We start from the raw sequence: 144,179 nt of genomic DNA on the forward strand, positions 1-144,179 counted from the left end.
TAAACGAGAGAAGCAAGCTAGCCAGTAGTACCTGAATTTTCAATATTGCTGTGAATTTGCTTTCACAGGTGTGAGCCAGCTCATTTGATGCAGGTAATGGCTAGCTGAATTGAGCACTGTGTATGAAATTTTCTTTTCAGACATTGTTAGTGTGTATTGTTTATGTTCAGGAATTATTTTCAAATGAGTAACACTTTGGTGTGTTTGATTTGTTTTTGGGGGAAATAGTTTTTATTTTATTTTTGTCTCTGTGGCTCTTGATACATGATACCTGTTGAGCCGGTGGCCTGTGGATGTTTCTGCTCCTCTCATATCTTGAAATATCTTTCTCTTCCTCAGCGGCATTCAGTCTTCTTATCCTGGAATATCCTTGACATCCTTTTTATGAGGTTACTTGATAGCTTCAAACCGCTCTATATATAGTTGATCCCATAATGATGAATCAGTTGGACTGACAGAACTAAATTAGATAAAACAGCATTTTCGACAGGACCACAAGCTCACCAGAGGTGTCCATTGAAGGGATGAATATAGACAGATCTCTTTCATTAAAAAACTTCCGCAGCACCTACTTACCCCCTATCGGTTTATAGCACAAGCTACAGTATCACTGAGGAGACCTAGTTTCACTGCAGAATAACAGACAGGGAAAGATTGACACAAAGACACTTTTTTTTTCTTAGATAACTCCCTAAGATACGCTGTTTACTGTTCCAATAACTCATGTTGAACCTAAAAGAGCCCGTGTCTGTCGTCTGTGGCTCTGTGTGTTTAGACTGCAGCGTCCCAGCTGGATTGAGGGGTCGTCATGGAGACACAGGGCTGTGCACAGACCTTTTAGGGGGCAGGTGCTAAAAAACAACAACAACAAAAAATGACTTTAATCATTTGTGCTTTCTTAAATTCTTAACAATTTTAGGTCGCACTTTATAATAACTCCAGGTAATAACACATTTGTAATGGATTTGTAAATAGTTTGTTAATAATTGATTATTTATTTATCCATTCATTATATAGGTCCTTATAAAGCATTCACTAATTATTAGTTAATTATTTTTTGCATAGCCTCATCTAAAGTGTGGGCTGTTTATACTTTCTAAATGGTTTGAGTGACCAGTGTAATTTCTCACAAAAAGATGGACGCACCTGATACTCCTTCGTGTCTCAAAATAGTCTAGAACATATCAATGCTAAAAGAATAAGCATACCACACAAAAGCTGTTGTAAAACAACCATTGCAAAGACTTGAGGAAGAGTTGCAATGTGAACATTTTGCTAATGTTGTCAACCTAATCATAAAACAGGGAGATGTAACCTAGGTGCAGTTAATACAGGTAATGAGTGGAGAACAGGAGGGCTTGTTAAAGAAAAACGAATAGGTCTGTGAGAGCCGGAATTGGTAGGTGATCCAATACGTATGTCATGCAATAAAATGCAAATTAATTACTTAAAAATCATACAATATTATTTTCTGGATTTTTGTTTTAGATTCCGTCTCTCACAGTTGAAGTGTACCTATGATAAGGAAAACCTGCAAAATCAGTGTATCAAATACTTGTTCTCCCCACTGTACATGTAGGTTGTTTCGCTCTAGGGTGCCCACAGGCCTAAAAAGACATGTCTGAAGGTCCCATAACAATTTTAAAAATATGTTTCCTGATCTTTCTTATATCTCTCAGGACAGACACTTCAGAACAAACTTCCTTTTGATTTTGTTCCATGTAGTGACTCTGTTATTCAATGTGTTTGTATGGGTTAATAATAGTAAGGCCAAATACACATTTTCATCAAATCATTTTGTAAGATTGTTTTTGATACTTCGAGGGGTCTTCAAATCCAAAATCAAATGGCAAAATTATCCTTGGTATGACCTTCTTAAAACAATTCCATATAGCTTAGTAGAACCCCCTCCCCCGGTTTAGGTAGCGCTTAGACTGTTAAGGGCTAAAAAGAAGTGGTTACATAAATGTACTTTTTTTATGTTTCTTTTTTTATGTTTATGCCTATTTACTTCTGCAACAACACACTTGTCACAAGTTGTAAGAAGCTAGTTACAGTGCCTCCTAAAGACATGAATGGGGAAAAGAGGGTAAGCTATCAGCTGCTCATTGATGTTGATGATTGAGGTAAATCTGCTAGTTAGCTAGCTTTATATATTGGATATATTCTACTAAAATATTCATAATCTTCTAACTCATGATATATTACTGTCTGGCTAGTGACTTGTGTAGATATTTTAGTATATGTGAACGACCGGCTCGATTCGATCTTATGTAGCAACACTTGAAATTGTGTTTTTTACATTGGATAAAAATAGAGAGCTAGAAAAGTGTATATCATACACTACAGTTGAGGAACAATGGGAAAGCAATCCTGCTTAGAAAGTTGATAAACTTGTGACCTCACCTTTGAGAAAATGGCCCTTGAATATTTTGGTACCTACTGGAGAGCGCTTCTTTGTCTACACCCATTCAGCATTGTTCACACCGTTTCAAGCTTTAGCCACACCCATCTCTTTAAGGATTCACATGTGAGCCTATGTACTAACCAATCAAAGATTTCTAGACTAAAGGCTGGCTTATACTACGTGTGTGTTCTTACATTTGATCTGCAGTGCCAGAGTGTGCTCTGGGCGTTCGTATACTCAGAGCGTTGTCAGATTGGCCGTTTGTAAATTCAGAGCGTTTCGCTCATGGAGCTTCAGAGCGCAAACTGGACGCTCTGGCCGAAAAGTAGGCTTGATCCGAATGTTCTGGCCTAACAACAGCAGTCAAGCACCCAATCTAACCGGCTAATGTTGGCTAGCTTGCTAGCTACTTCCAGACACAAATGAGAGAACAGCTCAATCTGACCATTTTACTCACCCTAGCAGAGCTGGTTAGGCTGTTTTTATGTTATCCAGAGCGTTGGTGACTGCAACTGTGCTTCTGGCAACAATTTAATTACGCTTTTTTTGCCAACGTTTACTGACACCGTCGAGTGTTTGTAAATTCGTCAGTTATTCTGCGCTCTGGCACACTCAGACAAGAGTGCTCTGAAATCGGAGTAGATAGCCAGAGCAAATTTAGCAACTATCGACAGATGTCACAGTGACATCATTAACATTCTATTGAAATAGTTACTCTGGAACCATCAGGCACATTCCGAAATCGCCGTGTCTTTTTTTCTCCTGTCAGGAAAGATGCACAATGCAATTTTCCTTTCGCTGTTGTTTATGTCATTGGTCATTGTCACTTTTCCCTATTTTTCTCCATGTCTTTTTCCTATTTTCCATGTCTTTTCCCTATTTTCCATGTCTTTTCCCTATTTTCCATGTCTTTTCCCTATTTTCCATGTCGTTTATACATTTCATACATACATAAAGTAAGTGGTCTCTTTAGACAGTGAGATGATGTCATTGATTCTACCTGTAACCTAGACCCCACCTCTCTACAGTATGTATCCATATAATGAGGTTTAGTAGCCATCTGTTTCCACTGTCTCCAAACACACCTATTTAATGCATGGCTACACAGAGCAAACATATAGCCAGGATATAGCCAAATAAGCAGAAAGCCAGACGGGCATTGATGGCTAATCCTGGAACCTCTCAATGGGTGAGTCATCATGTAACATGGCCACTCAATATGTGCTCATCCACTCAACCATTGATGCACCTGGCTTGCAGCGGATCTGCCGACTCCATTTTGTTCTCCATTTACCCATAGATCAATGTCAACCCATCACCTCTCTCAGGAAGTAAGCCTTGCTGAGTAGCACAGCTAAATGCTAGAGTGAAGACAGGCGACATTAGCGTCTTCCGATAGTGTGAGAGTAATGATGCCGCGTTGTGATTTAAGAGGCCTGCTTATTGAAAACATGACAAATATCTCTAACTCTGACATGCTCTCAACAGTGACTGAAATCATGGATTGGAGCATGCTGTATCAGTTTTGCAGACTTTTGTCAAGCAGTTAAACCAGTGGGATGTGCATGCATTTTCTCCTTCCAGAAGTCTACAAATCCAGAGAGGGAGCAGACACCTGCGGAGGTTCAACAGTGCATAAAAAGTTCAAATAGGTTGTGCTTATATTTGTCCTGTTTCACACATTTACAAGTGTGTAACCTGTACAGTGGGTGGTGTGAAATGTAAAAAATGTTTTTTGCATATCCCCCTCCCCTGAGAAAAATCTTAGGAAAGTGGGGTCAAGGCCAGGGATCAGCCATTATTGACAGAAAGCAATGGCGTGTCCAGAACATTTTGAATGGGGTGGCCAAGGTAGGGCACAGATCCAGTTTAGGGGGTCCATAACATTTTGAAGCTTGATCAATGCAAAGCGAATTTTTTAAATACAGTGCCTTGCGAAAGTATTCGGCCCCCTTGAACTTTGCGACCTTTTGCCACATTTCAGGCTTCAAACATAAAGATATAAAACTGTATTTTTTGTGTGAAGAATCAACAACAAGTGGGACACAATCATGAAGTGGAATGACATTTATTGGATATTTCAAACTTTCTTAACAAATCAAAAATTGAAAAATTGGGCGTGCAAAATTATTCAGCCCCTTTACTTTCAGTGCAGCAAACTCTCTCCAGAAGTTCAGTGAGGATCTCTGAATGATCCAATGTTGACCTAAATGACTAATGATGATAAATACAATCCACCTGTGTGTAATCAAGTCTCCGTATAAATGCACCTGCACTGTGATAGTCTCAGAGGTCCGTTAAAAGCGCAGAGAGCATCATGAAGAACAAGGAACACACCAGGCAGGTCCGAGATACTGTTGTAAAGAAGTTTAAAGCCGGATTTGGATACAAAAATATTTCCCAAGCTTTAAACATCCCAAGGAGCACTGTGCAAGCGATAATATTGAAATGGAAGGAGTATCAGACCACTGCAAATCTACCAAGACCTGGCCGTCCCTCTAAACTTTCAGCTCATACAAGGAGAAGACTGATCAGAGATGCAGCCAAGAGGCCCATGATCACTCTGGATGAACTGCAGAGATCTACAGCTGAGGTGGGAGACTCTGTCCATAGGACAACAATCAGTCGTATATTGCACAAATCTGGCCTTTATGGAAGAGTGGCAAGAAGAAAGCCATTTCTTAAAGATATCCATAAAAAGTGTTGTTTAAAGTTTGCCACAAGCCACCTGGGAGACACACCAAACATGTGGAAGAAGGTGCTCTGGTCAGATGAAACCAAAATTGAACTTTTTGGCAACAATGCAAAACGTTATGTTTGGCATAAAAGCAACACAGCTGAACACACCATCCCCACTGTCAAACATGGTGGTGGCAGCATCATGGTTTGGGCCTGCTTTTCTTCAGCAGGGACAGGGAAGATGGTTAAAATTGATGGGAAGATGGATGGAGCCAAATACAGGACCATTCTGGAAGAAAACCTGATGGAGTCTGCAAAATACCTGAGACTGGGACGGAGATTTGTCTTCCAACAAGACAATGATCCAAAACATAAAGCAAAATCTACAATGGAATGGTTCAAAAATAAACATATCCAGGTGTTAGAATGGCCAAGTCAAAGTCCAGACCTGAATCCAATCGAGAATCTGTGGAAAGAACTGAAAACTGCTGTTCACAAATGCTCTCCATCCAACCTCACTGAGCTCGAGCTGTTTTGCAAGGAGGAATGGGAAAAAAATTATCTCGATGTGCAAAACTGATAGAGACATACCCCAAGCGACTTACAGCTGTAATCGCAGCAAAAGGTGGCGCTACAAAGTATTAACTTAAGGGGGCTGAATAATTTTGCACGCCCAATTTTTCAGTTTTTGATTTGTTAAAAAAGTTTGAAATATCCAATAAATGTCGTTCCACTTCATGATTGTGTCCCACTTGTTGTTGATTCTTCACAAAAAATACAGTTTTATATCTTTATGTTTGAAGCCTGAAATGTGGCAAAAGGTTGCAAAGTTCAAGGGGGCCGAATACTTTCGCAAGGCACTGTAGCTGACTACCCTCCCAACTCCGCCCACCGGCATCCTAATAAGGAAACAAGAACAAAGAGAGAATACGGCAGACAGAGTGGGAGGATCGTCACACATTGTATGTTGTAGTGTTAAGATTTCCCTTCACTGGAACTAAGGGGCATAGCCCAAACCATGAAAAACAACCCCAGTCCATTATTCCTCCTCCACCAAACTTTACAGTTGGCACTATGCATTGGGGCAGGTAGCGTTCTCCTGGCATCCGCCAAATCCAGATTTTTCCACCGGACTGAAGAGTGATTCATCACTCCAGAGAACACATTTGCACTGCTCCAGAGTTCAATTGAGTCGAGCTATTCACCACTCCAGCCGATGCTTGGCATTGCGCATGGTAATCTTAGGCTTGTGTGTGGCTGCTCGGCCATGGAAACCCATTTCATGAAGCTCCCAATTAACAGTTATTGTGTTGACGTTGCTTTCAAGGGCAGTTTGGAACTCAGTAGTGAGTGTTGCAACCGAGGACAGATGATTTTTTACACAGTACGTGTTTCAGCACTCACCGGTCCCGTTCTGTGAGCTTGTGTGGCCTACCACGTCTCGGCTAAGCCGTTGTTGCTCCTTGCTGCACTTCACAATAACAGCACTTACAGTTGACCAGGGCAGCTCAAGCAGGGTAGAAATTTGACAAAGTGACTTCTTGGAAAGGTGGCATCCTATGACGGTGCCATGTTGAAAGTCACTGAGCTTTTTAGTAAGGCCATTCTACTGCCAATGGTTGTCTATGGAGATTGCTTGGCTGTGTGCTAGATTGTATACACCTGTCAATAACGGGTGTGGCTGAAATGGCCAAATCCACTAATTTGAAGGGGTGTCCACATACTTTTTGTATATATAGTGTATTACAAACACCATAAGTTTAATGACATTTCGCCTACGAAGTGGTGTTTATTCATAGAGGTCAAGGAAAGCCAGGCTTACCTAAAAATGTGAATAAAACAAACTTTTTACAATCATTTCTCATTTGTGTCTATCCGTGTTTCATAATTTTACTTCAGTTTGCAGGAGGCTGAATCTATTTCACCAGAGAAAGCATTCGAGTGAGACAAACAGCTCCCCTCTGTCTTAATATCTGTAGCCCATGTATCTGAGGGTGTCTGGACACAAATACTATGAAATACCATTGATGAGTCTTGCTGTGCGTCTATTGTGCGTCTATTCAGAGACAACCAATCACATCTTAACATTTGGGATGGACACACCAATGACGGTGAACCCTGGAGTAATTAGGGTTGTGCCTTACTCAAGGACAGATCAACAGATGTTTAACTAGTCGGCTCTGGGATTCAAACTAGCAACCTTTAGGTTATTGGCCCAACACTCTAACTGCTAGGCTACCTGCTGCCCCATCCATAGTCATAAACTAGAGCAGAGCTAATTAGCCATGTGACCTTTAGGGACGTCTAGATTATCATACTGACAGGTCTGTGAACTTTTATTGCTGAGTGCCAGTCTGTTTGAACGGTCATAATTAAGGCCAGCAGTTTCCCCTGACCATGTAACATTAAGGCTGTTTAGTATATGGTGGTTACACAGGAGGACGGGCTCATGGTAATGGCTGGAGCGGAATTAGTGCAATGGTATTAAATACATCAAACACATGGAGATAGAAATGCACAGTGGTGAGATATTCTGTAGCTAAAGGTAACATATCAGCCTATTAATTAGGAAAATATAATGCCCTATTACTTGGCTATTCAAAATCAAATAAACTATAATTGTATGCTATCTCTGTAAGCTGCCCTGCACATTCAATGAACCAACATCATCGCCTAGGCCAGTGTTCACCAACTCGTCGATCTTCAAGGAATTCGTAGTCGATCACCAAACATTTCTGTAGAAAAGCCAACAATAAAGGCTTACGCTCCTATTTTGTTATTATTCGTGTTGCGCTATTGGGAGTACGTGCACTTGATTCAGAAGCACTGCGCACCGGGTAGGTAAAGTGTTCCCATTTTGAACCATTAGATTTGGCTTAAAAGAAAAATTCTGCCAATCCATGTTAAATGTTGATTAGTGTCATGAGGTGCTGGTGCACTTGACGATGGTGACAGGATAATCAGCAGCCTGATGACCTAGAGGCCGGAGAGGGAGTATACGTGACAGGTATGAAGACCAAAACATTCAACGTTGTGAGATGATACCTCCTCCACTGTTTCATCCACTAAAGGTTTTACTGTTACAATTTCACACACGAGCGTTCACCATATTTGGACTATCACAGAGAAGTGGTAAGTGTGTTGATATAATCTGGTAAGTGGTAATATGTTAGGAATGATGATTGATTAATGACCTGGATGTAAATTTGGCCAGGGCATCAGGGTTTCAAAGGTGGGTCAAGACACATCATTAGACCAACCTCTTCTGTTCTTAGGACAGAGCACCAATGCATCACACCCAAAAGTGAGAAAATAACTATTGTTCAACTGTGCAACCATTGAAAATATGATGTCAATGTGCGGGGGTACCGGTTAGCTGAGGTAATATGTACATGTGGATAGAGTTATTAAAGTGACTATGCATAGATGATAACAACAGAGAGTAGCAGCGGTGTAAAAGAGGGGGGCAATGCTAATAGTCTGGGCATCCATTTGACTAGGTTTTCAGGAGTCTTCTAGCTTGGAGGTAGAAGTTGTTTAGAAGCCTCTTGGACCTAGACTTGGTGCTCCGGTACCACTTGCCGTGCGGTAGCAGAGAGAACAGTCCATGACTAGGGTGGCTGGAGTCTGAAATTTTTTTAGAGCCTTCCTCTGACACCGCCTGGTATAGAGTTCCTGGATGGCAGGAAGCTTGGCCCCAGTGATGTACTGGGCCGTTCGCACTACCCTCTGTAGTGCCTTGCGGTCGGAGGCTGAGCATTTGCCATACCAGGCAGTGACACAACCAGTCAGGATGCTCTCGATGGTGAGCTGTAGAACCTTTTGCAGATCTGAGGACCCATGCCAAATCTTTTCAGTCTCTTGAGGGGGGATAGGATTTGTCATGCCCTCTTCACGACTGTCTTGGTGTGCTTGGACCATGTTAGTTTGTTGGTGATGTGGACACCAAGGAACTTGAAGCTCTCAACCTGCTCCACTGCAGCCCCGTCGATGAGAATGGGGGCGTGTTCGGTCCTCTTTTTAGTCCATGAAATATCCTTTGTCTTGATCACGTTGAGGGAGAAGTTCTTGTCCTGGCACCACACGGCCAGGTCTCTGACCTCCTCTCTATAGGCTGTCTCATCGTTGTCAGTGATCAGGCCTACCACTGTTGTGTCATCGGCAAACTTAATGATGCTGTTGGAGTCGTGCCTGGCCGTGCAGTCATGAGTGAACAGGGAGTACAGGAGCGGACTGAGCACGCACCCCTGAGGGGCCCCTGTGTTGAGGATCAGTGTGGCGGATGTGTTGTTACCTACCCTTACCACCTGGAGGTGGCCCGTCAGGAAGTCCAGGATCCAGTTGCAGAGGGAGGTGTGCTGTCCTTAGTGCTAAAACATTGTATTGCAATTTGCATCCGACTGGCAATTTGTTTTCCTTTTTTGTGTCTTTCAATGCACACATGTCTGACAAAGTGATCCTATATCTCTCTCTGTATGTTTTATTGGACAAAGGCTTGCATGGCTCAATATGAGATGATGACTAATTTGCGTTTATGATAGGCCATATCAGCTATCCTTTAAAAAAAAAAAATTTGGTCATGAAGGCCCCTCGAGACCGCTCTACCCCCACTGTGCTAATACCCTAGCTCCGCACCTGCATGACGCACCCACTCACGTACTGACGCCTTTTTCTTATTTAAAGAGCTTGTAAGTAAGCATTTCTCCTCTTGTTTTTTTAGCGCATGTGACCAATACAATTGTATCTTATTTTATTTGCCATGCCAGTAGAGCAAAGAGACGACAATAGATTCTTCATGCTGCTTTTCCAAACACACATCGACTTAGTATCAGGACCACAGTGAATCTGGTGGCTCCTCTTCTTTGAATGGTAGGTTCAATGGCAATTGATGAGCTATCTTCTGTTATTTGCATGAATTATTAGTCTTGCCTTGCAGCAATATAATGTACATGCCTAATTAGGCTTTTAAAGGCCGTTTCTATCATGTTATTCTTAAACAAAAACTGATTGTGTTGTTTTTCTTTGCTTCAATTAACGTCCCAATAGAGTGCAAGATTAAAGTGAAGTTGTAAGCAAATCGGTTAAACGGAGCGCTTGGTTTTTCCTGCATGCGGTGGGAGACACAGCAATTAAAATGGCTTTCTAATTGTATGTGTTAAAAATAGTACTCAGAAAGCAGTTGTGTTTATGTGGGGGATGGATGAGTCCTGTTTCATAGGTGTAGATGAGACACACATTTTACAATTATTCTCACATACAGTATACTGACAAATGAAGTGAACTGATAAATGGTTGCTATTTACATTTCTTACAAATCAGCAATGTGATAAGTGTTTTTTTTAATGTGTGTGACTACATACCATAGACCTGGGTTCAAGTACTTTGTTTAATTTCAAATACTCTTGATTGAGTCTGCATGGAATGCCAGATATAAACAGGATTTGTAATTTTGGGAATATTCCATTGCTTCGCTACCACCAGGCAAGCTCAATCAAGCACAGCTAAAGTATTTGAAAGAAAGCAAACACTATTTGAACCCAGATGTGGTATGACTAGACTGTGCTAGGATGATTGGTAGATAGATCATGTGTCTGGGGAGAAGCTGTACTTCTTATGGAGTGAAAAGCACATTTTCAATTAGCGACAGGCAGAGTCTGAAGGACACCGAGTAAAATAATAGATAATGTATGCAGATTGAAAAAGATTACAATGTGTTGATGGAGGAGCCGAGATTAGAGTGGTGGAAATTTGAACGCATGAATGTAGCTCCTGATGGACCTCTGTTTTTGCTCCCCCACCCCTTTGTTGACTGCTAAGTAGGCAGACACTGTAGTATCGGAATCATCCAGTCTAACGACGTGGTGTTTTTCAGACAAAGCAATGTCAATTAGCTCTTCTGTATATTGTGCTCGGGTTTCTTGTGTGAAATCTATTTCACTGTAAAATCCCATGAACTTTGATTCTTATTATCTCTGTCAGATTACCTGAAATGGCGCACATTTACTCTTCTATATATGACTCATGGACGGCCGTTTGGTCTTATTTCAGTAACAGTGAATTATTACAGGTGCAACATGCACAATATGGAAAACATGAGTCATAGAGAATAAGTGTTTTTAGAGATGTCTTTGAATGTCGCCCAGAGGTGTTTCACCACTGTGAGGTACAGAATACAGAAATACCTTTTACATCTCATCTAACCTACATAAGACATGGATAGTAGGACATGGGACGGAGTGGCACATCTACCTCACAACCTCCTAGGCACACAACCTCGTAGGGCTGTGACAATACCGGTATTGCAATATTTCTTCCATGGCAAAAATGAAAACAGGAAGCAGACCAAACTATTTGGTCCTTTAAAAACCTGCTGTATGTAAAAAATGGTGTGCTATAGCTTAGAAAATAAATACATATGACTCTGCATAACAACATAATGATGTTTGTTTCCAACATTAGGGCAATATTAGGGCCCTGTAGGGCTAAATAAGTTAAACCCGCTTTCTGTTTTGTTTCCTTGCCACGATACAAATGAGTATTGCAATACTGGTATCGTCCCAGCCCTCCAACCTAGCCCAGCACACCTCATCAGCTCAGGCAGTGGAGTCAGTCTTTGTTCACCAGGAGTTAACTCATCCCTGGGTCCCCCCTGGGCCTGCAGCCACACAGCCAGATGAGGACTTGATCTGAAGCAGCTGCTCGCTTTTGCTTGATGGACCATATTGAACACTTATTGAACCCAGTCGTGTATTTTTAGATAATGAGCATTGAAATAATGTGTATGCATTGAGGATGGACTATAAAAAAGCTGGATGTTATTGTCATGGAACACGTTATTGTAGAGATATAGCATAGGTGTTACCTGCGCACATATTGGAACCTAGGTGTAATACTTTGCATTACTGGCTTGGGACTTAGCATGACTATATCACTAGGTAATATGTTTTGAGTTTGATTGAATCGAGTCGGACCTTGATAGATTTGATCTAAATCTAAGGCGAGTGATCATATGGTAGCCTACACAACGTTCTAATGAAATGCCTTTGCCCTTGTACCTGGCCTCTCTAGTCTAATTGGAAACCGCTCTGACTGAAGATTGGTTCTATTCCATTTTACATGACTTATGTTACTGAAAATATATTTTATTTATGTCAAAGAGAGAAGAAGCAAATTGGATTTTCACCAAGAAAACAGAAGATGCTTTATCTGATTTTATCCGAGTACAAATGAACAAAAACGAATCCAGCTTCAAAACTGGAGCCATTATGCACTGGTTTGAGAGGTATGTTTGAGAGGTACCTGGATAATGAGTTTGAGGCTCTCTGTCAGAACATCGGCCCTGCTAGACTTGGTTAAATCTGTTCAATCTACCAATTGCTCCAGTACATCTGTGCCCTTGACCCTGGTCATCACCACTGGCCGCCTCCTATCTCTAATGGACATCCCATGGAGACTGGCTGGTCCCCCCGAGTAATAGGAAAGCTCACTGGTGTTTCTCAGTTCACAGCCATTTCCATCTCTCCATGCATCTCCAGCTCTTTCCTCTCTCTACCACACAATGTAGCACCACATGCTGTACCAAGAGCCAATATATGTACGTGCAATTGGTATGTAGAGCTTGGATTGTAGCAACAAGCTAGCCAAACTAACCATGTTAGCCATGGTTCTTTAAGTTGTTCAGTCCCGGTAGTTGAAAAATGTATTTAGCTGGTTGTGGATTTCCGTGTTCTGGCTTCAAATCAGTGCAGCTTTGTTTCAGTGATTGCGCTTTGTTCCAGTAATTGCGCGGCCATATAAAATCAGTCGGTAACTAAAGCAATTTAAACTGATGCTGAGCAATGCCCATTAAATGACGTTACTCAAGCTGACCCCACCTATAATTGGGTTTGTCACATTGCATTAGCGCTAACAGTCTTGTGTTTTGTTGTTGTTCATTTTCATCAGAAAGGCCGGAGAAATACACACATGAAATGGAATGGCCCTCAGCTGCCTGTAAACCAAGATTGAATACAAAATAAATGAACGGCCGTGTATAATTTAATAGCACTATGTATTAACTATGTTTGATGATTAGTTGTTAAAGCAGAAGGAGATGGGTTGACAGAGTGCCTGACAGGCCTGGGTAGTATTAAAATAAAAAGGCCAGGGGTTCCCAAACTTTTATTTGCATTGTGACCCACCAATCAGTATCTTTGCCCAGTTTTGTTCCTCAATAAGAGGACCTGCTGCAACACCTCATTAGACGTCATGCAGAATAAAGATTTTATTCGTGTTGAAATTGTACACATAAAGTTTATTTTTTAAAGATGTGACTGTGTAGATATTTTTTGCTTGATTCTAACTCAACTTAATTGTATTTTTAAGTCCCCGCCATAAGGGTTGAGCGGTGGGGAAAAAAACTGACCAAAGAATAAGTACATAATAACATTGCAGTTTCAAAGCAAATCTGCTGCAATTCAACACATCCTGCCATGGAGCTGAGAGAACATTTAGCAGTTTTAAAGCCAATTTCCTGCAATTCAACACATCCTGCCATGGAGCTGAGAGAACATTTAGCAGTTTTAAAGCCAATTTCCTGCAATTCAACACATCCTGCCATGGAGCTGAGAGAACATTTAGCAGTTTTAAAGCCAATTTCCTGCAGTTCAACACATCCTGCCATGGAGCTGAGAGAACATTTAGCAGTTTTAAAGCCAATTTCCTGCAATTCAACACATCCTACCATGGAGCTGAGAGAACATTTAGCAGTTTTAAAGCCAATTTCCTGCAATTCAACACATCCTGCCATGGAGCTGAGAGAACATTTAGCAGTTTTAAAGCCAATTTCCTGCAATTCAACACATCCTGCCATGGAGCTGAGAGAACATTTAGCAGTTTTAAAGCCAATTTCCTGCAATTCAACACATCCTGCCATGGAGCTGAGAGAACATTTAGCAGTTTTAAAGCCAATTTCCTGCAATTCAACACATCCTGCCATGGAGCTGAGAGAACATTTAGCAGTTTTAAAGCCAATTTCCTGCAATTCAACACATCCTGCCATGGAGCTGAGAGAACATTTAGCAGTTTTAAAGCCAATTTCCTGCAATTCAACACATCCTGCCATGGAGCTGAGAGAACATTTAGCAGTTTTAAAGCCAATTTCCTGCAATTCAACACATCCTGCCATGGAGCTGAGAGAACATTTAGCAGTTTTAAAGCCAATTTCCTGCAATTCAACACATCCTGCCATGGAGCTGAGAGAACATTTAGCAGTTTTAAAGCCAATTTCCTGCAATTCAACACATCCTGCCATGGAGCTGAGAGAACATTTAGCAGTTTTAAAGCCAATTTCCTGCAATTCAACACATCCTGCCATGGAGCTGAGAGAACATTTAGCAGTTTTAAAGCCAATTTCCTGCAATTCAACACATCCTGCCATGGAGCTGAGAGAACATTTAGCAGTTTTAAAGCCAATTTCCTGCAATTCAACACATCCTACCATGGAGCTGAGAGAACATTTAGCAGTTTTAAAGCCAATTTCCTGCAATTCAACACATCCTACCATGGAGCTGAGAGAACATTTAGCAGTTTTAAAGCCAATTTCCTGCAATTCAACACATCCTACCATGGAGCTGAGAGAACATTTAGCAGTTTTAAAGCCAATTTCCTGCAATTCAACACATCCTACCATGGAGCTGAGAGAACATTTAGCAGTTTTAAAGCCAATTTCCTGCAGTTCTAAACATTTTGCCATGGAGCTGACAGAACATTTTGCCATTTCTAAGCTAATTTACTACAATTCTACACATTTTGACAAGGCTAATGCTGTGTTCTTACGCTCAAACATAACCAAATCAATGGAGGCTTTATTTAGTTGATTGTACATTATTATTGAAAAATATATCAAATCAAATGTATTTATATAGCCCTTCGTACATCAGCTGATATCTCAAAGTGCTGTACAGAAACCCAGCCTAAAACCCCAAACGGCAAGCAATGCAGGTGTAGAAGCACGGTGGCTAGGAAAAACTCCCTAGAAAGGCCAAAACCTAGGAAGAAACCTAGAGAGGAACCAGGCTATGTGGGGTGGCCAGTCCTCTTCTGGCTGTGCCGGGTAGAGATTATAACAGAACATGGCCAAGATGTTCAAATGTTCATGAATGACCAGCATGGTCGAATAATAATAATAAAGCAGAACAGTTGAAACTGGAGCAGCAGCACGGTCAGGTAGACTGGGGAAAGCAAGGAGTCATCATGTCAGGTAGTCCTGGGGCATGGTCCTAGGGCTCAGGTCAGGTCCATATAGGTCCATTATCTGTTCTACATACTTTCTATTTTGTTTAAGTTTACACTGAAAGCGTCTTTCCATCACAAATGTATTTACATTAATTTTGCAATGCACTAATAATGTCATCCCGCTACCCACCTGTACCCATGCCGCGACCCACAAGTAGGTCCCAACCCACCGTTTTGGAACCACTGGCCTAGGCAACCAAATCGATGCGGTATTATTTGTGTATTGCTTGTTTTAAATAATTCAATCTCAGAAGGGGGAATGTTAATATAAGTGTCTCTGCTCTCGCTCTCTCTCTTTCATACAACCGATCAAGTAACATTATGGACTAAACGACAATACTGGTCAAATTAAGATTTCACAGAGACTAGTCAAACATTGACCGCTTCAGCTTTGTTAATGATTACATTTTGTCTACTGCTTCTTGGCCCCTTGTATATCATTGTGGAGGCTGTTATTTAATCAACGACACATGGCACTATGCAGAGAGAGAGACCTTCAGACATTTTTCATTCCGCTAGAAATCTGTTTTGTGAAAGAGAACAAAAAGAAACACAGAGATGTTTAAATTAAGTTAATACGTTCCCACCACATAACACCACAGGCACCTTGTTTCTCAGGCAGGGATGAATTAAATGTTTATATGTTTTATTAATCCTCCACATATAGGATTGCAAAGCTACAGGTAATTTACCAAAATAATTCCGAAATCTTCTTTAATTTAGGTAATTAGCCGGTAATCTATGGCAATCTATGGTAACTTTGGTCATTTGACTTGATTAACTTTAAACAATTTATTCATACATAGTATTCATTTTTTATTTATGTGTCCATATTGTCCATGAGTTTCTAGTGGATAGACCATATGGTTCAAGAGAGAAAAAAAAGTATAATTTATGAAAAGAGCATCTAGTCAGTGATGGCATTATTTTGAATTAATTCTGCAAGTCTTTTTTCACAACTGCCACCAAAACATTTACAACAAAGACACATTGACATAGTACAATAAACAAGTGTGTATAAAAAGATAGTTGAAGTCACATACTGTACACCTTAGCCAAATACATTTAAACTCCGTTTTTCACAATTCCTGACATTTAATCCTAGTAAAAATTCCCTGTCTTAGGTCAGTTAGGATCACCACTTTATTTTAAGAATGTGAAATATCAGAATAATAGTAGAGAGAATGATTTATTTCAGCTTTTCTTTTCACATTCCCAGTGGGTCAGAAGTTTACATACACTCAATTAGTATTTGGTAGCATTGCCTTTAAATTGTTTAACTTGGGCCAAACGTTTCGGGTAGCCTTCCATAAGCTTCCTACAATAAGTTGGGTGAATTTTGGCCCATTCCTCCTGACAGAGCTGGTGTAACTGAGTCACATTTGTAGGGCTCCTTGCTCGCACATGCTTTTTCAGTTCTGCCCACAAATGTTCTATATGATTGACGTCAGGGCTTTGTGATGGCCACTACAATACTTTGACTTTGTTGTCCTTAAGCCAGTTTGCCACAACTTTGTAAGTATGCTTGGGGTCATTGTCCATTTGGAAGGCCCATTTGCAACCAAGCTTTAACTTCCTGACTGATGTCTTGAGATGTTGCTTCAATATATCCGCATAATTTTCCTTCCTACATATATGTCTATTTTGTGAAGTGCCTCCTGCAGCAAAGCACCCCCACAACATCATGCTGCCACCCCCGTGCTTCACGGTAGGGATGGTGTTCTTCGACTTGCAAGCCTCCACCTTATCCCTCCAAACATAATGATGGTCATTATGGCCAAACAGTTATATTTTTGATTCATCAGACCAGAGGACATTTCTCCAAAAAGTGCGATCTTTGTCCCCATGTGCAAACCGTAGTCTGGCTTTTTATGGCAGTTTTGGAGCAGTGGCTTCTTCCTTGCTGAGCGGCCTTTCAGGTTATGTCGATATAGGACTCGTTTTACTGTGGATATAGGTACTTTTGTACCGGTTTCCTCCAGCATCTTCAAAATGTATTTTGCTGTTGTTCTGGGATTGATTTGCACTTTTCGCACCAAAGTACGTTCATCTCTAGGAAACAGAACGCGTCTCCTTCCTGAGTGGTATGACGGCTGCGTGGTTCCACGGTGTTTATACTTGCGTACTATTGTTTGTACAAATGAGCATGGTACCTTCAGGCGTTTGGAAATTGCTCCCAAGGATGAACCAGACTTGTGGAGGTCTACAATTGTTTTTCTGAGGTCTTGGCTGATTTCTCTTGATTTTCCCATGATGTCAAGCAAAGAGGCACTGAGTTTGAAGGTAGGCCTTGAAATCCATCCACAGGTACACCTCCAATTGACTCAAATGATGTCAATTAGCCTATCAGAAGCTTCTAAAGCCATGACATCATTTTCTGGAATTTTCCAAACTGTTTTAAGGAACAGTCAACTTAGTATATGTAAACTTCTGACCCACTGGAATTGTGATACAGTGAAATAATCTGTCTGTAAACAATTGTTGGAAAAATTCAGTGTCATTCACAAAGTAGATGTCCTAACCAACTTGCCAAAACTATAGTTTGTTAACAAGAAATTTGTGGAGAGGTTGAAAACAAGTTTTAATGACTCCAACATAAGTGTATTTAAACTTTCTCATATTAAACTCAATTGGTACATTATTCACTAATATTATGGCTAATATTTAGGATAACATTTTACAGCTTTGTCATTCTATTTTTTATTTTAAATAATCTTATCAGATGTTTATATATTTTACATATGATAAAGCCACACAGAGGGACAGAGATAATTACAGACACCTGTGATAATATGAAGTACCTAAAAAGGCCACTAGATATCATCTGATCAAATTATATATATTCCTTGAAAGTTACAAAAATTCTGGTAGTTTACTGGTAAACTTTTTTGGGGGGAACTCAGTCGGGGTCTCAACTTACTGTTCAGAGTAAGAATAGTAGAATGCACAAGCTGCAATTTCTTAATTTGTTTGTGAATAAGCAGTTCTTATCTTGTTATGTCAGTCACTGACAGTCACTTACTGTAATTAGCCCCCAAAAAATGTATTGGTAAATTAATCTAAGCAGCTACAGTATCTAAACTTGTAGTAATCATGGGTGAACTACCGACCAGGGGCCCAATTTTGATTTTGTTAGTCACTCTCAAACCGATATCATATTGAAAACTGATCAACAAAATTTAACTTGGGGCCCCCAAAAGGCTTAGGGCCAGCTCTTACTGCATGTGTTGGTATGGATAAGGCCACTGCGGCCCCTCATGATGAGTTCAGATTTTTTGTGGTTGTCACACCCATCAAAGTTGCCTATCCCTGATTTAGAGACTGCTTGTTAAAAACCTGTTGTTGAGCCTTGGTCCTGACTGTTGCTCTAACGTTTTTCATGTATCTGTAGAGGAGGTGTAAAGCCTCTCAAAGTGGCCTGATGTAATTGTGGAATCTGCTTTGGCTCTCCTCTCACCCTGTCTGATTGCAGTAAGCAAATGGTTGCGCAGAGATCGGAACAGCTGGAAACTGCAAGCAGCCAGAGCCCAGACGGGAAAACAAAGGTGATTCACAGATTACATTGCCACTCTTCAGGTAAATTTCAGTCAATGCAATGGAGAGTGGATAGGTTGACTGGCTGATTTGATTTCAGTGAACGCACACAATTCAAAAGAGCATAACATAATATTTGTAGTTCCAGTTCTCTTTATTTGTTGCCACCGCTGGTTGACACCGAAATGACCTTGCACATTTAACAACATTTTTGACTTTGTAACAGACACACAAAAGCTACATCTCATTGAATTAATATGTATTGGAACCTACATCAAAGCCCTTAGAACCATAGAAATAGAATCTCTATATAAATTATATTTCTATGCTCAGAAAAGTGCTTTAGAATAGATCTATTTTGTTCTCTGCATCATTCCTTTACCAGTAGTAAAATGATCTCAATGTCTCTTCATTAAAAACAGAAGTTGAACATTTCACAAGCACGATCTGTCTGTGTCTCTCTTGCCACTGGAATACAGAACATCAGGTTCACAGAGAATTTAATTTATTGGACCCTTAAATTGCAAACCAGAAATGCAGTTCAAGAAGCTTTTACCAAGCCCTCTCTCCTCTGAAGAAAGGAAACACTTCGGTGAAAGTACAGAGATTAAGACAGCTAGTCTCTCCTCCTGTCTGTGTGTGGAAAAGGTCGGGCCAGGCATGAAAGGGGCCGGAGTGAGGCCTCAAAGCCAGGGTGGGATCAGGGCCAGGTGGGGCAAGGCTGGCTGCAGACTCCCCTGCTGGGTCGGCAAAGAGCTGTGAATAGTATGCTTTTTTTTTTTATCTACCTCTGAACTGAGTGGGATGAAATGAGGAAAAGATGGAAAGGAGTGATGAAGGGGTTGAGAGAGAGAGGGGAGTCCGTACTCTTCTGAACAGTTCTGCCCCCTCCAAATTGTATACTCTGGAACCCACTGTAAAACACAGTTTAATACAAATATTCATATACTGTCTGGCAATGTAATGTTTATTTGTGAGAAGGCGCTCTCACTACCACACAAATGTAATAGGAAATGTAATGTTTTAAGGCCAGGAACTGCAGCTACGGTGCATTCGGAAAGTATTCAGACCCCTTGACTTTTTCAACATTTTGTTACATTACAGCCTTATTCTAAAATGTATTAAATATTGTTTTTACTCATCAATCTACACACAATACTCCATAATGACAAAGTGAAAACAGATGTTTATACATTTTTCAGAAAAAAAAACATAAGTATTCAGACACTTTGCTATAAGACTTGACATTGAGCTCAGGTGCATCCTGTTTCCATTGATCATCCTTGAGATGTTTCTACAACTGGATTGTAGTCCACCTGTGGTGAATTTAATTGATTGGACATGATTTGGAAGGCACACATGCCTGTCTATATAATGTCCCACAGTTGACCGTGCATGTCAGAGCAAAAACCAAGCCATGAGGTCGAAGGAATTGTCTTTATAGCTCAGAGACAGGATTGTGTCAAGGCACAGATCTGCGGATGGGTACCAAAACATTTCTGCAGCATTAAAGGTCCACAAGAACACCGTGGCCTCCATCATTCTTAAATGGAAAAAGTTTGGAAGCACCAAGACTCTTCCTAGAGCTGGCCGCCCAGCCAAACAAAAAATCGGGGGAGAAGGGCCTTGGTCAGGGAGGTGACCAAGAACCCGATGGTCACTGACAGAGCTCCAGAGTTCCTCTGTGGAGATGGGAGAACCTTCCAAGGACAACCATAGTTTCAGCACTCCACCAATCAGTCGTTTATGGTAGAGTGTCCAGATGGAAGCCAATCCTTAGTAAAAGGAACATTACAGCCCTCTTGGAGCTTGCCAAAAGGTACCTAAAGGACTCTGACCATGAGAAACAAGATTCTCTGGTCTGATGAAACCAAGATTGAACTCTTTGGCCTGAATGCCAAGCGTCACATCTGGAGGATACCTGGCACCCTCGCTACGGGGAAGCATGGTGGTGGCAGCATCAAGCTGTGGGGATGTTTTTCAGAGGCAGAGACTGGGGGACTAGCCAGGATCGAGGGAAAGATGAACGGAGCAAAGTACAGAGATTCTTGTTGAAAACCTGCTCCAGAGCTCTCAGGATCTCAGACTGGGGCAAAGGTTTACCTTCCAACAGGACAACAACCAAAAGCACACAGCCAATACAATGCAGTAGTTTCTGAATGTCCTTGAGTGGTCCAGCCAGAGCCCAAACCCGATCGAACATCTCTGGAGTGACCGGAAAATAGCTGTTCAGTGACAGTCCCCATCCAACCTGACAGAGCTTGAGAGGATCTGCAAAGAAGAATGGGAGAAACTCCCCAAATACAGGTGTGCCAGGCTTGTAGCGTCATACCCAAGAAGACTCGAGGCTGTAAGCGCTGCCAAAGGTGCTTCAACAAAGTACTGAGTAAAGGGTCTGAATACTTATGTAAATTTAATATTTCTGTTTTTTATTTGTAGTAAATGTGCAAACATTTCTAAACGTTTTTTGCTTTGTTATTATGGGGTATTGTGTGTAGACTGAGTGGAAAAAACGATTGAATCAATTTTAGAATAAGGCTGTAACATAACAAAATGTGAAAAAAGTCAAGGGGTCTGAATATTTTCCAAATGCACTGTATCACAAAGCTGAACTGAACCTGAAGGCACACACTTCAATTCAGAACCATCTCCTGATAAATGCCACAGGATCAGCTCTTGAGTCTCGCTTTGTCTTTAGGTTAGAATTCCTCTCAGGGATGAGAGCTAACACTTTGTCCCAATCCCCACATTATCCAGGATTATCTCTGCCATCACAAAGATTTCCTTTCTGATGAGCCAAAGAGCCTTTCTCAGGATGTTGCTGTTTTTTTCTTTCTCAATTATGTGTTTGTTTTCTATTCTTGTTCGCTCTTCTTCCTGTAGGTTTAACAGACGAGCGCCACCCCTTAGCTGCAACCCTTCTAATTTAGTGTACCCTACGCGCACAACCCATGTGGAATTCTTGGTCTCCAGCAGCATTTGGAACTGCCAATCTGCGGTCCAGAAGATTGAGTTAATTTCAGCCTATGCTGCCCCTTAGTTTGTACACTTTTTGGCCCTCACAGAGGCATGGATTACCCCAGAGAGAACTGCTACTCCAGCTGCTCTCGCGTCATCTGACTACATGTTCTCTCATAGTTCGAGAGCATCTGAGACATGGATTACCCCAGAGAACACTGCTACTCCAGCTGCTATCTCGTCATCTGACTACATGTTCTCTCATAGTTCGAGAGCATCTGAGACATGGATTACCCCAGAGAACACTGCTACTCCAGCTGCTCTCTCGTCATCTGACTACATGTTCTTTTATAGTAAATGCCATTTAGCAGATGCTTTTATCCAAAGTGACTTACAGTCATACGTGCATATTTTCTACATATGGGTGGTCCCGGAAATTGAACCCACTATACTGTATATGCATTGCAAGAGCCATGGTTCACCAACTGAGCTACAGAACGTCTGAGAGTTTCTGGCCATCGTGGTGCTGACACGGGGCTACCCGTTTCTCCTAAGTGTATATTTGATATTTTCCCATACGTGAAAATATAATTTGTGGTCTCATGTGAAAATCGAGCTTTCACATGTGGAACTGCATTTTTACATGTAAAAAAACTTGAGCATAATGTCAAACGATGATGAGCTAGCCAGTTAAGTTTAATTCTGAAATAACTGAGTTTAAGATAGACTTGAAATTGGCAAGCTAACGGTAGCTACCTGTTAATTTGACAAAAAAATGTGACCGAATTATTTCTGAATGTTTCTCAAAATGACTGGCTAATTAATTTGATCATGCTTTGTGATACACACAGTTTTATGCTGTTTTAGTCCACACATGTCACCCTGTCAACTAGCTAGAATATGATGAATAGCAGGGGTAACAAAATACAGTGTTGCAAATTGGGTAGCCATAGAGCCATGCTTTTTTTGTTGTCCTACCAGGTCCGCTAGAGGGTACTAGGTAGTGTATCCCCTCTGTCCTTCAAATGTTGTGGGATGCCCAGTTTATTAGGTCCCAGGCTCCCAATGACTGTTATGATTATTTATTTACCATTGCAATTTTCTCTTTAGCGCCATCTGTTGAGTGCCTGATAAAGCCAATTCCAGAAGCTCTGGGTGCTCCTTTTTAGCGCCTGAGGACAATCCCGTTTACTTTGTGCTGTGACCAGAAGCACATCCATTTAATTGGTGCGCCTGACAATATGCTACCTGTCCCCATTGTCTTCCGACAAATGGCGTCACTCCTACACGACACTCTTCCCTCAACCGACCTGTCTTGTAGGACGTGGAACTCATATTCAAATTGTAATATTCCCGAGCATCCACCATTCAACAATGAGAACATAGTTTCTATTTTTTTACGTCACTGCGCTCTCGTAAGACTCTCCATGAAATAGACAAAGTAACTTGCCAAATTATTACAAATATTGTGACAGTAATTTGTTGTTTGCATTTGTGAAAAAATCGAAACAGTGACTATCTCCTGAAAATTCTGTGCAAGGACGTTGGTCACCAGTGCACTGACTTGATCAGTTGCTTAGCTAGCTGACTGACATAGTTAAAGAAGTTTCATTTTTTACAACCAAATATCTATTTTTATGTAAATGGAAAGTTATAGAAGGGTCCATACAGCTTTTGTCATTTCACATGCTTTTGAGAAACTTACCCCAAAAAGGAAATCCCTTCCTCATCCTCATTGTGTAGTAGGGTGGCCCTGAAAAAAACAGAAACAAAGGCTCCAAAAAGACCCAAGTATGTCCTTTTAGAAATGGCAAAGGTCTCAGTATAGTGATGCAGGCCTTAAGATGCTGTACACATGACATTGTGTCATTCCGAGCTTTATCCTCAATATTATATTACATTTTGTTGTAACTCGAGCGATACCTCGCCGCCCAGTCTACCTGCAACCGCCAAAGTATATTAAAAGCATGGGGTGCTTCCACATAGGAAGTTTCAGACACTTGTAGAATCTATGCCAAGGTGCATTGAAGCTGTTCTGGCGGCTGGGGGTGGCCCAACACCCTATTAAGACACTTTATGCTGGTGTTTGCTTTATTTTGGCAGTTACATGTAGCAGCAGGTTACAGGGAAAATGGAACAGGTGGATAGGGGTAATGGCTGGAGTCACTCAGAAGGGAATATAACCTTGCAGAGGGAGTTCGGAATGAGACAATTTCATGTGGTGACAATTTTCAAAAAAGGAAAAGGAAAGGAAACGTGTCCTTTTATTATGTCAGATGCCACATATGGTGCACTGTCACCATTAGTGAAGTGTCTCTCTGGCTCTGCCCGGCGAGTGGGGGAGAAATGGCAAAGTGCTACATTGCCTTTCCTCTACGACGGAAGAGTCTGTCTTTATTTTCCACTGGCCAAAGCATTTTGCCCACATCACCTGATTCTCTTCATTCATGTTCTGTGAGGAAATCAAATAACATTTTATTTGATTTGCCACATGCGCCGAATACAACAGGTGTATCCGTGAAATGTTTACAAGCCTTTAACCAATAATTCAGTTTTAAGAAAATAAGAGTTAAGAAAATATTTACTCAAGTTAAAGAAATATATTTAAAAAAAGAACTACTAAGAAAACAATACTGTTTTTATGGCCAGCCCAAAGGTGGCAATTAGATCCATTTAGTAATTACAACTGGAGCATAAAAAATATATTTTTTAAAGAACTTGCTTTTATTTTGCTGTAGCACAGACCTGCATCTACTGTATCACCACCACCTTCAGTAAAATGTCAGCTATAATTTATTCAGGGAATATTGAGCAGCTTGTGAATCCTAATGCCTAATACTTAAAACGTATTTCTGCTGTGTAGCTGGTCGCTGAGGGAAATGGCAAAACAAATTATGTTTGTTTTAATGACATTTCCAACCAGATGGTAATGAGGAATTACCTCAACATGTGTCTTTTGGGGCACCAGCGACAAAATCCTTGGTTTTGTGAAACCTTTTATGTAACTAATTCAGGCTTTACCACTTTCAAATGCCACTGTCACTCAGCACAGCAGCAATATATTTTTTTTACTCCTCATTGATTTCCTTGTCTAGTCGTCTACAGCTGAACACTACTGATACATACAGTTGAAGTCGGAAGTTTACATACACCTTAGCCAAATACATTTAGACTCAGTTTTTCACAATTCCTGACATTTAATCCTAGTAAAAATTCCCTGTCTTAGGTCAGTTAGGCTCACCACTTTATTTTAAGAATATGAAATGTCAGAATAATAGTAGAGAAGGATTTATGTCTTTCATCACATTCCCAGTCCCCCTTTTCCTCCAAACATAATGATGGTCATTATGGCTAAATAGTTCTATTTTTGTTTTATCAGACCAAAAGACATTTCTCCAAAAAGTACGGTCTTTGTCCTCGTGTGCAGTTACAAACCGTAGTCTGGCTTTTTATGGCAGTTTTGGAGCAGTGGCTTCTTTGCACTTTTTGCACCAAAGTACTTTTATCTCTAGGAGATAGAACGCGTCTCCTTCCTGAGCGGTAAGACGGCTCCGTGGTCCCATGGTGTTTATACTTGCGTACTATTGTTTGTACAGATAAACATGGTACCTTCAGGCATTTGAAAATTGCTCCCAAGGATGAACCATACTTTTTTTTCTTTTTTTTCTGAGGCTTCTTGGCTGATTTTTCTTGATTTTCCCATGATGTCAAGCAAAGAGGCACTGAGTTTGAAGGTAGGCCTTGAAATACATCCACAAGTACACCTCCAATTGACTCAAATGATGTCAATTAGCCTATCAGAAGCCTCTAAAGGCATGACATCCTTTTCTGGATTTTTCCAAGCTGTTTAAAGGCACGGTCAACTTAGTGTATGTGAACTTCGGACTCACCGGAATTGTGATACAGTGAATTATAAGTGAAATTATCTGTCTGTAAACAATTGTTGGAAGAATGACTTGTGTCATGCACAAAGTAGATGTCCTAACCGACTTGCCAAAACTATAGTTTGTTAACAAGAAATTAGTGGAGTGGTTGAAAAACGAGTTTTAGTCACTCCAACATAAGTGTATGTAAACTTCTGACAACTGTATCAGATTCACTGTCATCTTACACTGTGTAATGTGTTACAGGTTTTATCTGAGATTTTTTAATGTTTTAATGTCAATCAGGCTATGTCGTTGCAGGTATGTGGGAACAATGCAATAACTTCAACCACAAAAAAATCTGCACACTGCTCTTGCTCGTATAATTCATTTTATTCAGAATGTGCGTGTCAGCCTTTTGGTCATTGTCAGAGCTTTCGGTTGAAAAGTGAAGGACATAAGGCAAGCGCATACATTTGAATAAAATAAGTGATCCGAGGAGCAGTGTATAGGTTTCTCTTTCCTTTGATGTTAGCTACCTCAAGACGCACTTTGTAAAGGATTTGATTGTCGCTTTATAAAGATGTTCCATTATACTGACATATTAATTGAAACAAAAGTTCATCCATTATTTCATCACAAGTGGTATTGTAGTCTAACATTGCTTGTACATATCTCGGTTGTTATTGAATCCACAGACACTGTTCAAAGAATTATATTCTCGCTGTGATGTTTCTAAAGAACTAGCAGGGATTAGTGAATGAGCTTGATGGCACAGTTTACTGAAACACTGAGCCTGGAGCTGTGTCTCTCTCTTCAATGGAAATACACCACAGAGTCTTAATGAAAGTGGTTTAGAAGTACTAATTGGGAAGCCCTGACTCTAGAGAATAGTTGCTACAGTGATTGAGCAATATGCATGCCTGCTGGCTATTCCAAAATGCAGAATTCAGACAACTAAATGATACTGTGGCAAAAGTGCATGTTCTTCCATTTGCATGGCAAGTACTAGCCAAGCAAGCACAGGGTTGTCGTAGTGCCATTCACCTATTAAAAAGGAGATATGAAACATATATCGCATTTGACAAGACTTGGAAAATAATGGCAAAGTTTTGCGTTGCCACCATGGCAACCATAGGTAATATCAGGTATACAATAAAATGCAAATTCATTACTTAAAAATCATACAATGTGATTTTCGGATTTTTGTTTTAGATTCCGTCTCTCACAGTTGAAGTGTACCTATGATTTAAAAAATACAGACCTCTACATGCTTTATAAGTAGGAAACACTGCCGATTTTGCAGGTTATCAAATACTTGTTCTCCCCACTGTATGTTGACTCATATATCATGTTGCCCCCAGAACTACTGTATGCTCAGTGGTTTATTATTAGGTACACCTATCTTTTGCCTCCAGAACAGCCTGAATTCTTCAGGGCATGGAAACATTGCTCAATTTGTATCAATGGACCTAACGTGTGCCAGGAAAACATTGCCCACACCATTACACCACCGCCACCAGCCTGCACCGTTGACACCATGCAGGATGGAGCCATGGAATCATGCTGCTTACACCAAATCCTGACCCGGATTCGGTGGACCAGGCAATGTTTTTCCACTCCTCAATTGTCCCGTGTTGGTGATCATGTGTCCACTGGAGCCCCTTCTTCTTGTTTTTAGCTGATAGGAGTGGAATCCGGTGTGGTCATCTGCTGCAATAGCATATCTGTGACAATAACCGACGAATTGTGCATTCTGAGATGCCGCTCTGCACACCACTGTTGTGCTGTGCCAATATTTGCCTGTTTGTGGCCCACGTATTAGCTTGAACAATTCTTGCCATTCTCCTTCGACCTCTCATCAATGAGCTGCCGCTAACTGGACTGCCGCTTACTGGATCTTTTTTGTTTGTCCCACCATTCTCGGTAAACCCTAGACCCTGCCGTGTGTGAAAATCCCCCTCATAGATTTTTGAGCAGATTTAATTAAAAACTAACTCAGCCACATTCACTGTCTTTTTGGTAAGCAACCCCAGTGTAGATTTGGCCTTGTGCTTTAGGTTATTGTCCTGCTGAAAGGTGAATTCATCTCCCAGTGTCTGGTGAAAAGCAGACTGAACTAAGTTTTCCTCTAGGATTTTGCCTGTGCTTAGTTCTATTCCATTTCTTTTTTATCCTGAAAAACTCTCCAGTCCTTAACTATTGCAAGCATACCTATAACATGATGCAGCCACCACTATGCTTAAAAATATGGAGAGTTGTACTCAGTAATGTGTTGTATTGGATTTGCAACTGAGTTAGGAAGGACGCCTGTATCTTTGTAGTGACTGGGTGTGTTGATACACCATCCAAAGTGTTATTAATAATCACTATGCTCAAAGGCATATTCAATGTCTGCTTTGTTTACCCATCTACCAATAGATGCCCTTCTTTGAGAGGCATTGGAAAACCTCCCTGGTCTTTTGTGGTTGAAGCTGTGTTATAAATTTACTGAGGGACCTTACAATTGCTTATATGTGTGGGGTACAGAAATGAGGTAGTCATTCAAAAATCATGTTAGTTCTATTATTGCACACCGAGTGAGTCCATGCAACTTATTATATGACTTTTTAAGAAAATCTACTCCTGAACTTATTTAGGCATGACATAACAAAGGGGTTGAAGACATTTCAGCTTTCCATTTGTATTAATTTGTAAAAATGTATAAAAACATAATTCTACTTTGACATTATGGGGTATTGTGTGTTGGCCAGTGATAAAACAAATCTAAATATAATCCATTTTAAATTCAGGCTGTAACACAACATAATGTGGTAAAGGTCAAGGGGTGTGAACATTTTCTGAAGGCACTGTATGTGGTTGCTTCAAGTTGTGTATTTACAGTATTTTATCATCAACTCCAATTTGAATGTTAGTTTGTTAAATTATCAGCTTCATATTTGCTAAATATTTTGAACATGTTTGCAGTCCACATTGTTCTAATTGTATTGCTTCAATATGGAAATACATTGTTAAACATAGGCTATAGCATTCACACTGATTTAGGGGCTAGGACTACTGTAAATTGCAGTCTGGACATGGACATGTCAAACGTAGTCCTTAAGCAAGATTATACTCACTAGACTATTGATAAGGAATGAAAAGACAGTGTATAATTATAATCAAATTCTAATATAAATGAAATAACTTGTTTTTAAATAGGCTTTCTCTAAATGCAGGTTGACGTTTGTTGGGAGTCTTGTCCTTGAGGCCGAACTGAGCGATTTCCGCTAGATGGGCTAGCTGCAAAGTCTAAATTGAATATATTGTAAAAAATACATGAAAACAAAAATGAGCTTTTTGGTCTTAATTTAAAATTAGGGTTAACAGTGTGGTTAATCTTAGGGTTAAGGTTAGGGTTACATTTAAAATCAGATTTTATAACTTTGTGGATGTGTTAGCTAGTGACCATTCTGCAGAGCTGAATGAACAAGATTCATGATGAAAAGCGCTAACCTTCTGTCTAAATACAGTTCCAGGCACCATAATTGCTCCCTATGGGCGTATAATACAGACAGGGCAACTTAGACTATGGAGGGTTTTACACACATCCCAAACTTTTCTCTACAGCTGGATAAAGATCCAATATGAAGAGAAAGGGGGAATGTCCACTCACTGTTATACTGCTCCCAAATGTAATGTCTTATAAACATCATGGAACCATTTTACAGATCATATTTGCACTCCAGAAATAGCAGATGAAATTGCATTGCATTTGAGCGATGACGTCATAAACCCATGGACGGTGAATCTTTCTAATAAGTTAGATTTTTTTATATTGTCTTTCATTTAATTTTATTTAAAAACAATCTGTTTTTCAAACCAACGACAATATGTATAAATAGGATCGGGTCAGAAGCATAATATCATAAATTGCTTTTCTCGTTCCATGGCACTATGTGCAAACGTAGGCCTAAATGTCTTTACGCGGAACTTCCCATGAGCACTTCATGAACTTGTCACTTTTGCACTTATTTTTAAGGACACACCTAAAGTATTGCCACCCTTCCCACCTCAGCGCAAGCGAGGTGTTGTTAGACAAGTAAATTGCCGAACATAGCGTTAGGGACAATGTAAACTTAACATTGCAAACTAACGTGCGTTTTACACTTGCGCTGCCTTAGCGCCAGACAAAAATAGAGCCCTCAGTCTCACTGCTCTTGTATCTAGAGCTGTCAGAAAATGATATATGTAATTTTACAGAAAATGACCAGAGGTCACTCAGTTTGGGGTCACTCAGAGACAAGCCTAACATGGGTTATTCATGCCCAACTTACTCATTAAAACTTTTTCAAACCTTTCTCACTGTCTCCCTTACTCATTTAAAAACCCAGTGGAAAACATGAATCTGGAATCTCTTTTCATGGAGGGGGCAGATGTTAACGTATTGAGTTGGAAGATGGAAGATGGGGAAGATAGGAGTACTCCCACACATATTTCCTTTTTGTCCCCTATACCAAGGGCTCCCAAACTTTTTTGCTTCGTGACGCACCAATTGAATTGTCTTTTGAGTCACGAACCCCCATAGGGTTTTAGCAGTGAAAAAACATACACAGACCAAAGAATAAGTAAAAAATATCATCCTGGCAGCAGAGAGAACAGCTTGCCGTTTCAAAACTAATCTCCTGCAATTCCACACATCCTGCCATGGAGCCGATTTGTATTTATTTTTTTTATTTTTATTATTATTATTTTTTTCAAAGCAAATTTCATGCCATTCTATTAATTTTGCCTTAGAGCTGAGATAAAAAAAATATATATGTTTTTAAGCTAATTTATTACAATTCTACACATTCTGACATGGCTAATGCTGTGTTCTTGTGCTCAAACATTAGAACAACATCAATGGGGGCCTGATTGTCTAGCTTTTATTTTGTTGATTGTAAGTTCTCAAAGATTATAGGCTATTATTAAAAAATTCTGTACATTGGTCCATTATCTGTTCTAAATACTTTCTAAGTTTACACTGAAAGTGTTTTTCTTGAAAATGTATCTTTTTTTTTTTTTTTTTGCAATGCACTAATAATGTCAACCCGTGACCCACCTGGACCCCTTCCGCGACCCACAAGTGGTGTACTATATACTCCCATGCCAAATCGAACTCCTCTCCTCCCCTTTATAGTGGTATAATCCACACTTATTGTGATGTGCATCCCCAGCCAGGCTTTTTGTAGAAAGAGAGGGACTTGTTTTGATCTGTTTATCACACGAGCATGAAGTGTTGGCAGACCGTCTAGTGACAAAGTTGTTTCAGGCCCTGTATCGTTAAAAGCAAGAGGCTTTGATATGTTGCCATGAGAAGCTAGATGATTTGGCCCAATGCCTTTAGGGCTCATGCCAGTCGCCCCTCATGCCAGTCAGCCCATACCGGCTTCTGCTCTGGCAGACTGGCACTGCTGAACACTGTGGCTCTTCACTGTTCGCATGGTTTGCCAAGCATGGTTTGCTCTAGTCTATTAAAATCTGTACACTGCACAACAGCCATGGACTGTATATTTTGTATTCTGTTTTGACAGGCAACCAATCTCTTTGTGATATAACATGCATTGGATGTTGCAATTAGTAAACCCACAAGAGATTATCATAAAAGGGTATGGGACCGGGATTGTTAAATTGGAGTTGAGATTGACTAGGTGTTACAACCAGAAGCAGTCAGGGACCAATCAGAATCTTGCCGTTGCTATGCACGGTACTACAGACATGGAGCTTTGAAGCTCCTTTATTGTTTGTGTTTTTCCCCCATTCGATTCTGAATTTTAGTCTGCTCTCCAGCACAATTAATTAAAAATATATATATTTTTTAAACAATCACCATATCTGTGAACCTGGTTTGTCTGAAGACAAGCCAAGACAAGGGAAGTGGTTATAATTTGATGAGCTTTGTTCCATCTCAAGACTTCAATCAAGGGATTGGATTACAACATCTCTCTATCGGTTTGTTCTTGGCCTCACGTTTACTGCATTGGTGGCTATTGCTTAGCTTGTTTAACAATTGGCTAATCTAAAAGGGGTTCAGCAGGCAGCATAGTGAAATGTACAGTGTAGTTGGACAGGTCACATTGACCCTCATTGGGCCCCAGAGGGTTTACTGCGGGTCAAGATGTTGTGTGACATACTGGGTGTCGAACACAGGTCTTATGCGCGCCACAAGAGTGCTGAACCTGCTGAGCTAAAAACCTAGGCCTTAGCTCAGGGAGCAAACACAAGTCTTCCCACCTCAGACAAAGTTACTCGTCACGTGAGTGTGGTTCAACCGATCCACCTCTGTTACCGTGGACAGTACCTACCACGTTCTACAGTATATCCTAACGACCATGTCTGAGTGAACCTGCATGAGACACATCTTCTTTCATCCAACAACAACAGCTTAGCTTACAGTATACTGCATCACACAGCACCTCTCTCTCTATCTGGTTCCCTCCTTGTCAACTCCTGAAGTGGGATGGGGGCCCTCTGGAGTGGTACAACAGTAGCTCCTCAGGTCTCCTGAGCCTCGCTGGCAGCCTACTTTTGCCTGTAACCTAGTTTAGAAGCTTTTTTAAAAGGCCAGCATGGGAACCCAGGGAAGCTGTTCATCTCTTTTCTCCTCGTTCACCGAGATGAGGGGAGGTGGGAGGTTGAAGAGAGCATTTTTAATTCAAACTGAAATAGTGGTAGAGGGGGGTGGGGAGGGACAGGTGACTGGACAAGCCAGGTGTGGATTGGACAGCGGTCTGTCTCACCCCTGGACAAAGGGGGACATGACATGGGTCACTAATACTGGAGTACACTAAAGTAAATAACAATTGCATCGTCCCAGTCACTGCCTCCGCACTGTGGCTGCCTTTGGATTGTCTCATTTATTATTCGCTCACTCCAGACACTCACCGGCACAATGTAGATTATTAAGGTGACTTTTTTCACATTTTGTTACCTTACAGCCTTATTCTATAGTTGATTTAATTGTTGTTTTTTTCTCACCAAACTACACACAATAACCCATAATGACAAAGCAAAAACAGGTTTTAGAAATTGTTGAATATTTGTAAGATAAAACGGAAATGTAACATTTAAATAGTTATTCATACCCTTTACTCAGTACTTTGTTGAAGCACCTTTGGCAGCGATTACAGCTTCGAGTCTTCTTGGGTATGACGTGACAAACTTGGCACACCTGTATTTGGGGAGTTCTCCCATTCATCTCTGCAGATCCTCTCAAGCTCTGTCAGGTTGGATGGGGAGCGTCTCTGCACAGCTATTTTCAGGTTTCTCAAGAGATGTTCGATCGGGTTCAATTCCAAGCTCTGGCTGAGCCACTCAAGGACATTCAGAGACTTGTCCTGAAGCCACTCTTGCGTTGTCTTGGCTTTAAATTCGTTGTCCTGTTGGAAGGTGAACCTTGGCCCCAGTCTGAAGTCCTGAGTGCTCTGGAGCAGGTTTTCATCAAGGATCTCTTTGTACTTTGCTCTGTTCATCTTTCCCTCGATCCTGACAAGTCTCCCAGTCCCTGCAGCTGAAAAACATCCCCACAGCATGATGCTGCCACCAACATGCTTCACCGTGGGGATGGTGCCAGGTTTCCTCCAGATGTGACGCTTGGCATTCAGGCCAAATAGTTCAATCTTGGTTTGATCAGACCAGGGAATCTTGTTTCTCATGGTATGAGTCTTTAGGTACTTTTTTGGCAAACTCCAAGTGGGCCTTACTGAGGAGTGGCTTCCATCTGGCGCCACTACCATAAAGGCCTGATTGGTGAAGTGCTGCAGAGATGGTTGTCCTTCTGGAAAGTTTTCCCATCTCCACAGAGGAACTCTGGAGCTCTGTCAGAGTGACCATCGGGTTCTTGGTCACCTCCCTGACCAAGGCCCTTCTCCCCCGATTGCTCAGTTTGGCCGGGCGGTCAGCTCTAGGAAGAGTCTTGGTGGTTCCAAACTTCTTCCATTTAAGAATGATGGAGGACACTGTGTTCTTTGGGACCTTCAATGCTGCAAGTATTTGTTGGTACCCTTCCCCAGATCTGTGCCTCAACACGATTGCTCTACGGACAATTCCTTCAACCTCATGGCTTGGTTTTTGCTTTGACATGCACTGTCAACTGTGGGACCTTTTATAGACAGGTGTGTGCCTTTCCCAATCATGTCCAATCAATTGAATTTACCACAGGTGGACTCCAATCAAGTTGTAAAATTACTCAAGGATGATCAGTGGAAACAAGATGCACCTGAGCTCAGTTTCGAGTCTCATAACAAAGGGTTTAAATACTTATGTAAATAGGGTATTTATTTATTGTATTTTTATGTTTGCAATAATTTAAAAAAAACTTTTCCGCTCTGTCATTGAGGTATTGTGTGTAGATTAATGAGGACATTCTTTTAGTAAATATGTTTTAGAATAAGGCTGTAACGTACACCAGAACACCATGGCCCATTCTTGTTAGTATCCGTCTGCCCCACCATCTGCAGCAGACAAAGGACCCTGATCTCTGACCTGCATTCTCGACAGCCACCTGCCTCAAACCTCTATCTACATCTAACAGCCACCTGTCCCAAACACCTACCTGCAACTTTACCCAGGTTCCTAGCCACTGTCCCAGCCCACGTCTCTGGATGCCGGTGGACTGAGGTGACCTAAAACTTCCAGTTGTAGGGAGTTAAACAAGTTTTTCCCCCTTCTATTTCAAATTCTGGAGATGGTTTCTCAGAGAGATATTTGTACTAGTCAAGAGACATTATTGTGAGTGAGTCTGGATCAGAGTGTCCAACTGATATGGGTGGTGTCATCCTCTTACAACATGATTCATTTCCCTTTTCAAGTGAGCAGGTAAAGACGTCATCTTTAAATGTCTGGGTGGAGTATCCCGTCTAATAGTTCAATGGGGACACTATTTATCAGCACAGTGTGTGGCCAAGCCAGGTCAAGCTGCTAGATTATCCCATTAGACAGAGAAAGGCAGAACAGGACAAGCTGTCTCTTAATTGCCATGTTTTCATTTCTCCCCTTACTTCCCCTGATGCAACTCTGACTGAGGAAAGTCCCCCGTTTTTAATTACTTATGGTTCACTCTCCCACCTTGTTGCGGAGAGATTCAAACTGTCGTCGATTTTTATGGTACAAGTCTTTCGATAAAAGATAAAGATTAGAACCGGGGAGGAAAGAAGAGAAACGGAGAAGAGAAACTAATTAGTTATGAGTTCAATCATCTGGAGCAATTAGGAGTTGTCTTGTTCAGTATTAGTCCCACCAGATAATACACTGATTAAGTGATATGTACCACACTGACTTAGTCCCATTAGATAGCGCACTGCACTGATTTACCCTGGATAAGTCCGAGGAAGAGTGTCCTATGACAGTCTAATGAATTATCATTGGGATAATGTGTGTTTTCTGTAGGCCTTTAGATGGGCATGTACATGAATGAGGATGATAAAAGAATGGTATATGGAGATTGACATGTTAGGCTTTTTGTGGTTGAAAGTTATAAGGATTCTGAGGTAACAAGTGATTAAAGAGGAGACAGACGATGTTTTTCACAAGCCAAAATTATGGCACATATGCCAATAATCTAAGTAAATAGAAGCAGGTGCATGATGATGTATCAAGTAGCCAGGCATTCTGCCAATAGCCCAGCTAATGTTTAAAATGGTAATGAGCTAGATGTTTCTGGCTGTGTGTGAATCCTGTGACCTGCACAGCGCCATGAGCTGACTGACAATGATGAAGAATTCGTATTCAAATCCTAATTAGCCAAACCTTTTTTTGTTCTTCTATTGAGCCATTGTCCTGCCTCGAGGGGCTACACCGCACTGCCTTGTGGGACAGTAGTTGCTATGCATTGATGATAAATGCATCCCATTTATAGTCAGTGAAACATTTGATAGTGTATAATGCTTTTCCTTGATACTGTTATACATAGTCATTACACCAAAAGACAAACTCAGCAAAAAAAGAAAAATCCATTTTTCAGGACCATGTCTTTCAAAGATAATTCGTAAAAATCCAAATAACTTCACAGATCTTCATTGTAAAGGGTTTAAACACTGGTTTCCATGCTTGTTCAATGAACCATAAACAATTTATGAACATGCACCTGTGGAATGGTCGTTAAGACACTAACAGCTGACAGACGGTAGACAATTAAGGTCACAGTTATGAAAACTTAGGACACTAAAGAGGCCTTTCTACTGACTCTGAAAAACACCAAAAGAAAGATGCCCAGGGTCCCTGCTCATCTGTGTGAAGGGAGACAGGACGGACAGCTGATCGTCCTTGCAGTGGCAGACCACGTGTAACAACACCTGCACAGGATCGGTACATCTGAACATCACACAACAACTGCCCGAGTTAGACCAGGAACGCACAATCCATCCATCAGTGCTCAGACTGTCCGCAATAGGCTGAAAGAGGCTGGACTGAGAGCTCGTAGGCCTGTTGTTAGGCAGATCCTCACCAGACATCACCGGCAACAATGTCTTCTATGGGCACAAACCCACCGTCGCTGGACCAGACAGGACTGGCAAAAAGTGCTCTTCACTGATGAGTCACGTTTTCGTCTCACCAGGGGTGATGGTTGGATTTGTGTTTATGGTTGAAGGAATGAGCGTTACACTGAGGCCTGTACTCTGGATCTGGATGGATTTGGAGGTGGAGTGTCTGTCATGGTCTGGGGCGGTGTGTCATAGCATCATCGGACTGAGCTTGTTGTTATTGCAGGCAATCTCAACGCTGTGCATTACAGGGAAGACCTCCTCATCCCTCCTGTGGTACCCTTCCTGCAGGCTCATCCTGACATGACCCTACGGCATGACAGTGCTACCAGCCAGCCATACAGGAATGTCAGTGTTCTGCCATGGCCAGCAAAGAGCCCGGATCTCCGGCCACACCAGATACTGACTGTTACTTTTGATTTTGACACCCCCCCCCCCCCCCCCCCCCCCTTGTACAGAGACACATTATTCCATTTCCGTTAGTCACATCTGTGAAACTTGTTCAGTTTGTCTCAGTTGTTGAATCTTGTTTTGTTCATACAAATATTTACACATGTCAAGTTTTCAGAAAATAAACGCAGTTGACAGTGAGAGGACGTTTCTTTTTTTTGCTGAGTTTACTATAGTTCAGTCCACCACCCAGTCATGTCATTCCATTGCATTAAGAGAAGGCAGTAGCACCAATAGTGCATGGTTCAGCACCGACACGCATTGCTCCTGGGTGTACCCTGGCACGGCATTTCTGGAGCACAGCTCCGAGTAAAACAAAAGACAAATATACATTTCCATCACATTCTCTGAAAACCATGTTCCATTACCTTGGCTGATTGCATAGCTGACAATGTCAATGAATACGGTGTGACAGCATGCCTTCCAATTTGATGGGGGGGGGGAAACTCCGTTAAGGAGCTGGTTGCAGCATTGGTATTGGATTGGAATAGGACAGAGAATAAGCTTTAGCTCAGCAAGCCGACAGAGTCTTGTGGTAAGTTTTTTTTTATTTTTTTTTATTTATTTTTTTTTACCTTTATTTAACTTGGCAAGTCAGTTAAGAACAAATTCTTATTTTCAATGACGGCCTAGGAACAGTGGGTTAACTGCCTGTTCAGGGGCAGAACGACAGATTTGTACCTTGTCAGCTCGGGGATTTGAACTTGCAACCTTTCAGTTACTAGTCCAACACTCTAACCACTAGGCTACGCTGCCGCCCCAGTTAACAACCCAGGATTGATACCCGGTTGTTTCTGTAGTGCCCTTGGCCTTGACTCATACAGTTGATGTTTGTTAGCTTTTGGGACATAGAGAGGGAGGTCAAACGGAACTAGAAAACTTGTGTTAACTTCTATAGCTAAAACCTATAGGATTCAGCTTTAGCTTAGCTCTTGGGACACACCAATGACCTGTGTTTGATACCTGGTTGGTTACAATACACAGACCTCCAGTCTCTCTTGCTTTACCCTACAGCGGAGCTGTCCTTGGTGCTCACTGCTGACCCACACACAGCTGTGTTACATTGGCCACTAATTTAGCAAGGCTGTTTTTGGAGCCCACTTAGGTTGTGATGAATGAGTCTGCCTCCCAAAGGTGAAAGAGTTGCACACATCCTAATATCCCCCACATGATGTAATAATAGATACACACAAAGTCCTGTTCTGTGTGTTTTTCCTCTGTTTGCTGTACTCATCCATCCCCTCATCCCTCTCCTCCTCCTCTGCTGAATTGAAAGGAGAGATTTTACGGTGGGGTGGAGACGATTAGCACAGAAGGTCGTGTAACCTGTAATTCCCCTAGGGTCGTCTTTCACTTATAGCTTGTTCACTTTGTTGATGGTCGTTTAGTGGACTAGATTGGTTTCTGTGTTGGCAGTACCTTGAGGAGTGAAAAAGGAACCAATAAGAAAAACGCTGTGGGGGAGTTTTGTTTGACCTGTTCTAGGCTACTCTGGGGTGGAGCTTCAATTTGAGGGGCCCCCAAGAACGTTTATCATACCATTGAAAAAAAGTGTCACAAGCAGAATAAAATTAGATTATACATTTAATGTTGTTGATTGCTATATTTAATTTCGAAAATAGGTATTTTGGCATTGATAAGTGATTTATTTCAGCATTTGTTTAACACTAGACAAGCCTGGCCACAACGGACCCCCATTAAAGCTAATGAGACTTTTGGATTGTCAACATTCTAACAGTCTAATAAATCCAATTCATATTTGCTATTGCAAAAATAATAATTTAATTGTGTTTATGAAGGTCTTAGGTAACAGACTATGAAAGAAAATATATGTTAAAGAACACAGTAGCATAGGTTATGTAACTGTAGTCCAGTTGTCACCAACCTTTTCTGAGTAAAGATCACTTTCGCAGTAAAGGCAACCCGAGATCTACCCCTTATTTTACCTAATAAAAAAACGTTCTGTATGAATTGGTTTTTTTGTGCAGTAGGCAGGCCTGATACATTATCCCAGTATATTGGCTACTGTATTTGTGTCATGACTGTCCTGTGAGGATCCAAATGGGTCAGATCAGCTTGGCAATGGATGACTTCAATCAGACCCCCTCTCACCCACAGCAGGGGAGAAGGTGGGGGGTTGACAGCTCACACCCTGTTGTAAATCAAGGAATAAGCATCCCTCTCCAAAATTAACACAGGAATGTGCCTTTGTCTTACACAGATATTTTCCTGCCGAAACTCTAACATGTTCTAAAGTGAATACTGGAACAATATTTCTAACATAGAACGTGGGGAATGGGCAGAGGTGACCTAAAAGAACACTAATGTCATATGGGTTGTTATTTTGTGGTGTCATTAAAAATGTTTTAAATGAAATGCTTGAAAAGTATACCCACTACATGTATGAAGTTTCCATCCTATACGTTGTGTATGAAATATGAACGATTATGAGTGTTTTTGTTAAGCGAGGGATGTGATCTTAGAAACTATCAGAGGAAATTGTTTCTATAACTTTGTACAAGTAAGTAGTCACCGCCCCCTTGAGTGAGGTCAGAGAGCGTGTCAGCCTCATGAATCCCCCCTTTTGAAGAACTGCATAAAATGATGGTTTAAGAATTAACATATAAGTCCAGAAAGGTGTCGAGCTGCAGCTCACGTCCAAAGTGGTTTAAACTCTGAAATCTCAACACAAAAGAGATGATAATCACCTCCCGGACAATCACTGGTATGGCTGATTAGCTGTCCTAAGTAAAGTATTTAGTAAATCATATTTAAGTGGGACCATTCTGCTACTCTTCTCTTTTTGTATGCTACTTTCATCAACCCACTGAGAACCATTGACATGGCTGGCTACCCTATCTTCAAAGAATCATCTTCCAGAGCGAGTGGAAGCAGAGTGAGCTCTGTAGTTCTGTTTAGGACTACAGGACGGGTCACCGGATCCCGGGCGAAAGCAGAGGAGAGCAACAGTAGAAGAGAAGGGTGGAGACCTATTTTGGACAATCAGAGCCTTACAAGCGTGCTGCGGAAAGGCCCAACACCCTTTCTAAGAAGATCGGCGTCGCCGGCCTTCTAGCTGCTACCGAACATGCTGCTAGAAAACACCCTAGAAAACACCCTTCACTCATCAACCCAGACTTGCCTTGTCATCATTACACACACCTGGTTCCAATCCCCACTCTTATGACTTTATATATACTCCCTCTGTCATTTGTCTTTGTCGGTAATTGTAAATGTCGCTTGTTTTCCTGAGAGGAATCTCCTATTTCCTGAGTACTTTATCATTTAGCATTTTGGGTTTCGTCCTGTTTTTGTATATATAGTGCTTTAATAATCTCAGTAGTTCCAAACCTATGACTACCTCCTGCCTACTCCTCTCTACACTTGTGACATGAGAGTAGTTTCTAAATGTCCCAAAGTATTGTCTCTGTCCCTCTCTGATTAAAATGTTGACTGTTTTTTATGGATGTGCTAGGTAAAGACCTTTTGGCGTTTAATTCGGGAGATGGTAACTCTTTAAACAACAACTGTCGTTTTGCCCCAATTCCTAATGTGTTAATTGTTACATGATTCATTTAAATTGGGTAACAATTAAACATAGTTAGTTTATTAGATAAATAAGTCGTCAGATTAATGAAAGTAAAGTCACGACATATGCTTGGCCTGCCAATATTGTTCTTCTCGGGCCAACATATTTCAAAACTCAAGCTTTGATATCAAAATAGGTCATTAGTTGGTGTAGCACTTGCGAGGCACACACAGCTGAGTATGATTTGCAAATAATTATCTTTTTATTTTTACAAGACTGATGGTACCTGCATTTGATGGTCATGGTGTTCAGGTCGGGAAATTGGGGCTCTAGAAAAATGCCAGCGTTTCTGACTTGGAATTCCGTGTTGGATGACCGTTCAAAACTGTTTTTCCCAGTCGGATCTCATTTTTTGCGAGTTCCCAGTTGTCTTGAACGCACTGAAGTCGGAGATGTCAGAGTTCCTAGTTCCCAATTGTTTGGGAAGAAAGAGCAGGAGAGAGTCAGTCTCTTGCGGTCCCTGCTCTCTCCTTCCTTTCCTCTGGTGAGACTGACCAGAGAGAGGAGGCATCGTCTTCCACCTGATGGCGACACTTGAGTCTCACTGCATCCGCATCTGCTTCAAACACAAATTCATGTTGTTCCTTTGACCAGAGAAAGTGAAATATTCCTGAATATTAAAATAGACATGACGAGCTGCTATGTTTGGTGATTGACTAGGAATGCCTTGAAGATTGCGATCGACCGATTGGTGACCACTGTTGTAGGCTCTATGTACAAACGAAAAAACACTAAACCCCAGAATTCAAGAATTCCATCACAAAGATCATTCATTATTAATTAATTAAGGGCAGGTCTTAAGGAACATTATGATTTTAAGAAAATGCATTTCAAAAGAATGGAATGGTGTATTTGGAGTTTAAATATACTGTATTACTGTGCTTTGAGGGTAGCGAGTGCAGGTCCATGCAGCACATGGAATTATTGTAATTCTGCCAAAAAGTTCGATTTTGAAATAGAACTCAAGGGGTCATTTTTAAGAGGTGATTGGCAAGTATAGGCGATTTGCCTGTGTGTCAATTCCAAGCGGCGCTGTTCATCAGGTTCTTCATATAGGTCTACAATTTAACAATTGCTAATATTCTCATCATCAGACTGTCAATTTAATCTTGTCTTCAGGCTAACGCATGTTACCGCTGTGCGGGAGCTTCATGAGTTTTTTTGTTAGAAGCAGACCTACAGTGGGTATCGTAAGTATTCAACCCCCGTGGATTTCTTCCCATTTCATTGTGCTACTAAGTGGGATTCAAATTGATTTAATAGGCCCTTTTATCAACGATCTACAGAAAAACTAATGTCAGTGGAAGAAGGATTCTAGCATAATTTTAAGATGCAATGTTTATTTTTCATTCATTTATGTCATTTAGCAGATGCTCTTATCCAGAGTGACTTACATTTAGTGCATTCATCTTAAAATAGCTAGGTGGGATGACCACATATCTCAGGCATAGCTACTTTTTTGAGGAAAAATGGCCTTACTATCAGCAAAGTGCTATTTGGGGGGGATGAATTAAGTGCGATTGTTAGTTCACAAATGGCTTTTTTTGGGGGGGGTTGTGGGATTATTTAAGATACTCTTTGAAGTGGTAGGGAAGGTTGAACACCAGGCGAGGTGCGACGGACTATGTAGATAAGTTGCAGGCACCACAAGGCAAATGCTATCCTGCTTCTCGTAGGCCCGTGAAACTCAACCAATTGTGTGAGGGGTGGGAATGTGTGGATTTCTCAATTCCCTTCTCTGGCCCATTTGTATTGGCCAGTTCAATGGGGAGAAATGTCTCAGTCCCTGGAAAAAAACTTTGCGCTATCCAGGAGCACAAGTAAAATGTTAAACCAGCATCAGGAAATTGAGTCTATCATTGTACATGTGGGATTCAGATGAAGAGAAAGCAGCAGTGTTCTCTGGGGGGGATCCAAGTCACCATCGGGGCCAAAAAGTATAGGGACAGTAGGGCAACATAGGCTGAGATGAACTCTGCGTTCTTAACTGCAAATCGGCAGTTCCAAACACTGCCGGAGACCATGAATTCCACAGGGGTTGAGCGCGCAGGTTACACTAAATTAGAAGGGTTGCAGCCAAGGGTTGGGGAGCGTCTGTAAAGCCTACAGGGAGAGGAGCGAACAGGTATAAAGAAACACACATAGTTTCAGATGATCTTTTGTAACTTTGAAATCTAACTAGGTAAGATACTCAACAGAGAGTGGTCTGGAGCCTTCCTCTCTTTCCTTCCTAGAACTCGACAGAACAATTTGACAGAACAGTCTTTGTTTCTGCGACGAGACCGCCAGTGACTCTGACATGGCCACCGATGAAAAAACGGGAGACTGAAGTACTAACACTAATTGCTAATTGTCTAGCAGAGGTGAAGAGCACACCGCCAGGTACTAATTGCTGATTGCCTAGGAGAGGAAAAACTCCCCCTCCAATACAGCCACTGATTGCCAAAACAGCAGTCACAAAATGCCCTTTCCCTTAATCCTGGTTCATGTGTCAACAATCAACTGCAAGGTATGAGCAGTCAGCAGATCACACAACAAGTAGGTTACTCAGAAGACAGTCAGCACTTAAAGTATATGGCCCTAGCTAACAAAAAGACAGTACTAGATAACAACAGATTAAGACAAAAATTATACTTATCACTTCTGGAGAAATCAGGAGTCCTCTAGCTATAGATTGAAGCACACTGAGATGGAGCCAACCTGCCCTTCTTAATACTTTTTTTTATTCGAAAAGCCTTATCTTTGACATATAAGTGGGGCTTTCTCCTTGAGGAAACCTACTGGACAAATACTAAAATATTTTTTTTCATAACCTGTAGTTAGGTATATCCCCTCACACTGTGTACAAGACAGTAGTTTTGGAATTGTTAGTTAGATTACTTGTTGGTTATTACTGCATTGTCGGAACTAGAAGCACAAGCATTTCGCTACACTCGCATTAACATCTGCTAACCATGTGTATGTGACAAATAAAATTTGATTTGATTTGACTAGTCTCAATGAATAGTTTAGAGTTTCTGCTTTTTTCTATAACCTGTAAGGAACACAATATGTGGTCTATTCTTGGATTGTAGGTTTCTCACTCATGGGTGACATAAATTGATGTGGTATTAAATGTAATACTGTAGTATTACTATCATTAAAAAATGCTAGTGTTTTAGCGGACACTAGTTTTTTGCGGAAATTACTGTAGTATTTACTACAAAATTCTATAATAAATACTACACATGATCATGATTTCTTTGTGGGTAAACTATGTCACAAAGGTCAAGAACAGACAGTGATAATTTCTTCACCCGCACATTTGGATTATATCTTTGCTTTGTCGAAAGTACATTCTTATTATTTCAATCCTTTCACATGTTCCAATTCTTTAACGATGTCACGACTTCCGCCGAAGTTGGTTCCTCTCCTTGTTCGGCGTCACCGGTCTTCTAGCCATCATCAATCCACTTTACATTTTCCATTTGTTTTGTCTTGTCTTCCCACACACCTGGTTTCAATTCCATCATTACATGTTGTGTATTTAACCCTCTGACCCCCCCCATGTCCTGGTCCGGAATTGTTTATTGTAAGTGCATGTGCACATTTATCTGGTGTGCGACGGGTTTTGTACCCATTCATTGATTGTTCTGTTTACGGTGGTTTTTATTATTAAACTGCTCCGTTGTAAACACAGTTTTTGCTCTCCTGCGCCTGACTTCTTTGCCAGTACGCACCCCTTACAAATGATGAAAGCCCTTTATTTCGGTGATTATTATTTTCAAGCAACTGATATAATCAAGATTATGTTAATTTCATGTAGACAGACAGATCTGCTATTTGTTTCTGGAAAATCTATTACAGAGGGCTTGCAGTTGCATCACAAATCACCTACTGTAGCAACCGCACCAGGCGCCATGTTGGAAGACCAAAGTCTGGTGGAAGTTCTCCAATGGTCCACATGGCTGGCTGTGTTTTGCTACCATCGGAAACTTTGGGAAAATGACCCCTTATTTCGTTTTTCCAAGGACCCAGAAAACGGAGGCATTGGGAGAACCTATTCAAGTAAGTAAATATATTTAGAAAATGATCAAAAACAATGTATTATTAGCTAGCTAGCTTGCTATAGAAACTTAGTCTGCAGGCTAACTCAAATGAGCTGCTAACCTAATTTTCGCTAGTTAGCTAACTTTACATACTGTATAGCTAGCTAAGTGAATGAAATACCAACTGTTTGTTAACTTCATATTAGCTAGTTAGCTATCTTTATGTATCGTTGTAACTCTGAATGCATTTGTAGCTAGATAGCTAGCTAACAGCCATGGAATAGGGTGACATGATTAGCTAGCAGTTCCAGCTGTCAGAGGGAAGAGTAAACTACTCTGGATAGGGCAAGTATCTTTTGTGGGAGGACATTATGAACATATTCTTAAATTCCCATCCCTAGCGAGAAAAACTGAAGCCAGAAAGATAGAGCAACATGCTATTCAGTGCTGTCTAATTTGAGTATAGTGCAGCCTGTTTCTTTTGGGATGTTTTCTGTCCTCTGATACAGAGAGCTGTAAAACCCTGTCTGCAGATGAAGAGGTACCAATGAATGTCCCAAGAGAACAAGGGTACATGGATTATATGTGTAGCTACATTTTGTGAACAAAAAAATAAGGTTTAAAAGTAACACACAATGTATAAACCTATTACAACTGGAGCAGACCAACCCCCCTGGGTGTTCAGGCTTCTGTTCCAGCCCAGCACTAACACAACTGATTCAATGTAACAAACCTAATTAGTTAGTAATCAAGTGTGCTATTGCTGGGCTGGAACAGAAGTCTGCCCCCCCCCCCCAAGCGAGGTTGGCCACCTTTTGCTTTTGACTTTTTTTTTTTTTGTTCACCTGAAATGATCCTTTAGTAATAATAGGCTTGTTAGTCAAATGTCTAACCTTTTACATACGAGTTAGCTTACTTTTACACTTTGGAAATGATGTGAAATAGTGTTGATTCTTTGAAGTGTTTTAACTTGTTTTAATTGTGAACTATTATTCAAGATGAACTTGTGTCGATGTTGATTAATCATAGATCACAATCCTGCAATAAAGAGAGGAAGGGAATCTGTCTCTAATTTGTCGGTTTCTGTGTTGTATTCTCAAATGAACATGACCTTTTTGTTCAGTCATGAGCTCTCCAATTAGTGTTATTTGATAGCCTGAAAAATAGTGACAATCAGCCATGTGAACCCATTTTGCAGCTGATGCAGCCATAGGCCTACAGCAATGGGTTCCATCTCCAGTCCTTGAGTACCCCCAACAGCACACATTTTAGTTATAGCCCCGGACAAACAGACCTGATTCAACTCAGAGGGCCTAATGATTAGTTGGCAAGTTGATTCAGGTGTGTTTGTCCGGTGCTACAATAAACTGTACTGTTGGGGGTACTCGAGGACCGGAGTTGGGAACCACTGGCCTACAATATGATGGCATTAGGCTTATGGACATTTGCAATGCAGCCTTGACATTGTGCATCTGAAGCATAGAATAGCTTAACTCACACATCGTTTACATAGTGTTCAGCTATATGTTCTCAATTTTAAAAACGATACCAGCAGATAAAGTATATGAATCCTTTTATACTGGATTTTGTACATGCCTTGTGTTGACATGAAAGGATTTAGTGCAAATCCAATCCTTGTAATCTAGGTGGTAAAATGTATGGAAGCAGGAGATGACGGAATCCTTATCAAAAAACATACACACAACTACTACCACCAAGTTCAATACCAGATACTTTTCTCCCAAAAGTCTGATTGGTACTTGGATGTGCTACTGTAATAATGAAGATGGTTTGCCTCAGACTACCACAACAATTACATTGTCTATGCTTAATGTGTATAAATTGTAAAAGAAAGAAAATAGTTGGGCTATAAAAAAAAATACAGCTTTTTCGATGGAGCTAGGCAAGGCAGAGAAGACAAAATACTTGTCTTTTCACCGTACAACAATATAGCATATTATTAAAGTACAGTATGTTTACAACATCATAAACAATAGTATGTTACACGTTCCAAAATTACATTTGATGTATTCATATGGTTTAAAAGGGGCATTTTTGTCACGGCGAGAAGGTGAAGGTGCTCTCTACACAAATGACACAACAGAATCATTTAGGTTGACCAAAGCACAGCATACAGTATGAAAACCAAATTGTACAACTGAGGGATGTCTCCTTTCATATCTGGAAAAGGACGAAGTAGAAGTGATGCTGCAGCATTGCTCATCTTCACAGTTGGAATCCAGTTGACATGGATGTCTTGATAAGAGGTCAGCTGGTTGAACCTACAGTAGGACATAAAACAAATGAAAAGCACTCCTGATGTTAGAACATCACTTCCTCAGGTCACCTACACCATCAGGGCACTTAAGTGTTCGGTTGTGTTTCATTTCATTCATTCATTCATTCACATAAAGATTACATCTAGGTTAAGGTTAGGAAAAGGGTTAGGGTTATCTAAAATTCTATTTAAAAAAAATACTTTACGTTAATTTGACAAAAGCTTGATCCCTTTTAGCCAGGACCCCTTCTCGGGCCTAGATTACATGGTTGCATTCAAGACAAGGTCTTCCTGTGCAACGGAAAGAAACTTCTCTGATATAGCCTATGCGACTACGCGCTTATTAATAGCCTATATTATCACAATCCAATCTACTCATTACATTAGGAATAGTAGGCTTACATTAGTCTGCAAATGGGATGATAGAGGCATGCAATCCTTTGTTTGTCATAATATACAGTGCCTTGCGAAAGTATTCGGCCCCCTTGAACTTTACGACCTTTTGCCACATTTCAGGCTTCAAACATAAAGATATAAAACTGTATTTTTTGTGAAGAATCAACAACAAGTGGGACACTCATGAAGTAGAACAACATTTATTGGATATTTCAAACTTTTTTAACAAATCAAAAACTGAAAAATTGGGCGTGCAAAATTATTCAGCCCCCTTAAGTTAATACTTTGTAGCGCCACCTTTTGCTGCGATACCCCAAGCGACTTACAGCTGTTATGTCTCTATCAGTTTTGCACATCGAGAGACTGACATTTTTTTCCCATTCCTCCTTGCAAAACAGCTCGAGCTCAGTGAGGTTGGATGGAGAGCATTTGTGAACAGCAGTTTTCAGTTCTTTCCACAGATTCTCGATTGGATTCAGGTCTGGACTTTGACTTGGCCATTCTAACACCTGGATATGTTTATTTTTGAACCATTCCATTGTAGATTTTGCTTTATGTTTTGGATCATTGTCTTGTTGGAAGACAAATCTCCGTCCCAGTCTCAGGTCTTTTGCAGACTCCATCAGGTTTTCTTCCAGAATGGTCCTGTATTTGGCTCCATCCATCTTCCCATCAATTTTAACCATCTTCCCTGTCCCTGCTGAAGAAAAGCAGGCCCAAACCATGATGCTGCCACCACCATGTTTGACAGTGGGGATGGTGTGTTCAGCTGTGTTGCTTTTACGCCAAACATAACTTTTTGCATTGTTGCATTGTTGAGCACCTTCTTCCACATGTTTGGTGTGTCTCCCAGGTGGCTTGTGGCAAACTTTAAACAACACTTTTATGGATATCTTTAAGAAATGGCTTTCTTCTTGCCACTCTTCCATAAAGGCCAGATTTGTGCAATATACGACTGATTGTTGTCCTATGGACAGAGTCTCCCACCTCAGCTGTAGATCTCTGCAGTTCATCCAGAGTGATCATGGGCCTCTTGGCTGCATCTCTGATCAGTCTTCTCCTTGTATGAGCTGAAAGTTTAGAGGGACGGCCAGGTCTTGGTAGATTTGCAGTGGTCTGATACTCCTTCCATTTCAATATTATCGCTTGCACAGTGCTCCTTGGAATGTTTAAAGCTTGGGAAATCTTTTTGTATCCAAATCCGGCTTTAAACTTCTTCACAACAGTATCTCGGACCTGCCTGGTGTGTTCCTTGTTCTTCATGATGCTCTCTGCGCTTTTAACGGACCTCTGAGACTATCACAGTGCAGGTGCATTTATACAGAGACTTGATTACACACAGGTGGATTGTATTCATCATCATTAGTCATTTAGGTCAACATTGGATCATTCAGAGATCCTCACTGAACTTCTGGAGAGAGTTTGCTGCACTGAAAGTAAAGGGGCTGAATAATTTTGCACGCCCAATTTTTCAGTTTTTGATTTGTTAAAAAAGTTTGAAATATCCAATAAATGTCGTTCCACTTCATGATTGTGTCCCACTTGTTGTTGATTCTTCACAAAAAAATACAGTTTTATATCTTTGTTTGAAGCCTGAAATGTGGCAAAAGGTCGCAAAGTTCAAGGGGCCGAATACTTTCGCAAGGCACTGTAAAGAGGCATTTTTATGGTGATAGCTTTCCCTAAACTTGAAACTCATGCGACACATGCTAATCGCTAGACTACAAGCTAACTTACTGTAGTGTTTTTTTAACACCTGGTTAGCATAACAGCTAAACTAAACTCTAAAGAGAGAGAAATTCTGATTTGATTTACCAGTGATGAAATGGTCATAGCAGACCCTGTACTGACATCTGTCTGGGTAGAGTTCTAGGCAGAGTTGCAAAGAAAAAGCCATATCTCTGTCCAGTGTCTGTCTGCTTTTGCCCATCCTAATATTTTATTTTATTGGCCAGTCTGAGATATGGCTTTTTCTTTGCAACTCTGCCTAGAAGGCCAGCATCCCGGGGTCGCCTCTTCACTGTTGACGTTGAGACTGGAGTTTTGCGGGTACTATTTAATGAAGCTACCAGTTGAGGACCCATGAGGCATCTGTTTCTCAAACTAGACACTAATGTACTTGTCCTCTTGCTCAGTTGTGCACCGGGGCCTCCCACTACTCTTTCTATTCTGGTTAGGGACAGTTTGCACTGTTCTGTGAAGAGAGTGGTACACAGCGTTGTACGAGATCTTCAGTTTCTTGGCAATTTCTTGCATGGAATAGCCTTCATTTCTCAGAACAAGAATAGACTTGAAGAAAGTACTTTGTTTCTGGCCATTTTGAGCCTGTAATCGAACCCTTAAATGATGATGCTCCAGATACTAAACTAATCTAATGAAGGCCAGTTTTATTGCTTCTTTAAATCAGGACAACAGTTTTCAGCTGTGAAATTGCAAAAGGGTTTTCTTAGCCTTATAAAATGATAAACTTGGATTAGCTAACACAACGTGCCATTGGAACACAGGAGTAATGGTTGCTGATATAGGGGCCTATGTACCCCTATGTAGATATTCCATAAATAAATTGGCCGTTTCCAGCTACAATAGTCATTTACAACATTAACAATGTCTACACTGTGTTACTGATCAATTTGATGTTATTTTAATGGACAAGAAGTAGCTTTTCAAAACAAGAACATTTCCAAGTGACCCAAAACATTTGAAAGGTAGTGTATGTTATAACTTGCATGCTAGTCTGTGTTATAACCCTCTTGGTAGCATATATTACAACTGTTTTTATTTTATCTAACCTCTTATTTAAATAGGCAACTATTATGCTAGTCTGTTATAGCTATCATGCTAGTCTGTTATAACTCTCTTGGTAGTCTGTTATAACTAATAGTAGTCTATGCTATAACTATCATGCTAGTCTATGTTAACTCTCTTGGTGGTCCATGTTATACCTCATGGTAGTCTGTTAAAACTGTCATGGTAGTTTGTTATAACTCTCTTGGTAGTCTGTTAGACTACCATAGACTAGCACTATGTTAACTATCTTGGTAGTCTGTTAACTGTCATGATATTCTATAACTATCATGCTAGTCTATGTTATCATAACTCTCATGCTAGTCCATGTTATAACACCTATGCTAGTCTGTGTTATAAATCTCATCTCAGTCTGTTATAACTCATCGTAGTTTATGTTCTAACTATCATGCTAGTCTGTTATAATATCTCCCATGGTAGTCGCTGTTATAACTCTCATTCTAGTCTGTTGTAACTCTCATGCTAGTCTGTTGTAACTCTCATGCTAGTCTGTTGTAACTCTCATGCTAGTCTGTTGTAACTCTCATGGTATGTGAAGATGTATGATTACTTGTCACAGTAGTTGAAATCCCAATGACACACTCATGCCTTGGATAGGTGTCTGTATTGGCTACTGATGGCAACAGAGTTTTGATTAGTGATGCTCCAGAGCAGTTTAGAATTCCAGCTAGTAGTTTTGAAAGTAGTGTTCACGAGGAAAAACGAGTCCCTAAAAATTGTGCACATTTGTGTCCTACTTCATCCAATATGTTACGAATTTGTTAGTGCTTAAGATCCCAGACTGCATCTTTCAGCACATCACAGCTGTAACTATGTTTGACCGATCTCCACTGCTTTCATTCGGTCCCCAAACAATCAGTGAGTTAAATGGATTGTTTTGGTTGCGCGGTTTCTTTTTGAAATGCTGTGACCTATTCAATTTAGATAATTTAATGTTCGTCAGAATACAATCAAGAGGAACCCACTTTAAACGATTTCAATTTTGACGTGGAAACAATTGCAGACGTTTCTTTAATGAAGACCAAGAAATTGGACTGGTAAAATTCGGACACAGACAGAATACATTTCTTCACAATTCACTTCCTTGTCCCCATCATCCTCATCTCATTCCTCTGTAAAGATAATACAATACAAAATACCAATATGGATCATCCCACAATGCCAATATAATGTCCGAAGAAGCTCATTCGCTCAAAAATCTTAACCATAGACCATTTGCTCTGCCACATGTTCACTTTATTGACCTGTATGAGTTGGATAAATTAGCATGTTCAAAGGTCTAATTTTCTGCTAACTTCCTGATGAATTATAATCACTTGATTATAATGAGGTTCCATTCCAGTGACATTCACAATGTGGTTTAGGAGCTCTCTTTCTCTGTGTAGCTGTTTGTTTCTCTCTCCTAATTCCTTCTGTCATCTTCCATGGTTGTGTTGAATGGATGCTAGTTCATGTATTTGTCTGAAAATCACACTAGTTCAGTCAAATTGCTTCACAGTACTGACTTTACTGTTTCACAGTTCCCTTGAACTACTTTAGCCCTGAGTTCCAAGCCACCTCCAATATAATTGTTGCCGTTTTGTAAATGGTTGGTTCGTAAAGTCTAAAAAGTCTAAAAGTAAAGAAATTAAACTGACCCGATCAGAACTGCCAGGAATGTTCAAAATGCCTACTTTTCTTTCACTAAACCCAGAGAGGGAGAGAGAAAACAACTATTCGTGAGGGGTTATTTTTTTCACATTTCTGTCTGACTGTAGAGATGTCATGCAGAGACAGAGCCGAGGGGGTGTCATCAATAATAGAGTGACAGACAGAAAGACAGAGAGCACGGACTGAGAGATCCACCACTTGACAGCCAGGACACAACACAACATGCCCGTCTCGATGCTTCAGAGATGCTGCAGCTCTGAGACTCCATTCTGACAGCTGAGAGATTGATGGGAAAGGATTCTATGACTCTGGCTGCATTTCAAATTACACCATATTCTGGATATTTTACTTTAGCCCTGAGCCCATAAATTGCACATAGACAGACCTCTGGTCAAAGGTAGTGCGCTATATGGAAAGGTGGTAGGCGGCAGATAGCCTAGCGGCTGAGAGCGCTTAAAAGGTTTGACTTAAAACTCTTGACTCTGAAAAAGGAGCACAAGACAGAAAGTAGAAGAAAGCTGTCTTTTTTTAGGAGTACCTGTTGGTTGTTATTAAAGCATACCATTTGCTATCCATTTAGCACAGAGAAAAAGGAGAATGTCAACTTCAAATACTGCAGGAAGGGATAGGAAGGATTTGAGGGAACATCACTTTTGCTCACACACATTTCTACAGCTGGCAGAATTGTGTTTCTATTTTCCAGAGGTTGGAAGTCGGCGGGCGGTTAACAGTGAGAGTGGTAGGCAGGGGGAGCCTGCAGATGACAGGCCATACAGGATATTTGGAAATGGAGAGGGCGTGTGAGATAATGCCCGTCAGGAAAGGTTTGATGCCAGCGCCCACATCAGTGGTGTTCCTTCAGGCCCGGAGAGTCCCCTGAGGGGCAGTGAAGTCAACAGCCTATGGGCTATCTGTTAGGAGTCCAATCTCTGCAGGAAGCAGTGGGGAGGAAAGTTTAAAGGCCCAGTGCACTTCATCTTACCAAAACAAGCAGACATTTCAGGTAGTCTTTTCAAACAGCTCTTACACTAAAACGGCATTATCATCATTTTCACAGTATTATTCCAACCTCAGAGCTTTTTGACAAGACTACCTGAAATTTGGTAAGATGGAGTTTTGGCCTGCCTGGTGGCATCACGCTAGTTTTCAGTTTTCCCCTCCGCACTCAGACCACTCCTGGACAGTCTTTGCTAAATACTTGCTTGAGAAATTGATCTTCGCCAAGAAGCTATTTGTAACGGCGTTCTTCGTTTGTTGAGAGAGAGGACCGAAATGCAGCGTGGTGATTACTCATGTTCTTTAATCAATAATTGACGATACATGAAATAACTAAACGAATACGAAAACAACAAACGGACCGTGAACCCTAATACAGCCTATCTGGTGAACACTACACAAAGACAGGAACAATCACCCACAAACACACAGTGAAACCCAGGCTACCTAAATATGGTTCCCAATCAGAGACAATGACGAACACCTGCCTCTGATTGAGAACCATATCAGGCCGAACATAGAACTAGACCAAAACATAGAAAAACAAACATAGACTACCCACCCAACTCACGCCCTGACCATACTAAATAAATACAAAAACAACGGAAATAGAGGTCAGAACGTGACACTATTTTTGTTTATTTTTGACCATTTTAACTGAAAACAATCATAGCAACGTACTTAATTGTTACCCAGAAGTTATTTGATATTGATATAAAAATGGCTGTTTTGGACCTTTAAGTCAAAGGATGTGTCTGGCATGAGTACTCTAGTAAAATAGTGAGAGGATGAAAGTCAAACCAAGTGTAATGTACCCGGTCTGTGTCTGTGTGTCTCTGCAGCCATTCTCCCAACTCTACAACTGGTTTTTGCATTACAGGGCTTTTCCTGGTTTATTGATTCTGAATAGGTCTGCACCCTAACCCCCCTAAACACACACACACACACACACACACACACACACACACACACCTGATATGGCTTGCCTTCACGAGAGCTTGTACCTGAAGTGCCCATTGATAAAGTGATTTGTTCCCCTGTGCTCACAACAGAGGATCTGCACTGGCACCTCCCTGGCACGTTGCCCGCTGGCATGACTTTGTTGTGCCCTGCCTGAGCAGCCCAGATAGCACCTCTATCTCGCTGCCTCTCCCCACCTCTTACTGAGCCTGCCTGTCACTGCTTCCTCCACCTGTGTAATCAAATTAGCCCCAGCCTAGGAAACAGAGAGTAACATGTAATTGCATAGAAAGAAACAAAAGGGAAGGCTGGGAATGAAAGAGGGAGTTGCTGATATGGGTTTAGACCCCTGGCCAAACGGTAGAGAGCATCTCAACACACAGGCACACACACACACACAGAAGCTAACCCTTTGGATGGCCACACGTACGGTGTGAGAACTGTAGACTGCATTTTAAATGTATCCAATACAGTACTTCATCTTTCCCTACTTCCCTCTCTTATCCCCCCCCTCTCCCTCTCTCTTTCTCTCTTGCTGTAGTTACGGGGACATGGTGCCCAAGACGATCGCGGGGAAGATCTTTGGTTCTATCTGTTCTCTGAGCGGGGTGCTGGTAATCGCCCTGCCTGTTCCCGTCATCGTGTCCAACTTTAGCCGAATCTATCACCAGAACCAGAGAGCTGACAAACGGCGTGCGCAGAAGGTACAGGTGAACACCATTCACTTATTAGAGGACCCGCTTCCGGCTGTAGGGAGGCGAGGTGTGTGTGTGTGTGTGTGTGTGTGTGTGTGTGTGTGTGGGTACGACACCCCTCGCCCCCCTGACTTCGGAGACTCCACTAACCTCTGGCATGCGCTGCAGACAGACAGAGGTGAGCGGTTCCATACTGGAAACTGTTGGGGTCGCAGAATGGATCTGCATGCCCATGGTCCAGCATCACACAATCAAACCACCATTAAACACAAAACATCATTAGTTTAATGGCGACGGCAAAGAAGTACTTTAATACTTACCATCAGACTGTACACACCCTGCTGTTTTTTCTCTCAGTCCCTTGGAGAGATAACCCTCCACAGGGCTGTCCCCAGTGTTGTAGTACTGGAGACCACATATCTAGTGTCTTGATCTTGTCTCGGTGTCAGATACATTTGTACTCTGTCGAACAGTGAGGACTCTTAATATCTTCCTCAACCGGCTGAGTAAAAAAACTCCGCTTCCATTCAGTCAGTGTGTGAAACCGCTTCGCGGTCGACTGAAACGTTAACGTCTTAATAACAGACTTAAGCGAACCTATAGGCCTTCAGTGTATGACAGGTTCTGAAAGAATTCTTAAAGGACAGCAACCATAATACCGCCACACTCATGTAGATGAGTGCACTTTTTGTACAACACAAAGGGCCAGTGGTATAGTGGAGGGTATACATACGCAGGTATAAACCGTATACCCATTTTTTTTTCAGTTGGCATTGCGGAAACTCACTTCTTAATCCCTACTGATGCATATCAAAGTAGTGTAGTGGAGGTATAGGACTTATCAAGTATGTAGTACAACAGAGAAATCATGCACAAAGTAGCCTGCACAATCACAAAGCACGTGAATACTTCACTTGCGCGCCACACACATACTGTAGCCTAGTTTCAGAGGAATATCATCTGCAGGCAGCAGGAGCATGCAGCTCTCAACTGGTTTTGGCATGGAGCAGAACACAGAAGAATGACATCAGTAGCCGGTAGGGTAGGAAAGACGTTTCAACGTATGATATTTACCAGTAAATGGCAACAATGGGTATGCTAATCAGGTATACAAAAAGTTTAGTCTTAAGTGTTGGTTAGTAGGCTATTTGTGATGCGCAATTGTCATCATGAGCTGTTTGCATCAGGGGCGTAGACATGGATGGACCTTGGTGAACACAGGCCCACCCATTGGGGAGCAAGGCCCTGAAAGGCCCACCCAATCAGAATGATGTGGTTTAAGCATTCTTTAATTAAAATATATATATAATTACGTGTGATTTTGATAGTAAAAATGTACAGAAACATTTCGGATTTGGGGCCTCCTGAGTGACGCAGTGGTCGAAAACACTACATCGCAGTGCTAGCTGTACCACTAGAGATTCTGGGTTCAAATCCAGGCTCTGTTGCAGCCGGCCGCAATGGGGAGACCGATGGGGCGGCGCACAATTGGCCCAGCGTTGTCCGGGATAGGGGAGGGTTTGGCCAACAGTGACTCCTATGGCGGGCTGGGCACAGTGCACACTGACACGGTCGCCAGGTGTACGGTGTTTCCTCCGACACATTGGTGTGGCTGGCTTCCGGGTTAAGTGGGCATTGTGTCAAGAAGCAGTGCGGCTTGGTTGGGTTGTGTTTCGGGGGACGCGCGGCTCTCGACCTTCGCCTCTCCCGAGTCCATACGGGAGTTGCAGTGATGAGACAAGACTGTAACTACCAATTGGATACCATGAAATTGGGGGGTAAAAATGTTAAAATAACAAAAAATAAAATAAACATTTCAAATGTTTCCCACAGGGTTCCTTTCCTTGGCAGCCTGTTTGGGAATTGTTTGGCAACATTTGAGTACACCTACTTCTCCAGGCACCACTTCACCACTATGGGGCTGACGGAAAGACAGCAGTCACACACAGCATGATGTTAAAGGATAAGCAGTCCAGAAATATGTACCTAAGCCAGTAGGTCCCAATCATAAGAATACAAAAACACAACCAATGGAAATGTACAACTATTACTTCCCATTTCAAATAACATGTCATGTTTAAGCACAAAGTAACCGGTGACCTAAAGTTTAAAGTGGAACTAACAGTGTTTTAAATACTTTGCCGATATGGAACAAGCAGACAATCATATCAGTCAAAAATATAAAATTCCCAGTTTATGCTACATAACCAACTCTATGAGTTCACCAGTAGCATACCTCCCTGCATACCACTGCTGGCTTGCTTCTGAAGCTATGCAGCATTGGTCCTGGTCAGTCCCTGGATGGGAGACCAGATGCTGCTGGAAGTGGTGTTGGAGGGCCAGTAGGAGGCACTCTTTCCTCTGGTCTAAAAAATATCCCAATTCCCCAGGGCAGTGATTGGGCACTGCCCTGTGTAGGGTGCTGTCTTTCGGGTGGGATGTTAAACGGGTGTCCTGACTCTCTGAGGTCATTAAAGATCCCATGGTACTTATTGTAAGAGTATGGGGTGTTAACCCTGGTGTCCTGGCTAAATTCCCAATCTGGCCCCTACAATATGCTCATTCATTCTCCTCTCCCCTGTAACTATTCCCCAGGTTGATGCTGTAAATGAGAATGTGTTCTCAGTCAACTTACCTGGTAAAATAATGGAGAAATAGTTTTTATTTTATTTTTTAAATTAGGTTATAAAAAAAAAATCCCATGGCGTACACTAAGGCATTGATGGATGCAGTTCAATGCATGATTAATATGATTCACCAATACATTTGTTGGTAGTCCAAAAAATATTGCCACCAGGTTGTAAATCACAGCTGGCCTGTTTGCTGCCTCCATTTGGGATGCACAGTTTCAATGTTTCAACTTTCAACTGTTTCACAGTTTCAATTACTCAATATTCTGGACAAAAACGGATGACTGTAACTAAGGCTGGGAATGTCAATACAATCAAACTAGCAAGGGCAATGATAACAAGTCAGTCATGAGGCTAGCATATCTATTTATGTAGCGAGCTAAAAACACAGAGCCTAACATTAGGTAGATAGCTGGCTAGCTGCTAGCAGGATGCCATGCCATTGGAGGAATGGGTGAATGACTTTTTCCCCTCAAATAGTTTTTCGGTGACTCTACACAGCTAGAGATGCAGATGTCATGTGGTTAGCTAGCCAGAACTTGAACGACTGTTATCCAGTTAGCATATCTTTTGCGTTCGGGAATATTCACTCTGGCTATGTACCACTCAACTCCGATTTCAGAGCACTCTCGTCTGTGTACTAGAGTGCAGAACAACTGATGAATTTACAAACGTGCAACACCCGCTGAATATGACCGGTGTCAGTAAACGTAGGCAAAAAGTAATAGTTAGTCAAGAACGCTCTAGATAACATGTAAACAGCCTAACCAGCTCTGCTAGGGTGAGTAAAAAGGTCAGTGTGATGTGTTCTCTCGTTTGTGTCTGGAAGTAGCTAGCTAGCTTGTGTGCTTGGTTGGGACATGCTTGCATTGGCAGGCAAGCTGCAGAAGGACGAGGAGGCTACAATTCCCCATCGTTTATCAGTGCAATGTTGACAGCCAACTAGCTGAACAAGTTTGAGAGGGTTTGTCTAATGTTCCTTCGTTAGATTTAAGCTCATCTTGCTCTGGCTAGGATTAGTTGTTGATCTTGTTGTTGTTGATGTGCATAACTGAGGGAGAGAGGGCCTACCTTTTCATGGTTGTTTGATCAATAGGACTGTAAAGTTCCCAAATGTGGTGTTCCTGTGGTGTTTGCATATTTGCAGAAATCCATTCGGGTATATTTTGTGGCTTTTGGCAAATGCGTTTTAATGCTATAAAGTTGCGCTGTTGCAACTGCCTGTAAACACACATTCCAGTTCAAAGTAAATAATGGCAGGCCGTGTGGCAAATGGCTTGTTTGTATAAAGGCCTACAGTAGTTCTGTTTGGCTATAGCGCACCGGTCTGTGTGGACTCCAGTCCTGGACAAGACAGATGTTTATATTTCGTTTTATTTACTACAGTTAATTAATTGTCCAACGCACAGCCCCTTTCCCACTCAATTGCTGTAGAACTTTCACAAATGCCTTTAGCATACGTAATTCCCCAAAATTGTAAGAATTTATGAAAATGTGAAAATGACCATATCTAAGTGGTCGCTTGTCAGAAAATGTTTTAAAGAGTCATATTCTTCCTGGGGGTGTAAATTAACAGATTTTAATAAGATTTCATTTAGCTAAAATGCTGTCAGTTCCACTTGAAATGCAACAATGTTTCACACACAAATTATTTTCAAAGAGATGGCTAACAACAGCAAGCGCGATGCAATAAAAAACAGTTGCACTCACCAGATCATTTTAAACTTAACTTAACTTGTTGAAAGTTATTATTGAAAAGGGAGAAGCTAACAAATTAGCCAACAGACCTGCTGCAGCCGCTGCAAACTAGCCGACATCAACGCTAGCTCTCTATTGCCCAGCGACCCGGGCCTTCAAGAAAGCAGATGTTTCCATAAGCTTTTGTAAAAAACGGTCCCACCCATTAAGTCAAAATGTGATTGGTTGATTCCAATGTCACTCCCAAATTTTGCCCTAATACAGTTTATTTTTTATTTTATTTTTTTACTTTATTAGCTTCTGATGGCCTAGCCAATGGCTGACTTAGCTAGCTAGATGTATCTCCACAAAGACCAGCAAAGAAAAATCCTGATTGGATTTAATGTATGTCTAAACAGACTTTTTTCACTTGCTGTTTGAGGTGAAGAAAAAATACTTTGAGAAGCTCCACAGCGCATTAGTGGTGGTGAGTTAAGATAATCCAAAATATTATCAGACATCCCTAAATGGGCACCTTTACACATTTGTGCGCAGGCCAGATAGCCTGCTTCTATACGTAATCAGGTGTGTGTCCCTACTCAACATGGACAGGAGCACTCCAAACAAAATACAATGTAATTCAATCATTGATTCTCACAAGTGTAGCATAGGTTACGAGCTCTGCAAACAAGTGTCCACTCTGACAATGATAACGGTAAACGACTGTATTAATAATATATTGAATGCATTAACAGAAATGACTGTAACACGAAAGAAACATTGTTGATAAAAATGGTGGGAATTAACGGTAAATGTATAACTGGTGATGTACTTACTGTATGTAATGATGAATTCATAGACGCTAACAATCAAAGGGCAAACAATTCACACAATGAAGTTATGAAACAATGAATGCACACAAAGTGAGGGTAGAGAGAACATTTTGGAGAGAGACGCACCTTGTGCATCATAGCCACACTCCCCTTCTTAACGCAACATTTTAAATTATACCCAAGACGCATTGTCTTCACACGTACTGTAGTTCTAAGGAATACTGTCACAAATGCATTAGGTCCAAAGCAATAGCAATTTAGGGAAAACTAATGCAGTTTCGAAACAAATGCAATTTCACTTATTTTATCAAATACCCTTGCAGCACTCGTGTCTTAGGTTGTCGATACCTGTCTTGGATCGTGCCGTCCCTGCGGCCTCCGCAAGGAATCAGACCGGTGTCTCGTGTGCCACAACACGTTGTGTTGTTGTGACTGCTCAACAAAAAAAAATCTCATTCGACCAACAGCCTATCGACCAAGCAATCCACCAGTCGACTAAATGTGGTCAGTCCTAACACTCACACAAACACACACACCAAGCATTTAGTGGTGGCTAACTACTCTCACTGCAGCCTCCGTGGGGTTGACCTTTCCTAAGAAAGATAAGAGTCCATCAAGGCAGAGTGCAGGTGAGTCCAGGAAGAGGCATGGAGACTGAGAAACAGACTCCTTTCATTTGATGCCCTCTCCCTCTTCAGATACCTGTCCTTAGAATGACCTTGTGGGAGTACGGGCAGATTAAAGAAAAAAAGTAGATGCAGATGAGCTTTTATGGTCACTCCTGAGGTCAACTGTTAAGGCAAATTGCTAGTGTACACGTTCCTCTGTTCTTCTACAGTGAGTAACATCGTGATTTATATTATGTTAATTGCAGTGGAAACCTGTCAAGAGTTCTAACGTTGCAGTGGTTAATCTCTAATTTCCTGGTGCCCCTCACGGCCCTTACCCCCTATCTGCTAACAGTTATTACTCACTTATACCAGGCTGCTGAAACGGAGACAGGAGGGGAGGTGCACTGCATGCACCTTGCTCCATGTGCGCTGACGAGCCAGAGCGGGTGTCTCTCAAATTAGCCATGTTCACCCCTCCCTCCCCCTCATCCATCTTCATTTCACTCTAATAGTGGGCTGCTCCAGGCTCCCAGTACAATTAGCTGGCCATCTGGGGCCAAAGCTGGGAAAAAAATAGCTTCTCATGTATCCTATCCTATCTCCCTCGTCCTCGTACAGACATTTAAATATACGTCTATCAGATATGTGCTTCCCGCACAGAGATAGGCTGGTAGTTCTTCTATTGTCATAGAAAATTACACTAATATGTGAGAAGGGTATCAAGAAGAATGTGCGGCAGTCTCCCCTAATGCAACCTCCCCTTTGCTTTAACTGAGGGTCACCTCTAGCCTGGACAGCCTCTGGTGACGTGCCACCAAAGTCCAGAGTCACGGCGGCTGAGGTTTTATTATAGTGTAACACAAATCACACGTCTTATTTGCTAAACTTAATTGGGAGGCTCTCACCAGGAGCACAGTGGGCTCTGAATGGTCTGGGGTCACAGTGTTAATGAAATGGCAAAGTCAGGTGGAGCCACACAGAGAGAAACAGTGTGCCGTCAGAGGCAGAGAGACGAGGGAGTCCAGGGGAGAAGGAAAACTTCAAGCACAGAACGGAGAATGGCTTCCCTTCAGAGAAACTCCTGGAACTTTATCCTGTGTCATGTGTGGATGGCTGCAGTCCAGCTGCCCGTCTGATTGGACAGAAAGGATGCTGGCTCCATTAGATCAGATTAGACACACTACTCAGAGGTTAATATTATTTTACTCCTGGGCTGTGGCTGGGCTGTGGCTGCAGCATGGCCACAGCTGAATCGGTAAACCATCCACTCTCGTCAGACAGCACAGAGTGAAGCGATACGGAAGGAAGTTGAACAGGATTAAGTTTGAAAGTTTATTCTCTTATTTTTTACAAAACCATCAGCACACGTCAACCAACATTTTCAAAGACTCCTCTCAGTTAGCTACTGCTCCAGTCTTTCATTTGAGTTTTTTATTTAATTCTTTCATGCGATGAACGAAGCCTTTGATCAACATGTCAAGTAAAGCAGATGTCATGAGCCTGCTCATTTAAATTAAGTTTTCTTTTATTTCCCACTGGTGACAGGCAGAGAGGGTAGCAGCAGCATAGAGGTGCTAGCTTGATCCCAGATCGGTTTGTGCTGTCTTGTCAATTACATAGGAGTTGGCAAGACAGCACAAACCAATCTGGGACCAGGCTATAGGTGCTAGCTCAGTCGCACATAGCCTGGCGCCCTAGAATCTCCAAGGACAACATAGCTTGTCTCACAGGTTGAATCACCAAACCTCTAAACCCTAACATGTCAAGAGTCTTCAGGGAAGGCAATGCTACTCTTTTTGGGGATATCTAAAAATGTGTTTGTGCAAAGCAATCACCCGGACCAAGGTTAAAGAAAGTACTCTCGCCTTGAACGATTGAAAAGCACTTTAGTCTGTTGTCTCAGAGTAGACACTTGAATCTCCTCTTTAATATCACACTAGATGTACCCTGGGATCTCAGAGTAGTCTTTTTTTTTTTACCAATAACTTATAATAACACTTATAATTCAGTCCTAGAAGGTGGAGAAAGAATCATGACGGCTGAGAGAAATGGATAGGATTTAAAGAGGCTATATAAAAGACATGCTGCTTTCGCTGTGGGTAAGACTAAGACTGATGGATAGCTTGATACCTTGTGATATGAACAGGACTGAAAGTGATCACCACCACAATGTTTACATGGTGAGCCCACTCTAGCCCGACAAATCCATGGTGACACACTTACATCATCCAGGGAAGGGGTGATGACGAGGCTGCAAATTCTCACCACTAAATGATGATAAGACATATCTCATCCCTGCCTGGGCTTGACATGTTAACCTCTCCCTACGCAGAAAGCCAGACTGGCCCGGATAAGAATAGCCCAGACGGGCAGCTCCTGCACGGGCTTCCTCCAGAGCAAACGCAACGACCTCCTCAACGAACTGCTGGAGCTCACGGTAAGGTTGCCCTTTGGACCTCTGAAGGCCCAAACCTAGTTTGAGATATGCACGCAAGTGGTGCGTACCACAAGGTTGAGGTTGAGTTTTCAGATCTCAGGCCGAACAGCAGTGATTCGATTCATTGAGGCACCATGTGGCTGTAATGTCTTTGGCTCGACTGATCATTGTGATTGTCTGGACCAGACAGTACATCCTCTCTCTTTACTAAATGTCTTGGCTTGCTCCCATTTCCACCTGCTGTGTGTTTTCGTTCTCTCCTTTGTGTTATCTTGTTTCAGTTCACAAGTCTGTTGTGTCTCGTTCTACAGGTCATTAAGCTGAGCCAGGCATTTGTCTTTTCTATAGCCGAATTAAACATGGTTGAAAATGGAGATGGAAAACTGTTATTGTGTTCTGAGTGCTACAGTCACGCTTGTGTTGCTTTTGTATGTGTTATGCTTTGTTTTTGACCATGATTGTGCCGGCCGCTACATTGAAATATTCCATTAGCAAATGGCTCAAAACGACCATATCAATTATCAGGCATTAGTATTCATGTTGTGGGATGAATTAAGAGATGGGGCGCGTCAGAGCAGGTGTTCATGGACAGACCTCCCATATCTTTTCACGTCTTCTCCATTAAGGTAGTGGTGGATGGATTACAATAACAAATTGCACACATCCATACAAACTAACATAACTGACATGCTCACAGCAACACTCTGTTAAACTGCGGCACGGGCTGAAATCCATTCACATCTCCTCTGTAAATGACTTGGGAGCTGAGCGTCCACGGGAGTTTTGGAAGTGTCAAAATTATCATAAAAATGGTAACGCTTTCAGAGGCTTAATTTAGTCAGTGGTTTTACCAGGGCTGTGATGAGTCACAGCGCTCTGGCACTTATAATTATGTTCATGTCACTTCAGCCAGCCAGCCAGGGCTGCGTGGGTCCACACATCTGACAGAAGAACTGCACTGTAAAAAAAAATATGATTTTGATTCAACGTACAATTGTAAGGCAACCAGTTGCAATAGATCTGTGAGTTTTGGACATAGAACTGAACCAACATACATTCTCAAGTTGAATTGTATCTTCAATGAACTTTACATTTTTGGTTGAGTGAACATACAATTCAACTTGAGAATTAATTTAACCTTATTTGCATATTTACCAGAGTGCTTTGCCTATCGAGTGAATGGTAGTTACAACCCATGACTGTTTGTTAGCAACATGGGTGTTGTATTCCTTGGTGTTTAGTACTGTAGCCTACACCAAGTGAGTGTCTAAGTGAGTATGTTATCTTTAAATTAAAGTCTTTATGACAATACATATACAGTTGAAGTCGGAAGTTTACATACACCTAAGCCAAATACATTTAAACTCAGTTTTTCACAATTCCTGACATTTAATCATAGTAAATATTCCCTGTCTTAGTTCAGTTAGGATCACCACTTTACTTTAAGAGTGTGAAATGTCAGAATAATAGTAGAGATAATTATTTATTTCAGCCTTTATTTCTTTCATCACATTCCCAGTTGGTCAGAAGTTTACATACACTCAGTTAATATTTGGTAGCCTTGCCTTTAAATTGTTTAACTTGGGTCAAACGTTTCGGGTAGCCTTCCACAAGCTTCCCACAACAAGTTGGGTGAATTTTGTCCCTTTCCTCCTGACAGAGCTGGTGTAACTGAGTCAGGTTTGTAGGCCTCCTTGCTCGCACATGCTTTTTCAGTTCTGCCCACACATTTTCTATAGGATTGAGGTCAGGGCTTTGTGATGGCCACTCCAATACCTTGACTTTGTTGTCCTGAAGCCATTTTGCCACAACTTTGGAAGTATGCTTGGGGTTTGGAAGACCCATTTGCGTCCAAGCTTTAACTGATGTCTTGAGATGTTGCTTCAATATATCCACATAATTTTCCTACCTCATGATGCCATCTACTTTGTGAAGTGCAACAGTCCCTCCTGCAGCATATTACCCCCACAACATGATGCTGCCACCCCTGTGCTTCACGGTTGGAATGGTGTTCTTCGGCTTACAAGCCTCCCCCTTTTTCCTCCAAACATAACGATGGTCATTATGACCAAACAGTCCTATATTTGATTCATCAGACCAGAGGACATTTCTCCAAAAAGTAAGATCTTTGTCCCCATGTGCAGTTGCAAACCGTAGTCTGTCTTTTTTATGGCAGTTTTGGAGTAGTGGCTTCTTCCTTGCTGAGCGGCCTTTTAGATTATGTCGATATAGGACTTGTTTTACTGTGGATATAGATACTTTTGTTTCCTCCTGCATCTTCACAAGGTCCTTTGCTGTTGTTCTGGGATTGATTTGCACTTTTTGCACCAAAGTACGTTCATCTCTAGGAAACAGAACGTGTCTCCTTCCTGAGCGGTATGACGGCTACATGGTCCCATGGTGTTTATACTTGCGTGCTATTGTTTGTACAGATGAATGTGGTACCTTCAGGCGTTTGGAAATTGCTCCCAAGGATGAACCGGACTTGTGGAGGTCTTTAAAAAAAAAATCTGAGGTCTTGGCTGATTACTTTAGATTTTCCCATGATGTCAAGCAAAGAGGCACTGAGTTTGAAGGTAGGCCTTGAAATACAGGTACACCTCCAATTGACTCAAATTATGTCAATTAGCCTATCAGAAGCTTCTAAAGCCATGACATCATTTTCTTGAACTGTCCAAGCTGTTTAAAGGCACAGTCAACTTAGTGTATGTAAAATTCTGACCCACTGGAATTGTGACACAGTGAATTATAAGTGAAATAATTTGTCTGTAAACAATTGTTGGAAAAATGACTTGTGTCATGCACAAACTAGATGTCCTAACCGACTTGCCAAAACTATAATTTGTTAACAAGAAATGTGTGTAGTGGTTGAAAAACTATTTTTAATGACGCCAACCTAAGTGTATGTAAACTTCCGACTTCAACTGTATCATAAAACCTTTCTTTGGGGGCCTAGTTACACCCTAACACAGTGGTCTGAAACTTCTGGTTTACAGGCCAGATCAAGCCTGCAAGTCACAGTTTGCTGCCTTACAAAGTGATATGTAATTGGAATCCAACCAGAGTGAGGATATCCAACAATTGGAACTTTTAATCACCCGCAACCATTCAGAATGAATAAACTGGAACAGCCATCTCAATAACAGGTGCAATAAGTCCAACTACTAACAGATTGGATTAGTAAAACATAATTTTTTTAAAGTATCTTATTTATGTTTGGGTAGAATAAGATTGAAACAAACAATTCTGAAAAATCAACCTGCACCAGAGCATAAGCTGTAACGAAATTCGTCCTCCTCTGATGAGGAGTATGAGATCTCGGACCAATGTGCAGCGTGGTAAGTGTTCATATTTTTAATAAAACAACTGAACACTGAACAAAACAACAAAGCGACAAACGAACAGTCCTGCAAGGTGACGAAAAACACTAAACAGAAAATAATCACCCACAACTAAAATGGGGAAAACAGGCTACCTAAGTATGATTCTCAGTCAGAGACAACGAACGACACCTGCCTCTGATTGAGAACCATACCAGGCCAAACACATAAACACAACATAGAAAAAAGAACATAGACTACCCACCCCAACTCACGCCCTGACCAAACTAACACAAAGACATAATAAAGGAACTAGGAACTAAGGTCAGAACGTGACAGTACCCCCCCCCCCAAAGGTGCGGACTCCGGCCGCAAAACCTGAACCTATAGGGGAGGGTCTGGGTGGGCGTCTGTCCGCGGTTGCGGCTCTGGCGCGGGACGTGGACCCCACTCCACCATAGTCTCGGCCCACTTAAGTGGTGCCTTGGGAGCAGTGACCCTCGCCGCCGACCTCAGACTGGGGACCCTTGCCGCGGGTGGACGGGAGATTCCGGCAGCACCGGACAGGCGGGAGACTCCGGCAGCTCCGGAGTGAAGGGCGGCTCTGGCAGTTCCGGAGTTAAGGGCTATTCCGGAAGCTCAGGACAGACGGGCGGCTCTGGCAGCTCAGGACAGACGGGCGGCTCAGGACAGACGGGCGGCTCCGGCAGCTCAGGACAGACGGGCGGCTCCGGCAGCTCAGGACAGACGGGCGGCTCCGGCAGCTCAGGACAGACGGGCGGCTCCGGCAGCTCAGGACAGACGGGCGGCTCCGGCAGCTCAGGACAGACGGGCGGCTCCGGCAGCTCAGGACAGACGGGCGGCTCCGGCAGCTCAGGACAGACGGGCGGCTCCGGCAGCTCAGGACAGACGGGCGGCTCCGGCAGCTCAGGACAGACGGGCGGCTCCGGCAGCTCAGGACAGACGGGCGGCTCTGGCAGCTCAGGACAGACGGGCGAACCTGGAGGGAGGAGACGAAGAGACAGCCTGGTGCGTGGGGCTGCCACAGGACCCACCAGGCTGGGGAGACCTACAGGAGGCCTGGTGCGTGGAGGAGGCACCGGATGGACTGGGCTGTGGGGGAGCACTGGAGCCCTGGTGCACAGCCTTGGCACCACTCCTCCAGGCTGGATGACCCCTTTAGCCCGGACCCTCCAGAGTGCAGGCACAGGTTGAACCGGGCTGTGGGTGAGCACTGGAGATCTGGTGCATACCACTCGCACCGCTCCCTTAGGCTCAATACCCACATACAAGCCTAAGATCACCATGTGCAATGCCAAGCGTCGGCTGGAGTGGTGTAAAGCTCTCCGCCATTGGACTCTGGAGCAGTGGAAGGGTGTTCTCTGAAGTGATGAATCACACTTCACCATCTGGCAGTCCAACGGATTAATCTGGGTTTGGTGTATGCCAGGAGAACGCTACCTGCACGAATGCATAGTGCCAACTGTAAAGTTTGTTGGAGGAGGAATAATGTTCTGGGGCTGTTTTTCATGGTCCGGGCTAGGCCTCTTAGTTCCAGTGAAGGGAAATCTTATCACAGCAGCATACAATGAAATTCTAGATGATTCTGTGCTTCCAACTTTGTAACAGCAGTTTGGGGAAGGCCCTTTCCTGGTCCAGCATGACAATGATTCCGTGCACAAAGCGAGGTCCATACAGAAATGGTTTGTCGAGATCTCTGTGGAAGAACTTGACTGGCCTGCACAGAGCCCTAACCTCAACCCCATCAAACACCTTTGGAATACATTTGAATGCAGGCCTCCCAACCTCACTAATGCTCTTGTGGCTGAATGGAAGCAAGTCCCCGTAGCAATGATCCAACATCTAGTGGAAAGCCTTCCCAGAAGAGTGGAGGCTGTTCTAGCAGCAAAGGGGGGACCAACTCCATATTATTGGCCTTGATTTTGGAATGAGATGTTCGACAAGCAGGTGTCCACATATTTTTGGTCTTGTAGTGTATCCCTCTCACAGGAGCTAGGCTATACTTCCAGAAGAATTCATCCAACTGAGAATACTTCAAAGAGTATCATTCAGAGACATCAAACGCTTTGTTACTGTCCACCATTGGACTGACTGTGTGTGTAGTTTGATTGACAGTAAATGGAACAGATCACTGTTGATGGAGACTAGTATTTCCAGATGTTGTCCAATGTTGTGCCTAGCCGAATTTGTTGCAAACAGGAGGTGTGTCGGCATATTGTTTTTTTAAATGTGTTTTAACATGATTGTTATTGAAAGAGGTTAAACATGTTTAACTGATAGATACAAAAAAAATGTGTTCAATTGAAATTGAATCAAGGTCCAGTCATTTTTGTGAGACTAGGATGAGTCATTCACAAAAGAAATGTAAAGAATTATCCAGATGAGTAAAAAGCACTTTCTGCCTTTTTGTTTCTTTCTGTCTGTCTATTCTATATTTTTCAACTCTCTGAAGCAACAACCTTACAAGCAAAACAATATCCACGAGGTATTTAAATCAGCCATCACATGATGTTACAATGAAATTCTATACATGCAGCATTCTCTAGGCGCTTGATTCTGTCAGAAAAGACTGTATGTGCCACTGATGTTTCAGTCTTAACTATTTGTTTGGTAGCCATGTTAATAATGAAACAAAATACCTGGAGCTCAAATATTAACAATGTTTGTTTGCATTGTATGTTTTTTTTCTCTGTGTTTCTGTGTGTTTTCTGTTTGTCCACCAAGGGATCAGAGGAAGAGGAACAGCAGCTCAACAAGGGCATGTCGTTATTAGAGAGCCAACACCACCACCTATTGCACTGTCTGGAGAAGACCACTGTGAGTCTCTAGTCCAACCATACTCTACAGATGTAGGATCTTCATTTGATCGCCCTGTTGCAGGAGAACTGTCCTGCAGTGCTGGAAATGTACAACTTTTTAACTTGAGGTTTAAAAAGGCCTCTGAAGTTTGTAATTTCCACTTTGAAACTTGATTTTACCTTAGGAAAAATGTATCAAACACCTACGAAAATGTCCATGAATTATAATCCACATAATAATTCACATTTCCTGTTGCTGCGGGATTATTTTCCTGCTGTAGCAAACAGTCTTAAATTAAGAGCCTACATCTGTATGAATAGAAAACCATACTCTAACCATAGTGTACCATCCGCAATAAATAGAAAACCATACTCTACCACACTCAATAAATAGAAAACCGTACTCTAACCATAGTGTACCATCCTCAATAAATAGAAAACCATACTCTGACCATACTCTGCCATACTCACCAAATAGAAAACCATACTCTAACCATACTATACCATACTCACCAAATAGAAAACCATACTCTACCATCTTCAATAAATAGAAAACCATACTATACCATACTCACCAAATAGAAAACCATACTCTACCATCTTCAATAAATAGAAAACCATACTCTGACCATACTCTACCATACTCAATAAATAGAAAACCATACACTAGTCGTACTCTAACCATACTCACCAAATAGAAAACCATACTCTACCATATTCAATAAATAGAAAACCATACTCTGACCATACTCTACCATACTCAATAAATAGAAAACCATACACTAGTCGTACTCTTAGCATACTCACCAAATAGAAAACCATACTCTAGCCATACTCTACCATACTCACCAAATAGAAATCCATACTCTGACCATACTCTAGCATACTCAGTAAATAGAAACCATACTCTTGCCATACTCTACCATACTCAATAAATAGACAAACATACTCTACCATACTCAATGACTAGAAAACCATACTCTAACCATACTCAATGACTAGAAAATGAGGGTTCCTCTGTACAAAACTTTTTCTTTTTTTTTGGAGACATGTTTGTATTTGTATTTATTATGAATCCCCATGCACCTACTCGTCCTGGGGTCCAGCAAAATTAAGGCGGTTATACATTTTTTAAAACATTACAATACATTCACAACAGATTTCACAACATATTAAGTGTGTGCCCTCAGACCTCACAGTCCCCGCTGTTCCATAAGGTGTATTTTTATCTGTTTTTTAAATCAAATTTTACTGCTTGCACGAGTTACTTGATGTGGAATAAAGTTCCATGTAGTCATGGCTCTATGTAGTACTGTGCGCCTCCCATAGTCTGTTCTGGACTTGCGGACTGTGAAGAGACCTCTGGTGGCATGGCTTGTGGGGTATGCATGGGTGTCCGAGCTGTGTGCCAAAAGTTTAAACAGACAGCTCGGTGCATTCAACATGTCAACACCTCTCACAAATACAAGTAGTGATGATGTCAATCTCTCCTCCACTTTGAGCCAGGAGAGATTCATATGCATATTATTAATGCTAGCTCTCTGTGTACATCCAAGGGCCAGCCATGCTGCCCTGTTCTGAGCCAATTGACAATTTCCTAAGTCCCTCTTTGTGGCAGCTGACCACACAACTGAACAGTAGGTGTGAAAAAACTAGGGCCTATAAGAATTGCTATGTTGATAGTGCTGTTAAGAATGCAGAGCAGCACTTTATTATGGACAGAATTCTACCCCATCCTAGCTACTGTGGTATCAATAGTAGACCGTTTACAATATCATTAACTTACTCAATTACCACCTTATTCATTACAATATTTAGTTGAGGTTTAGGGATTAGTGAATGATTTGTCCCAAATACAGTACTTTTAGTTTTTGAAATATTTAGGACTAAGTTATTCCTTGCCGCCCATTCTGAAATGAACTGCAGCTCTTTGTTAAGTGTTGCAGTAATTTCAGTCGCTGTGGTAGCTGATGTGTATAGGGTTGAGTCATCCGCATACATTTACTCAAAGCCAGTGGCATGTCGTTTGTAGAGATTGAAAAAGTAAGGGGCCTAGAAAGCTGCCTTGGGGAACTCCTGATTCTACCTGGATTTTGTTGGAGAGGCTTCCATTAAAGAACACCATCTGTCTTCTGTTTATATAGCAGATGGTATATCCTCCTTATAATACAAGCTTTGTTTCCAGAAGGTATCAAAATTGTAAATAAATGTTACACTCATAGAGAGCTGCAATAGCCTCGTAGACAGTTATGGAGGGCTAAAAGTCTGCTGAACCATTCAATGCCACGGTTTAGGGAGGGCAGAGGGCCAGATATTTGTTGGTGTCAAGTAGTGACCCAATCAGTTATTTTAAATCCATCTTCAGCTGTTGTGAATTGCCCTTCATAATGTCATTCGACCCTCACATGAACCATGACACACAGCCTCAGGAAGCAACCTAGTGATATCCTGAACTTTTTCCTCAGTAAAACACAAAGTCTTTGCCCCGGGTACAGATCTATTCCTCACCATTGAACTCCTTATCACAATAGCTGGAAGGATCCGGCCTCTGACGTGTCTCGAAGTTGATTGCGAGGCCAGAGCCACATAACGCACCTGTGAAGAGGGATGCTGAGACGCCGGCTGCGTGCAGGCCACAACAGCCAAAGGGAAAGAGCTCTGATCGAGAGCACGACCCAGCAGAGGGGGGCCCGGTGGTCCATTCTGTGCCCAGGCAGTTGATTGACTAGGACAGGGAGAGGTAGCTGGAGGGACATCCACAGCCATGGACAGAACACCCAAGTCCCCGGCAAAAGATAGCTGGTACAGGGGCTCAAAGAGATGTCAAAGTCTTAAGTCCAGGTGCGGGGGAAGAAGGCAGGCGTGCCGAGAACAGTTCCTCTTCTTCTCTCTGGTTCCGAGACGAATCCATTTACACTCACCTGGAGTCGAACAATGAGCAGCTATTTTCTGGTTCAAGCTTGTAGAGGCGTGCAGTGACGGAAATTGATCATAGTCCAGGAAGGTCCCATTATGATCTTCTTGGATGTTTTGATAGGAAGCATTTGAAGATGCCGATAGGATCGTGGAAGTCTTATTCAGTTCAAGGCGCTTGGTCAAATTGTTTATTTGTTCATGAAGATTAATAAACCTTTCTTTAGCTGCATCAAGTTCACTACATTTTTCACAAATGGACCTTTCCCCGTGACAGCTATGAACATGTCGCAGATGATACACTTAATAGCACGCGAATCCCCAGCAGATTCAAAGGAACTTTCACTGCTGAATGCCGACAGTCCAAGAGAACAAACATTTCCCGGCGCTGCCAGGGACTTAGATGCTCCCTCTATGGCCGCGGACGCGCCTACCAGCGCCTCGCACAACTGTGATGTTGTCGGTCTCTTTGAATGTGAAGAGTGAGAGAGAAGTGCAGGGGGGCGGGTGATGGCTGAGTCTGTTGTCAGTGGCAGGTCGCCGGCTGTTCCTTGCTACGCACCGGACCGGCTGCGTGTTAGCGTTTGGTGTAGCCTCTCAGAGCTGTGTCCCCAGTGTCTAGTCGTGGGGGATATAAAACATACAATTATAGCAGGTACTGGCCAACAATTGGAGTCACACTCACACGCTGGAAATAAGCACTTTCCTTTAGTAGTTCCATAGAGAGCGTTGTAGGAGTTGAGCTCTTGGTAGCCTGGCTCTGTTGGTGGTATCCCGGTACTGAAGCGAGGGAGTAAAAAACAAAGACGTTATTGTGTTATTTGCAGAGTTTTGATTAAACGGTTATTCAAAGTATTTTGTTTACCTTTAGCAGGTAGTTGCAACAAACAGCACAGCAGCAGCACCCCCGAAAATAGTTTTTAGGATGACTAAAACCAAATATAGAGATAATAAAGATAATGAAACCTATATGTTTTTAAATAAGATCATCTTTGAGAATAATCCCCAAAATAAAATTTGTGCAGCAGGGAGAATCTAAAATGTCCAAAATGTCATGGCTTGGGGGCCATCAATTTTGTTATAATGTTTGAGTCACTCAGATAGCATAAGCACACGGCATAAGCACATGGCAAACTGCGTAGAATTGCAGAACATTTTATTTAAAACAGATTGTTGTTTCTCAGCCCCATGGCAAAATGTGTAAAATTGCTGGAAACTAGCTTTAAACCCGTAAAATGTTCTCTCCCCCCAGCAAAAGGATGCCCCCGGAGCACCAATGCTAACTTTACCACCGCTGCTGAAAACAATCCTAGGGGAAACACTGGTTGACCTGTTACCCAGCATGGCACACATCCTCTGAGGTCTGATTTTATATAGTGATAACATCTATTATATCACTATATAAACCTTATATATTCACTTATATAGTGTGAATATATAATCAACCCGGCAGCAGCTGTCTTTTGATCCCTCTCCTCCTTCGCAGGCCCATGAGTTTGTGGATGAGCAGCTGTATGAGCAGAACTGCCTGGAGACCACGATCCAGAGCTACACCTCCCACAGCCCCTCCTTCTCCAGCCAGGACGGGCCCATAGGCACCTGCTGTACCCGCCGGGGGAAGATGAACTCCCCACTACCCAACTCCAGCCTGCCCCTCCAGCCCAGCCATCAGCAGGGCTCACTACAGGAGCTCAGCGCCCTGCACATCCAGTGTGGGGATAAGCTGCCCCATACCACCAGGTTAGAGACCGCAGGCAGCCAGGCACATGGACACAGGTTGGAGTTGACTCTCCTTAGGCACACATCTACAATAAACTTATGAAGGAAATCCCTTACCATTAACATACTAAACTGATCTTAGATCAGTGTCTTAGGGCAACTTCATCATACTCAGCACAGATGTGCGTCATGCACACATGCAGTCCCCATAGAATACACTAGAGGGCACTGTAGGATCGTCTATCGCTTTTGTTACAACAAGTTGTTGGGCCGTTTGTAAAATGACTGCACTTTTACAGTATTTTCCCACCCCCTTTGTCTGTCTGTCTGTCTGTCTGTCTCATTACTCTCTCATTCTTCTCTCTCACCCTCTCTTTCTCTCAGTCGCTCCAGTCTCAACATGAAGACAGACGATGTGGGCCTGATCAACTGCAAGGGCAGTCAGATCACCACGGCGATCATCAGCATCCCCACGGCCCCCTCCGACACCACTGACGGGGGCGGTCTCCACGGACCCCCCCAGCGCAGACCCCCCCCACCCCCCACCGGCCCACAGGCCCCCAGCATCAATACCACCGCCAGCTCCAATGTCATTAAAGTATCTGCTCTGTGACTGTGTGACGAACCCAATCGACAGACTGACTGAGCAGGAGGAGAGGTGAAGGGGACTTTCACTTGAACTCTGCCTTGAAGGACCCTGTCGCCTGTTTAGAGGAAGAGAAATGGGAGGGAACTCCCATTTTCCAAGGAATGTACTTGGCCTTTTGAGAAGCCAGGGGATAGGCTACTGTATACTGAGAGAAATGTTGAAACGCAAGTCAGCTGATGGTAGGCTACTGTGTGCCCATTTCCCAAAAACGGGCCAGTATGTTTGAATTGCGGGAATCGACAGGACAAAGGAAGTCACTGTGTCTTTGTGCACTTCGCACCTACTCTTTATTTTCTTGATCTGGCTACAGCTCAACCCTAAATGTGTAAAAGATATTCTTCTTACACTTACAAGGTTCAAAGGAGGATGAAGACAACGATCAATGTTTTAACTCGAGTTTGGTTGGTCTTCTTTGCGTTTTCTGTTTGTCGTATCTAGTTTCACCTTGATTGATACAGTTTTGGAGTTTTTTCACTTCTCCAGTGGACGAGGTGTGTCGGTTAATATGATTGTGGTGATTTTTTTGTTTGTGTATGTATGTACGTGTGTGATGATACTTTTATGAAATGTTAATACTTTTGTGGGTTTTTAAACCTGATTAGATTTTCATCCGTCCACAATGCCCTTAAAGAGCGACTGCCCCTAAAAAGCCATTTCTCATTTTGAAAATGGCCTATAATGGGATCGATATGAGTCAGACATTTATTATACTGTCAAAATCGACAACAAAATGTGAATAGGATAATTTGGGTCATAAATTTAGTCTCATCCAGATTTGTGAGATGTCAGGAAAAAAAATGTATGTTCTGGAATGAAGGGTACCGTAACAGTTTTCCTTGGGTTTGGTAATGCCCATGGTCAGTTTAGTTTGACATTCGATATCCCTATGGGGCTAGTTAGGGACCACAACATTCTAAAGGTGAATAGCTCCAAATTTCAATAAATTAAAAACTTCAAACCAATTATAAATTGTAGAAATTAATTAATATACAAATATTGAAAGCATTTAACGAGAGAACTAAAACATGGGCAACATGAAAATATTGTCCCATTTATATTGTGTATTTCATTGACGGTACCTAACCATCCCCAGAGATAGGCTATCAAAAGTCAAACCAACTTTGCCACAGTCGCACACTAGTCTGCTGAAACTAATTACCTAAATAATTTGTGTAACTCTTCCCACCTGCGAACACACACAAGCGACACCCACAACAAACCACACCCTGAAACCAACTCACGTTTGAATTCAGCCATGGCCGCTAGCATTTCTTAATGAACCAAATCTAAAACCAGGCCAAAGCAGGAAGTTCAGTCGCCCTTTAAAATCAAAGGAACATAAATGACTACTCAGACAAATATTTTATGGGCTAACTATTTTTTTGCTAGAATATTTTATCAGACACACTACAGTACCATTGCTGTTACTCGGTCTCTGTCTCTCCCTTGCTCTCTCACTTTCTCCCATGCTCTCTATCTCTGTCTTTCTCTCTCTCCCAAAATGTCCTAATTTTTAAGACTTTAGAATAGCAGTTTAGTCGTTGTTTTTTCAGCTCAGTGGAAGACAGTAGAATCACCATGGTCCCATGCAACCATGGATGTCATTAGCTAGGTTTCCATCTAATTGGCGACAGAGTTTCATGCGAATATTCAAAAATCTGCATCAAGAAAATATGCGCATTTCCCCATCAGTGGTGTGTTTCCACCAAACGGACTTGTTACGCGCACACAAAGTCTTGTACCGAATAAAAATCTGACGTTCAATGGGTTTCCATCGCATTTTGCACTCTACCGATTAGTATTGTTAGTGCGGGTAGGCTAGTTTACATGATGAGATTATTATGGATAAGAGCAAGAATTTTTTGTTGTTGTCAAACAGCAGTCAAGCATTGATCATCATGTCACCGGAATAAGACCCTCGATATTTGCTGGAAAGGAGAATCAAGCTCATCACCTTGTGAAGTTCATCATAAATCGTAGTGGGAGGACCACACAACATGTCATCGCATGACTCCCAAGTTTACTTCGATATGATGGTTATTATATCAATATTTGCGCATAAAAGCGTTTCCACTGACATTTCTCGCATTGTTGACTTTACCGGCACAAAAAGATACCACCTTGTCGAGCATATTTTGTTTTGTTGACGTTTAGAAAGTTTACCCAAAAAATGTTATCCGACATGTACTTTATTTGCAGAAAAAGGTTGGATTGAAACCGGGTTCGTGCCCTACTAGGATGTGAACAGGCCTCCTCTACATGTTACATTAACTGTTGTCCATGCTGTAGGTGCCTGGCGTTTGGAATAGCTTGTGACAACTGCAGCAAAATTATAACAGATAAACAAGTCTTTTGTTTGGTTCTTTACGTATAAAATGATTATTCCACGCTGTAGGTTTTTGAACAATGAAAATGAAAATACTGTGTTGCATTTGAGGAATCGGTATGTTTTGTATTGACTTTTGTGTTCTCATCCTTGTATTAAATAGAGGTTAGGACATTCAGTTATATTGTCCATGGTGGTGAGCCTATGTGTAATTATTAAAAAGAGCTAAGTTAACTTGTTGCTGACCATGTCACGAGAAAGATGAGTTCAAATCATATCAATAGTATACTACCCCTATATACACACAGTGTACAAAACATTAGGAACACCTCCCTAATATTGAGTTGCACCCCCTTTTGTCCTCAGAACAGACTCAATTTGTCAGGGCGTGGACTCTACAAGGTGTCGAAAGCGTTCCACAGGGATGCAGGCCCATGTTGACTCCAATGCTCCCCACTGTTGTGTCAAGTTGGCTGGATGTCCTTTGGGTAGTGGACCATTCTTGATACAAAAGGTAAACTTAAGTGTGGAAAAACCCAGCAGCATTGCAGTTCTTGACGCATTTAAACCGGTGTGCTTGGCACTTACCCTATTCAAAGGCACTTAAATCTTTTGTCTTGCCCATTCACCCTCTGAATGGCAGACATACACAATCCATGTCTCAATTGTCTCAAGGGTTAAAAATCATTCTTTAACCCGTCTCCTCCCCTTCATCTATATTGATTTGAAGTGACTCCCAAGTTTACTTCTATATGATGGTTAATATATCAATGTTTACGCATAAACGCGTTTCCACCACCTTTTCTCGCATTATTAATTTTACCAACCCAAAAAGATCCCACCTCGTCTAGCGTTTTTCGTTTTGTCGACATTTGGAAAGTTTACCAACAAATGTTCTGCTTCCATCAGGCCTGTCATGACATTTTGTACTTTACTCGCATAAAAAGGTTGGATTGAAACTTGGTTAGTGCCCTACTATGACGTGAACAGGCCTCCTCTACATGTTACATTGACTGGATTCACCTGGTCAGTCTATGTCATGGTGTTCCTAATGTTTTGTACACTCAGTGTATTTGGAGGGGGGAGTCTCAACGATGCTAATTTTGTCCCCATCCAGGTTAAGGCCTTGTCACATTTACCATACCCTTTAATAAAGAATGCTGCCTGAATATATATATATATATATATATATATAAAAATATACTGTAAGCTGACCAGGGTTCATACTCAAGGGTTCACATTATAGTCTATTGCCTGGAGCATACAGTGCCTTCAGAAAGTATTTATACCCCTTGACTTATTCCACATGCTGTTGTGTTACAGCCTGAATTCAAAATGATTTCAAAGTGAATAAAACATCTCACCCATCTACACACAGTCCTCCATAATCACAAAATAATGTATTGAAAATGGAATAGAAAGAAAATAGAAAACAGAAATATCTAATTTGCATATGCATTCACACCCCAGAGTCAATACTTTGTAGATGCACCTTTGGCAGCGATACAGCTGTGAGTCTTTCTGGTTAAGAGCTTTCCAAACCTGGATCATGCAACATATCATTTGAAAGGAAACACTTTGAAGTTTGTGGAAATGTGAAATTAATGTAGGAGAATATAACTCATTAGAACTGGTTAAAGATAATACAAAGAAAAAAACATGCATTTTTTAAATTTATTTTTTGTTCCATCATCTTTGAAATGCAAAATAAAGGTATTATTAATGTATTATTCCAGTTTAGGCGCAAAATAAAGGTATTATCAATGTATTATTCCAGTTTAGGCGCAATTTAGATTATGGCAGCAGTGTATGTGCAATGTTTTAGACTGATCCAATGAACCATTGCAAAATGTTGTATCAAGTCTGCCCAAATGTGCCTAATTGGTTTATTTATACATTTCCAAGTTCATAACTGTGCACTCTCCTCAAACAATAGCATGATATTCGTTCACTGTAATAGCTACTGTAAATCAGGCAGTTCAGTTAGATTAACAACAATTTAAGCTTTCTGCCCATATCAAATATGTATATGTCCTGGAAAATGTTCTTGTTACTTACAACCTCAAGCTAATCACATTAGCACACATTAAACCCCCCTCGTCCCGTCCCCCTGTCCCGTCCCGTGGGGGGATCACAAATCCCGCTTAAGTCAAAACTGTCACTCCGCCACTCAGGAACATTCACTGTTTTCTTAGTAAGCAAATCCAGTGTACATGTGGCCTTGTGTTTGAGGTTATTGCCCTGCTTAAAGGTGAATTCATCTCCCAGTGTCTGGTGGAAAGCAGACTGAACCAGGTTTTCATCTAGGATGATTTTGCCTGTGTTTCTTTTTTATCCTGAAAAACTCCACAGTCCTTAACAATAACAAGCATACCCATAACATGATGCAGCCACCACTATGCTTGAAAATATGGAGAGTGGTTCTCAGTCATGTGTTGTATTGGATTTGCCCCAAACATAACACTTTGTATTTACGACAAAGAATTTAATACAACACTTTGCAGTATTACTTTAGTGTCTTGTTTGCAAACAGGATGCATGTTTTGGGAATGTTTGTAGTCTGTACAGGCTTCCTTCTTTTCACTCTGTCAATTAGGTTAGTATTGTGGAGTAACTGCAATGTTGTTGCTCCATCCTCAGTTTTCTCCTATCACAGCCATTATACTATTAACTGTTTTAAAGTCACCATTGGTATCATGGTGAAACCCCTACGTGGATTCCTTCCTCTCCGGGCAACTGAGTTAGGAAGGACACCTGTTTCTTTGTAGTGACTGGGTGTATTGATACACCATCCAAAGCCTCATTACTAACTTCACCATGCTTAAAGGGATATTCAATGGCTGCTTTTTATATTTTTACCCATCTACCAATATGTGCCCTTCTTTGCGAGACATTGGAAAACCTCCCTGGTCTTTATGGTTGAATCAGTGTTTGAAATGCACTGCTTGACCTAGTGATCTTACAATTATCTGTATGTGTGAGGTACAGAGATGAGGTAGTCATTCAAAAATCATGTTAAACACAGAGTGAGTACATGGAACTTATTATGTGACTTGTTAAGCACATTTTTACTGCTGAACTTTAGGCTTGCATAACAAAGGGGTTGAATACTTATTGACAAGACATTTCAGCTTTTCATATTTTATTAATTTGTAAATATATATATTTTTTAATATTCCACTTTGACATTATGGGGTATTGTATCTAGGCCATTGACAAAAAACATCTCAATTGAATCTATTTTAAATTCAGGCTGTAACACAACAAAATGTGGAATAAGTCAAGGGGTATGAATAATTTCTGAAGGCACTGTATATACAGTCGTGGCCAAAAGTTTTGAGAATGACACAAATATTAATTTCCACAAAGTTTGCTGCTTCAGTGTCTTTAGATGTGTTTGTCATGTTACTATGGAATACTGAAGTATAATTAAAAGCATTTCATAAGTGTCAAAGGCTTTTATTGACAATTACATGAAGTTGATGCAAAGAGTCAATATTTGCAGTGTTGACCCTTCTTTTTCAAGACCTCTGCAATCCGCCCTGGCATGCTGTCAATTAACTTCTGGGCCACATCCTGACTGATGGCAGCCCATTCTTGCATAATCAATGCTTGGAGTTTGTCAGAATTTGTAGGTTTTTGTTTGTCCACCCGCCTCTTGAGGATTGACCATACATTCTCAATGGGATTAAGGTCTGGGGAGTTTCCTGGCCATGGACCCAAAATATTGATGTTTTGTTCCCTGAGCCACTTAGTTATCACTTTTTCCTTATGGCAAGGTGCTCCATCATGCTTGAAAAGGCATTGTTCATCACCAAACTGTTCCTGGATGGTTGGGAGAAGTTGCTCTTGTAGGATGTGTTGCTACCATTCTTTATTCATGGCTGTGTTCTTAGGCAAAATTGTGAGTGAGTGAGCTCCCAATGCTGAGAAGCAACCCCACACATAAATGGTCTCAGGATCCTTTACTGTTGGCATGACACAGGACTGATGGTAGCGCTCACCTTGTCTTCTCCGGAGAACCCTTCTTGACACCAGGCCATCCTCCAAAAGTCTTCGCTTCACTGTGCGTGCAGATGCACTCACACCTGCCTGCTGCCATTCCTGAGCAAGCTCTGTACTGGTGGTGACCCGATCCCGCAGCTGAATCAACTTTAGGAGACGGTCCTGGCGCTTGCTGGACTTTTTGGACGCTCTGAATCCTTCTTCATAACAATTGAATCACTCTCCTTGAAGTTCTTGATGAGCCGATAAATGGTTGATTTAGGTGCAATCTTACTGGCAGCAATATCCTTGCCTGTGAAGCCCTTTTTGTGCAAAGCAATGATGACAGCACGTGTTTCCTTGCCGGTAACCATGGTTGACAGAGGAAGAACAATGATTCCAAGCACCACCCTCCTTTTGAAGCTTCCAATCTGTTATTCACACTCAATCAGCATAACAGATCATGATCTCCAGCCTTGTCTTCATCAACACTCACACCTGTGTTAACGAGAGAATCACTGACATGATGTCCGCTGGTCCTTTTGTGGCAGGGCTCATGGCAGTGGGAATGTTTTTGGGGGATTCAGTTAATTTGCATGGCAAAGAGGGACTTTGCAATTAACTGCAGTTCATCTGATCACTCTTCATAACATTCTGGAGTATATGCAAATTGCCATCATACAAACTGAGGCAGCAGACTTTGTGAAAATTAATATTTGTGTCATTCTCAAAACTTTTGGCCAAGACTGTACTGTGTGGCCTGGACTAGGGCCTGGAGTTTATTTTGCCCCTAGTAATGTGATTTGAACAGTAGGCCTATTACTCATTCTCTCTACTGTTTCATGCTTAGCGAAGTCATTAGACAAGGCTAACCTCTACAGTAAACACTGATGTGGTCTTATTACTGTGTTATGTTGGAAGGCTAATGGACGCATTTATCCATTTGAGAAGTAATGGAAAAGGTCACTTGTCAAAAAGTGTGTTTCTTTGTTTCTTACCTTTCGCCTCCTTAGGTTTGGTTCTTTTTTAATTGGGCTTTTCTGTCTGCTCCGTATTCTCTGTCTGATGATGTTTATCATGTGACTTTGTATTGTGTCTTAATGACTATAAACTAGTGTCAGATAAAGATTTACATCTGCCACCCAAACCTGGCTTGTGTCATAATGACTATAAACTAGTGTCGTGTCTTTGGCGTCATGAAAAGTGAAGACTTTTATTTTAGCAAATCAATTCTCTGTAATTATTATTACGTGACTAAACTAATCATGTAAATGTCATTTACTAGGATGTCAGGGCACCATGGAAAATCTTTGGATTACAAAGTTATAATTTTTCCGAATATAACTCTTCAGATATTTTAATGATTTAAAATTATCTGTATGTGTATTCTATTCTATTAATTAATTATTTTTTTACCTCATGTCAGTCTCATTGTAAAACGTCGTAAATGGTTGGTTATCTGCGCGAACCCAGCCTTTACTATGAATCACCCATGCACCAATTGGCTTAATCATTTATTTACTAACTCACTAAATAATCACAGAAATGCATAAACAAACTAACAGTAGATATATGTTACTAAGAAGGATAGGGAAGATTCCCTAGTGGGCTAAGCCGATATGACGGCTTGGTGGACAAAGGGAAGTGGGTGTGGACTGAGAAAGAGCTGGAAAGACAAAAGGGGTCACTACCCACAGTTGATAATTATATTAATTGAAATGCTAAACCTTTGCACAAGAAGGCTCACTCATTCGGAAAAAATTGCAATCAGCATATATTTACGCCCATGTGTCGTGATCTTTCTGTTGGAATCGGGTCCGTTTGCTGGAGAGTCAGTTCATCCGCGTCTCTTTCTCTTTCTCTCTGTTTCCCTGAAGATCAAAGTCTCTCATGGTTAGAACAGATACTTCAGAGTTACCATTCAGAAATGTTCTCATAGAATAGCTGTTTCTGCAGTTGTTGGTATTCGCATCCCAGGTTCACATAATTTCTAGCTGCAGACTAGTAATTAGTATCTAAGATTTGCTCTTATTATGTAGGGATTGATAGTATCGTAGCTTAACCATTTCCAGCCGTGTAGCCAATGCTCTACGTGGTATGGTTAGGAATTCTATAACTATTCACAATCACAGCTCACGCTGTGGGTTTGCTTAGTCTAAACTCAAACCTGTGCCCCCTCAGTTTACACCGCTGTACGCGTGGTCTCAAGAGGATTTGATCAGGAGCGTATTTTATTTGTAACAGCAGAAAAGGCGGGTCTATGATGCCTGATCATGTCTGTGCTCACGGGGGCGGGCCAATGACTTAGTTAAACTTGAAAGGGAATACAATTATTTCACATTAAATGTTTAAGTCACATTACATAATTTCACAAATAATTTCATCTAGACTCATTAATTTTATACAAGAATTAGATGCAAACCCCATAATTGAGAAATGTACACATTCAGAGATATAGTTATTGTCACGCCCTGGCCTTAGTTATCTTTGTTTTCTTTATTATTTTGGTTAGGCCAGGGTGTGACATGGGTGATTTATTGTGTTCGTCTTGTCTAGGGGTTTATTAGATTAATGGGGTTGTGTTCAGTTTAGTTAAGTCTATGGTTGCCTAGAGTGGTTCTCAATCAGAGGCAGGTGTTTATCGTTGTCTCTGATTGGGAACCATATTTAGGCAGCCATATTCTTTGGGTATTTTGTGGGTGATTGTTTCCTGTCTTTGTGTTTTATGCACCAGTTAGGACTGTTACGGTTTTCACGTTTATTGTTTTTGTAGTTTGTTCATGTTTGAGTTCAACATCAACAACCGTCGTTTTATAGAATACACAAGAAAGATATATGTGCCCCACTATCACATACACTTGTATCTGTTGCTGTAGGCCTACACATAATTTGCGCCTACCAACACGCACAGATCAGCTCCACAGTATGAGCAAATCTATAAATAGATTTGTACACTTTGCAAGCATGTGTGAGACACAAACTCTGCCTCCACGAGTTCAGTTCTGGTTAGATTCAACAGGCCTTCAGGTGCTAGTGGCAAGGGTAACGGAGGTGCGGGTGCTGGTTGTGATGTTACCCTCGTGATCCTGGTGCTAAGCCCTGGCTGTTCTCGATCTCGTTGGTCAGCAGGTGGCATGGGGGATGGGTGGGTATTAGATTTGCTTCTAGGCTCCTAAACTTCGGTGATTGAGCCTATAGGCTGGTCGGTGAGCTTGGCATCCGTTGGTGGTTTTTCCTCTTGGCGGTGCCCAGCCATGTTCGGATATCTATGCTGATCAAAGCTTAGCCAACTATCTACAATTATTCAGCTAGCCGGTACCAAAACGTAACAATGCTAGTAGCTACTAGGTAGCCTATAGCTGTAGCTGTCTGCAAAAGTGAACTTTCCCCCTCTCTAACCAGGTTTTCATCCAAACATTTCATGCTGATGAATGACCTGACTCATGAAAACAGTCTGGGCTGATGGAAACAGGATATGCGTTGCAATTTATGAATGCCAACAGACAATTTGTTAATTCAACATACAGTATAAGGTATCTTTTTGTGTCAATAAAATGTATCATGCGAGAAATGGCGTGTAAAAAAAAAAATTAATGCGCAAATATTGATATAATAACCGTCATATCGAAGTAAACTCGGAGGCACCCGATGATATGTTGTGTGGTTCTCCCACTACTTTTAAATGTTTTACTTTTCTTTAGACAAGGAGGTCACCATTGAGGCCAGGGTCTCATTCTTAACGGAGCGCTGTGAACACGAACACACAATTCAATACAACATAAAGCAACATAACAACACAATACAATAAATACCCGCAAGATTCATCAAAACAAACAACTATCACATATTATCTCCCTCAAAATGTATCTAAACTGTCCAATGGAGACCAGCTAGTCTAGCTTCAAGGTGGCCTGAAGGCTATTCTATGAGCTGGGGGCATAAAAACTAAAAGCATTTTTCCCCACAGCTCAGTGGAGATCCACAGGACCCCCAGAATAAGTCAGTCCAGAGAGCGGGACTGAACATTTCTGGATCTCCAATTAATAAGTGAGCTGAGGTAGTGGAGTCTCAGAAGAACCACTTTATATACAAAAAGTAACCAATGATGGGCCCTTCAGGTAGTCAGAGACTCCCAACCAACAGAACTATACAATGTCGGGGAAAAAAATGTAATTACAGGCCTGATGGAAACAGATTTTTTTTCGGTAAACTTTGCAAATGTCGACAAAACAAAATACGCTAGACAAAGTGGGAACTTTTTGTGTTGGAAAAAATTAAAGATGCGAGAAATGTTGGTGGAAATGCTTTTATGAGCAAATATTGATATAATAACCATCATATCAAAGTAAACTTGGAGTCACATGATGACATGTTGTGTGGTTCTCCTACTATGACTCGTCAGGGACGCATACAGTTTATTAGGCAACAGAAAAGATAAATGATGATGAAATTCACAGGATGGTGAAAGTGCACCGTGATGAGCTTGATGCTCATTTCCAATAAATATCTTATTCTGGTGTAATGATGACCGATGCTTGGCCCAGATGCACTGTGTTTGCAAACTGTTGGCTAGAGCACACGTGCCAAGACTAGTAGTTGTCTTTGCTATAATATAACAACAGCTTTTGTGACAAAAACCATCATTTGTGTTGAAAATTAGCTTGGAAACCCATTTAACTTGTATTTTTCATTCGGTACATGGAAAACCGCAAATGTTGTTTTTATATGCCCTATGTCATCACGCACAGACCTTCATTCACAATAAATCAGTTTGATGGAAACTCTTCTCTTGTGGGTAAATGTGGATATTTTAGAATATTTGCATGAAAATCTGTTGCAAATTGGATGGAATCCTAGTTTGTGTGAGAGACAAAAATGCCTTGGGACCCAATGAGCTTCCTAAACAAGGTAATGAAAGCGGTGCCTTATGACATTGCATGGCTAGGTGCCCAATCAACAGTGGTGGAAAAAGTACCCAATTGTCATACTTGAGTAAAAGTAAAGATACATTAATAGAAAATGAGTCAAGTAAAGTGAAAGTCAGCCAGTAAAATACTACTTGAGTAAAAGTCTAAAAGAATGTGGTTTTAAATATACTTAAGTACCAAAAGTAAATGAAATTGCTAAAATATACTTAGGTATCAAAAGTAAAAGTATGAATCATTTAACTATTTTCTTGTTTTTTTTTATGTAAGTCAGGGTCACATTCCAAGACTCAGACATAATTTGCAAACAAAGCATTTGTGTTTAGTGAGTCCGCCAGATCAGAGGAATAAGGGATAACCATGGATGTCCTCATGATAAGTGTGTGAATTAGAACATGTTCTGTCCTGCTAAGCATTCAAAATGTAACAAGTACTATTGGGTGTCACGAACCGGCTCAAAGCCCGTAACAAAAGGGAGACAAAGTGGAGATAAGGAGTAACAAAATATATATTTATTAACTAAAGCAACTAAGGAAAATATACAATGGTGTGTGTAATCAGTAGTGTAAGTGAGTGTTTTGCATGCATGAATGTGATAATGCAGGGTGTTGAAAGGTGCCAAAGCAAGCAAACAAACAAACAAACAAACAAACAAACAAACAAACAAACAAACAAACAAACAAAAAGGCCACCAAGAACCCAACAACACAACCTACAAAGGTGTCTGCATGTAGAGAGTCTCCTCCATGAATGTGGAAGAGGTCTATTTATCCTGGGACACACCTGGCCCAGGTGTTTCCCATGAAGCTGACGACCCTCTCAACTCCACCCACCGGCATCCTAATAAGGAAACAAGAACAAAGACAGAATACGGCAGACAGAGTGGGAGGGTCGTCACATTCCCCCCCCATAAAACCGGGGACCAACAAGGGCCCCGGAACAACGACACAGCCTCTGCGTCCCAAATTGACACAGCCTCTGCGTCCCAAATTGACACAGCCTCTGCGTCCCAAATTGACACAGCCTCTGCGTCCCAAATTGACACAGCCTCTGCGTCCCAAATTGATGAGGGGTTATGTGTTCACACCTCCACCTGCACCAACCAACCTCCTCCTCCCCAGACCTCAGCAACCTTTGCGCATAGGAAGCAATATTTAAGAGGAAAGAAGAACACAAGACCAGGAGGGAACAGACAGGAAAGATAGAACATGACAACCCCAACCAATGGTCAGTCACGTAAACATTCAGGAACATGGCACAAAAGACCACAACAGCTACAAACTCCAACGAAAAGAACATCAGGGTCCTTCTTAATTTTTACAACTCCCAACGATTCATAGTCACTTCCAACGATTCATAGTCACTTCCAACGATTCATAGTCACTTCCAACGATTCATAGTCACTTCCAACGATTCATAGTCACTTCCAAAGAAAATAATGTACTTTTTACTCCATACATTTTACCTGACACCCATGTGACGACCCTCCCACTCTGTCAGGTAAAATGTATGGAGTAAAAAGTACATTATTTTCTTTAGGAATGTGGTGAAGTAAAAGTAAAAGTTGTCAAAAATATAAATAGTAAAGAAAAGTACAGATACCCAAAAAAACTACTTAAGTAGTACTTTAAAGTATTTTTATTTAAGTACTTTACACCACTGCCAATCAGAATGCATTTTTGGATTTTAACTACTAAATATATTTACATCCCCCCCTCCTCAGATAATGAGCACACACGGCATATAGCCTCTACTGGCAGGCCCAGCAGTGCTACATTGGCAAAACCAGGCAAGGTAATTCATATACCATTTGTTAAGTTCATGGGGGCACAAATTCCATCTGGGGGTTCCATGCTCGGCTTTGCCACCCGTAGAACCGGCCATGCAGTCATTGCATATCTCCAACTCTATGTGGTCAGATTGTGGCTAACTTGACAGTGTAACCACACAACTACTGATCAGTTTGTTAAGTATATAAGAGAGAAAACTGAAGAGAATTCAATGAAAACCACAAATTCAGAGGCAATGATTATAAATTATTACTAGTGTAGAGACGTATGAAGATATTTTGCATGTGTTTTTCCTCTTTGTGGTTTAAATGATTCATTTCATGGTTGAAATGGTTAGAATTCTCGTTCAATGTGAAATAGTGTTATCAATCTCAAACTGTGTTATTCCCATTATAGTCACAAGGGGTCAGGCTTGTCTTCAACCATTGCGCCAACGTTCCTACATTTTAGAAAGTTGTTTGTGGAGATCTTATTCATTTCAAAACAAGGTAACATCTGATCAGTCCCTATCAATTCGCTTAATCCAGGAACAGTCAATGATGATGAGGAGAAACTGTGCAAGACTATGATGGCGCATAGGGCCAATTTAGCTCAAACTGGGTGAGCATGCACTCCAATGTAAAATGATGACAATCTGGCTCCTGGTTCTAGCTCACACAACAGTTCAGCACAGAGCACATAAATTGAAAAAGACTCAGAGGCTACTACTGCAATGCGTCACAAATGAATGCTAACTAAGCAGCATGCTGATATCTAGGCACAAACTGTTGACTAAGTGTGACCCTCAACTCGCCAAACGGGGAGTGGCTGATGCAGTGACCCATTTAATACCAGAAAGACGAGTACATGGAACTGGGTTTGAAGCAGGTGGTTGGCAAGAAACTGAAGACAAGATGCACTTCCCAATACTCAACTCAATTAACGCTATATAAAAGCATGCTCTTTGGCTTTGCAGTGGGATAGTGTATGGAGAACAGTTGCTGCTGCTGAATGTGTCTGCGGTAGTGTGTGCTGTGTGGTCTGGCACTGGATAAGTTTCCACAGACGGCATAGTCCTGGGGACAGCTGGGGGGAAGTGGGGACATGCAGGAGGGCAGCTGCAGGTCAGGGTCAGGCATGGGTTCACATTCTTCATTAAAAGAAAGTCAGGTTGTCATATTTAACATTCATTACACTACGCTGCTGGGCAAGAAACTCTGCATAAAGACATAAATTCAACAAGGGTAACAGAGCTTCTCCTTGCACACGAATGAATGCAAACATATTTGCATAATACTGTAATAACAACAGTGGGAAATCAAGCTGTCTAATAAAAAGAGACAGTGTGTTGAAGGCAGCCTCTCTTCTTCTCCCTAAAGTACACCGATGTTTCAGATGATTTATTTATACATCCAGCCCCCTTTCCTTGCTTTTGGAATTGAAGTCAGAGCTACTTCCTCCTCTCATCCATCTGGGAAAGCCCAACATGTGGCAGATACAAGACGATAACAGTACTAATTTAGATGGAATCAGGTCATACACAAGGAGCTCTGGAGCTCCGAAATCCAAGTTCCATTTCTGAAGTCTGGTCCAAGTGTCTCAATTCTGCAAGAGAAGGATATTTACAGGATCAAACCCCTTCATTCCTCCAATGAGTAATTGTATCCGGGTCACACAACAAAGGACTGTCGCTCAGGTGCTTCCTTGCTGACTGTGAGGGTGACAATACTTTGCCCTCCTGAGATAACCGACAGTATGTGCTGCTCATTTTAGCAGACCCTTTGAGGTTCTAGTCATATAGCATAGCAAACCCCTTGATTGGGGTTAAGCGTCTTTCTCAAGGGCACATCAACAGATTTTTACACCTAGTCAGCCTGGGGATTCGAATCCACATCTTTTTGGTTACTGGCCCAATGCTCTTAACCGCTAGGCCACTACCTACCTTCCTACCTTTTTGCAGTGCATACAATGACTAGGAAATGTTGTGTGTATGACTTGCGTGGCAGGACACCAGCACTGGTCATGTGAATTATGCATTTTTTTGTTTCTTTTTCTGAGGAACACCAATTCAATGCGTAACCCAACTCACCTTTCAACCAATCATCATCTGTGTATCGAAAGTGGAGGCTTTGAGTTGTACTCATTTTTGGTCCAGTGTTACATCCCGTCCTTGGAGAATATATTCAATTCAGTGGAGGCTGCTAATGGGAGGACGGCTCATAATAATGGCTGGAATGGAGTAAACGGAATGGTATCAAATAAGTATTTTCCATGTGGATGATACCACTCCATTGACTCCATTCCAGCCATTATTATGAGCTGTCCTCCCCTCAGCAGTCTCCACTGATACAATTACATTTCAATCATTTCAATCGAGCAGGTGTCCACACGCCAGTGCAATTGCTAGTTCGTTCAAATGTGTATTTTCTCTAGTCTAAAACACTGTCAACGCCTAACTACTTTATATTTCAAATTAAATGTAGATTGAGTTATTTTAATACCACATGGCCATAACTCATAAAGTCCATTGCAAATATATTCTCTTTTTTTTTCATTACAGCTATAACGTCAGCACAGTGCCAAGGAAAAATAAACATCGCAATCTCATTGGAGGAAATTGAGTGGTCAACGTAAGCGCTCCCCGTGAATGAGAAGAAGAATAGGTTACAAAGCAGGGGATGACAAGTCAGAGATATCGACAGGCAATCGTGCAAACCTAAATAATCTTTAGGACTAAACAATCAATCATATTTGGAGTAAATATACCCAACACAGAGCGACAGATTCGAGAGTTTGTGCTTTTGGAATCCCACGTCCAAAACTAGACGAGGGCGCGCATTCCAGAACAAGCTTGGCGTTTTTAGCTTGTTCCATCATCATGACGCTGACAATTGAATAGCTTAGACTATGTGACTTTTGTGATAGGCATGCTTGAAATAATGAGCAAGTATTTTATTTGAAAAAGCCTACTTACGTTTACAAAAATGGAACGACAGCTTTACATGTCAGAGCGCAAAAATATGGATACTTGCTTGAGACGTCTGAAGCAGGAACTGGTATGTCATCTTATTTGAGTTTTCTGATTATACAATGTTTGTTTTCTGTTTCTACTTCAACTGTTGTTCTGATATCCAATTTTAGTATATGCATTCAGATGTTGCGTGTTTTGGACATTTTAAATGCAAATGTAACTGGGTCACAAAATAAGTAAACAGCTACGAAAATATAAATTATAATATTTAGTTATTCATATTTAGTTGTTATACAGCTGAGGTTGCATAATACGGCATAGTTCCATTGACGTTTGTAAATAAGTTAACTCAAGCAAATCAAATGCTCAGTTCGAACATTCGATCCTGTGATTCTTGCAGACCGTTGTTCATGCGCCTGGGATGGACGGGATGAAATGGTACAGTCTAATGAATGGTCAAGCAGTTTCCTGCTCTCTTTTCTTTCCATGAGATCCTCAGTGTTCTATGAAGACTATTTCCAAAACGCTATGGCCAACAATTTTCTGCAATAGTGTTTTTTAGTCAGACATGATTGCTTATGGGTACTTTCATGTGTGTGTAAAAAAAAATTACTGTTCTCAGATTTTTCATTCATAAATTTTAGATGTGTATGAAATGTTGTTTTTTTGTGTGCAAAATGCTATATATCCATTGTTTAGCTGGAATGGAATGTTTGCATCCTATATATTTGACTGTGAAATGTGCTTGTCTCACGCTATCTTAAGATGAATGCCCTTACTGTAAGTCGCTCTGGATAACAGCATCTGCTAAATGACTACAATGTCAAAGGTAAATGTTTTACATACAGATCTCATATTACTGTATTTCATTATTTTGCAAAACATTTTTTAAACATTGATGTCACAAATGTAGCATTTGTACAGTTCTTTAGTTATTTGTTACATTTGACTGTGTAAAACCAAGCAGTACTACTTCTTTATCTGAGAATGATGCGGATATATAGCATTTAGCAAGAAAACATCATTATTTGTCTCTCTGAAATGAAACCATCAAGTGATAGATTTTAAACAAATACATGTTGAACAACCCCATGTCATGATTAGATGTCGACAAAGCACACCAATCTTTCATAATTTCTTTAAACAATAAAAGCTAATTCATCAACATTTCTGAAAATGGATATATAGTGTTTTGGAATGAAACTTCATATATTCAACTGCTGCCTATATTAATGGTGCAATATGCAGAAATTGCTCAGCCATTACCTGGTTGCAAAGATTCTAACAGTTTGCCTAATTTCAGTTTATGTGACAAAGCAAGTGTAGAGAATCATTGTACCATCTAAACCGCTGTGAAATATATTTTTCAATAATCAAAAATATTGTATTTTCAACTGTTTGAAGCTGGTGTACAAAACCCGAAAGTAAAAGACATTAAAAAAAAAACGAAACTTAACTAAAGGGAAGCATAGAAATAGCGCACATAGAACAGATCTACCGCTTCTTATACTTGCTTTCAATGAGAATGACAGTCTGTAAATCACATTGCTATGTGAATTTGGAGGTGTCGCCTAAAATGTTACACATTGCAGCTTTAACATTGCTTTATTAATATTCCTAACTTTCATACACAGAGGCATGTCTAGGCTATACACTCCCTTGACACTGTGATGGGTTTTGAAGACAGTCTTCTGAAATAGATAGGCTATTGCTGTAAATCTATTCTGTTTTCATAGGGCCGTTGTTGGGGACTCTGTGATTAAAGATACCCAGGGAAAAAAACGGTATTCTCAGTTTGAAGTGTACGATCCACATTCTGGGTTCTCACTGCTCATGTTCCAGATCTTTTGGCAGATGCACACACAGCATTTTCAAAGCAGCATTAACTGGCACAACTCCTATTGGAACGCTCTTCAAACGGGTAGAATGTTCTTTAACCCACATGCCCAGGGCAAGGCATGCACGGTCTGTAACATGACACTTCTGTGGCTTCTGGGTTGTCTGCACTGAATTAGCTCCACGTCTGTCAACTGGCGTGGCACTCTGATCACAACAGGAGGGAGCCATGGTATGGCGTGTTGTGTGAAGTGATGGTTGCCATATCACAGTTTGCAAACCCAAAAGAAGAGGGAGTCTGTCATCCCTGTGATGAAGCAGAAACAGAGAGCAGATGCAATTTTTTTTAATTTTTTTACTCTCCCTGAGTCTGTCCACTCCTGTACCATGCAGAGCACAATCTGTTGGAGTGTCTTGTACCCCTAAGGTGTTGCCGATGCCAAAGTTCCCACATGTCTGTCTGTGTCTGCCTACGCTGGTTCCCCTGAACCCCCATTTACCATTATACCAGTACAGAGAACAAGCAAGGAGGTGTGAATAAGAGCAATAGAATAGAATAGAAAATAATAGAATAGAAACTAATGGAATAGAATAAGGACTGTAGCTTAGCCTAATTATCTAAGTCTAATCATCTTATTGTGAATGCTATATATATCATGCTATGGACTGTTTTATCATCAGCTTTCAACACCTTAGTGCCCACAAAGCTCATCACTAAGCTAAGGACTCTGGGACCGAACACCTCCCTCTGCAACTGAATCCTGGACTTCCTGACGGGCCGCCCCCAGGTGGTAAGGGTAGGCAACAACATGTCTGCCATGCTTATCCTCAACACTGGGGCTCATCAGGGGTGTGTGCTGAGTCCCCTCCTGTACTCCCTGTTCTCCCACAACTGAGTGGCCAAACACGACTCCAAGTCACCTAAGTCATAGACTGTTCTGTCTGCTACCGCACGGCAAGCAGTACCGGTGTGCCAAGTCTAGGACCGAAAGGAGCCTCAACAGCTTCTACCCCCAAGCCATAAGACTGCTGAACAATGAATCAAATGGCCACCTGGACTATTTACATTGACCCCCCCCCCCCCCCCCCCCCCCACACACACACACACACACACATTATTTTTACTCTGCTGCTACTCGCTGTTTATTGTCTATGCATAGTCACTTTACCCCTACCTACATGTACAAATTACCTCGACTAACCTGTACCCCCCGCACATTGACTCGGTACTGGTACCCCCTGTACATAGCCTCGTTATTGTTATTTTAATGTGTTACTTTTTATTCATTTTTACTTTTGTTTATTTACTAAATATTTTAGTAACTTTTTTTAACTGTATTGTCGGTTAAGGGCTTGTAAGCATTTCACGGTAACCTGTTCTATTGGGCGCATGTGACAAATTAAGTTTGATTTGTATCGATTTCACGTGAAAGTCCTGTATGGCAAAACCAATTCTTGGGTGTATAACAATGCAACATTGCTAAGCACAACGGCGATGACACATCACGTGTCATGCAAACATTCAGTCCTTTTCAAGGCAACTAATGCCCCCCCCGAGTACCTCCTGAACATCTGTATGGTGACGTAACTTCAGCGCGTCAAAGGATATCAAAGCTTTTGACATCGATACTAACACTAATTTCACTTTTATGGTTCTCCTTTATCTTTTATTCGCCTCGAGACATTTCAAACATAACCATCTGTCAGCTTGGAATGCTATTCTAGGGAGGGTGTGTGTGAGCTGTGAGGTCATGGAACTTCTGAGAGAACAACTATGCCAATGCCGTTACGTCCTGAGGTGGTGAACCGAGCTACTGTGCTCACGGAGACTCTCCTTGTTCTCGGTTACCTTCAGGGCGTAGGGGTAGCGGTGGTACGGAGCAGTGGTCTCAGTTGGTTTGTTTGGACCATCTCTTGTGGTTCCATTCTCCAGCCGGTTCCTTCCTTCCTTCCCCTTGGCTAAAATTGCCCGGGGTCACATTGGCAGGTGGTTTGCATGATGCGATCGTTGAGACCAAATGGAAGCGGTTCACAGTGAAAAATAAATGATTCAACCCCGAAAACATAAACAAGTTGCTCAAGACCTACATAACGAATGTCATGGTAGTAGGTCATTAATATTATCTTGAGCGTTTGCAGTACAATGATCAAGTAAAGTTTTCTATTTTTATTGTTAGGGATTTTGGTGAGCACTTGCACAGCACGCAACATCTATAGACTTCTGTTCAAAAACAATCTTTCAAAGATGTCGCTGATGTTCTCTAAGGCTTAAAGCAACCCACTGCTCCCTTCCAGCTTTATCATTTAAGGCAGAAACAAGGTCTGCGAGGGCCAGGAAACTGCCCATTAGACCACCTCCCAGTGTTAAAGGGCCCCAGGAGGCTTGGCCTGGCTCACCCCCACCTCTGGTCTATGGGCAGCGTAGAGCCCTGGCTCACCCCACCACAGGGCTCTGCTATATGGGCAGTACAGAGGCATGGTCTGTATGCCCTGGATACAGATCCCAGTAGTGCCCTTGACCAATACAACCTACCATTCATACTCAATAAGAGGTGTGTGCGTGTGTGCGTGTGTGAGAGAGATAAATGCCCTCTCTAATAGCCCAGGGTTTGATAACCTTTCCTTGGCCTCTCATTTCTCCTACCTCTGGCCATCAACACTGAATGGCTCTCTTTTAAATTCATGACATGAAGTACATGTGTTTTAGTTGACACCTTATCAGGATGAACTGCCACTTAAAGAAATGTGTTTGGGTGCTGTTTATTTGTTCAATGTATCCAGTTACACCGTGTTAATAAGGGTTCTGTGTACGTGTAGGGAGACATTTCTTTTTCTTTTTTTTTCTTCTTTTTTTTGTGATTTTTTTTTGGACCCCTTTTTCTCCCCAATTTCGTGGTATCCAATTGTTTTAGTAGCTACTATCTTGTCTCATCGCTACAACTCCCGTACGGGCTCGGGAGAGACGAAGGTTGAAAGTCATGCGTCCTCCGATACACAACCCAACCAAGCCGCACTGCTTCTTAACACAGCGCACATCCAACCCGGAAGCCAGACGCACCAATGTGTCGGAGGAAACACCGTGCACCTGGCAACCTTGGTTAGCACGCACTGCGCCCAGCCCGCCACAGGAGTCGCTGGTGCGCGATGAGACAAGGATTTCCCTACCGGCCAAACCCTCCCTAACCCGGGCGACGCTAGGCCAATTGTGCGTCGCCCCACGGACCTCCCGGTCACGGCCGGTTACGACAGAGCCTGGGCGCGAACCCAGAGTCTCTGGTCGCACAGCTGGCGCTGCAGTACAGCGCCCTTAACCACTGCGCCGCCAGGGAGACAGATTTCACCGTAACAAATGCGTCACGCTTGCTCACATTTTGTTTCCCCCTCAACTGAATGAGGAGAGAACACTCAAGAGCCGCGACCCTAATCTCAACCGAGTGCAAAGATAGTGTTCATTTATTTATGCTGGGTGGGACTTAATTCACATTCATGCATATTCAAAGACTAGCGCAAATGTTAACTGTGTGATAGTTGTTGAGCGCTCCTTTGCACACTTGATATGACGTGGCACCTCATAGCCTTTTTCAGAGACATAACTTTTAATGGGTAATCATCCAACATTAATTCCGGACTGCCAGTGATTACTCCCCACATTTGAAGCATTCAGAACTTAATTGCCAATTACGGTCCGTTTGCATCACTGCATTTGTTGCCTGAGGATGGCTGGATTGTCCTTAACCTGCACTTTTTACTTCCTAATACGTTTTCAGTCGCTAACCAACTGTCTACAGTCTACAGGTAGACCCTGACGGATCAAACTGCTGAAGTGATGCTAACACACTAACATTACAGAAAGCTGCTGACTTAGCTTCAGTATTTGAGATATGGCTTTAATAAGCTAATGGTACCAGAGAGACAGTGTTCGATGCGCTGCAGAACCTTTTCCCTCTCCCTTTGCTGAGTTTAAGATCTGTTATCAGCACATTTCTATGAACCACTGACTCAAGCCGTCTCTGCAACACAATACAGTAAACATTTGGGGTGGGAGAGTACACTGAGAGTACACTGCCCTGGGGAGACAGTCAGTCCAAAAAAAAAATGTGACTTGATTTGATCCGGCAGAAAGCTGATTCCAGCTCGTCTGACCTATTTGGGCCGCAAAGTTTTGGGGTCATGTGAGGTCAATTAAGTGCCTTAGTTGGCACAGTGAAGTCAACAGTGGGGCTGAAGCCTTTGAGGACATTGTGAATCATTTAAGAGAGCCAAATGGAGTAAACGCCGTGTGCTTTTGGATAATTGGAGCGGATGAGTGTATTTGGGAGGGAAGAAGGATTGCATGTTGAGGAGTAAGCATGCATGAACAAGTCAGCCAGATAGATTCCATGTGAATAGGAATGGTAGCATCTCCTGACAAGAGGTTGCAGTACAGCTCTAGAAGGGCAACTTCAGCCCCTTGTGATGTAATCTTTCAAATGATTCTGATGTAATGTTATTGACAATTCCACATGTTGTTTTATGGAGATAATCGGGAAAAACCCAACCGTGTGCACCATGTGGCAATGCTGGTTGAACCTTGATGTGGTTTGAGGTAAACAGTAATTATATAAAGCCTGTTCACCAGCTTCTAAAGACTCCGGCTAATTACACCTAATGAAGTCAGCCATATGTTTTAGCGCCTAGAACCCCAGGAGAACACAGAGACAACCTCATTGTTCCAATTACCTTCACCTTCTATAATGGCTACTTAGGAACAAAGACTCCTTTTGTCTCTCTGCTGATGTTGCGTTTCATTTTTCGGTGGACATGTCAGCTGAGCTGCGTATGGATTACGAGATCTTCTGTGAGACCTTTTCAAGTGCTTCTTCGTGCATCATTTTCTTTGTTTGAATATGAAGGGATGAAAGGCTAGTTTAGGGTTGGTCAGTACAGTGGCTCTTGCACCTGTTGAACGATTGACCATGTTGTCTTATCAGTTCTAAAACAAGAGTGTCTGCAAAATGTTGAATGATTTTTCAGGCAAATTATATTGATTTATTCTTTTGATGTAGGCCTGCAGGTTTTCTTTTAGAAAATATGATTTACGAGGTCGCTCTTCGTATTAAGTATTACCACATGTTATTAACATATTGTAAACATGTTGTGACGTCATACATCAGGACGTACTGCAGATTATTATGTCCGCCTCTCACATCTCAATCACTTCTTGCTGATACTTTCCTGTCTGTCGTTTGCTAGTGTGTTAGTTACTGAAGTTACTGATCCAATGCTTTCCCGCTTGGCACTTATGTGTACCACGGTCAACTAGTACAATATCATTGACCTTGCTACTTATGATACCCATCCCCCCTCCTGTTCTTCAATAATTGAATCCCTCTAGACATCTAAACATATGGCAAGGCCGCCATAACACTCACCCCCCCCCCCAACACCAACTCACACTGCTGTTACCCCAAACACCACTTCCACTGCTGCTGACTCTCACCCAGTCTTTGTCAATTAATGCGTGCTTGAGTGAACCCACCCCCACGGTTAGGGATTAACGTCTAGACAGGCACAACTGATTGGCTGCCAGGACAGAGACTGGCCCTGATTGGCAGGGGCTACATATAGGGGTTGGCAGGAAGGGCTGTTTGAAAGGTGAGAGTGGAGAGTAGAGACGGACTGACAGAGCAGCCAAGAGAGAGGAACAGACTTGTGTAGAAGTTATAACAAGGTAAGATGATTTATTAGGATCTTAGACTGATGGATAGATTTAATATCTTGGACATGTAGAGCGAGGTATAAAGTTGATGTTTTCTATATTTCATTTAATTGAACAGCATTTTATCCAACTTGTTCGGATGTTTGCAGTCTACTGTGAGTTGGAGCAATCTTATAGAGTGCACACAAATAATGTTACATTGTTGGTATGGTGGACCAATTGTATTACCCAGCTGTATTAGCTGTCCTTGAGTGAGGGCTGTCTCTATTCAGAGAGACAGTGAAAACAGTCAAAGCACAGTTGGTCAGACTACTGAAATATGATCTGTTATTCCAATCCCTTATTCAAATGTTCAACTGCAACATGGCATTCTCCAAACGATATCAGCGTGGATTTAAATGCTTTTTTAGCGTTGTTCTATTTCTGTAACAGTTTTGCGTTTTAAGGAGGAGCATTCGCATCGGTGTATTCTTAATTCCCGAAGACACATCTGTCATATCAACAGCCAAGTTCAAAGTAAGTCCGGGTGCATGGCTTCATTTTTAAAGACACGCTATTGCCTCAGGGACTGCTTGGCTGCGGGGGAAACGGTTATAGCTTGGTCACATGACATAAGCTCAGTCCCACAGGATGCTGGAACAGAGAGAGAGAGAGAGAGTAGTTTGAGAGAGAGAAAAAGAGAGAGAGAGAAAGAGAGAGCGTGGGAGAGATGAAGCCAGAGATACTCCTCCCTACAGCTGCTGAGCGACAGGGTCCTCTCACATACGCAAGCCATATGGGGGCCCTGTCATTCAAAACGGGTCATGTGACCGAACAAAAAAACATGAGTGGCCTCAAAACACAGAAGGGCTACGGTGCAGCGAGAGATAAACTGTAGCAACACAAAATGGAGATATGGAAAACAAATCATTATTGGTGAGGGGTAAATATGTTAGTACCATGTGTACATTTTGGTTCGTCTTTGCGTTCATTCATTTGTCCTAAGCGGTGCTGTGATCTAACTAAGTTCAACCGTAGAGGGGCAATGTAAACACTGGTCAGTGTTTGACAGAGGGTTATAGATGTGTTATAGAAGTGCTTGAATGGATGAGTTTTGCGGGTGACGCTAACTGGCCATTTCCCTGTTGTTTTTGTCTCCCCCTCTCTCCCTCATCCTCTCCCTCTCCCATCTCTTTCCCTACAGGTGTCTATGAAGGAGGCAGGAGATGGCCTCCATGCTCAGATGAACTCCATGATGGGGGCTCTTCAGGAACTCAAGCTTCTACAAGTGCAGACAGTGCTGGAGCAACTAGACATCTCAGGGAGGCCAATCCAAAGGGCGGCCCCACCACCAACAGCAGACACATGTGGCCCTTGCCCTATTCCCAGCCTCAAGCCTACTCACAGGCCCCCCTTGGACTGGACAACTGGTCGGGAGGAGCAGCAGCAGCAGAGCCGGGTGGGGCACCGGAGCAGCCTGGGCACCTCTCCTTCCTCCTCCAGCCTGGAGACATTGGAGACTGAGAGTGAGAGCCATCCTCTCCCTCTCCCCCGCAGAGTGTCAGGATACACGGCCCCACAGGTGGAGTACTGTGGCCCACGTCTTAGCCAAGTGTTTCCAGAGCAGCATCAGCAGCCGGCTCACCCAGCCCAGGTGGTGGATCTGCCTGGCATCCTCTACAGCCTATCCAGGGAAGGCCCCTCGCTGGACAGCGACTACTCCCAGGACAGCATGGACGACTCCAGCGACTGGACCTCCTCGCTCATGAGCCGCAGCCGCAACCGGCAGCCCCTGGTCCTAGGGGACAACGTTTTCGCCGACCTGGTGGGCAACTGGCTGGACTTGCCTGAGCTGGAGAAGGAGGAGATGATTGGGGGTGTTTGTGTGGGGGCAGATGGAGCCGACAGGCCCGACTCCCCAGCCCACCCTCTCCGTCTCAGCCGCTCCCAGGAGATCTGCAGGAAGTTCTCTCTGACCACCAACATCTTCAAGAGGTTCCTGCGCAGTGTGAGGCCCGACAGGGACAAGCTCCTGAAGGAGAGACCAGGCTGGATGGTCCCCGAGAGCCAGGAGGCCAAACTCTTCAAGAGGCCCAAGAAAGTGGCCAAGCAGCAGGCCAAGGGAAGCTTCTACTTCCCGTTCTGGGCAGGTGTAGGACAGCAGCAGCAGGGTAAGGGCCGGCCATGTCCTAAGCTGGCTGAGGAGAGACAGAGCCAGAGCCAGAGCCAGTTCTCAGAGATTTACATAGACAGGAGACAAGAGTGGAGACAGGAGGCCAGAGTGGAGAAAATGCAGCCCTTGTTTGACTACAACACGGCTGTGTGGGTCTGATGCTGACGCTGCTCCAGGGTGGTGGCAGGTGTTGGGGATTTGGCTGGGAGCTCTGGGAGGTTTGTGTGTCTGTCTGTCTCCACTCAGAGAATGGACTGACTGAGGAATGAACATCCACACTATTTCCCAACAGAGAGATTATCAGGGCAACTGTTTGTCTGACAATCCTAAGACCTAAGACCTGTGACTGAGAGAGTAAGCAGGACTTCCTCTTATAGATGGGTTCACCAAAAAAATTGTTAGGATTCGAATGAGTCCGTAAGTGCCCTGGACTTATACGATAGACGATACTTCGATATAGACATGATGCTCAGATAATGCTCTGAATTCCATCGTCATGGTTCACACCTCAACTCTTGTTTCATTATGTTTGAATGCTGCTGTAGGTCCCACCCAAGTGTATCCCCACCCTCATGTCTCATCTCGTACTTCTATCTAGCAATAGAACACAGCTGTTACACGTACTGCATGGGCTCTAGTAAATGTTTTATCTGTGACGTTGTGAAACAGTTGTCACTGAACTGCCACTAAACATGACCACAGGTGCTTCTTCGCCTCGTTGCCCAGAGTCAGACAGCCGGATGAATACAGAAGGGTCTAATATTGTCACATCAACCTCACTCAGGGATCGGGATGTGGCCTGTGTGACTGACTGGGTTTGAACCTGGATCTCCTGTGCGCCACAAGACTGTTCTAGCCCGCCGATGTAAAGCCTAGGCGTTAGCTTGGGGAGCTAGCACAAGTCTTCAGGTCTCAGGCAAGGTTACTCATCACATATCCTTGGTCTCTGAACCACCTCCGTTACACCTTCACCGTTCACCAGCCACCTACACACACAAAGCCACTCCAGGATAGGGTTATCTCTTGCCTTGTAGACATGATGGCACATCTTGACTCTACAGCCAATCCTCCTGGCTAGCGTATTACACATGGCAGAGAGAGAGAGAGCGAGAGCTGTGTGCCATCTGGTTGCCTACAGTTACATAAGGACAAGCCAGCAGCACAGACAAGAGGTGCAGTCATTCAGCGTAGGCTGTCAAGCGTTTTCCCAATCAACCCTAAACTGCGATGCGGCCGTTGCATATGTGTGTAATATGTATCTAATGCTAAGCAGGGCCTGGAGATTTCAAGATAGCAGAGGACTGAGGAGGAGAATGTTTACAGTGAATCCTTCCACATGTACATACAGTACTATACCTAATGAAGTCAGCCATATGTTTTCTCTTTGCGCCTAGAACCACAGGAGAACATGTTAATGAGCATGTTAATGATGTCAACAAAGTCTATTAGCCATTGTGTTCATTTCATTTAAAGGGTCTTAAAGAGAGGAAGATTGAACCCAGTAGATATGTGGTTGGTCCTAGCTCTCTTTATGAAAGAAATTGAGGCGTTTCGGGGAGATTTCACAGAGCAGTATGGCGCAACCTTTACCGTCATTTCCCAGAGCTGAGCTCCACATCATTTCCTCAGTGAAATCACTGAAGTGACGAGGACTATTGATCTTATTTTAGAAGACATGGTATGCAAATGCAATCCTCAGCCCTCAGTAATAAGAGTGGCTCGAGGAGTTGATTTGATGTGAAACATCACCCCATCCATGCATTCGACAGACATGAATTTGATTTGACGTGAATTTGATTTGTTAAATATCGCTATGCACATATGGCGGGTTTTTCAATATTCAGGTGGGATTATGTTCAGTTGGTCACACGTGGACGGACCGCCTCTACGAAGCCTGTTATGCTAGAAGAGCCTCTCTGCCTGTCTTCTTCATATTTACAACTGTAATTGTCATTTTTAGCGCTGTTGTTAAAACTGTGGTTCTGCGAACCTCAAAGTGTTACTGGGTGTAAAACTGTCACTGACTCTTTGTAAATTAAACTGTTTTCTGAAAAAAGACGCGCCACTCTGGTTCCTCGACTGGAAATGTCATTTGTATGTTCCGAACATAAATGTACCCTTTGATCGGTGACCCATTTTTATTGGGTGATTTTTTTTTAACACCCCCAACATACTTCAAACCAATTAGTCTGTCTCGCTATGTTTAGATTTGAAATAGTTCTTCGTTTTTTTTTTCTTCGTTTTTTGTTATATAATGGTAACAGCAGATTTACCACATACAGTATACCCTGTGAGACTATGATCAAGCTTTCCCTTTTCTCAGAATAGTTCTGGGATTTGACCTGCTCTACTATACTCCCTGCATTCTCTATAGGCCTAAGTGCTGTAGCATGACTTACTATTTGGTTAGTGTGAAGCGAATCATCTCCTGTGCTTCAACTCAGGGACAAGTACGTCTAAATCTGTACCGCGACGCCCGTCAGCGTTTTAAATAAATAAACATACAGGCAGGCACACTTTGATTCTCTGACTCTCTCTTTCTCTTCTCCAGAACCACTATATGACGCTCAAAACACAGCAACTTATCCACAAGCATTATACACTGCTCAAAAAAATAAAGGGAACACTAAAATAACACATCCTAGATCTGAATGAAATATTCTTATTAAATACTTTTTTCTTTACATAGTTGAATGTGCTGAAAACAAAATCACACACAAATTATCAATGGAAATCAAATTTATCAACCCATGGAGGTCTGGATTTGGAGTCACACTCAAAATTAAAGTGGAAAACCACACTACAGGCTGATCCAACTTTGATGTAATGTCCTTAAAACAAGTCAAAATGAGGGTCAGTAGTGTGTGTGGACTCCACGTGCCTGTATGACCTCCCTACAACGCCTGGGCATGCTCCTGATGAGGTGGCGGATGGTCTCCTGAGGGATCTCCTCCCAGACCTGGACTAAAGCATCCGCCAACTCCTGGAATACAATATACAGTCATCGGCATGGGAATAGGAAGGGGGAGGAGGATTACAGTTGAGCTGCTACAGTAGGCTAGTCGTCCACTTCCAGGTGCAGTGTTGGATGGAAACTGGGGGGCTCTTTCTGTGTGTGTGTGTGTGTGTGTGTGTGTGTGTGTGTGTGTGTGTGTGTGTGTGTGTGTGTGTGTGTGTGTGTGTGTGTGTGTGTGTGTGTGTGAGGAGGGGACAGCTGCAACTGTCATCCCTTTCTCCTGGTTCCAGTTTTCCTTTGGGTGAGAAGCAATGGATGCTTGCTGACCCCCCCCCCCCGTCCCATTTCCCTCCATTCTCCAACCTCTTGCTAGGCAGCTGTCGCTCTCTCACAGCCCTGCCTAGGCTAGCCCCGGCCACAGCCCTGCCTGATCACAGATCTGGGGTACAATGCTTAACCCACACAGCTTCGTTATACAAGCCTGCAAGAAACACATATAACCCCTTGCAAGAGGCAAGCAGCCTCCCTCACAGCTTATATTAGTTAATCTTTGACCTTCCTCCCCTAATGTATTGATGGAAATGAAGAGATGATGATATTAAAAGCATTAGTTTATAGTGAGTGGAGGGATTATCATGTTACTGGGAGGGAGGGGGGAGGGAGTGGGGTAGCCATGCTGCCTGGGATCCATGTTGGCTCAGATTCCCACATCCCAACATTGGTCTTTCAATAAATAGACTCCTCAGCTGTTCAACCAACAACTCTGTCTCCTCTCCCTGTAATGTGCTCACATTTCACTGTTATATTTGTCAACTCCGAGAAGCTCAGAATCTAAGCTCCTTTTTTTTGCAAAAAAAAAAAAAAACTTCCCACACGATACGTACACATATGCTAGGCAGGCAGGCTAGCAAACCACAGTTCATTTGCAATAGCATGTAAATACCCATGCTGTACTTTTGGAAATAAAAGACTGCAGACCAAGGAAGTAAAGTTAGAGGGGATGAAAGCAAGAGTTAAATCTGGGTCGATTCTTTTAGGATTTGCCATCTGGCATCTTGCAGTGCATGTTCATCTGTTTTTTTTTCCCCACTCTCTCTTGATTTAAGGATGCATGCAAAACAGAACAGACACAATCTCATATTACCGAAACAAACATGTTCTGACATATCAACATGTTTTGGCTTCTGGCTAGTGCTCTATGCTACTTGTGTTTGAATACATTGGGAAACAGAAGAATATGTGCCATCTTTTGAGCTAATACTTACGGCTATGCCGACCTGAGTGTCACATAATGGTAACGGGTCCCCAGAACGAGAGGAGTTAGGACGGACAGGGGCTCGGACAGGTGAAACTCGTGAATGATAAGATTATTTCACCTGCTTTGCTGTCAAATTCTCAACAACGTGAGGAATTCCATCCGTATGTTCACAAATGTAAGATCATGTTGAGTCTTCCGCCAGCATATTATGTTGATACACAAGTGAGAGACTTTTCTCCCAATTTCAAATGCTTTGAAGTGCAAATGAGTCTACCAATAATGTATTTGGTGGTAAGTATTGTTGACTTCAATTCTCACATCAAAGAAAAAGACTATACTGGAAATTATTCTAGTTTTGCACTTAGAAGTAAGTTACTGAGCAGTCTTCTCCAATTTAAGAGAGCTGTACCAACTTGCAGCATATGTACAACCGCTTTGAACCAAGACGCCTGAACTAAAAAAGCACGAACTAAAAAGTAATCTCAGTGAGCAACACAAATTGAAAGAGTGATAGTGATCAGTAAACAGTAACTAGTTTGATAATGTGCGTCCTGGCAGTCCTCAGTCTGAACCCGGACGGGGGTGAATGTGAGGTGAGCAGGAAGAGGTCTCTCTCTCCAACCTCTCCGAGGTGCGAATGAACGACAACACAGATTAGATGTGACCCCTGTGGCTTCGGCTCAGCGGCCATCGTTTTAAAACTCACCCCGGCAAGGCCTCAATTTCCCCCAACGCCCACAAACTCTTCCAGTTCTATTAAACCCCATGAACGCTAAATAATTGAGCCTCGTATTTAGCTGGTCTTATCTCGGTGGGTTGTCTAGCTACTTTAAAGTGTCTGTTTGCGCTCACACATCCCCTCGTCCCTCTGAGACCTATTTCCTCCTCGCTAAAGATGAAATGGCCCCGGCCCAACGGCAGCTCCTCAATCCCCTTCATTAATCCAGATTAAAATGGAAATAATCTCCTAAATTGTCTCACACCCAGCATCACTGCTGACGGTTACTCAACGGTACACTGACTTGTTCAACAGAGGACAACGACTCAGGCTCCTCACTGGCTGCTCGGTTGTGTGATTTTATTGGAGCGAGATCATTTGAAGGTCTTTGAAGGCCACTTTTCTGTTTCTTGGTGCTTTTTCAGGTTTGGTTTTACGACACGCTCCACTCTGTTCAGCCATTCGCTCTGCTTCTCATGCTGTGACGTTGAGCAGAGCGACTCCTCCAGATTGAGCGGACAGGCTGCACTCGCTGTCACCACACGTTTGCCTCTACGCTTTGCGTTCATGCATCCTGAAGCGTGGCCAGGAGAGGCTTTTAAGGGAGGAATGTACAGTAGTGAAGGAAAGAGAGATTGTCGAGCTTGATGACTGTGGTGGTGCTTGGTGTGTTCCCAGATACACGCTAAGTGCCACAGGATGGGAGCGGAGTGCTTCCGCTGTATGTGCAGAGATTCTTGTCTATCGATAACATGCAAGTGAATTACTGTCAATGATGTGCATTCCGTCACAGGTTAAAGTGACATTATGGAATTGCACGGAGACCACACCCCTGACATTGACGCTGCACTGAGGGCCAAGCTTGCCCTCCCCAAGCCACTGGGCCAAGCTTACCCTTCCCAAGTCACTGGGCCAAGCTTGCCCTCTCCAAGCCACTGGGCCAAGCTTGCCCTCCCCAAGCCACTGAGCCAAGCTTGCCCTCCCCAAGCCACTGGGCCAAGCTTACCCTTCCCAAGCCACTGGGCCGAGCTTACCCTTCACAAGCAGGGGGCCAAGCTTCCCAAGCCATTGGGTCAAGCTTGCCCTTTCCAAGTCACTGGGCCAAGCTTGCCCTCTCCAAGCCACTGGGCCAAGCTTGCCCTCCCGAAGCCACTGGGCCAAGCTTGCCCTCCCCAAGCCACTGGGCCAAGCTTGCCCTTCCCAAGTCACTGGGCCAAGCTTACCCTTCCCAAGCCACTGGGCCGAGCTTACCCTTCACAAGCAGGGGGCCAAGCTTCCCAAGCCATTGGGTCAAGCTTGCCCTTTCCAAGTCACTGGGCCAAGCTTGCCCTCTCCAAGCCACTGGGCCAAGCTTGCCCTCCCGAAGCCACTGGGCCAAGCTTGCCCTCCCCAAGCCACTGGGCCAAGCTTGCCCTTCCCAAGTCACTGGGCCAAGCTTACCCTTCCCAAGCCACTGGGCCGAGCTTACCCTTCACAAGCAGGGGGCCAAGCTTCCCAAGCCATTGGGTCAAGCTTGCCCTTCCCAAATCAATGTATCTGCTTGTAACTTATTACATTCACTTATTACAGGTTCTCACATTTCCTCTTAGCAGCAGCATGGTGGAGTAGAGAGGATGACTGGGAGCTGGGTTTTCACTCTGGGGACTCACTGTGCTGCCTAAGGGCTTCCAGCAAAGACACAGAAATCAGCTTGCCAGATGGGTCCATCTGCAACTACAGTGCACAATGATTAAAGTTGGAATCCGCAGTGGTGAAACCCCCACGTCCGTTTGCGATATTACAACAACAAAGACGTTACTTCAAACAACGAATGCTGCTTTTCTTCCCTCAGACATCATTGCCCGCACAATAGAACAGCAGAGTAGGTGCTTCTTAACAAATGCATCTGGGGGCGACTGGTGGCGCTGTTTCACCTCAAGCAGATCTCAGCTTTAGGACAAAATCTTAAGTAATAAACACAGTACATACACAACTAGCAGATTCCATACATAACTCCATACATGCAACATGTACACACTGTATGCACAATATACACACATTCTCCAATATATATACACTATACACGCCCATTCTACAAACTGCATCTTTACCGTTTGCCACAAAGAGACTTGTATCTCATTATACTATCACTCTATAACTAGGCTTCCAGCTGTGTGTTTGGAAATGTTGACATTTGGTTGTGTTGACATGTGGGCAGAGCTGACTGGGAGCCGTGTGACTCAGCACGCCTGGCCTGGGGGATCCCTCCACTGTGCCCTTTAAAAAGAACAGGACCCTGGTTGTTCTACTGCGGCCTCAAAATCCATCAGGCCTGGAGCCTTGATGCCCACCACTACTAATCACAGACCCAATTCTGTCTGATGTCACAGAACCTCCTCGGGAAGGGAGTATGGTGGGGGCTGGCTGCCTCACGCATGCAGGAACATCGCTTCTGCTCTAGTAGGTCCCCGTGGAGAGGAAGAACTTGAGGGCTTGAGGAGAACACGTACATGGTACTGGATCAGTATCCCGGCTAGCCAATCCCCGCAAAGCAAACGGGAGCTCGAGCAGAGCTGAGCATCATCGTGCCTGGTTACGTCACGCAGCGAGCAGAGGATCTTAGTCACCCGCCCCACTATATGGCCATAAATAGCCTAGATCATGAAGAGACCGACCTACAGTACAGCTCATAGACAATAGCACAGCCTTGTAGTACTAGGTCTCAATATGGGGGAATCCTGGCAAGCCATTTACCCTGCCTTGTAACTCGTACTTCACCCTTAATATGGAACCGTGCTTGATCCACTCCCAACTGGGGTCGCAAAGCAAGAACTGTCAATAAATTACCTGGTTTTCCCAAAATCCCAGTTGGAGGATTCCCGGAATTGGGAGGGAATAAGCAAGGGAAAACCAGGATGTCTGGGAAACCATGGAACGAATGGAAAGTTCCTGGAATTTTGAAACCCTACTCCCAACTCCCCTAGGATCAAACGCAGTGCCTAAGATCCTGACCTTCTAACTCCTTGTGTAATGTGTGTGCAGTCATTTACCTAAATGGTTATTCATTGATATGCGTGCACAGACTGCTGAAGGCTCAATACACGGCCCTAGCTATGGCCTACCCCTCAACTCCTGTTTGTCTTTATGGCCAGCATAGAGTTCACGGCCACATTTGTAAAAAAAAATAATTAAAAGCAACAGCCTCTAGAATGTAGAGTCATATTGGGATCGTAATTCCTCATCTATTCCTCATCTGGTCACAGAGACAAAACAGCAGTGATGGAGAGGGGGCTTTAATCTCCGAAAAAATAGAGACACTCCCAACCAGGACTCATGCTGGAGCTACAGCCCACAGAGTAAACTGGATGACCACCGTTACCTCATCATAACCCACATCGATAAGATGTGACAGAGAGAGAACCCATCTGGACTCTCCTCTCTACGCTGATATCCTCCCTCTACTATTCTATTCATAGTCGGCAGACCGATGCAATGCCCACAGCAGCCTCTGGTTCTAACCGCATGGTGGGTTGGGAGGAGGGTTCTGTGATGGGATGAGATGAGGCATTCACCACTGGCCGTGAGGAGGCAGGCTGAGGAGGGGGTTGGCGGGGGAGGTTGGCGGGCACAGGGTGGAGGGCAGCGAGCGGAGGGGCTGTGTGGGTAATGAATGGCCGTCAGTGTACATCAGTGTCAGACAGGCCTGTTATTAAGTCCCCCGGATATATCTCAAGTTAAAGATGCGGGTTACAACCTTAACCCCTATGGCTCGGGCTCTGACTGTATGAGCCAGCCCAGCTGCTGCTGTGGCTGCATGGCTTTTACAGGCCACTACAGTCTCAATGCAACATTGCTAAACTGAGACCAGAGAAATGTATGTGACTAGAATCTCAATGAGTCAGACCATTTACTGTTCAGCTCCCTCAACAGATTGAAATGAAATGGGTTCTCAGACGTAGTAGCAGAACATTGATAAACAGCCACTCAAACAACACTACAAATCTACCCTGATAAAGCATCCCGTTTTAGCGCTATGTTAGCAATGCATCATCGGCTCGGATACTGAGTTCCATTTGGCCTGAATACAGGCCATACTGTGTGATTCGGCAGCCTCTTCGATCCCGACGCTCCTCCGGGAGAAGGAGAACACTACTCTCTGGTCTCAGCTCGACTCGCATGTCGAGATGGCTCTTATCGTCCGCTCCCAGGTTTATAAATATCACAGGGAAAAAAAGCCTGAATGTTTTTGTGTGATTCAGTGATGCACACACAAACTCTGTTTATAGCAGACCTGGAGACCCTGGAGAAAATGCCATGCCTCCTCCTCTCCACTCTCCATTAGCTGACTGTTTCATGCGGCCACAGCAAACAGCACTCTCTTCCTGCCTCACGCTTGTTTGTTCCCGCTAACCAGCATCCTGAAAGTTCAGCTCAGGCACGGCCATGAAACATTTAATGGTTGACGTTTACTAGTTTTTCAGTGCAACCTTTTCCCTCTGCACATGCATATGTGAGGACGCTGGCTGTCACAGCACAGCATGCAGAGAGAGCCAGTGCTGGTTGAATGCTGGCTCTACTCTTCTTCAGCTAAGGTGCACAAACCTAGAACACCAACCCATTAGACAAGGCTACAACCGCTGCAAAAAAGAAATTCCATGCGATGGAAGCTTTAATTGAAACCACTATCTATTTAAAACACGGAGGAGGTTCGTATTGACCTTTTAGTCAAGGTGGAGTGACAGGACTGCTAAGAAGATGGATGGAATTGTCCCTGGTGTTGAGATATCAATGATTTTTCATTGAAAGCAACAGCCCTGCTCCACATATTGACCGAATGGTTTTCGAGAGTCTAAACCATTGGGCCCCTATTCCTCATTCTTCCTGGTTTACAAATCTAATAGCAACTCAGCGTATTTGTCTTGCGTTCTGAGGTTAAGGGCTCTCCATTATGTCCTGATGAGTCTTTCTTCTAAGTAAAAAAAAATAATATTGAATCTCGTATTGTATCACAATGTTGTCTGTGACCTTTGGAGGGGCATACAGGTGCCACATGAGAAGAATGTTTTTGAACCTGCCAGAGTGAGCTGAGATGCACCCAGAAGGGAAGGGGAGGTGATAGCAGATGAGAGAACCCTTACAAAAAAACGATGTGACATTTCCACATATTTTGCACATGTGAAATCATGTGAAACCATGTGTTTTGGAACACTTCACATGTTGATATTTCACATGAAGCTTCACATGTAGATGTGCACGTGATGACATAGCCTTCCAAATGTGGATTAGCATTTTCACAGGTGATGCCCTGCAGACAAAAATGTGTCATCATGACACACTGACAGTGCTTTCAACATACAGTTTTTCCAACTTACATATCTAACACACTGACATACATGAATGACTACATTGTGTATGTTTATTTATACAGTAATTATTATTCAGTTTGTCCTTGGCTAGGATCAGTGGTGTGTATTCGTGAACGCCAAGGGAAGCCAGCCAAAACACAAAATAATAATAATGTATCTTTCGTCTCGGTGTTTCATCATTTTCCTTTCATTCGCAAGAGGCTCAATGTATCTCACAGGAGAAAGCATCCGAACGAGCGAAACAGTAGCCCCCTGTCTCAGTATGTGCAGCCCATGTGTCTGAGGCTGTCTGGCCTAAAAGTGTATGACATTGTTGTCGCCCATAGCATTGAATTTATTAGCAAAGGAAGCCAGCGAGAAATTGGCCTCCCTTGATATAAAAAACTAAAATAATAGCCAATTAGTATTGAGCTAAACTGAGTGAACTCAACTGCGAAAGGTCCTGGCGCTAGGGCTGTTGCTGTGACCATATTCCTGCCACACCTGCAGTCATGTGTCATGACCGCAGTCAAATTCCACAGTCACGGTAATCTCTTCTTATGCACTCTGGACATGCGTTGGTAGTACTCAATTCGCTCTCGACCATCAGGTCGCTAATGGCCTGGCACTCAGTGCTCTATTGTCCCTCTAACCACTCGGACATCAGTGCAAATACAATCGAAAATCACAAGCACTTGTCATCAAAACAGTATCATGCTTTTACAATTCACCATTAGACCACATTTTAGAACCTCACTTGGATCAATTTGAAGAAAGAAGTTCAACAAGCAGGTTGAAACTAAGTGGAAAACATGGTTGATGTGGATGTTGTTTCAAAGCCAAACACAAGGAAATGGACAGCGCTTTCTAAGGTGATGATGAATTCAAAGCATTTTAGAAGTTGCATGGAGAACACCCATGCATACGCATATGCCTGTATGCCCCAAAAAACAAGAATGAAAATAAAGATTGTGCCGTTATACAATACATAGCCTAAGAGCCTACCGCATATTACGCATGGCAGAAAAACATACAAAGAAACACATTTAAGATGTCTTTGGTGCATAATTGGTCGAGCAGCCTATACTCCAAAATTAAACAAATTCTAGTAATCACCTTTGAGTGTGGACTGTATTATTATGCATACTGGATAGACTGGTTACCTTATTTTATTGTCACGCCCTGACCATAGTAAGCTGTTTATTCTCTGTGTTGGTTGGGGCGTGATAGTGACTTGGGTGGGTCATCTAGGTGAAATGTGGCCTGATATGGTTCCCAATCAGAGGCAGCTGTTTATCTTTGTCTCTGAATGGGGATCATATTTAGGTAGCATATTTAGTCTTCCTCATTGTGTTTGTGGGATCTTGTCTACGGATAGTTGCCTGTGTGCACAAGTAACTTCACGTTTCGTTTGTGCTTGTTTGTTTTATTTTGCTTTGCTGAGTTTCGGTTTATTAAAAATATGTGGAACTCTACTCACGCTGCGCCTTGGTCTACTCATTACGACGAGCGTGACAGCTATGCTCCAAATGTTCTATCCATGAGTCTGGGAGAAAACGTTTAGGCCTAGGCGATGCTGTTGGTTAATTGATTATGCAGGGTGGCTTACAGAGTTAGCCTACAATTATAATGAATTTGTATTTGAATTTGAATAGCCTAGTAACAGGGCATTTTTTCTATTTTCATAATTAATAGGCTGACAGAATATCTCACCACCATGTTCCATCTCTTCCTCTCACTCCTTCGTTACTTTCTCGAGCGCGCAGAGATAGGGGCTGGCAACAGTTTAATTAAATATGTTAAATATGTTTCATTGTGAAAACATGTTACTATCAATGTTTCCGAGATTATCACCTGTCGCACAGCAAGAGACTGCATGCCCATAAAACAGTGGTTGTTGCGTGAAGTTACAGAAGTGTTCTTATAAGCACAGACATTTCTATATGCAATCCCAAGTGAAAGCAGAGTTTTGATGTTTGCCACTAAAAAGATGAGGTTCCTAGCTGATACTATATTTAGGCCTATTTCTCAACTGCTAAAACCGGAGTAGCCTACCCAGCATGACTTACACTGTGGGAAAGCGGCCTCCATTTGCATACTGATGACATGTATTTTCCCCCCTGCCACTGTTCCTACCTATTTGATAAAGGGCCTTCTAAATCTAAACAAATTCTCTATATTAGTAAAGACAAGGTTAAATTGAGAAGTCTGGGATGAAAATATGATCACTTGATGAGCGAACAGGATGTGCAGCCTGAGGCAAGGAACAGAGCTCAAGTTTTTATTGTAACTTTTTAAAAAGTCAATAGCCTATAGTCGTATCACGCAGCCCATATACATCTTCCTAATATTGAGTTGGATTTGGCTCCACACAAATCACATCACATCAAAAGCAAAACATAATTGACAGAAAAAACATGAATTGTTGCATCTCTTTGTGTCGTTGTCCTCTGGTGGCTAGCTAGCTAATATCTGCCTTGTCCTATATTAGCCACGGATGAAGATAGGGATTTGGAGTTGTAGTTTTACTTAATTCTCTGTACTGGCCAATGATAATAAAGTGATTGTCTAGTCCATCCATAAATTCATCAATTCATACATCGTGCCCCTGGCCTGAGAGGATGGAAGTTCAAGATGTAGCTAGATGTAGTAGGCTAAACTGCCCATGAAAGGAAGTTAGGCTAGCAAGTAAGCATTATAGCTAGGTAGTCTGGGACAAGAAAAGCTAAAAGAGTGTAATGTATGACAAGGTCATAGATCATTTCGGCAATATGAAAGAGAGGAGGATGGCATTGGCGTTCCTCTACAAGTAGGATAAGTCAACATGTTTTTCTACTTGCTCGCGCACATGCGCACGCACACAAAAATCAATACCATGGACAGCCACGTCATCGTAGCATAGTTGATTTGATGTTTAAATGTTGAAGTTGAAATTATTCCAGGAATAGTGGAGGCAGCTCCTGTTTCCTTTGCGACTATCGGTAACTCTTTGTGGTTCTAAATCAATAGTTGTTTAGTAGTCTGAAAGTTTTGGAAATTGGCTTGACCATACTGTAGGTCCCTCAAAATCAACTCTGGACCTCGAAGCCAGTTCTATTGCTTTTTTTCATTGTTCCCCTCTAATCAGGTACTGATTTAGACCTGGCACACCAGGTGGGTGTAATTAATTATCAGGTGGAACAGAAAACCAGCAGGCCCAAGACCTTGTAGTGTAAGAGTTGAATACCCCTGCTGTAGGTCATGTAACTGTTTGTTATATGCTATATGCTTTGTGGACTTCGCCAGACAGAGGTTGCTCTACGGTTTTGTGATGAAACAAACGCATGTGGTTGAATTTATTCTGCCACTCTGTGACTGTTGTCTTCTTATTATCACGGCCTTAGTCCTATATATAACGGTGGTATATGAACTAAAATGCTATAGAGCAAACAAGAAAATTATCACAACATATACAGTACCAGTCAAAAGTTTGGACACAGCTACTAATATTTGGACTATTTTATACATTGTAGAATAATAGTGAAGACATCAAAACCATGTGTAAGGGCTATTTGACCAAGAAGGAGAGTGATGGAGTGCTGCATCAGATTACCTGGCCTCCACAATCACCCGACCTCAAACCAATTGAGATGGTTTGGGATGAGTTGGACCGCAGAGTGAAGGAAAAGCAGCCAACAAGTTCTGGTTGAGAGAATGCCAAGGGTGTTCAAAGCTGTCATCAAGGCAAAGGGTGGCTAATTTGAAGAATCTCAAATATAAAATAAATTTAGATTTGTTTAACACTTTTTTGGTTACTACATGATTCCATATGTGTTATTTCATAGTTTTGATGTATTCACTATTATTTTACACTACAATATAGAAAAAGTTTTAAAAAATAAAGACAAACCCTTGAATGAGTAAGTGTGGCCAACATTTTGACTGGTACTGTAGGTTGTACACTGAACAAGAATATAAATGCAACATGTAAAGGGTTGGTTCCATGTTTTATGAGCTGAAATAAAATATCCCATAAATGTTCCATATACAAAAAGCTTATTTCTCAGAAATGTTTATTTCTCAAATTTGTCACAAGCATCTGTACACAATTCCTGGAAGCTAAAAATGTCCCAGTTCTTCCATGGCCTGCATACTCACCAGACATGTCACCCATTGAGAATGTTTGGGATGCTCTGGATCGACGTGTAGCACAGCGTGTTCCAGTTCCTGCCAGTATCCAGCAACTTCACCCAGCCATTCAAGAGAAGTGGGAGAACATTGCCACAAGCAACAGCCTGATCAATTCTATGCAAAGGAGATGTGTCGTGCTGAGTTAGGCAAATGGTGGTCGCACCAGATGCTGACTGGTTTTCTGAGCCCCGCCCCTACTACTTTTTTAAGATGCATATTTATTGGTAACAGTATAATATGTATTTTTGTCCCTGACTTGGCTTCCCCAGTGATTTTACCCACGCACGGCTACTGCCTGGAATTTGAACTTACAACCTCTTGTTTCACAGCATTCCTATTTTCCTGCTACGCCTGCTAGTGGAAATAACTTTTAATGTATTTCTACAGCTGAACTGTATTTTGTCAGTACAACCACGAACATGAAGTATACAGACATTTCAATTATAATTTCAATTATTTTCAATGACGGAAAATTTTGAATTTGGTTTACATTCTAAATTGACTGAAATTTAAACAGAATTGACCACAACATTGGTTAGCATGCTTGGGATGCAACATCTCATTTACATAAATATTCACACCCGAGTCAATACTTTGTAGAAGCACCTTTGGCAGCAATTACAGCTTTGAGTCGTCTTGGGTATGTCTGTATCGGCTTTGCACATCTGGAGTTGGGGATTTTCTCCCATTCTTCCTTGCAGATTTCTCAAGCTCTGTTAAGTTAGATGGGGATCGTGGTGAACAGCAATCTTCAAGTTCTTCCATCGATTTTCAATAGGATTAAAATCTAGGCTTTGGCTGAGCCACTCAAGGATTTTCACATTCTTGTTCTGGAGCCATTTTAGCATTGCTTTGGCTGTATGCTTGGGGTCATTGTCCTGTTGGAATATAAATCTTTGCCCCAGTCTAAGGTTGTTTGCACTCTGAAGCAGGTTCTCATAAATAATCATTGATTGTATTTATATCGCACTTTTCTACCAACGGAGGTACTCAAAGCTCTTTACATAGTAAGGGGAAAACTAACCTCATCCTTCACCAATTTGCAGCACCCATTTTTGTGCCAGAACGCTCACCGCACATCAACTATCAGGTGGAGTGGTGTAGAGTGATATATGCCAATTAGGAATGAGGATAGAGGGAACAATAAACGGAGCCTAATACATCAATGATTTGGCTATATTTGACTCCATTCATTGTTCCCTCTATTCTTACCAGTCTCCCAGTCCCTGCTGCTGAAAAGCATCCCCATAGCCACCACCATGTCATATTGGTAGGGATGGTGTTAGACGGGTGACGAGCTGTAACTGGTTTTCTCTAGACATAATAGTGCTTTGCATTCAGGCCAAAGAGTAACCATTTTGTTTTATCCTTTATTTAACTGGGCAAGTCAGTTAAAAACAAATTCTTATTTACAATGACACCTTACCGGGGAACAGTGGGTTAACTGCCTTGTTCAGAACGACATATTTTTTTACCTTGTCAGCTCAGGGATTCGATCAAGCAACCTTTCAGTTACTGGCCCAACACTCTAACCACTAGGCTACCTTCTGCACACGACAGACTAGGCTGTCGTGTGCCTTTTTCTCAGGAGTGGCTTCTGTCTGGCCACTCTCCCATAAAGACCAGATTGGTAAAAAGCTGTAGAGACTGTTATTCTTCTGGCAGGTTCTCCCATCTCAGCCAAGGTACTCTGTAGTTCTGTCAGAGTGGTCATTGGGTGATGACTTCCGGCAATGGTGAAGCTCTAACAAGACGCGTCTGCGTAGCGTCCTCAAACTTTGAAAAATGTTAAGGCATTTTGACACGATTTACCTGTTCGTTAATACTGAGTTGGAAGTTAAAACATATATTGTATCGCCAAAACAAAAGATGCCCAATATATCAAAGCCTCAGATGAGGCAGGGAAAAATGCCCCCCCTCTGACAGCCCTTTTTCGGCCTCGGCGGATGCTAGCTTGGAAGAAGCACCAGCATCGTTCAGAATAGAGATGGACGAGTGACAAAGTTAGAAAAAGACCATGCTGACCACCAGGCTGCCATCCTGGATGTCTGCAAAGACGTGGATGAAAAATACAAGAAGTTGGAAGACGCCATCTCTAAACTCAAGGAGTAATTTGATTATTACGAACATTTCCAAAGGCGCTCGAATTTGAGACTTCAAGGTTTCCCAGTGGCCATGGAGGGAAGAGACGTGATCTCCTTTCTACAGGAATGGATTCCCAAAATTCTGGATCTTCCCCCTTCCGTGCACCCACTGGAGATCAAGAGTGCCCATCGCACCCTACGGAGGCGGCTGCCTGGCCAGGTTGCACCCAGGGCATTTGTCATTAAACTTCTATGGTACCAGGACACTGTTTGCATTCTCTCTGCTGCCTGAGCAAAGGGAGAGCTCAAGTACAGAGATGCCAGAATCATGATCTTTCCGGATCTTTCTCCCAAGAGGAGGATGGCTTTCTCCCCACTGAAGACACTTCTGCGTCAGGCTGGCTTGGCATACGGCCTGCGCAACCAAGCGACTTTGTGGATCGAAACCAAGAATGGTGTGGGCACATTCGACTTGAAGATGAAGATACTTACTTGAGGAAAGAACTTCCTGACTTGCTCACATCTGCTACATCATGAGGAACTGTCTTTTGAACTTGGATACAGTTGATAGTGAACTGTTAGCACATGAGGAAACAACGAAATGACTCAAATGATCGACTGGCTGGCTAGATGGCTGGCTGGCTAGATGGCTAGCGCGATAATGACTGACGAGGTAAAGTTGGATCATAGCTAATGTTGACTGTGCTATTTAGCCAGCTCGCTACGTTTACAAGGGTGTAACTATAGCTACATCCACACTATGCCAGGTAGTTACATTTTTGCTGTACACTTTTATTTTACGCAGAGGTCCAGTCGGGTTTGGTTAGATAGTTATGTGGCTTTTGACTGGGTTTCAAGCCTAACTACGTTGTTTATATTACTTCAGGGAAGTTTAGCTACTATTACGTTTGCTGGCTTGTTTATTGTTAGAGATGTATGCTGGCTAATAATATAATATTTTGGGGGGAGGGTGAACTCAGGAGGATGGTGATTGTTTAACTACGTGTCCCTATTTTATATTTGAGGGATGATAGTTATCGTCTGGTAAAGGTTTTTATTTATAATTCATAGTTTGATGTCTTTTTTCCTGCGCTGCGTTTGTGGTCATCGCTTTTGTCGCCACGCGGCACAGGTTTCAGGGCGCATTGGGGAATGCCGATTGGTTGACATTTGGGTGTGTGGGTAGGCTCTGTTGGTGACTATGAACGCACCCTCTGTTTTTGTTTTTGTTGTTGTTGTTGTTGTTGAGACATGCTCCAGTGGGGCTAAATAGTCCGGTCATTATTATTGTTGTTACTCAACTAACAATATTTTCATGTTACAAGGAACAGTCAATGTACTTCTAATGCCATATACATATCATTTAGAATGAACCTAATTCGAGCGATGCTATGCATAGCAGGTACATCTAGCTTAAAGACTAGCGTCTAAGGGTATGGGTTCTTTAACTCCCTCAGTTGGGTAGGGAGTTGGGTGGGTTTGTGGTAGGGTCAGGGTATTAACTCACTTACTATTTTATACTTTCATGATTTAAAGTTGTATACACTCAACGTAATTTTGAAGAACGAAATTAGAGATCTGGAAAAGGAACAGACTCAACGTGATTGGAAAATAACACCCTGACGACCCATAAAGCGCAAAATGCTCTTAGGAGAACAAAACAAAACTACTACGAACATGGAGATAAAGCAGGTAAGTTGCTTGATTGGCAGATAAGGCAAAAGGATGCTAGTAGAGTTATTAGCTGTATTAAGCTACCCAATAACACAGTTGTTCACAGTCCTGAGGAAATTAATCTAGTCTTTAGGGAGTTTTATGAAACATTGCACAAGTCTGAAGGGGATGCCCCTGCTACAATGCATGAGTTTTTGAACAAACTCAATTTACAAACGTTAGCTGATGAGGATAGAGAGCACTTGGAGAAAGAGATTACATCTGAGGAAATTAAGGAATCCATTTTCAACACTGATGGGGGAAAACCACCAGGGTTGGACGGATTCCCTATTGAATTCTATCGATCCTTTTTACCCAAACTAATTGAACCTCTTTGCAATATGTTTAATTATGCCATAGAGAGAGAAAAGCTCTCAGACACACTTGATCAAGCACTGATCACAGTTTTGTTAAAACCTGGGAAAGATCCTCTGCTTTGTGGGTCGTATGAACCAATATCTTTATTGAACACTTCATATAAGATTCTTGAGAAACTCATAGCTCTTAGACTAGATAAGGTTTTTCGAACCTTGGTTGATATGGACCAAACAGGCTTGGTAAGAAACCGTTCATCTCCTGATAATATCAGAAGATTATTTAGTATTATGCATTATGTAGATAATGACCAAGAACCTGTAGTGGCGGCTTCATTAGATGTGGAAAAGCTTTTGACCGCATAGAATGGAACTACCTGTTTGAAGTTTTGCAGAGGAAGAATATTGGACCTAAGTATGTAGGTCTGATTAGATTACTGTATAAATGTTCGGTAGCTCAGATCCTGACGAATGGAAACGTTTCCTCACAGTTTTCTCTATCACGTGGCACAAGACAGGGTTGTCCCGCTAGTCCTCTCCTTTTTTTCTTTGGCTATAGAGCCACTAGATCTCATCTCATCCATTCACGGTGTTCGTATAGGAGGGCATGAACATCTGGTCTCGCTATATGCTGATGACATTTTACTTTACCTCACTAAAACAGAAGTTTAACTCCAAACATTAGTTGACATCCTGAAAGAATATGGGACCTTTTCGGGATATAAAATAAACCTATCGAAGAGTATAATTATGCCTTTTAACAGGGCAGCTATGCAGAACCCAATCTTAGACCAGCCGTTTTCTTGGAAACCTCAGATAATTATATATATTGGATTGAAAATTCCTTCTGAAATTATGAAGACATATCAACTGAACCATACTCCTCTTCTCAAAAAGGTTGGGGAAGAATTGGATAGATGGTAGGATTTATCAATTTCTCTTATTGGACGGATCAATTGTGTAAAGATGAATAACAAACAGAGGGGCTTAGATCTACACTGCTCAAAAAAATAAAGGGAACACTGAAATAACACATGCTAGATCTGAATGAATGAAATATTCTTATTAAATACTTTTTTCTTTACATAGTTGAATGTGCTGACAACAAAATCACACAAAAATTATCAATGGAAATCAAATTTATCAACCCATGGAGGTCTGGATTTGGAGTCACACTCAAAATTAAAGTGGAAAACCACACTACAGGCTGATCCAACTTTGATATAATGTTCTTAAAACAAGTCAAAATGAGGCTCAGTAGTGTGTGTGGCCTCCACGTGCCTGTATGACCTCCCTACAACGTCTGGGCATGCTCCTGATGAGGTGGCGGATGGTCTCCTGAGGGATCTCCTCCCAGACCTGGACTAAAGCATCCGCCAACTCCTGGACAGTCTGTGGTGCAACGTGGCGTTGATGGATGGAGCGAGACATGATGTCACGGGCGGGCATGATGACATGATGTGACGGGCGGGCCAGTCCATAGCATCAATGCCTTCCTCTTGCAGGAACTGCTGACACACTCCAGCCACGGGAGGTCTAGCATTGTCTTGCATTAGGAGGAACCCAGGGCCAACCGCACCAGCATATGGTCTCACAAGGGGTCTAAGGATCTCATCTCGGCACCTAATGGCAGCAGTCAGGCTACCTCTGGCGAGCACATGGAGGGCTGTGCTGCCCCCCAAAGAAATGCCACCCCACACCATGAACGACCCGAAACACACAGCCAGGGCAACTAAGGAGTGGCTCTGTAAGAAGCATCTAAAGGTCCTGGAGTGGCCTAGCCAGTCTCCAGACCTGAACCCAATAGAAAATCTGTGCAGAAATCTATTCTTGGCAACAAAAATATAGCTCCCCCATGGGCAAAGAAACTCAAGAGTGGTGATGATATTAATTAACAATCATTTTGATCGGAATGTGCAAATTGTTCAAACAGATCCGTAAGGTAGATCTGTTTGGATCATTAATCTATACGATCCAAATAACGATGATCCATGCTTCTTTGAAAATATGTATAATAGTTTATCAAATAATACAATACTCTATTATTATGGTGGGAGATTATAATATGCGTTTAAATACCTCAATGGACCGTAAAGGAAATCACACTACAAACTATCATCCTCATGCACATAAAGAAATCACAAATATCATGGATATATTGCAACTAGTGGATATGTGGAGGCTTAAATATCCTGACCTAGTGAGATATGCAGTGGGGCAAAAAAGTATTTAGTCAGCCACCAATTGTGCAAGTTCTCCCACTTAAAAAGATCAGACAGGCCCGTAATTTTCATCATAGGTACACTTCAACTATGACAGACAAAATGAGAAACAAAAATACAGAAAATCACATTGTAGGATTTTTAATGAATTTATTTGCAAATTATGGTGGAAAATAAGTATTTGGTCACCTACAAACAAGCAAGATTTCTGGCTCTCACAGACCTGTAACTTCTTCTTTAAGAGGCTCCTCTGTCCTCCACTTGTTACCTGTATTACTGGCATCTGTTTGAACTTGTTATCAGTATAAAAGACACCTGTCCACAACCTCAAACAGTTACACTCCAAACTCCACTATGGCCAAGACCAAAGAGCTGTCAAAGGACACCAGAAACAAAATTGCAGACCTGTACCAGGCTGGGAAGACTGAATCTGCAATAGGTAAGCAGCTTGGTTTGAAGAAATCAACTGTGGGAGCAACTATTAGGAAATGGAAGACATACAAGACCACTGATAATCTCCCTCGATCTGGGGCTCCATGCAAGATCTCACCCCGTGGGGTCAAAATGATCACAAGAACGGTGAGCAAAAATCCCAGAACCACACGGGGGGACCTAGTGAATGACCTGCAGAGAGCTGAGACCAAAGTAACAAAATCTACCATCAGTAACACACTACGCCGCCAGGGAATCAAATCCTGCAGTGCCAAACGTGTCCCCCTGCTTAAGCCAGTACATGTCCAGGCCTGTCTGAAGTTTGCTAGAGAGCATTTGGATGATCCAGAAGAAGATTGGGAGAATGTCATATGGTCAGATGAAACCAAAATATAACTTTTTGGTAAAAACTCAACTCGTCGTGTTTGGAGGACAAAGAATGCTGAGTTGCATCCAAAGAACACCATACCACAGTAGGTATGGTGTTCTTTGGATGCAACTCAGCATTCTTTGTCCTCCAAACACGACGAGTTGAATGGGGGTGGAAACATCATGCTTTGGGGCTGTTTTTCTGCAAAGGACCAGGACGACTGATCCGTGTAAAGGAAAGAATGAATGTATCGTGAGATTTTGAGTGAAAACCTCCTTCCATCAGCAAGGGCATTGAAGATGAAACGTGGCTGGGTCTTTCAGCATGACAATGATCCCAAACACACAGCCCGGGCAACGAAGGAGTGGCTTCGTAAGAAGCATTTCAAGGTCCTGGAGTGGCCTAGCCAGTCTCCAGATCTCAACCCCATAGAAAATCTTTGGAGGGAGTTGAAAGTCCGTGTTGCCCAGCAACAGCCCCAAACCATCACTGCTCTAGAAGAGATCTGCATGGAGGAATGGGCCAAAATACCAGCAACAGTGTGTGAAAACCTTGTGAAGAAATACAGAAAACGTTTGACCTCTGTCATTGCCAACAAAGGGTATATAACAAAGTATTGAGATAAACTTTTGTTATTGACCAAATACTTATTTTCCACCATAATTTGCAAATAAATTCATTAAAAATCCTACAATGTGATTTTCTGGATTTTTTTTCTCATTTTGTCTGTCATAGTTGAAGTGTACCTATGATGAAAATTACAGGCCTCTCTCATCTTTTTAAGTGGAAGAACTTGCACAATTGGTGGCTGACTAAATTATTTTTTGCCCCACTGTTCATGGCGGAGGCTCAATCAAGCTAGTCGTCTTGACTACTTTCTTATATCATTCTTGCTGGCACCAAAAGTGTTGAAAGGGGACCGAATGCAGTCAGACCATCAAATAATTGGCATATACATTGCTCTTACAGAATTTCCACGTGGACGAGGATTTTGGAAATTTAATCAAAGCCTATTGAATGACAACTTGTTTTTAACCAGGACAGAATCATTTTTAACTGATTTTTTTCTGACATAACATACAGCAAATCCCCTTATTGTATGGGACACTTTTAAATGTGCAATTCAATACTCGTCTTTAAAACAAAAGCAATTTAGGTCTAAAGAGTTCATGTTAACAAAGGAACTAGAGGGACTAACACTACAGATAGATAGCAATAAAAACTGTACCATAGAGGCAACAGAATATGTTAGAGGAAAAACAAAAAGGTATGGAGGAACTTATTCAAGAAAGATCAAGTGTAATATATTATAAAAAATATAGTGAACTGGATGGAGTATGGAGGAAAATTCAGCAAATATTTTTTTAAATCTTCAACATAGAAATGCTAGCAAAAAGAATTAGCTGGCACGTGTTACAAATGACGGAGTCACCCAGTATTCACCAAATAATATTTTGAAAGAGGAAGCAAAGCATATGTTTTCGTTTGTCTCCTCCATCTCCACTAACTGAAGTTAATTGTCAGGATTTTTTTCTAACAATAATGTAAAATTAACAACTGTGCAGAAAGACTCATGTGAAAACCAAATTACAGAGGAGGAACTTCTTGATGCAATTAAAGCCTTTAAGTCCGGGAAAACTCCTGGGCTGGATGGCATACCAGTAGAGAAATACCAAACCTTTTTTGATGTACTCAGAGGACCAGTATTAGCATGTTTAACCACTCCTATAACAATGGTAAGATACTCAACAAGAAGGTCTGATTTCATTGTTACTGAAACAGGACCCAAGTGTTAAATATAAATATCCGGTCCATTTAAAAAATTGGAGGCCCCTTACATTTCAGTGTTGTGATGCAAAAATTCTAGCAAAATGCATAGCGCATGGAATTTAAAAGGTATTGTCAGATATTATTCATCCTAATTAGACCGTTTTTTTTTACATCGACTATACATTGGAGATAATATAAGACAAGTACTGGAAACAATAGAACACTATGGCAAATCTGGGAAACCAGGCCTGGTATTCATAGCTGACTTTGGAAAGGCTTTTGATAAGTATGACTGGAATGTATATATAAAGGCCTGGAATATTAACATTTTGGAGAATGTCTTATACAATGGGTTAAAGTTATGTATAGTAACCCTAGGTGTAAAATAGTAAATAATGGCTACATCTCAGAAATTATTAAACTGTCAAGAGGAGTAAAATAAGGTTGTCCACTATCTACATATGTATTTATTTTGGCCATTGAAATGTTAGCTATTAAAATCAGATCCAACAATAGTATCAAGGGGCTAGAACTCCAGGATTTAAAAACAAAGGTGTCATTGTACGCTGATGATTCATGTACAACCAAATTCATTTTTACAACCAAATGATGATGTGTGTGCTATATTACATACTGGATCACAAAAAAATAAAACTTTTGCTGTGTAGTTTACCAATAAAATGGTATTTGGAACGGTAAGCCAGACAAAATAAAATAGGCTTATATAATGAATATGAATTCAGAGGGGAAGAAATTATTCAATATTAAAGCATTAGACCTCTCACTAAAGGCTTCAGTCATACAAAAAGTTATACTTAAATCCAAACTGGTTCTTTTGCATATTAGTAAGAATGGCTCACCCCATGTTCAAGAATGTCCCTCTATTCAGATTAAAACCTCTCACTTTCGGTTATTTGAAAATGAAATAATCTCCAAAATATCGCTATTTTTAAAACAAGCCACAGAAAGTTGGTTGCAATTTCAGTTGAATCCACCAGAAAGGAATGTAAGGAACTTGTCGGCCCTGCCTTAATTCTTAAGGGATAGGGGGCAGCATTTTCACTTTTGGATAAATAGCGTGCCCAATTTCAACTTCCTGCTACTCATGCCAAGAATATAAGATATGCACATTATTAGTAGATTTTGATAGAAAACACTCCGAAGTTTCTAAAACTGTTTGAATCATGTCTGTGAGTATAACAGACCTTATGTAGCAGGCAAAACCCCTAACCATTCAGAATTATTTATTTTTTAGGTCACTGTCTATTCAATGAGCTTTCATTGGGGAACTATATTTATAAGGCACTTGTTTGCAGTTCCTACCGCTTCCACTGGATGTCACCAGTCTTTGGAAAATGGTTGAGGTTATTCCTTTGTGAAATGAAGAAGAACGGCCATTTAAAAAAAGTGGAACACTGTTGAGAGTTGGGCAAGACTAGAAAAGTAGCGTCAGTTTGTTGTTGTCCTGTATTGAAAACAGATAGACCCGTCTTCAATTTGATCGATTATTAACGTTTAAAAATACCTAAAGTTGTATTACAAAAGTCGTTTGAAATGTTTTGGCAAAGTTTACAGGTAACTTTTGAGATATTTTGTAGTGACGTTGCGCAAATTTTCCCTGGCTTTTGCCCAAGTGGGACGCTAGCGCCCCACTATCCTTTAAAGACCAAAATTGGTTAAAGAAAATTGTGATAAATAAAAAAGTATTCCAGTTTCATTTAAGGACCAAAAAATTGACAGCTGTGCCATATAGATTGCAAAATAGTTGGGAAGAAATTTTTGATGTACCGATTCCATGGCACATGTTTTATGAACTGACACACAAAACGACACAGGATTCAAAATTGAGTTTCTAAACTTAAATTATTGTACAAAATTCTTGCAACCAATAAAATGTTACATTCAGTTGAAGTCAGAGGTTTACATACAATTTAGCAAAATACATTTAAACCCAGTGTTTCACAATTCCTGACATTTAATCCTAGTAAATATTCCCTGTCTTGGGTCAGTTAGGATCACCACTTCATTTTAAGAATGTGAAATGTCAGAATAATAGTAGAGAGAATGATTTATTTCAGCTTTTGTTTCTTTCATCACATTCCCAGTGGGTCAGAAGTTTCATACACTCAATTAGTATTTGTTAGCATTGCCTTTAAATAGATTAAATTAGGAGACAGAACGCGTCTCCTTCCTGAGTGGTATGATGACTGCATGGTCCCATGGTGTTTATACTTGAGCACTATTGTTTGTACAGATGAACGTGGGAGCGTCAGGCGTTTGGAAATTGCTCCCAAGGATGAACCAGACTTGTGGAGGTCTTGGTCTTGATTTCCCCATGATGTCAAGCAAAGAGGCACTGAGTTTGAATCTAGGCCTTGAAATACCTCCACAGGTACACCTCCAATTGACCCATCATAAGCTTCTAAAGACATGACATCATTTTCAGGAATTTTGCAAGCTGTTTAAAGACACAGTCAACTTAAACGTTTGACCCACTGGAATTGTGATACAGTGAATTATAAGTGAAATAATCTGTCTGTAAACAATTGTTATGCACAAAGTAGATGTCCTAACCGACTTGTCAAAGCTGTAGTTTGTTAGCAAGACATTTGTGGAGTAGTTGAAAAACGAGTTTTAATGACTAAGTCTATGTAAACTTCTGACTTCAACTGTATATGGGGTATTTGCTGCGAAGAGATAGAATCATTAGATCATTTGTTTTGTACCTTCCATATGTAGCTTGTTTTTGGTCACATGTTGAGGAATGGCTGAAGAATTGCAACATTTACCTGGAGCTAACTCTGCAAATAGCTCTGCTGGGTGATTTAAAAAGCCATAGTCAATCGATCAATAGTATAATAATACTCATGGCAAAAATATTTATCTTTAATTTACATTCTTTAGACAGGTTCAGAACTTTTTGTGAAATAGAATAATCTGACTCTCGTCCGGTAGCACTCACATGTGTAATTATGAGGCGCTTTGACAGGCTGGTCATGACACACATAAACACCATCATCACTACACTGACACTTCAACACAAACCCACATACACACGCACACACATATACCCTTTGACACACATGCACACATTCATCATATGCTGCTGTTTATTTTATTATTTATTTTACTGGTCACTTCACCCTGCCTTTACGTATATATCCACCTTAAATACCTTGTACCCCTGCAGTGACATGGTACTGGTACTCCCTGTATATATCTTTATTCTTGTGTATTTTATTCATCGTGTTACTTACTGTCTTATTTATTTTTTTAAATCTGCATCGTTGGGAAGGGCTCGTAAGCAAGCATTTCACAGTAAAGTCTACACCCATTCTATTCAGTGCAAATGCACAAATAATATTTTATTTGATTTATTTGAGGTGTCATGTTACCCCAGTGTGTATCAACATGGTTTCATCTGATTCGAACAACGTGTGAAGCATATCATTGGACAGGAAGGGGTTTGGGGTGAATGTACCATGTCTTGTTGAGCCCCAGAGGAGAGAAGTGCTGGCTTTCTGCAAGAGATGTGTTCGTGTGAGAAGGGTGCTATCGACTCCTCACCCCACCCCCAACCTAGCTCCTTAAACATCCTCTCTTTTTTTCACTCTCTCGTTCTCCTTCCTTCCATCATTCTATCCCAGCTGCCTTACCATCCATGGCTGGATTAGAGAGGCCACAGTCTTCCTCCTCACAACTGCAGCAGAACCGAACTGTAGCTTCAGTACAGAGGGCGTTGGTCTAACCCCTCCCCCTTTAACCTCAATCCCCCAGATTCCCTCCCTCCTTCCCCTCTAGCTCATGCTGTATTCCCTTCAGTGGGGAGACCAGAGCAGAGGTAGGGGGCCAAGTGTCTCGCTGTTTGTTTACACAGCTCTAGAAAAGGCCATCAACATGGACCCTGCTGCTTCCGGGAGTTAAATGAGGAGGGGGGCTGTGTTATGTTGTATTGGAGCGTTGTTGTTTATGAGAGGTTCTTTCATGTGACTTTTTATTTGTGTTGACAAAGCAACCAAAACGAGAGCAGCATGCGGGCAGGGTAGGCAGTCATTAGGGTTAAAATTGACTTTTTTAACAGGGGGGGGAATAATGTGGCCAAAGCCCATGCAGTGAGTTGAGCTCAAAGGCTCAGAGGGAGGTTGGTTATCCCTGGGGCGTACGCACTGACTATGAGCTCTGATGGCTGTGCCAGATGACTCAGTCAGCCTCTGCTCCTTCTCAGATACAGCCGAAAACACAACAGTACCAATTGCTTTATGTGTTTCTGACCATCTAGGACAGAAACAGGACACAGTAGAATTGTATTGTGTGATCAAAATAAGGGTTTAATATGATATGATTAAAATAATATGATTAAAATACTATACTGAACAAAAATAAACACAACGTGCAACAATTTCTAAGATTTTACTGAGTTACAGTTCATATAAGAAAATCAGTCAATTGAAATAAATTCATTAGGCCCTAATCTATAAATTACACATGACTGGGAATACAGATACACATCTGTTGGTCACAGATACCTTAAGAAAAGGTAGGGGCGTGGATCAGAAAACCAGACAGTATCTGGTGTGACCACTATTTGCCTCATGTAGCGTGACATGTCCTTCGCATAGAGTTGATCAGTCTGTTGACTGGAATGTTGTTCCACTCTTCAATGGCTGTGTAAAGTTGTTGGATATTGGCGAGAACTGGTACACGCTGCGGTGCAAGTCAATCCAGAGCATCCCAAACATGCTCAATGGGTGACATCTGGTGAGTATGCAGGCCCTGGAAGAACTGGGACATTTTCAGCTTTGTTTCAGAACATTCAATTATCTGGCAATAGCTCTATTGGTCATTCCTGCAGTCAGCATGCCAATTGCACGCTCCCTCAAAACTTGAGACATCTGTGGCATTGTGTTGTGTGACAAAACTGCACATTTCAGTGTCCTTTTATTGTCCCCAGCACAAGGTAACCTGTGTAATGATTATGCTGTTTAATCAGCTTCTTAATATGGCATACCTGTCAGGTGGATGGATTATCTTGGCAAATGAGAAATTCTCACTAACATTGATGTAAACAAATATATTGCCAAGTTTGTGAGACATAAGCTTTTGTGAGTATGAAACATTTCTATATTTTATTTTAGCTCATAAAACATGGGACAAACACTTTTTTTGTGTGCATTTTTTTTTTAAATCATTTATTTTTTGGTTCACTGTATATACCAATCCCTCTGTTTTACAACAAAGCTGTAGTGGAGCGGGTCGAGAGCTTCAAGTTCCTTAGTGTCCACATCACTAAGACATTAACATGGTCCACACACACCCACACAGTCGTGAAGAGGGCGCGGCAGCACCTCTTCCCCCTCAGGAGGCTGAAAAGATTTGGCACGGGACCTCGGATCCTCAAAACATTCTACAGCTGCACGATCAAGAGAATCTTGACTGGCTGCATCACCGCTTGGTATCGCAAAGGCACTGCCCTTGACAGCAAAGCGCTACAGAGGGCGATGTGGACAGGCCAATACATCACTGGGGCCGAGCTCACTGCCATCCAGGACCTCTATATCTTGCATTTTCAGGGGAAGGCCTGACAAATTGCCAAAGACTCCAGCCACCCAAGCCATAGACTGCTAATATCCGGCAAATTGTACCAGAGCATCGGCTTTCGAACCAACAGGGTCCAAGAAAGCTTGTACTCCCAACCCATAAGACTGCTAAATAGCCAAACTACTAAATAGTCAATTAATGGTACTCAAAATATCTTGAACTAACCCTACGCACATTCACTACCCTATATATACACACATACAGACATACACACACTCACTCACACCCACTACATTGACACTCCCACACACATTCACATGCACACATACATACGCATACCGACACAATACAAATAAACATTACACACACACACACACACACACATCATATGCTGCTGCTACTCCTCCTCAAATACCTTGTACTTCTGCACATTGATCTGGTACTGGTATTCCCTCTGTATAGCTCCATTGTTGTGTATTTTATTGTATTCCTTGTGTTACTGTTTAATTTTTAAACTCTGCATTATTAGGAAGGGCTTGTAAGCAAGCATTTCACGATAAAGTCTACACCAGTTGTATTCGGTGCAGGTTCCCTTCAGAATAACTAGAGGTAGCAGGCAAGGTGATCCCATCTCACCTCCGCTATTTTTATTGTCTATGGAATCCATGGCCCAGAAAATTTGACATTTGAAAGAAATTACACCAATATCTCTCAATTCTACAGATCACGTCATATCACTATACGCCGACAATATATCTCAATCCCTCCCAAAAGTTTGGAATATCATAGACAAAATCAGCTTATCTCTAGTTATAAAATAAATCGAACCAAATTGGCCGACTGACGCTCAAGACCTGGATGGAGGACTTACATCTCTAATTATAGAATCCCGATCGTTTCCCATTTTAAATATTTGGGAATCGATATTTTTTCCTTCCTTACATAAAACCACTGTGAGAAACTTTAACAGAATGCTCAAATTAATTAAATCCAACCTTAGTTAGATGGACTAATAAATATCCTAGTTGTTTTAACCAGCGGAATATCTATTGTCAAAATGTATATATTACCACGGCTGAATTTCTGTAGTTCAATGCTTCCCTTTTCTCCTCCTTCTGGCTATTGGGATAAAATCCATAGTGCGGTTTTGAAATGCAGCCAACAAGTGCTCAGCATATGTGTGAACTCCTTCAAGACTGCATTCCTCATGAAGCTGGTTGGGAGAATACCAAGAGTGTGCAAAGCTGTTATCAAGGCAAAGGGTGGCTACTTTGAAGAATCTAAAATATATTTTGATTTGTTTAACACTTTTTTGGTTGCTACATGATTCCATGTGTTCTTTCATAATTTTGATGTCTTCACTATTATTCTACAATGTAGAAAATAGTAAAAATAAAGAAAAACCCTTGAATGAGTAGGTGTGTCAAAACTTTTGACTGGTACTGTGTATATATATATATATATATATACACACACACACCTATTTCCCTCTTTTGCCTTCAGGCACACAGGAGGGGAGGGTTTTCTCTGGTTGCTGGGAAGGGAGTGCAGATGTAAAAGCATCCTCGGTTGATAAGCAACCTAGGATGTTTGGGGGGTTAGTGGGGGTGTGGGGGTAGGTGGGAGGGTAGATAGAGATATTGGGGGTAGGGACGTACAAATAATAGGGTGGAAAACATGGTTTCCGGGGGGTGCGGGGGTGGATGTAAAAATATTGGGCTGGCGGGAATGGAATGGGGAGTTGGGAGTGTAGGCCCACCTTTTTCTGTTTCTCTTTTCTTTACATACCAATTTTATTATTGCAAAATCCTGTGATAAATATGATAATTTCTCTGTACGTATTTTTTTTCTTTATGGGAAAATGTGGTATATCTCTGGGTAATCAGTTAAAACCCAGGGATATACTTTACCACTGTGACGCTGGTAATACTGGCAGACTGGCAAGCATGGAATATCAAAATTAAACCATCAAGCTCAAATCAAAAGACCCTTAGAGTGGAGTAAAGGTTTAAAGTTTGAGCAACCCATAAAGTCAAAGCACCCCACCCCAAAACACTAACTTCAAGTAATACATATGGGAACTATAAAACAACAGAGCAATATCCTGACAACATGTCACCTGTCTACAGACAAACAACCCATATCAAATTGACACACATCACTTTATTCTGGAGTTCAAATAAAGCCGCTGCAAATGAGGTAGAGAGAGCTTTGACTGAGGATCATTGAAGTTTCAACCTGCCTTGAGTGCTTTATCTTGTTTTTACACACATCAAGCCTGCTATAGGCACAGATACAGTGCATTCGGAAAGTATTAAGACCCCTTCTCTTTCATCACATTGTCATTGTTAAATAGATTCAATTAATTTTCCCCCTCGTCAATCTACACAAAATACCCCATAATTACAAAGCAAACACAGGTTTAGACATTTTCGCTAATGTGTTACAAATAAAAAACGTATTTACGTAAGTATTCAGACCCTTTGTTATGACACTCGAAATTTAGCTCAGGTGCATTTGGAAAGACAAACACCTGTCTATATAAGGTACCACAGTTGACAGTGAATGTCAGAGCAAAAACCAAGCCATGAGGTCAAAGGAATTGTCCGTAGAGCAATTGTGTTGAGGCACAGATCTGGGGGGGGTAGCCAAAAATATTCTGCAGCACTGAAGGTCCCTAAGAACACAGTGGCCTTCATCATTCTTAAATGGAAGAAGTTTGAAACCACCAAGACTCTTCCTAGAGCTGGCCGCACAGCCAAACTGAGCAATCGGGGGAGAATGGCGTTGGTCAGAGAGGTGACCAAGACCCCGATGGTCACTCTGACAGAGCTCTAGAGTTCCTCTGTGGGGATGGAAGAACCTTCCAGAAGGACAACCATATCTGCAGCCCTCCATCAATCAGGCCTTTATGGTCGAGTGGCCAGATGGAATCTACCCAATAAAATGTGCATGACAGCCCATAGAGTTTGTCAAAAGGCACCTAAAGGACTCTACCATGAGAAACAAGATTATCTTGTCTGATGAAAACAAGATTTAACTCTTTGGTCTGAATGGAAAGCGTCACGTCTGGAGGAAACCTGCCACCATCCCCACGGTGAAGCATGGCTGTGGGGATGTTTTTCAATGGCAGTGACTGTAACAATGGTCAGGATCGAGGGAAAGATGAACGGCGCAAAATACATAGAGATCCTTTATGAAAACCTGCTCCAGAGCGCTCAGGACGTCAGACTGGGGCGAAGATTCACCTTCCAACAGGACAACGTAGTAGTGGCTTTGGGACAAGCCTCTGAAAGTCCTTGAATTGCCCAGCCAGAGCCCGGACTTGAACCCGTTCTAACATCTCCGGAGAGACCTGAAGAGACCTGCAGCAAAGAATGGGAGAAACTCCCCAAATCCAGGTGTGCCTAGCTTGTAGTGTCATACCCAAGACGATTCAAAGCTGTAATCGCTGCCAAAGGTGCTTCAACAAAGTACTGAGTAAAGGGTCTCAATACTTATGTAAATACTTATGTAAAAAATACAGTGGGGCAAAAAAGTATTTAGTCAGCCACCAATTGTGCAAGTTCTCCTACTTAAAAAGATGAGAGAGTCCTGTAATTTTCATCATAGGTACACTTCAACTATGACAGACAAAATGAGAAACAAAATCACATTGTAGGATTTGTAATGAATTTATTTGCAAATTATGGTGGAAAATAAGTATTTGGTCACCTACAAACAAGCAAGATTTCTGGCTCTCACAGACCTGTAACTTCTTATTTAAGAGGCTCCTCTGTCCTCCACTTGTTACCTGTATTAATGGCACCTGTTTGAACTTGTTATCAGTATAAAAGACACCTGTCCACAACCTCAAACAGTCACACTCCAAACTCCACTATGGCCAAGACCAAAGAGCTGTCAAAGGACACCAGAAACAAAATTGTAGACCTGCACCAGGCTGGGAAGACTGAATCTGCAATAGGTAAGCAGCTTGGTTTGAAGAAATCGACTTTTGGAGCAATTATTAGGAAATGGAAGACATACAAGACCACTGATAATCTCCCTCGATCTGGGGCCCCACGCAAGATCTCACCCCGTGGGGTCAAAATGATCACAAGAACGGTGAGCAAAAATCCCAGCACAACACGGGGGACCTAGTGAATGACCTGCAGAGAGCTGGGACCAAAGTAACAAAGCCTACCATCAGTAACACACTACGCCGCCAGGGACTCAAATCCTGCAGTGCAAGACATGTCCCCCTGCTTAAGCCAGTACATGTCCAGGCCCGTCTGAAGTTTGCTAGAGAGCATTTGGATGATCCAGAAGAAGATTGGGAGAATGTCATATGGTCAGATGAAACCAAAATATAACTTTTTGGTAAAAACTCAACTCGTCGAGTTTGGAGGACATAGAATGCTGAGTTGCATCCAAAGAACACCATACCTACTGTGAAGCATGGGGGTGGAAACATCATGCTTTGGGGCTGTTTTTCTGCAAAGGGACCAGGACGACTGATCCGTGTAAAGGAAAGAATGAATGGGGCCATATATCGTGAGATTTTGAGTGAAAACCTCCTTCCATCAGCAAGGGCATTGAAGATTAAACGTGGCTGGGTCTTTCAGCATGACAATGATCCCAAACACACCGCCCGGCCAACGAAGGAGTGGCTTCGTAAGAAGCATTTCAAGGTCCTGGAGTGGCCTAGCCAGTCTCCAGATCTCAACCCCATAGAAAATCTTTGGAGGGAGTTGAAAGTCCGTGTTGCCCAGCAACAGCCCCCAAACATCACTGCTCCAGAGGAGATCTGCATGGAGGAATGGGCCAAAATACCAGCAACAGTGTGTGAAAACCTTGTGAAGACTTACAGAAAACGTTTGACCTCTGTCATTGCCAACAAAGGGCATATAACAAAGTATTGAGATAAACTTTTGTTATTGACCAAATACTTATTTTCCACCCTAATTTGCAAATAAATTCATAAAAAATCCTACAATGTGATTTTCTGGATTTTTGTTCTCATTTTGTCTGTCATAGTTTAAATGTACCTATGGTGAAAATTACAGGCCTCTCTCATCTTTTTAAGTGGAAGAACTTGCACAATTGGTGGCTGACTAAATACTTTTTTGCCCCACTGTATATATATACACATTTTAGAATAAGGCTGCAACGTAACAAAATGTGGAGAATGTGAAGGGGTCTGAATACTTTCCGAAAGCACTGTATGTCTACTGTGATACATGACTTATGCAGAGGTCGTCGCGTTTTGCTCACTTGGTAGAGCATGGCGCTTGCATCGCCAGGGTTGTGGGTTTGATTCCCACGGGGGACCAGTATGAAAAATGTATGCACTCACTACTAAGTACTGTGACTAAAATGTTAATGTAATGGTTACCCATAATGTAAACCCTGAGCTCTGTGTTATACAGTCTGTGACCATTCCCCGACAAGCAGCGGGGTGCACAGACATCTCTGATGCTTAGCCACACACACGCCGCATGGGGAGTGAATATCTCTGATGTAGCTACAGCTGGGAGGAGAGGTGAGGGGGAGAGACTCTGTGATCATACGCCAGTTTGCCAAATCCTCACCCGGCCCCCCCAGAATGACTCAAGCACATGACTGCCTCTCAGACAGTAGCCATCCAGTCCTTTGTTGTTAACAATGTCCACTCCTCTTTCCCATTCACACCTGCAGCTACTGACAATGAGTGTGTTTCAGGGATAAAGCCATACTTAGAGTGACACTGCAGCACATACTTTGATGAGAGGTCCAGGGGGCTGTATGTGCAAGATATGTTTGGGTATACCTTAATAACGCCAACGGGTTGATGTACGATAGCAGTGGTTCTTAAACGTCTCCTCGGGACCCTCAGCCGCTTCAGTATTTGATTCCTTTCAGAGCTAGCACACCCGATTCATGCTCGTCAACTAATCACCAAGCCCTTGAATAGGTGAATCAGATGAGCTAGTTCAGGGCTACAACAAAATTGTAAAACGCCCAGGGCTCCATGAGGAGAGGTTACTATGGCTCTAATATACCTAAACATGAATAACCCCCGCCCCCCCCCAAAATAAATCATTTTTGTCTCTGTTTCAACGCACCCCCCTCTCCTCCTCCTATGCCTGACCAGAGAGAAGAGGGTGACAGAGGCAGGGGGTGTGTGTCTGTGGGACAGCGTAGCTGGAGTCCATTCATTATTCCCAGAGACCTGACTGCAACTCGACAGCACAGGAAAACAGATGAGCACAACAGGGAACCAGAGCAGAGACTTCCAAAAGGACTCGGAAAGACTTGAATTTCACGCTTCAAGCTGCATTTCCCTCATTTCAGGAAACGTGCCCCGGCCCCCATCCTGTTTTCCCATTGTCCCCTCCCCTGTCCTAGTCTCAACCCACAAACACAACTCTGCAAAGGGCATGCCTCTCTAGCATAGGCAGACAAACCAATACCAGAGGGATAGGGTTTCCATAGAAAGGAGGGTGGGTGTGAGTATTGAGTTTTATTCTTTGTCTGGTGAGACACCAGTATTTAAGTGCAGCTCTGCAGCAGATATAGATACGTAGCCTTTGTTGAGGGTTTAAATCAAGGCTCAAGTCTGCAGCCCTGAGTCAAGTTCAGGGAGAGGAAGATGGGGAGGGAGTGAGGGTGGGAGAGGGAGGACAGTGAAAGGTAGGATGGAGAGAGGGAGGTATGGAAAGGAAGGAGGGATAAAGTGGAGGGATAAAGTATAGGGAGAAGGTAGAGAAGGAGCGAGAGAGGGACGAGGGAGAGTAGTAAAGCCAATCTGCACTTCCAACAGCAGAGTGTCAATCACTAGAGGACCGCAACACTCCAAAGATCAGCCCAGGGTCAGCTCTCAGCCGTAGGTGGCTGTTAGCTGGTGGCTGTTAGCTGGTGTAGCTGGTGGCTGTTAGCTGGTGGCTGTTAGCTGGTGGCTGTTAGCTGGCAAACAGAGTGAACACCACATCACGTTTCCCTGTGGAACCCAGAGACAATATACCATTTAGTATTTGTAATGTGTCATCGTCGTTGAGCTACTGCCATGATCAGTGATTAAAAGTCTAGAAACGGTCTGTACAGGCTATTGCCTGAGCCATGCATCACAGTGGAAAGGACACGGTTAGATTGGTCTCTGAGGGAGGGCAGACATTATTGAGGCAGGCAGGCATTGGGAGCAATTGATATGGACACCCCCCAACCATCCTCCCCCAAGGATAGACAAGGGGAGCAACTATGGGAGGATGAGGTAATCATGGAATGGGTTCACAGCAGATGAAGAGTGCGCCTCTCTTAATGAGGTATTGACATTTAGAGATGAACCAATTAACCAATTAATCACTGCTGACTGCTGTGTTCTATTGCGTTTGCTGATTTCAAAACCCCAAAAAGAGAGAGCTTGAGAGGACAAAAGAGAGAGAGAAAGAACACAAGACAGTGCCGTGTGGAGGGGAAAAGGGGATCATGTATCAAAATTGGAGATGGAAAAAAAAAGTCAATGAATGACGCAGTCTAATGGCTCTCAGGATAGAAGGGATTCGTCAGGATGTAACAGGACCCCCTGCACCCGCATCATCAGACCAGCCGTCTGATGCTTGTCTGGCACATCTGGTCTAAAAAAACTCTACTGGGGTGAAATGAGGTAATCAAACATATTACACAGAGGAACTGTAATTACTGTATTTACAGTGATTCCCATGCATGTGAATTAATCAAATCATTCCGTGCTTCTACACCTGCATTGCTTGCTGTTTGGGGTTTTAGGCTGGGTTTCTGTACAGCACTTTGAGATATCAGCTGATGTACGAAGGGCTATATAAATAAATTTGATTTGATTTGATTCTAACACCTCACAACTAATTAGTACCATTGAGGGCTAAAGGAAACTTTGATTAGTTTAATCTATAATATAGGCTACAGTAGTTGTGTGCGCATCTCAGTGGAGGGTAAACTGACTGGAACAAGAGGTGGCCTTCTAATGAACTACGGTCTCGCCCATTTCTGAGGACATCATTGATTTACAATGTACAAACTTCCCACCCCTTACATCACAGTATGACTTTGTTTCAGGTGGCTGGTTTACAGCAGGGCTGCCTAACCCTCTTCCTGGAGATGGTTGCCTCTTCGATTTCTCTACGCACTTTGAGTGGAATATCCTGCTTTGCACACATTAGAACAATATCTATGACCACTTTAACATGTGCACGGTTTCTTTCTATAAAATCCATGTTTGCAACACCATGTACTTGGTTCAACACAGTCCCACGACTTCTAGGCCCATGGGTGGCCTTGTAGGATTCAAATTTTGCAAGGGCACTAGCACGTCATTTGCTATTCTCGTGTTTGCAGCAAGCATTTCTTGTGAGTTTCCAGTTTATAAATCCATCTCTTATAAATCTGAATTCGACATTTGCTCCAGGAAAGTGCCTACAAAAACGTACAATAAATGGCATCTTTTGCTTTACTGTACTCAATCCACACGAACTGGTCATACCACCTTGAAGAGAAGCAGTGTGACTTGCCATTTATCATACTTGAAGGGAACTTTGCTAGCCTTGGTTGACAGGCTGGTTCACCCCGCCCGCAGCATCAAGAACGAGAGGAGACGGTGGGGTAGACAATTTGGCATTGGTGGTAGTGATGGCGATTGCGGTTGAATCTATCCTGGCGCCACCTGTTAATGTCTCATTCTGGAAGCTATCGGTAGATTGATCCAAATAATTTTCTGGCACACACTCCTTTACCTCCAGACGCCTTTTTTTTTTTAAACCTAGCGATCTACAGTGCCTTGCGAAAGTATTCGGCCCCCTTGAACTTTGCGACCTTTTGCCACATTTCAGGCTTCAAACATAAAGATATAAAACTGTATTTTTTTGTGAAGAATCAACAACAAGTGGGACACAATCATGAAGTGGAACGACATTTATTGGATATTTCAAACTTTTTTAACAAATCAAAAACGGAAAAATTGGGCGTGCAAAATTATTCAGCCCCCTTAAGTTAATACTTTGTAGCGCCACCTTTTGCTGCGATTACAGCTGTAAGTCGCTTGGGGTATGTCTCTATCAGTTTTGCACATCGAGAGACTGAAATGTTTTCCCATTCCTCCTTGCAAAACAGCTCGAGCTCAGTGAGGTTGGATGGAGAGCAATATCCAATAATAATATCCAATTGGAAATATCCAATAAATGTTATTCCACTTCATGATTGTGTCCCACTTGTTGTTGATTCTTCACAAAAAAATACAGTTTTATATCTTTATGTTTGAAGCCTGAAATGTGGCAAAAGGTCGCAAAGTTCAAGGGGGCCGAATACTTTCGCAAGGCACTGTACATTTTGTTTGCCATTGCTAGAACTACTAAATTACTTTAGCTGGTGAGTCAATTTGAGTAAGCTAGCGTGGTAGAGCTTGCTAGCTTATGCGCTACAAAGTTTAGCCACGTGACGTTGTTCAGGTATGATTTCTTATTTTATGTAACCAATACTCAGAAGCCAACTTGATTGTCACGGACTATTCCGTTGTTACATTATATTAAAATTACCTGTCGAAAATAAATCTCACATGTGTTTCTTTTAAAAATGTAATAAAATAAATACAAATAAAAATGTATATTGAGTAATTTCTGGATGTTTTGGGGGGGTAGGCCTGAGATCGAACTGGGTGGGCCGTGGCTACGCCGCTGAGCGGAAACAACTTTGGAGACAACCACCACATGTAAAATCCTCAAGTCACTGCGAGAAAACTGAGCTCTCTCTTTTTTTCATATGTTAATATTAGAGGAAGAACCCACTGAACAATTTAGAACACGAAGAATCATATTTGTCTTTGTAAAATGCATTTTACAACATAAGGAACTTAAATGTCAGCACCAAAGTGTGTTTTCACCCACTCTGGACAACCTAGAGCAGGGGTACTCAACTCTTACCCTATAGGTCCAGAGCCTACTGGTTCTGTCCTACCTGATAATTAATAGCACACACCTGGTGTCCCAGGTCTTAACCAGGCCCTGATAAGAGGGGAACAAATAAAACATGCAGTGGCACTGGCTTCAAGGTACAGAGTTGAGGCCCTATAGTGCATTTTGACCTTGCAGTCATAACACAAGCAGAAGAAATGTCTGAGGAAGACATCATCCCTGTTCAATTACTCCCAACAGTTGATGAGCATCTCCACTTACAGAGGCAGGAAAGTGAGCGAGAGGTTTCCTAAGGACAACAGTAGGTCATATTGCAGAGATAATGTTCCAGTAAATTTACCTAAAACAATATGCAAATGTTTAGCAACAGCCATAAGATGGCAGCATAACAATAAAAATATCTACAAAATCCTGGTTCACACCTACCAAGCTATCCAAAACTCTGGACCCAAGTACCTGTCTGACCTCATTCTACCCTCCTGCCCCACATGCTTTGCTTCTCCAGGTCAGTGTCCCTTCAACAGACTATAAACTATGGGTGACGAGGCTTTCAGTTGCGCAGCTCTGCGGCTGTGGAACACACTTCCAAACACTATTAGGGCTGCAGTCTGTCCTCATTTAAGGCACAGCTGTAGACCTTGCTGTTCAGAAAAGCTTTCAAGGACAACTGCTATTTCTTGCTTTTTTAATAATGTTTTTTTTTTTTGTGTGCCTTTGGTGTGAGAAGAGCGCTTTACAACAACACAAAAGAAGCCATCTTCTGCCACAATCCTCACCAAGACACGGCGTTGCACGTGTGGATTGAATTTGGAGGACATTTCTGAGAGTGAGACAGCGAGAGAGTATGATGGTGTGCGAGAGACGAAAAGAAAGCCCCCCCGTGGCTCACCTAATACTCCACTTCCAGCTGCCTTTATCTGCCTACAGTCAGGATCATATTCACCTTCTCTTCGGAAAGTGCATTAGACACACCGAACATCTCTATCCCTGCCCAGGCTCCCCAAGCCATAGTTCACAGTCACTAATCTGTTAATTGATCTAGCCATGAAAATGGGAGGCATTATTACATGTAATCTTATAATGGGCTGGGGAACCTTGAGAGGGGTGCTTAGTAATCACTGTAGATGTTCCTCTTTAAAATAGAGAATTCGTCTGGCCAAAATGTTTGGCTGTTGGGCAGGGTCTTCACTTATTCCCAGTCAAGGAGGGATTGCCGTGCAAACAGAAAGAGGGGAATACAATACCGTACAGTAGTCTGAGAAAATGTTAAAATGTGCCGTTCTGTAAAACAAGAGGTATTTGTTCCTTTTCAACAAAAGGTCACATTTTTAACCTACCCTAAGCATCCAGAGAGAAAGGACCGCAGAGCGCTTGCAAATCAGGTTTCACTGCTTCATGTGTGCTAGCTAGAGCATACATAATCCATAAATATATTTGCGACGCACTTTTAATATACAGTGCATTCAGAAAGTATGCAGACCCCTTGACATGTTCCACATTTTGTTACGTTACAGCGTTATTTTAAAATGGATTAAATAAGTCTCTCATCAATCTACACACAATATCCCATAAAGACAAAGCAAAAAAACAGTTCCGAAATCTGCGCAAACTTAATACAAAACAGAAATACCTTATTTACGTAAGTATTCAGCCCATTTACTATGAGACTTGAATTGAGCTCAATTCCTGTTTCCATTGATCATCCTTGAAATGTTTCTACAACTTGGAGTCCACCTGTGGTAAATTCTATTGATTGGACATGATTCGGAAAGGCACACACCTGTCTATATAAAGGTCCAACAGCCGACAGCGTAGTGCAAAAACCAAGCAATGAGGTCGAAGGAATTGTCCATAGAGCTCCGAGACAGGATTGCGTCGAGGCACAGATCTGGGGAAGGTTACCAAAACATTTATGCAGCATTGAAGGTCCCCAAGAACACAGTGGCCTCCATCATTCTTAAATGGAAGAAGTTTGGAACCACCAAGACTCTACCTAGAGATGACCACCTGGCCAAACTGAGCAATCGGGGGCAGAAGGGACTTGGTCAGAGAGGTGACCAAGAACCCTGACTAGGAAACAGATACAGCAGACTGGGACGTCAGCAAGCGCTGGGTCTGGCTGATGTCTTTGTTTTTTCATACTTCAAAATACAAGTAAACAAATATATTTCTGTATTAATCGCTCTATATGAATAGCAAAGGATTAAGTCAGGAAGCTGTTTCATACGGATGAGTTCCACAAAAACACTTGAGCATAGTGTTAGTTTTATGTTGCATTGCTTTACCAACAACCATATACTGCAGTCCTGTACTTAAGACTTGTAAGTCATGTAAACAAAAGTGCAATTTCAAACCATGTGGGATTGGAAATGACTTGCAGTGCAACAGGGAAGATGTGCATCCCATTCAAAGGAATGTAGTTCATATACAGCGCATTCAGAAAGTGTTCAGACCCCTTGACTTTTTCCACATTTTGTTATGTTACAGCCATATTCTAAAATGTATTCAATTGTCCCCCCCCCCTCATCAAGCTACACACAATACGCCATAATGACAAAGCAAAAACTGGTTAAAATATTTTGCACCAAAAAATACATACAATACAAAATGAAATGGACTCTGTACCGGAGTGCCAAGTCTAGGTCCAAAAGGCTCCTTAACAGCTTCTACCCCCAAGCTATAAGACTGCTGAACAATTAATCAAATGGCCACCAGGACTATTTACATCGACGACCCCCCCCCCCCCCCCTTTGTTTCTCCACTGCTGCAACTCACTGTTTATTACCTATGCATAGTCACTTTACCCCAACCTAAATGTACAAACTACCTCAACTAACTTGTACCCCCGAACCGGTACCTCCTGTATATAGCCTTGTTATTGTTATGTCATTTCATGGTGTTACTTTTTAATTTTACTTTCTTACTTTTTAATTACTTTAGTTTATTTAGTAAATACGTTCTTAACTCCATTTATTGAACTGCATTGTTGGTTAAAGGCTTGTAAGGAAGCATTTCACAGTAAGGTCTACACCTGCTCTATTCGGCACGTGACAAATAACATTTGATTTGGGGAGTTTCTCCCATTCTTCTCTGCAGATCCTCAACCTCTGTCAGGATGAATGGGGAGCGTCGCTGCACAGCTATTTTCAGGTCTCCCCAGAGATGTTCGATCAAGTTCAAGTCTGGGCCCTGGCTGGGCAACTCAAGGACATTCAGAGACTTGTCCCGAAGCCACTCCTCCTGCCTTGTCTTGGGAGTGCTTAGGGCTGTTGTCCTGTTGGAAGGTGAACCTTTGCCCTAGTCCGAGGTCCTTAGCGCTCTGGAGCAGATTTTCATCATGGATCTCGCTGTACTTAGCTCTGTTCACCTCTCTCGCTCACGATCCTGACCAGTTTCTCAGCCACTGCCACTGAAAATCATCCCCACAGCATGATGCTGCCACCAACATGCTTCCCCATAGGGATGGTGCCAGGTTTCCTCCAGATGTAACGCTTGGCATTCAGGCCAAAGAGTTCAATCTTGGTTTCATTAGACCAAAGAATCTTGCTTTTCGTGGTCTTAGATTCCTTTAGGCAAACTCCAAGCTGGCTGTCATATGCCTTTTACTGAGGAGTGGATTCCGTCTGGCCACTCTACCATAAAGGCCTGATTGGTGGAGTGCTGCAGAGATGATTGACCTTCTGGAAGGTTCTCCCATCTCCCCAGAGGAACTCTAGAGCTCTGTCAGAGCGACCATCGGGATCTTGCTCACCTCCATGACCAACGCCATTCTCCCCTGATTGCTGTTTGGCTGGGCGGCCAGCTCTAGGAAGAGTCTTGGTGGTTCCAAACTTATTCCATTTAAGAATGGAGGCCACTGTGTTCTTGGGGGACCTTCAATGCTGCATAAATGTTTTGGTACCCTTCCTCAGATCTGTGCCTCGACACAATCCTGTCTCGGAGCTCTACGGACAATTCCTTCGACCTCATGGCTTAATTTTTGCTCTGACATGCATGGTCAACAGTGGGACCTTACATGGACAGGTGTCTGCCTTTCCAAATCATGTCCAATCAATATAATTTACCACAGGTGGACTCCAATCAAGTTGTAGAAACATCAAGGATGATCAATGAAAACAGGATGCACCGGAGGTAAATGTAGAGTCACAAAGGGTCTGAATACTTATGTCCGTAAGGTATTTCTGTTCTGTAATAAATTTGCACCCATTTAAAAAAAACTGTTTTCACTTTGCCATTATGGGGTTGTGTGTAGATTGATGAGGATATATTTATTTAATCCATTTTAGAATGCTGTAACCTAACAAAATGTGGTAAAAAGGGGTGCGAATACTTCCCGAATGTACTGTACATGTACGCTCACAATCTGTTTTATGAATAAATTACACACAAATATTCTCCTTCAGTCTACTAATCCAGACCCTCTTGGTAAATGGGTGTGAGGGGGATGGTCAGACGGCTATAAACCTTTTACCAGAGACACTGTATATAGATAGGCCTATTAGGCACGGCCTTTTTAAGCTCAGAGTACCCCCTGGTGGTCAACCATGGTAAGTGACATGGTTACCGTTTGTTTAAGGCACAGGGTTGAACAAGCAGTCAGGAGAGCAATTAAAGTGACATTAAGCTACAGTACATGATCAGAAGTATGTGGACACCTGCTCGATGAACATCTCATTCAAAAATCTAAAGGTATTAATTTTTGGAAGTTGGTCACACCTTTGCTGCTATAACAGCCTCTACCCCTCTGGGTGGCCTTTCCACTAGATGTTGGAACATTGCGGCAGGGACTTCTACTTCCAAGCTTCCATTCAGCCACAAGAGCATTAGTAAGGTCGGGCACTGACGTTGGGCGATAAGGCCTGGCTCGCAGCATGCGTTCCAATTAATCCCAAAGGTGTTTGATGGGGTTGACATCAGGGCTCTATTCAGGTCAGACAAATTCTTCCACACCGATTTCGACAAACCATTTCGGTATGGACCTCACTTTGTGCACAGGGGCATTGTCATGCTGAAACAGGAAAGGGCCTTCCCCAAACTGCTGTTACAAACTTGTAAACACAGAATCGTGCAGAATGTCATTGTTTGCAAGATTTCCCTTCCCTGGAACTTAGGGGCCTAGCCCAAACCATGGAAAACAGCCCCAGACCATTACCCCTTATTCACCAAACATTACACTATGCATTGGGAGAGGTAGCATTCTACTGGAATCCGCCAAACTCAGATTCGTCCATCGGACTGACAGAGAACACGGTTTCCCTGCTCCAGAGTCCAATGGCGGCTAGGTTTACACCACTCCAGCCAACGCTTGGTATTGCGCATGGTGATCTTGGGTTTCCATGACCGAGCAGCCGCACAGAAGCCTATTTCATGAAGCACCTGATGAACAGTTCTTGTGCTGACGTTGCTTCCATGGGCAGTTTGGAACTCGGTAGTGAGTGCTGCAACCAAGAACAGACACGCTACGCACTACAGCGGTCCCGTTCTGTGAGCTTGTGGCCTACCACTTCATGGATGAGCTGTTGCTGCTCCTAGACATTTCTAACTTCACAATACGAGCACTTACAGTTCACCGGTCCAGCTCTAGCAGGGCAGGAATTTGACAAACTGACTTGTTGGAAAGTATGCATTCTTTGGCTGTGCCACGTTGAAAGTCACTGAGCTCTTCAGTAAGAGCTCAGTGTTCAAATGCGGCTAATTTGAAGTGCTCTTGCTCAGTTGTGCACCAGGGCCTCTCACTCTTTCTATTCTGGTTAGAGACAGTTTGTGCTGTTCTGTGGAGGGAGTAGTACACAGCGCTGTACGAGATCTTCAGTTTCTTGGAAATTTCTCACATGGAATAGCCTTAATTTCTCAGAACAAGAATAGACTGACGAGTTTCAGAAGAAAGGTCTTTGTTTCTGGCCATTTTGAGCCTATTTTAACCCACAAATGCTGATGCTCCAGATACTCATCTAGTCTGAAGACCAGTTTTATTGCTTCTTTAAATCAGAACAACAGTTTAACTGTGCCAACATAAATTGATCATTAGATAACCCTTTTGCAGTTGCCTTTTAAAATGCTAAACTTGGATTAGCTAACAC

The 144,179-nt window shown here is 42.2% G+C and overlaps 2 protein-coding genes across 4 annotated transcripts; both read left to right on the plus strand.

Moving 5' to 3' along the window:
- Nucleotides 1-8,046: 8,046 nt before the first annotated feature.
- On the plus strand, nt 8,047-75,286 carry LOC110527773 (potassium voltage-gated channel subfamily D member 3-like). The gene is made up of 6 exons (XM_036983255.1): nt 8,047-8,218; nt 53,912-54,080; nt 62,149-62,253; nt 68,319-68,411; nt 72,792-73,045; nt 73,409-75,286. Exons 2-6 carry the CDS (start codon nt 53,922-53,924, stop codon nt 73,635-73,637), a joined length of 840 nt encoding a protein of 279 aa, XP_036839150.1. The 5' UTR covers nt 8,047-8,218; nt 53,912-53,921; the 3' UTR covers nt 73,638-75,286.
- Nucleotides 75,287-89,073: 13,787 nt separating this feature from the next.
- LOC110527774 (PAK4-inhibitor INKA2) lies at nt 89,074-101,390 on the plus strand. 3 transcript variants are annotated; one of them, XM_036983257.1, is made up of 3 exons: nt 97,111-97,194; nt 97,629-97,698; nt 98,366-101,390. In XM_036983257.1, exon 3 carries the CDS (start codon nt 98,372-98,374, stop codon nt 99,491-99,493), a length of 1,122 nt encoding a protein of 373 aa, XP_036839152.1. In that variant the 5' UTR covers nt 97,111-97,194; nt 97,629-97,698; nt 98,366-98,371; the 3' UTR covers nt 99,494-101,390. The 3 variants fall into 3 exon arrangements, with proteins under 3 accessions (XP_021464952.2, XP_021464953.2, XP_036839152.1); XM_021609277.2 differs by lacking the exons at nt 97,111-97,194; nt 97,629-97,698 and adding an exon at nt 89,074-89,733; XM_021609278.2 differs by lacking the exon at nt 97,629-97,698 and having other exon boundaries at nt 97,106-97,194.
- Nucleotides 101,391-144,179: the final 42,789 nt, after the last annotated feature.

Source organism: Oncorhynchus mykiss, chromosome 7 (assembly GCF_013265735.2).
Source record: "Oncorhynchus mykiss isolate Arlee chromosome 7, USDA_OmykA_1.1, whole genome shotgun sequence".
NCBI classification, from domain to species: domain Eukaryota; kingdom Metazoa; phylum Chordata; class Actinopteri; order Salmoniformes; family Salmonidae; genus Oncorhynchus; species Oncorhynchus mykiss.

Excerpts from the sequence above, each read along its gene's own strand:
- LOC110527773 (XM_036983255.1), top strand. The coding sequence starts at position 53,922 with ATGGTGCCCAAGACGATCGCGGGGAAGATCTTTGGTTCTATCTGTTCT. Across the intron at positions 54,081-62,148 it reads GGCGTGCGCAGAAGGTACAG|AAAGCCAGACTGGCCCGGAT; the intron begins GTGAACACCATT and ends CTCCCTACGCAG. Across the intron at positions 73,046-73,408 it reads AAGCTGCCCCATACCACCAG|TCGCTCCAGTCTCAACATGA; the intron begins GTTAGAGACCGC and ends TCTTTCTCTCAG.
- LOC110527774 (XM_021609277.2), top strand. The coding sequence starts at position 89,662 with ATGGAACGACAGCTTTACATGTCAGAGCGCAAAAATATGGATACTTGC. Across the intron at positions 89,734-98,365 it reads GACGTCTGAAGCAGGAACTG|GTGTCTATGAAGGAGGCAGG; the intron begins GTATGTCATCTT and ends CTTTCCCTACAG.